General features: G+C 41.6%; 1 long non-coding RNA gene across 1 annotated transcript; it reads right to left on the reverse strand.

Annotated features, from left to right (window-relative positions):
• Nucleotides 1-100,567: 100,567 nt before the first annotated feature.
• Nucleotides 100,568-101,915, reverse strand: LOC118943629. The gene is made up of 2 exons (XR_005038962.1): nt 101,809-101,915; nt 100,568-101,503 (listed from the first exon to the last, which is right to left on the reverse strand). It is a non-coding gene; the product is annotated as an uncharacterized LOC118943629 (long non-coding RNA).
• Nucleotides 101,916-144,179: the final 42,264 nt, after the last annotated feature.

Below are 144,179 nucleotides of genomic sequence, written 5' to 3' on the forward strand. Positions count from 1 at the left end.
AGTAAGGAAAGACCCTTTTCTATGCTGCGGACTTCATTCCTCACAGCTTTGTATGATGGAAAAATGTTTGTAAAATAGCAGTGTGGAATAACCTGACTCTCACTTGTACTTCCCACTGCTCCCCTCCGGCATTCTGGGAACCCATCTTTACACACACCTGCATCTCGTCATCAGTCACACCTGGACATCATTACTACCCTTCATATAGTACTCTTTTGTTTCTCGTCAAATGCTGCTCTTGTGGTGTAGTCGGTCCATGTTTGTAGTCGTGGTGTAGTCGGTCAATGTTTGTAGTCGTGGTGTAGTCGGTCATTGAACACACACTTCCTTCCATTCACACTTGAAGAGGATTTTTTGAAGATAGGCTTTCCAGCTGTATGATTTGAGCAGAGTAACAGGATTTTCCCACTTAAATTTGCTTTCAAAGACACTTAACTTAGGACAGCTAATCAGCCATACAAGTGCAGGAGGTGAGTTTCTTCTCCACCTCGTGTTGAGATTTAAAGTTCAAACAGCTTTAAACGCGCAGCTTCACGTTTTTCTGGTCTGATGTGTTTTTTTTCTTAACCCATCATTTATACAGTTTGCTCAAGGGGTGATTCCGGCAGGCTGGCATGCTCCCTGACCTCACCCAGGGTGATAACTACTCGCTTTACAAAGTTAGGTAAAACAATTATCTTATAGCTTCTCAAATCACATCCTTCTCTGAACAAACATGCACTAAGCAGAGTATGGAAACTTCAAATGTAGTGGGTCAACTTTCCAAGTTATTGTTTCCTTTGATTTTGTGATTTCATAAAAAATATTAAACAAATTAAGTGTTCTATAAATCGCCTCTGACCATCCCCCACGTTCTATGTTTTCAAATATTGTTCCAGTATTTGGTTTTGAATGTGTTAGTTTCAGCTGGAAAAAGTCTGATACAAAGAACATTCCTTTAGTGAATTTGAGAGCGCTGGCCTGAATCTTCAACCTTGATATAGAACAGTGTGTGAGTTAACTCCCAGTGGTTATTTCCTTCCCCTTCTAAGGTGGGGGGGTCTGACTGAAGTTATTCATTGTAAACTTGATCTGACCTATTTGGATTCTCATGAACAGTCATGACAACTCTCAACTGTTGGACCTTATATAGACAGGTGTGTGCCTTTCCAAATCCTGTCCAATCAATTGAATTTACCACAGGTGGACTCCAAGTTGTAGAAACAGGATGCATCTGAGCTCAATAGCAAAGCTTCTGAATACTTGTGAAAATATGGATTTTTTTAAATACAATTGCTAAAATTTCTAAACACCTATATTTCCCTTTGTCATTACAGGGTACTGTTTTCGGATTGAGGAATTTATTTGATTTTATCCAATTTAGAATAAGTCTGTAACAAAATGTGTAAAAAGTCAAGGGGTCTGAACTCTCCGAATGCCCTGTTGTCACGTTCTGACCTTAGTTCCTTTTTTTACGTATTTTGGTTTGGTCAGTGAGTTGGGGTGGCCATTCTATGTTTTTGTTCTTGTTTTGTATTTCTGTGTTTGGCCTGGTATGGTTCCCAATCAGAGGTAGCTGTCTATCGTTGTCGCTGATTGAGAACCATACTTAGATAGCCCTTTTTCCCACCTGTCTTTGTGGGAAGTTGTCTTTGTTTGTTGGCACTATAGCCTTTAGCTTCACGGTTGTTTTAGATTGTTTATTGTTTTTGTCGGCGTCATAATAATAAAGGAATATGTACGCTCACAACGCTGCAGCTTGGTCCTCTTCATTCAACGGCTGTGACAGTTATGCTACATCTTTGTTCTAAAATGGATAAAATAGAACCATTTCCTCAACAATCTACACACATCTACACATGCTTGAGAGGATCTGCAGAGAAGAATGGGGGAAACTCCCCAAATACAGCTGTGCCAAGCTTGTAGTGTCATACCCAAGAAGACCCGAGGCTGTAATCGCTGCCACAGTTGCTTTAACAAAGTACTGAGTAAATGGTCTGAATATTCAGTGGCAATAATTACCTGGATTTCTGCATATATTGGTTATACATTTTGATCTGATCTTCATCTAAGTCACAGCAATAGACATAGACAGTATGCATCCTGTTATGACTGCAATCCCCCTACCGGGATAAGGAAAAGGAATCTGGTTCATATCACTTTAAATAGAGCAAAGGGAGGCTATGGAACATGGAGTTTTCAAAATAGAGGCCACTTCCTGCTTTGATTTTCCACAGGGTTTCGCCTGCAATATCAGTTCTGTTATATTCACAGACAATATTTTGACAGTTTTGGAATCTTTAGATGGTTTCTATCCAATACTAATAATATGCATATATTAGCAACTGAGACTGAGGAGCTGGCTGTTTACAATGGGCACCTTTTCATCCAAGCTACTCAATACTGCCCCTGCAGCCATATGAAGTTAAACTAATAACACACAAATAACTATTTTTCCTGTCTGTACTGAATGCATAATTTAAACATTCACAGTGTAGGTTGGAAAAAGTATGTGAACCCCTAGGCTAATGATTTCTCCAAAAGCTAATTGGAGTCAGGACTCAGCTAACCTGGAGTCCAATCACTGAGATGAGACTGGAGATGTTGGTTAGGGCTACTCTGCCCTATAAAAAAACTCACAAAATTTGAGTTTGCTATTCACAAGAATCATTGCCTGATGTGAACCATGCCTCGAACAAAAAAGTTCTCAGAAGACCTAAGATTAAGAATTGTTGACTTTCATGAAGCTGAAAAGGGTTACAAAAGTATCTCCAAAAAACCTTGATGTTCATCAGTCCACGGTAAGACAAATTGTATATCAATGGGGTTACTCTCTTGGCCGTCCTGCAAAGATGACTGCAAGAGCACAACGCAGAATGCACAATGAAGATAAGAAGAATTCTAGAGTGTCAGCTAAAAACTTACAGAAATCTCTGGAACATGCTAACATCTTTGTTGACGAGTCTATGATAAGTAAAACACTAAACAAAAATGGTGTTCATGGGAGGACACCAACTAAGAAGCCACTGCTCTCTGAAAAAAACATTCCTGCACATCTGAAGTTTGCAAAAAGCACCTGGATGTTCCAGTTGTGCAAATATTCTGTGAACAGATGAAACTACAGTTGAGTTGTTTGGAGGGAACACACAACACTATGTGTGGAGAGAAAAAGGCACATCACACCAACATCAATATCAAAGCCTCATTCCAACTATAAAATATGATGGAGTGAGCATCATGGTTTAGGAATGCTTTGCTGCCTCTGGGCCTGGACAGCTTGCTATCATCGATGGACAAATTAATTCCCAAGTTTATCAAGACATTTTGCAGAAGAATGTAAGGCTATCCGTCCGCCAATTGAAGCTCAACAGGACAACGACCCAAAACGCAGAAGTAAATCAACAACAGAAGAAAATACACCTTCTGGAGTGGCCCAGTCAGAGTCCTGACCTCAACCCAATTAGGATGCTGTGGCATGACCTCAAGAGAGAGGTTCACACCAGACATCCCAAGAAAATTATTGAACTGAAACAGTTTTGTAAAGAGAAATGGTCCAAAATTCCTCCTGACGGTTGTGCAGGTCTGATCCGCAACTACAGAAAAAGTTTGGTTGAAGTTATTGCTGCCAAAAGAGGGTCAAACAGTTATTAAATCCAATTGTTCACATACTTTTCCCACCCTGCGTTCTGAATGTTTACACGGTGTGTTCAATAAAGACAAAAACTAATACTTGTTTGTGTGCTATTAGTTTAAGCTGAATGCGTTTGTTTATCTTTGTGACTTAGATGAAGATCAGAGCAAATTTGATAACCAATTCATGCAGAAATCCAGGTAATTACAAAGGGTTCACATACCTTTTCTTGCCACTATATGTAAAAATGTGGGAAAACTCATTGGGTCTGAATACTTTCCTGAATGCACTGTATACGTGGTATGGTCATTTCATATTCTCCTTATCTGAAGAAAAAATATGGCAGAGGAAACTAGAATTACACAGTTTAAAGTCAAGAAATATCTCATCCCCTTCTGATGAATTGGTGATTGAAATGGGAACTGAAGACTTCTTCAGAAGCCATTCTGACAAAGAAAGCTGAGAAATCTATATTCTTTGCTTGGCAGAGAATGTACGAATTTGCTAACAAATTGCTATCTGGGCAATCTCCTCTGCTGCAGATACCATAGTAAGGATATAAACAAAAAGCCACCAATTGTTAAACAAAGTCAGCCACCAATTGTGCAAGTTCTTGTGCAAGTTCTCCCACTTAAAAAGACAAGAGAGGCCTGTAATTTTCATCATAGGTACACTTCAACTATGACAGACAAAATGAGAAAAAAAATCCAGAAAATCACATTGTAGGATTTTTAATGAATTTATTTGCAAATTATGGTGGAAAATAAGTATTTGGTCACCTACAAAAAAGCAAGATTTCTGGCTCTCACAGACCTGTAACTTCTTCTTTAAAACCTCTAGTGACTCCCCATCCCGCATGAGGGAGCGTAATCATCGACTGACACTAATTAGCATAACGCAACGGACATAAATATTCCTAGAAAATATTCCTATTCATGAAAATCCCAAGTGAAATATATTGAGACACAGCTTAGCCTTTTGTTAATCTCAGATTTTCAAAATATGCTTTACAGCCAAAGCAAGACAAGCATTTGTGTAAATGTATCGATAGCATAGCATTTTGTCCTGCTAGCAGCAGGTAACTTGGTCACGGAAATCAGAAAAGCAATCAAATTAAATAGTTTACCTTTGAGCTTCGGATGTTTTCACCCACGAGACTCCCAGTTAGATAGCCAATGTTCATTTTTCCCCAAAATATTATTTTTGTAGGTGAAATAGCTCCGTTGGTTCTTCACGTTTGGCTGAGAAATCGCCCGGAAATTGTAGTCACGAAAACACCGAAAAATATTCCAAATTAGCTCCATAATATCGACAGAAACATGGCAAACGTTGTTTATAATCAATCCTCAAGGTGTTTTTCAAATATCTATTCGATAATATATCAACCGGGACTGGTGGCTTAGTAGGATAGAGAGAAACAATGGCCGCATTTGTCCTTTACGCACTCTGAGAGACTTCAGCTGACCACTGACGCAATGTTGACGTTCAGGCTCATTTTTCAAAATAAAAGCCTGAAACTATGTATTGTGACACAAGACACATTAGGGAAGCCATAGAAAAAGTAATCTGGTTAATATCTCATTCCCTGCTCAATAGGGACGCATAGGAAAGCAGAGCTTTCTAAATAAGAGTCCCTTCCTGGTTGGATTTTTCTCAGGCTTTCGCATGCAACAGCAGTTCTGTTATACTCACAGACAATATTTTTACAGTTTTGGAAACTTTAGAGTGTCTTCTATTCTAAGCTGTCAATTGTATGCATATTCTACCATCTTGTCCTGACAAAATATCCCGTTTACTACGGGAACGTTATTTTTCCAAAAATGAAACTACTGCCCCCTAGTCATAAAGGTTTTAAGAGGCTCCTCTGTCCTCCACTCGTTACCTGTATTAATGGCACCTGTTTGAACTTGTTATCAGTATGAAAGACACTTGTCCACAACCTCAAACAGTCACACTCCAAACTCCACTATGGCCAAGACCAAAGAGCTGTCAAAGGACACCAGAAACAAAATTGTAGACCTGCACAAGGCTGGAAAGACTGAATCTGCAATAGGTAAGTAGCTTGGTTTGAAGAAATCAACTGTGGGAGCAATTATTAGGAAATGGAAGACATACAAGACAACTGATAATCTCCCTCGATCTGGGGCTCCACGCAAGATCTCACCCCGTGGGGTCAAAATGATCACAAGAACGGTGAGCAAAAATCCCAGAACCACACGGGGGGACCTAGTGAATGATCTGCAGAGAGCTGGGACCAAAGTGACAAAACTCTACCATCAGTAACACACTACGCCGCCAGGGACTCAAATCCTGCAGTGCCAGACGTGTCCCCCTGCTTAAGACAGTACATGTCCAGGCCCGTCTGAAGTTTGCTAGAGAGCATTTGGATGATCCAGAAGAAGATTGGGAGAATGTCACATGGTCAGATGAAACAAAATATAACTTTTTGGTAAAAACTCAACTCGTCGTGTTTGGAGGACAAAGAATGCTGAGTATTTTTTTGTTGACATTTGGACTTTTTCGGTTTCCATGAGGCCTGCCATTACATTTTTCTTATCCAACGTACTTTACTGTCATAAAAAGGTTGAATGGAAATGTGGTTACTTTTGTCGAAGCTATTGTGCAGGATGATCAAATAATTACATTTGAAAAGATTGTTAGTAAATTTGGCATCTCTACATTTGTAAATTCATATCTGCAAAGTTGAAATCATCTATGTGGCTTGTTAAACCTCTTAGAGCTACCCCCCTACTTTTTCAATTTCCCACATCTAACTGACTGTAGCTCAGGCACAGAACCAAGGATATGCATATTCTTGGTACCATTTGAAAGACACTCTGAGGTTTGTGTAATGTTTTTTTATTTGTATTGTTGTATCATCATCTTTAAAATGAACAAGATAAAACAAACATTCAGATAGGATGATGGTGACAATTTCAGTGAAGAACATAAGAGGGCAACAGTACTTGGGCAAAGTTTCAATATGGGAAAAAAATGAAGAAAAAAATATATACATTTACAACATAACTTGGGTAACAATTTACACACTTTCAATATTTGGAAGACCCTCAGTCCTCTATCAAATCACATTTATTTATATATCCCTTCATACATCAGCTAATGTCTCAAAGTGCTGTACAGAAACCCAGCCTAAAACCCCAAACAGCAAGCAATGCAGGTGTAGAAGCACGGTGGCTAGGAGAAACTCCATAGAAAGGCCAAAACCTAGGAAGAAACCTAGATAGGAACGAGGCTATGAGGGGTGGTCAGTCCTCTTCTGGCTGTGCCGGGTGGAGATTTTAACAGAACATGGCCGAGATTTTCAAACGTTCATAGATGACCAGCAGGGTCAAATAATAATAATCACAGTAGTTGTAGAGGTTGCAACAGGACAGCACCTCAAGAGTAAATATGAACTTATTAGGGTTCCATAGCCGCAGGCAGAACAGTTGAAACTGGAACAGCAGCAAGGCCAGGTGGACTGGGGACAGCAAGGAGTCATCATGCCAGGTAGTCCTGATGCATGGTCTTAGGGCTCAGGTCTTCGAGAGAGAGAAAGAGAGAATTAGAGAGAGCATACTTAAATTCACACAGGACACCGGATAAGACAGAAGAAGTACTCCAGATATAACAAACTGACCCTAGCCCTCCGACACAAACTACTGCAGCATAAATACTGGCGGCTGAGACAGGAGAGGTCAGGAGACACTGTGGCCCCATCCGATGAGACCCCCGGACAGGGCCAAACAGGGAGGATATAACCCCACCCACTTTGCCAAAGCTCTACACAATATTGTGCTGCTGATGCCAGGTGCCATAGCAGTCTCTTTCTGCTGTAAAGTGAGTATCAACAGGTATAATAAACAGATTATATATATATACTGTATATATATATATATAGAGTACAGGGAACATAAGGTTGAATATATTATTATAGGCCTGCTAGATCTACGGTCTCTATTATATTATGACAGACCAGCTAGATCTACTGTCTTTATTATATTACAACAGACCAGCTGTATCTACTGTCTCCATTTCACTTTGGCCATTGTTGTGGGTCTGCCCTCCCCTCAACATTCTCAAATAGGCTATTTCATGTGGGTTGGGGTGGGGCGGCAGACACACGCATCTCACATTTCATTACATTACATTTTTTATATATTGCTTATAACATTTAAAAAAATCACAAATGATATTTTATATTATTAATTTCAAACAAGGGCATTAGCATGAAAAGAACTTACCAGTCCAAAACATGTCCTCTCCGTTCAAAAAATATTCCTCCACTTGGGAATCGCTAAATTAATCGTCCGACAACAATCTCTGTCTCACTTTTCCGATCAATTTATTCTAAAATTGTGTGTACATCTGTATATCTAGACTTCGATATAGCTTTCCCTGACTTAGTCGCCATACTGATTGATATATAAACAGCTGAATCTGCGCGTTTACCGAACAATGCTGTGCGTAATATGCGTAGCTCCTTCCGGTATAAAACTTCAATAGCGAATTACTCTCTTTACACCGGAGTTTACTACATGGGTTGGTCTTCCAACACATAACCATTGCATATTGCCATTTACCTCAGCTCATTGGCTATCTACCCAGCTAGATTTCAAGACGATCAGTGGTCATTGGGTTAAAATACAGTCAATCAACGAAACAGTGGTCATATCATTGGTTCACAGTGATGTCATTACTTGTTGTCTTCAAATTGGTTTCTTTCAGTCAATACGCGCGAAATGACCCATCAGGTTTGTTTGTGTTACAAACAATAATGTTTGTGTTACAAACAAACCAGTTGATTGCAATGAAACCAAACATGACTGGAAAAGTCACGTTTTGTGTGGGTATTTACCCTCGATTGTGTCGTCGAAAATGGAATGAGTCGGAATTCACGACACAAGCGGTTCACAAAATGTTTCGTAGCCTATAAAAACGGATTTTATCAAACAAAAGATCATTCATTGTGTAACAATGAGCATTGGAATTGCAAACAGAGGAAGATCGTCAAAGGTAATCAATTTATTTTAATGCAGTTTGTGATTTTGTTAGCCTGTGCTGGTTGAAATAGTTTTTTTGATGGGGCTCTATCCTCAGATAATCACATCGTATTCTTTCGCAGTAAATCCTTTTTAAATCTGACAACGCAGTTGGATTAGCAATATTCTAGGCTTTCGATACATGTGAGACACTTGTATTTTAATGAATATTTAATATGACTATTTATGTAGCGATCACCGTATCTTGTCGAATTTCAGCCCGCTACCGGGTTACGTGCACAGAGAGGTTAAATCTATCACTTAACACTTTTATAACTTACTGTGTGATTTCAAGAAAGATAATGCAGACAAAAGTAAGGTGTTATGCGAGGCTGATATAGGCTCCCAAATAGAGCTTACAGACTGGAAATAGATTTGTGTAGAAACATCACATTTCCTAGCTTGCAACTCAGCCTGGGATATGCAATTTAAGATCCTACATTGACTGCATGTCACTTCTGTGTCTAGACATAGAATGAACCTTAATTCGTCTAGTCTTTGAAATAAGTGTCAGGGTGAGGAAAGTTCTCATATTCATTGTTTTCTGGGATTGCCGTTACATAAACAAATTCTGGTCAGAGGTTCTACAGGAGAGAACGTTTTTGAAAGCTCTCTCCAGCTGGGTGCAAAGTCTTGTATACTGGGAAATGGAGATGAAATGTGGTTATGCACATCCGTTACAAAATGTCCTACATTGTGCACGAAAATTGATTAATCTGCTGCGGATATCTGAAAAAGGCTTCCTCAAAAAGTCAATGGGAACAAATGGTTATTGATTTGATTCCTAATTAGACTTTCTCTACAGTAATAATATGCCTGATCAATTCTTTAAGTTGTGGGACCCTTTCTTGAAGTACCTTGGCCAAAACAAAGGCCAAATGTTAATTTCAAGACTTTCAGGTCTTTCTGGCCTGGTGTGATTTAGCTCCTTGAGAATTATCCTTCTCTATATACTCTATTTTATTTGTACTCCTTTTCACATACTGTACTTGACCTTTGTGATTGTGCAGTCTGATGCTTGTTGTGTGTCTGATCTGTATATTGATAAAATTGTATTTCTTTCAAACTAACCCCACACACATTCACATACACTGCATTCGCGCGCACACACACACATACCCTTTTAGACATCTTATGCCGCTGCTACTTTTTAAAATTATTGTACTCTTATCTATCCTGATGCCTAATCACTTTACTGTGCTTTCATGTTCATATTTACCTCAGATACCTAATACTTCTGCCTATTTATCGGGTACTAATACTTTATACAGCTCCATTCTTGTGTGTCTGTAGTAACTCCCTACTGCTTGGTTCAAGCAGCAATGCTGCAGTAGGAAACAAATTGCCTGAGAAAGATTGGCAGCGGACCTAGAGTTTTGCTATTTATAGCAGGCAATTACCACATGCCATGTGCTAGATAGAAGCCATTAGCCATTACAAAAAAATATACACTACCAGTCAAAAGTTTTTGAACACCTACTCATTCAAGGGTTTCTCTTTATTTTTGCTATTTTCTCCACTGTAGAATAATATTGAAGACAGCAAAACTATGAAATCATGTAGTAACCAAAAAAGTGTTAAACAAATCAAAATATATTTTAGATTCTTCAAATAACCATCCTTTGCCTTAATGACAGCGTTGCATACTCGTGGCATTCTCTCAACCAGCTTCACCTGGAATGCTTTTCCAACAGTCTTGAAGGAGGTCCCACATATGCTGAGCACTTGTTGGCTGCTTTTCCTTCATTATGCGGTCCAACTCATCCTAAACGATCTCAATTTGGTTGAGGTCGGGTGATCGTGGAGGCAAGGTCATCTGGATGCAGCACTCCCAACACTCTTCTTCTTGGTAAAATTAGCCCTTACACAAAACAAATGATAGTCGCACTAAGCCCAAACCAGATGGGATGGCGTATTGCTGCAGAATGCTGTGGTAGCCATGCTGTTTAAGTATTTATTGAATTCCAAATAAATCATAGACAGTGTCACAACACCCCCACACCATAACACCTCCTCCTCCATGCTTTATCGTGGGAAATACACATGTGGAGATCATCTGTTCACTCACACTGCGTCTCACAAAGATACACCGTTTGGAACCAAAAATCTCAAATTTCCACCGGTATAATGTCCATTGCTCATATTTCTTGGCCAAAGCAAGTCTCTAATTCTTATTCGTGTCCTTTTTAGTAAATGGTTTCTTTGCAGCAATTCGACATTGCAGGCCTTATTCATGCAGTCTCCTCTGAACAGTTGATGTTGAGATGTCTGTTACATGAATTCTGTGAAGCATTTACAGTTGAAGTCAGAAGTTTACATACACCTTAGCCAAATACATTTAATGTCACGACTCCCACCGACGGTGGCTCCTCTTCCTGTTCGGGTGGCGCTCGGCGGTCGTCGTCACCGGTCTATTAGCTGCCACCGATCCCTTTTCCCTTTTCTGTTGGTTTTGTCTTATTGGTCACACCTGTTTCTTGTTTAGGAATTAGTTAGGCTATTTATGCCGGTGATGCCTGCCCGCTTTTGTGCAGGCTTATTTCCTCTGTTCGTGTGTGCGGTTGTGCAACTTTCTTGTTTTTTTTCCGGACTGGTTGGGTCCTGGTTTTGGGATGGTCTTTGTTATGCGCCTGGTGTTTTGGCCTGACTCCGCACCCACTACTCATAGAAGTGCGTTACAGAAGCCCGTACCACCATGGAGTCAGCAGGAGCAGCGGCCACCCCCCTTCCATCGATGGAGGAGCGCATCCTCCATCATACGGCCATCCTCCATCGGATTGGGTCGGCGATGGACCAAATGATGGAGAGAATGGACCGATAGGAGAGGAGTGGTCTCCCTACCTCACCTCCAGCTACTCCGGCGACTCAACCCACACCCACTCTTCAACCCACTCCTCCGGCGGTACGATGGAGCGGCGGCTGAGTGCCAGGGATTTTTGCTCCAGCTCGAGCTGTACCTGTCTACCGTGAGGCCGACTCCCTCGGGTGAGAGAGTGTGAGCGTCCTCGTCTCCTGCCTCACGGAACGAGCTCTGGAGTGGGCCAACTCAGTTTGGAATGGCCCAGACTCGGCTAGGGACAACTACCCAGAGTAGTGAATGGCTGTTCCACCTTAGGCAGGAGACGAGGAGCGTGCAGGACTTCGCGCTGGAGTACCGGACCTTGGCCGCTGGGGCTGGGTGGAATGACAGGGCCCTGATGGACCACTACCGGTGCAGCCTCCGGGAGGACGTCCTCAGGGAGCTAGCTCGTCGGGACGTCACTCTCTCCCTCGATGAACTCATAAACATGTCGATCCGACTGGACAATATGCTAGCTGCCCGTGTGCATTCAGAAAGGGTCCTGTCAGTTCCACCTCCTGGCCCCCCCACTCCCATACGCATCGAGGGGTACCGGAGGAGGAGGCTCTTTCTGCACCAGCTGTGGTCAGAGAGGACACACTTCCGACCGGTGCTGGAGGAGCTCGTCTGGGAGTCGAGAGAGCAGGCAGAACACTTCTTGTCAATTCCCTGTCTTAGGTCAGTTAGGATCACCACTTTATTTTAAGAATGTGAAATGTCAGAATAATATTAGAGAGAATGATTAATTTCTGCTTTTATTTATTTCATCACATTCCAGTGGGTCAGAAGTTTACATACACTCAATTAGTATTTGGTAGCATTGCCTTTCTATTAACTTGGGTCAAACGTTTCGGGTAGCCTTCCACAATAAGTTGGATGAATTTTGGCCCATTCCTGCTGACAGAGCTGATGTAACTGAGTCAGGTTTATAGGCCTCCTTGCTCGCACATACCATTTCAGTTCTGCCCACAAATTCTCTATTGGATTGAGGTCAGGGCTTTGTGATGGCCACTCCAATACCTTGACTTTGTTGTCCTTAAGCCATTTTGCCGCAACTTTGGGTCATTGTCCATTTGGAAGACCCATTTGTGACCAAGCTTTAACTTCCTGACTTATGTCTTGAGGTGTTGCTTCAATATTTCCACATATTTTTCCTCACTCATGATGCCATCTATTTTGTGAAGTGCACCAGTCCCTCCTGAATCAAAGCACCCCAACAACATGATGCTGCCACCCCCGTGCTTCACGGTTGGGATGGTGTTCTTCACCTTGCAAGCATCCCCCTTTTTCCTCCAAACATAACAATGGTTATTATGGGCAAACAGTTCTATTTTTGTTTCATCAGACCAGAGGATATTGCTCCAAAAAGTACAATATTTGTCCCCATGTGCAGTTGCAAACCGTAGTCTGGCTTTTTTATGGCGGTTTTGGAGCAGTGGCTTCTTCCTTGCTGAGCAGCCTTTCAGGTTATGTCTATAGGACTTGTTTTACTGTGGATATAGATACTTTTGTACCTGCATCCTCTAGAATCCTCACATGGTCCTTTGCTGTTGCTCTGGGATTGATTTGTACTTTTCTCACCAAAGTTCGTTCATCTCTAGGAGACAGAATGCGTCTCCTTCCTGAGCGGTATGACGGCTGCGTGGTCCCATGGTGTTTATACTTGCATACTACTGTTAGTACAGATGAACGTGGTACCTTCAGGCGTTTGGAAATTTCTCCCAATGATGAACCAGAGTTGTGGAGGTCTTGTGTGCTGTGGTAAAGGCCATGAAGGTGTGTTTCTGAGGTCTTGGCTGATTCCCAATGATGTCAAGCAAAGAGGCACTAAGTTTGAAGGTAGGCCTTGAAATTCATCCACAGGTACACCTCTAATTGTGTATGTAGTGTATGTAAACTTCTGACCCACTGGAATTGTGATACAGTGAATTATAAGTGAAATCATCTGGCTGTAAACAATTTTGAAAAAATTACTTTTGTCATGCATAAAGTAGATAAGTAGATTCCTAACCGTCTTTCCAAAGCTAGTTTGATAACAAGAATCTTGTGGAGTTGTTGAAAAACGAGTTTTACTCTATCCTAAGTGTATATGGGGCGGCAGGGTAGCCTAGTGGTTAGAGCGTTGGATTAGTAACCGAAAGGTTGCAAGTTCAAATCCCTGAGCTGACAAGGTACAAATCTGTCGTTCTGGCCCTGAACAGGCAGTTAACCCACTGTTCCTAGGCCGTCATTGAAAATAATAATTTTTTCTTAGCTGACTTGCCTAGTTAAATAAAGGTAAAACAATTAAAAATATATATAAACTTCCGACTTCAACTGTATTTGGGCTGCAATTTCTGAGGCTAGTAACTCTAATAAACTTATCCTCTGCAGCAGAGGTAACTCTGGGTCTTCCATTCCTGTGGCGGTCCTCGTGAGAGCCCGTTTCAGCGCTTGATGGTTTTTGCGACTGCACTTCAAGAAACTTTCATGTAATGTAATGATGGACTGTCATTTCACGTTGCTTATTTGAGCTCTTCTTTCCATAATTTGGACTTGGTCTTTTACCAAATAAGACTGTCTTCTGTATACCACCCCTACCTCACAACTGATTGGCTCAAACGCATTAAGGAAAGAAATTCCACAAAGTAACTTTTAAGAAGGCACACCTGTTAATTGAAATGCATTCCAGGTGACTACATCATGAAGCTGGTTGAGAGAATGCCAAGAGTGCGCAATGCTGTCAAGACAACACTTTTGGTTACTACGTGATTCTATATGTGTTATTTCATGGACCCATGTGAAATAAAAGTGTGTGTGATTGTAAGTGAAAACAAGTAAAAGGTTTGCTGTGTACCTTCACTCTGTCTTCCTCCTCCCTGGGCCTGCTGTTTCAACATAGACAGGCAGGTTTTTGGTGCTGTCTCCTGCTTTTATAGCACTCTTTACCCTTTGTGTGGTTTTACAAACTACAATGTCTTGCGTGAAAATGCACAATTTTAGTACAATACATTATTTCGATACATTGTAAAAAAAACTATTTTCCCACACTCTACCCCAAATTGGGGGAGGGACACAACAAATAAATAGCTTTGCATGTGTGGCTCCTTACCACAATCAATCAGTATGGCAAAAATAATCTCTGCTCAGATTGCCTTAGAAATAATTTTTTTAGAGAGAGAAGCTAGTTTGGAAGAAACGTCTTCCACATTGGAAGATGAAGAATTTTCCGAATATGAAGATCTTGTCTTTGTCAATTCGGAGATTGACCCTCAGCCAGACCCATGATCAGCCTGTCAGCGACCAGCTTATCAGCATCCTGCAGAAAGAGAAATATGGATGTCAATTTTCTTTTAAATTGAATGGTCTTCTTGCCCAAGGAATGTGCTAACCGCATGGTTGCCAATGTGACAAGGATGCAACCAGGGCCTACGCGGTTGGCGGTTACTCATGTGCAGGACATAGTCTTCTTTTGAACTGTTCATCCCAGACAATAAGAAAATCATTCTGGACTGCACTAATTTGGAGTGACGGCGTGTTTTTGGAGAGAGATGGTAGGAGGAGGACCAAACTAATTTACATGCATACTTTAGGCTTCTTATACTTGCTGTTGTTTTCAGATCCAGTGGGGAATCTACAGAATCCCTGTGGGTTACAGAAACTTGCAGAGAACTTTTCCGTGCAACAATGTCTCTGCAAAACTTCCACCTCATTTCCAGGATTATCCGTTTCGATAACCGAAACACCAGACCAGCTTGGCGACAGAGAGGCAAGCTAGCTGCAATCAGGTCAGTGTGGGACAACTGGGTTGACTGCCTTCCCCTATTTTTCTAACCCTGGGCCCAACCTTACTGTTGATGAGCAGTTTATGCCATTTAAGGGTCTCTGCTCCTTAAGGTGGTACATACTGTCTAAACCCGCCGAAAATGGAATCAAGATCTAGGCTGCCTGTGATGCTGCTTCATCATATGCGTGGACCTTGCAAGTGTATACGGGGAAGCCAGATGGCACCCCTGAGAAGAATCAAGTAATGCGTGTTGTCTTAGACGTGACCCAGGGACTCTGTGGCCACAATATCGCATGCAATAACTTTTTTACTTCACACAAGCTGGGAGAGGAGTTTTTATTAACATATACCTTCAATAAAGTTCCAACCGGACTATTCCTTCTGTCTTCATGAGCCATGGAACGCAAGTGACTACCATGAGGAATAAGCATGATCAAAAAATGGCTGACTGCCAGACTCCTGACTGATTCTGCTATCATTCACTCCCACAACACCATAGAAGTCTCATTATAATTTCTATTGATGGTTGACATCTAGTAAAACCCCTAGGCAGTGCAACATCATTATTATCTTAAGGGGATTTCATTGGGGTCTCTGGTGAATACATACAAAGCTCAGATTTGGTGGAATGTTTCCATCAGACACTTAATTAAGTCTTTGTTGTGAGCTTATTGTAAGGAGATGGAGGAGGGCTTGCCTTGGTTACTGTTAGCCACCAGGGAGGTTTCACAGGAAAGCATGGGCTTCAGTCTTAATGACCTGGTTTTTGGACATAGGGTGTGTGGACTTCTAGCTGTGCTCTAGGATGACCGGAAGACTCCAGAGCCATCTCAGTCCCTGTTATCTTCTGTGTGATTTCTGGCGATGCCTGTACGCCGCTGGTGAAATGGCTAAAGAGAAGCTACAGTGGGGAAAACAAGTATTTGATACACTGCCGATTTTGAAGGTCTGTAATTTTTATCATAGGCACAGAAACGGAATCTAAAACAGAAATCCAGAAAATCAGTAATTAATTTGCATTTTATCACCTACCAACCAGTAAGAATTCCGGCTCTCACAGACCTGTTCGTTTTTCTTTAAGAAGCCCTCCTGTTCTCCACTCATTACCTGTATTAACTGCACCTGTTTGAACTCGTTACCTGTATAAAAGACACCTGTCCACACACTCAATCAAACAGACTCCAACCTCTCCACAATGGCCAAGACCAGAGAGCTGTGTAAGGACATCAGGGATATAATTATAGACCTGCACAAGGCTGGGATGGGCTACAGGACAATAGGCAAGCAGCTTGGTGAGAAGGCAACAACTGTTGGCGCAATTATAACCCTCGGTCTGGGGCTTCATGCAAGATCTCACCTCGTGGGGCATCAATGATCATGAGGAAGGTGAGGGATCAGCCCAGAACTACACGGTAGGACCTGTTCAATGACCTGAAGAGAGCTGGGACCACAGTCTCAAAGAAACCATTAGTAACACACTATGCCGTCATGGATTAAAATCCTGCAGCGCACACAAGGTCCCTCTGCTCAAGACAGCGCATGTCCAGGCCCGTCTGAAGTTTGCCAATGACCATCTGGATGATCCAGAGGAGAAATGGGAGAAGGTAATGTGGTCTGATGAGACAAAAATAGAGCTTTTTGATCTAAACTCCACTCGCCGTGTTTGGAGGAAGAAGGAGAATAAGTACAACCCCAAGAATACCACCCCAACAGTGAAGCAAGGAGGTGGAAACATCATTCTTTGGGGATGCTTTTCTGCAAAGGGGACAGGACGACTGCACCGTATTGAGGGGAGGAAGGATGGGGCCTTGTATCGCGAGATCTTGGCCAACAACCTCCTTCGCTCAGTAAGAAGATGAAGATGGGTCATGGCTGGGTCTTCCAGCATGACAACGACCCAAAACACACAGCAACCAAGGAGTGGCTCCGTAAGAAGCATCTCAAAGTCCTGGAGTGGCCTAGCCAGTCTCCAGACCTGAACCCAATAGAAAATCTTTGGAGGGAGCTGAAAGTCCATATTGCCCAGCGACAGTCCAGAAACCTGAAGGATCTAGAGGTCTGTATGGAGGAGTGGGCCAAAATCCCTGCTGCAGTGTGCAAACTTGGTCAAGAACTACAGGAAACGTATGATCTCTGTAATTGCAAACAAAGGTTTCTGTACCAAATATTAAGTTCTGCTTTTCTGATGAATCAAATACTTATGTCATGCAATCAAATGCAAATTAATTACTTAAAACTCATACAATGTGATTTTCTGGATTTTTTCCGTCTCTCACAGTTGAAGTGTACCTTTGATAAAAATTACAGACCTCTACATGCTTTGTAAGTAGGTAAACCTGTGAAATCGGCTGTGTTTCAAGTACTTGTTCTCCCTACTGTATCTTCACAGGGGAGGATGAAGGGCATATTTGATCGGCGAGCTAAGCCTTGTCACTTTAGTCCAGGTGACCAGGTTCTTGCTCTGCTGCCAATTGTTCGTTCTCCTTTTCAAGCCAAGTTTAAAGGTCCATATACCTTTGTGCGTGGGTGCACTGAGCAAAACTATCTAGTTGCCACTCCGGAACGAGGAAAGCGCACCAACTGTGCCATGTAAATGCGCTAAAAGTCCGTGGAGGACGGTTAACCTGTTATTTTGGCCGGTACCGTTACATCGCGTGGTTCTTCTTGTCATGCTAGGTCTGTGCATGGTGAGGAGAATGTTCCTGGTCCCAGCGATCACGTGCTGCAGGGTAGATTGGAAAATTCAGATACACTGGATGCTTTGGATAGCCTTCTCGCTCATCTACCTGCTGATAGGCGAGATGAGATGGTCAGTCTGATTCTGTCACGAATCACGTTTCCTGAGTCTGTTTTTGCCTGTGTTCTGGAGGTGGATGCGTCTGATGTGGGGGTGGGCGCCATCCTGTCCCAGCGTAGCTCCACTGACGGTAAACTCCATCCCTGCGCCTTCTACTCTTGTCGCCTTTCTCCAGCTGAAAGAAACTACGATGTGGGTAACCGGGAGCTTCTCGCTGTGAAGCTTGCCTTGGAGGAGTGGCGTCACTGGTTGGAGGGAGCGGAGCAACCGTTTGTGGTCTGGACTGACCACAAGAATCTGGCTTACGTGAAATCGGCTAAACGTCTCAACTCCCGTCAGGCCCGGTGGGCTTTGTTTTTTGGACGCTTCAATTTTTCCCTGACGTTCCGACCTGGGTCGAAGAACGGGAAGGCGGACGCCCTGTCCCGGATGTTCTCCAAGACGGAGGAGAGTGGGGCCAAGACTGAGACGATTCTTCCCCAGAACGTTGTCGTGGGAGCCGTTGCATGGAGGATTGAGGAGGAGGTGATGGCGGCTCTTCGGACACTCTTCGGTTGTTCGTGCCTGAGTCGGTTCGTTCTGCTGTCCTTCAGTGGTCCCACGCCAGCAAGATAGCTTGTCACCCTGGTGTTGCTCGGACTATGGCGTTACTGCGCAGACGATTTTGGTGGCCTGCCATGGGAGAAGATACCCGGAGGTTTGTTGCCGCTTGTCCTGTTTGTGCGCAGAATAAGAGTACCAATCGGGCCAGCTCTGGGCTTCTTCACCCCCTACCTATTCCCCGGCGACCTTGGTCGCATCTGGCCCTGGATTTGGTCACGGGGTTGCCCTCTTCTGTTGGTAACACGGTTATTCTGACCATTGTGGATAGATTCAGCAAGTTTGCCCACTTTGTTCCCCTCTCCAAGCTGCCTTCTGCCACTGAGACGTCCGAGATCCTGGTTAGGGAGGTGTTCAGGGTCCACGGGTTGCCCTGTGACATTGTTTCTGACCGTGGTCCTCAGTTTACCTCTGCTGTCTGGAAATCCTTCTGTTTGGCCATTGGAGCTACAGTCAGTCTCACATCTGGATTTCATCCCCAATCTAATGGTCAGGCGGAGAGAGCCAACCAGAAGATGGAGTCCACGCTGCGCTGTCTTGTTTCCTCCGATCCCACCTCTTGGTCCTCTCAATTACCCTGGGTCGAGTATGCTCATAATACTCTCCCTTCATCTGCCACTGGGATGTCTCCCTTCCAGTGCCTGTACGGTTACCAACCTCCCTTGTTTCCTTATCAGGAGCGGGATCTCTCGGTTCCTTCTGTCCAGACCCACATCCGTCGTTGCCACCGCACCTGGCATCGGGCCAGGAAGGCCCTCCTTAAGGTTTCTGACCGGTATCAGATCCAGGCGAATCGTCGCCGTATTCCTGCCCCCGCTTATACCGTTGGAGATAGGGTTTGGTTGGCTACACGGGATCTTCCTCTACGGACTGAGTCGAGGAAACTGTCACCGAAGTTCATTGGTCCGTTTGTAGTGGAGAGGATCATTAATCCTGTTGTGGTCCGACTCAAGTTGCCTGCTACACAAAGAGTACATCCCACCTTTCATGTCTCCTGCCTCAAGCCGGTTCTCCTCAGTCCTCTGTTGCCCCCTCCTCCTCGTCCTCCTCCTCCTCGGATGATCGGAGGTGGTCCTGTCTACACGGTGCGCCGCATCATCGACTCCAGACGGCAGGGTCGAGGGTTCCAGTATTTAGTGGATTGGGAAGGATATGGTCCTGAGGAGAGGAGTTTGATTCCTCGGCGTCAGATCCTTGACGATGATCTGCTTCGTGACTTTTACCGCCTCCACCCTGGCGCTCCGGGTAGTCCGCCCGGTGGCGTTCGTCGGAGGGGGGGGTACTGTCACGAATCCCGTTTCCTGAGTCTGTTTTTGCCTGTGTTCTGTCCTGGAGTGTTTTTTCCGGCGTCCTGGAACGCACCCTGTCTGGTTGCCGGGCAATGTAGCCAGTTGGGAGTTCTGATTACCCACACCTGTATCCCATCAGCTATCTGCACACCTGGTCCTGATCATCATCTCTCCTCTTCATAAGCCCGGACCTGACATCCATTCCCTGCCGGATCGTTAGCCATGAACAGTATGTTGTGCCATAGTATCAGCCTCAAGTTGGATAGAATTTGTTTTGTTGTTTTTTACGTATTGCTTGCCTTAAACTTACCTCCGTTTGTTCTGTCTTCAGTTACTCACCCGGATCATTTACCCCATTCCCGCCTGGTCGTCATCGGATTCCGCTTCCCCGTTGGATCCACCTATTTACTCCCATCAACTCACCACCGCTGCCCGCTACGCCACCTGGATATATCTACCCATTCACTTTCACTTGTAAATAAATACTCACCTTCTTCCTACTCTCCTTGTCCTGGTCTGATTCTGGGTTCGATTTTGAAGAAACGTGACAGATTCTGAGTTTTCCTGTATTTTTTCTGATACACATACACGTTCAAACTTAGTAGAACACAATATTGACGTTTGGGATGCTGACCCAATCCATCAGCGGTTCTATAGAGCTTCTTCGGAGATACTGCTTAATCTGGATGACATATTAGTTTATGCAGATACTGGTGGGCATGCATTATTTTTCACACGAGTTGTCCTTGAGGTATGCGTGTCGTCCACGTGACTGACTACTGTTTATTGTCTTTTGTATAGTCCTGTTCTGTCGCTCCTGTCTGTTCCCTTCTGTTCTTGTTTTCTTCTTTCCTCTTAAAGGTTGCTTCCTGTGTGTGAAGGTTCCTGAGGTCTGGGGAGGATGAGGTTGGCTGGGGCAGTGGGATAGTGTTAACCTGTCTAGGACTGGGGCTAGCGGAACCCCCCGCAACCGCCAGTGAAAGTGCAGGGCGCCAAATTCAAATCAACAAAAATCTCATAATTAAAATTCCTCAAGCATACAAGTATTTTACACCATTTTAAAGTTTAAATTCTTGTTAATCCAGCCACATTGTCTGATTTCAAAAAGGATTTACAGCAAAAGTACCACAAACGATTATGTTAGGTTACCACCAAGCCACAGAAGAAACACAGCCATTTTTCCAGCCAAAGAGAGGAATCCCAAAAAGCAGAAATAGAGGTAATGTCTCGACTTCTGCCGAAGTCGTTGCCTGTCCTTGTTCGGGCGGTGCTCGGCGGTCGACGTCACCGGTCTTCTAGCCATCATTGATCCATTTTTCATTTTCCATTGGTTTTGTCTTGTCTTCCCACACACCTGGTTTCAATCCCTTTCCTTACCTGTTGTGTATTTAACCCTCTGTTTCCCCTCATGGGTTTGTCAGAGATTGTTTGTTGTCAATGTTGTTTTATGGTTGTATAGGTGCGCGACAGGTCCTCGTACCCATGTTTATTTATGTATGTACTTATTAGTGTTTGTAGCATGTTAAGTGGTCATTTATTAAAAGACTCCATTTGACTCCTGCGCCTGACTTCCCTGCCATATATACACACGACTCTGACAGATAAAATGAATCACTAACCTTTGATGATCTTAATCAGATGACACTCATAGGACTTCATGCTACACAATACATGTATGTTTTGTTTGATAAAGTTCATATTTATATAAAAAAATATGAGTTTACATTTGCGCGTTACATGCAGTAGTTCTAAAAAATGTGGTGATTGTGCAGAGAGCCACATCAATTTACAGAAATACTCATAATAAACATTGATAAAGATACGACTATTATACATGGAATTTTAGATAAACTTCTCCTTAATGCAACCTGTGTCAGATTTCAAAAAAACTTTACGGAGAAAGCAAACCATGCAATAATCTGAGTACAGCCTTTAGACAACAAAGCAGCCAAAAAGATACCCGCCACATTGGGTAGTCAACATTACTCAGAAATAGCATTAAAAATATTCACTTACCTTTGATGATCTTCATCAGAATGCACTCCCAGGAATCCCAGTTCCACCATAAATGTTTGATTTGTTCGATAATGTCGATCAGTGATGTCCAAATATCTTCTTTTGTTAGGGCGTTTGGTAAACAAATCCAAAAGCGTGTTCAGGTTGCGTCGAATGTCGGACGAAAAGTTCAAAAAGTTCTGTTACAGCCTGTAGAAACATGCCAAACTAAGTATGGAATCAATCTTTAGGATGTTTTTAACATACAACTTCATTAATATTCCAACTGGACAATTCCTTTGTCTGTACAAATGAAGTGGAACGTAGCTACCTTTCACGTGAGCGCGCCAGCCAGAGGCTGTGGCACTCTGCCAGACCACTCACTCAAAGAGCCCTTCTGAGCCCCTCCTTTAGAGTAGAATCCTCAAAACAGGTTCTAAATACTGTTTACATCTAGTGGAAGCCTTGGGAAGTGAAATATAACTAATATCACCCTGTATCTTCGATGGGGCCTGAGTTGAAAAACTACAAACCTCAGATTTCCCACTTCCGGGTTGGATTTTTTCTCAGGTTTTTGCCTGCCATATGAGTTATGTTATACTCACAGACATAATTCAAACAGTTTTAGAAACTTCAGAGTGTTTTCTATCCAATACTAATAATAATATGCATATATTAGCATCTGGGACAGAGTAGGAGGCAGTTCACTCTGGGCATACTATTCATCCAAAAGTGAAAATGCTGCCCCCTATCCCAAAAAGGTTAACCAGAGCAGGTTTTTTTTGTGATTGGTGTGGTGTTCCGGGATCCTTCTTTGGTCCCCGGTTTTATTGGAGTGACGACCCTCCCATTCCGTCTGCCGAATTCTTTCTCTTTGCTCTCGTTTTCCTAAATTGGATGTCGGTAGGTGGAGTCGGGAGGGTCGTCAGCATCGTCAGTGAATTTACCCCATTCATTGAGGAGACTCTCTCCTTGCAGACATACTGTTGGATTTTGGGTGTGGCCGTTTTGTTTGTTTGCTTTGGCACCTTGCAACACCCCTCATTTTCACATCTATGCACGCAACGACTCGCTTACACTACTGACTACATACACCATTGTTACTTGAATATAGTTTACTTCAGTTAATAAATACATTGTTGTTATTCCTTGATCTCTACATTGTTTCCCTTTTTGTTACGGGCTTCGAGACGGTGCGTGACTATAGCATCTGCGTCACTTCCGTATTGAGTGAGTCACTGGTACTTCCTGCTTTAGGTTTCAAATGTAAACAGGAATCAGAGGGTTAGAATTCTGGCCAGATTTGCCAAATGGAGGCTGAGCGAGAGCTTTGTATACAGCTTGTTGCGTGCGGTCTTAGTGTCAGCATTGATTGGTGGTGGTAAATAGACGGCTATAAAAAAATAGATTAACACTCTCTTGGTAGGTGGTGTGGTCGACAGTTTATCGTGAGGTACTCTACATCAATACCTTAATGTACTTAATATTAGACATCACACCAAACACGTCTTACTAGATGTAGCTGTTCTGTGTACCGATGCACAGAAAACCCAGCCAAAGGTATATTATCCGTGTCGTCGTTCAGTCACGACTCGGTGAAACATAAAATATTAGTTTTTAATGTCCCGTTTGGTAGGATAGTCTCGAACGGAGATCATCCAGTTTATTTCCCAGTGATTGCATGTTGGCCAATTGAACGGATGGTAGAGGCGGTTTACCCACTCGCCGACGAATTCTAACAAGGCACCCCAATCTCCGGCCCTTGTATAGTTGGTTCGGAGCCCGTAAAACGGCACCCTCCACCGCAATTGTCTGGTCAGCATGAAATGAAACTTGCAGACTCCATATCAGCCTGTTAGATAAAAAACAAGGCCTCCTCTTCTTCCATTTCAAGCGTTCTTATCCCATTGACACTATACTATTATACTGCCTCCTGCTGTTTCTGAGAGAACTACCCCTTCCACTGCTCATGGTGAAGTCAACCAAGGCAAATGTGTTGGCCACTGAGTGATATCTGCTGATGTGCTTTTACAATCTTTAATCTACATTCGGAGGGTTGTAGGTCTCTTTGGGCTGAAATGTTCTTCTAGGGTTTGGCTACGGAGGTATCAACAAGGTTAAGACTAAAGGTGACCCTGCAGGCAGCCTGAAATCATTTTACACTATTGTACAGAATGGCCTACCCCATCATTGGTATTCAGTACACCTTCTGCACAGAGCCATTGCAGCGCTTTTGTAACGTTTACCGGTTGAGGAGCACATTGAAAATCAGGCACATGCGTGGATACAAAGTTGCTCAGATCAACATAAAGAGCTGTCATATGCTGTCAGAAAAATATCTGCATCCGTGCACCATACACATACAAATATACACTCAAGGCTGGGTAGCACTCTTTATTTTCCAGCGATTTTCCCACACTGTGCTAAAGTGATGTTCCAGTGAGACAGATTGTATCTTGGCCCTGCAAAGTGCCATGTTGGGGGGATTTATGCAAAGAGATCCAGCCATGGAAGAGAGAAGAAATGGAGAGGGATGAAAAGAGGTTCTCTGGACTTTCTTAGGAGTGTGAAGGTATGAATGGAATTTCCAAAGGCTAACACTGCTGAGTCAATCTGACTGGTTGTTTTACATACCCAATAGAGCAGGGTGGGGGAGTCGCTAGATACTAAAACCTCATTACCCAGACTGGCCGACCTTGGCACATGACCTTCGCATGTGTTGAATGGAAAAATAATGGCCCTAAAACACGGCCATGCTCCATGAAACACACCAGAAGTGGTTCAGAGGTTGTCAAAACCCCATGCCATGTCCTCACTGTACAATTGCATCTGAATGGAGAACAAACAGCTATATCATTGAAATATTTTTTAGAAAGTGTATCTTTTTGCGCTCACCTTTGCATTTCTAAAAATCATGCGATAGTGAAGTTGTGATGTGCTCTTTTTCTTCAATCATACTATAGTCACGTCAAAGATAGTAACCAGTAATAGGCTCTCAACTCCTACAATCCTGTAATAACAATTTATTGACTGATCGATACAATTTTGCAATGAAAACAGAGCAGGACCAAGGCAGACATGTAAACAGTATATGGCCTCAGTTGAATACTTTAATAGCTACCAAGTATTTTATTGAGGAAACGTTAAATGGTGCAGTAAAAACATGTGCAGTACCTCCCCTTTGAACCGTATATATAGTACCAGTCAAAAGTTTGGACACACCTACTCATTCAAGGGTTTTTCTTTATTTTTACTATTTTCTACATTGTAGAATAATAGTGAACATAACACAACTATGAAATAACACATGGAATCATATAGTAACCCAAAAAGTTTTAAACAAATCTAAATATATTTTAGATTCTTAAAAGTAGCCACCCTTTGCCTTGATGACAGCTTTGCACACTCTTGGCATTCTCACAACTAGCTTTATACAGTACCAGCCAAACTTTTGACTGGTACTGTATATCAGAAAGCACATTGATTAATCGAGCAAACTTGTAACAAGATGTGTAAATGCTTCATGCCATATTTTAATACAGTGCTCAATAAATCTTTATGCATTTACCGTTTACCCTTTATTTATCTGAGGATATCAATGCAAAGCATATGCCAATAATACATCGATGATGACTAGGCAAATAATTATATTTTCAAACAGATGTGTAAATTGGGATATTCCTATGTGTTTGTACAAATTATACGGAAGAAAAATATAAAATGCAAAATGGAACATTTTCAAAGAGTTACAGTTCATGTAAGGAAATCAGTCAATTTGAATACATTCATTAGGCCCTAATCTATGGATTTCACATGACTGGGCAGAGGTGCAGCCATAGATGTACCTGGGAGGACATAGGCCCACTCACTTGGCAGCTAGGCCCACCTACTGAGAAGAGAGGCCCAGAAAATATAATGCATTTATCCCCACAAAAGGGCTTTATTTAAAACGCAAATACTCCTCAGCTTCTTGATATGCCACACCTTTCAATTGGATGGATAATCTTGGCAAATAAATGCTCACAAACAGAGATGTAAACAAAGTTGTGCACAAATGTGAGAGAAATAACATGTTTGTGCGTATGGAACATTTCTAGGAATTATTTTTCTGCTCATGAAGTATGGGACCAACACTTTACATGTTGCATTTATATTTTTTCTCAGTGTATTCTGAGAAGATTTAGGCTGGGATTCAATCCATAGAGATGAAAGATTTGCACACGGCAATAGAATGGCAACATCTCGGAAGCTCACAGAGATCACGTTTAAAATTCTATCATGGAAAGATATTTAGGGCTTCTATTTCACATTTAGCTAGGCACATACTTTTCAATAGCAGTGTCAGGGATTAAGGTTTTAAGCAATGCTGCAACAACACAAGATTTCAATGCAATGAGACATCTATCTTGCAAGTACTTTAGAAAGCTAGGGTGGGAGTATTGGAGCCAAAGTGCAGGCTGTGGAGGCTTGTGCGAATGGCTTGGATGGTTGTTTTCCTTGATGATATTCTTGGGAGCTGTAGGTGTCCTGGAGGGCAGGAAGTTTGTCCCCTTTGATGTGTTGCGCAGACCGGACCACCCTCTGGAGAGCTTTGCAGTTGATGGTGTGGGAGAAATATGTACATATAGGGAGAAACTTAATACTCTACCACAAGAGAAAGATACACTTAGAGTGCATTTGACATTCTGGTAAAATGCATTGTCTATTGTATAGGACAGGAGGCCAGAGTAAGGCCATGAGAGCATAGGACAGCTGGACAAACCAAGGTCAGAGGGACATACAAAGGAGGGGGGCAGCCAAATGACCAACTGATGGACTATAGACATAGGGCATATATTTTTAGGACATGAACAGAAGAGACACATAGTCTACTAGTCCTAATAAGGACAAGCGGCCCATCAGAAAGTCCAGGACCCATTTGCAAAGGGCAGGGTTGAGACCCAGGGCCTAAAGCTTAATTGTGAGCTTAGAGGGTATTATGGTGTTAAATGCTGAGCTAAAGTCAATGAACGGCATTCTTACATTCTTATTCCTTTTGTCCAGATTGCGATAGGTCAGTGTGCAGTGTGATGGATTGCATCATTTGTGAACCAGTTAGGGTGGTATGCAAACTGAAGTGGGTCTAGGGTGGCAAGTAAGGTGGAGGTGATATGATCCTTGACGAGTCTCTCAAAGCACTTCATGATGACAGAAGTGAGTGCTATGGGGCGATAGTCATTTAGTTCAGTTAACTTTGTCTTCTTTGGAAAAGGAACAATAGTTGCCATCTAGAAGCATTTGGGGACAGCATACTGGTATAGGGAGCGATTGAATTTGTCCGTAAACACACCAGCTAGTTAGACTGCGCATGCTCTGAGGATGTGGCTAGGGATGTTATCTGGGCAAACAGCCTTCCGAGGGTTAACACGCTAAAATGTTTTACTCACGTCGGCCGCTGAAAAGGAGAGGGGGGCCTGCAGTCCTTGGTAGCGGGCTTCTTTGGTGGCACTGTATTATCCTCAAAGCGGGCAAATAAGATGTTTAGTTTGCCTCGAAGCAAGACATCGGTGTCCGTGACGTGGCTGGTTTTCATTTTGTAGTCCGTAATTGACTGTAAACCCTGTCACATACGTCTCGTGCCTGAGGCATTGAATTGCAACTCCACTTTGTTCCTATACCGACAGTTTGCTTGTTTGATTGCCATGCGGAGGGGAATAACTACACGGTTTATATTCGGCCATATTCCCTAACATCTTTCCATGGTTGAATATGGTTGTTTGCGCTTTCAGTTTTGAGCGAATGCCGCCATCTCTCCACGGTTTCTATTTAGTCACAGGTACATCTTGAAGCGTGGATTCCGATAGGTCAGACCAGCGTTGAATGGTTTTAGTCACTGGTACATCCTGTTTGAGTTTCTGCCTATAAGACAATAGGAGCAAGATGGCTTCGTGGTCAGATTTGTCAAAGGGAGGGCAGGGGAGGGCTTTGTATGCATTGCGGAAGATTAAGTAGCAGTGATCTTACCCCCATGCGCAGTGCAGTGCAATCAATATGCTGATAGAATTTAGGTAGCCTTTTTCTCAAATTTGCTTTGTTAAAATCTCCAGCTACAATAAATGCAGCCTCATAATATATGGTTTCCAGTTTACATGAAGTCTAGTGAAGTTTCTTGAGGGCCGTCTTGGTGTCTGCTTGAGGTGGAATATACACAGCTGTGACGGGCTAGACAATCTGGATCCTCTCTTTCTATAACTATCAGCCGGAATTGTTGCAACCCTTATTACTAGCCTTTTCAACCTCTCTTTCATATCGTCTGAGAACCCCAAAGATTGGAAAGCTGCCGCGGTCATCTCCCTCTTCATTCGGGGAGACACTCTAGACTCAAACTATTATAGACCTATATCCATCCTGCCCTGCCTTTCTAAGGTCTTCAAAAGCCAAGTTAACAAACAGATCACCAACCATTTTGAATCCCACCGTACCTTCTCCACTATGCAATCTGGTTTCTGAGCTGGTCATGGGTGCACCTCAGCCAGGCTCAAGGTCCTAAACGATATCATAACCGCCATTGATAAAAGACAGTACCTTCTTCATCGACCTGGCCAAGGCTTTCGACTCTGTCAATCGCCGTATTCTTATCGGCAGACTCAATAGCCTTGGTTTCTCAAATGACTGAAATGACGATTTGTGTCAAATCGGAGGGCCTGTTGTCCGGACCTTTGGCAGTCTCTATGGGGGTGCCACAGGGTTCAATTCTTGGGCTAACTTTTTTCTCTGTATACATCAATGATGTCGCTCTTGCAGCAGGTGTTCTCTGATCCACCTCTACGTAGACAACACCATTTTGTATACAGCTGGCCCTTCTTTGGACACTGTATTAACTCTTGGGACTACCCATCCTGGATCCAAGAGAATTGTCAGCAACTACACTAATTAGCATAGCGCAACGGTCAAATAATCTTACTAAAAAATATTCATATTCATGAAATCACAAGTGAAATATAGCGAAACACAGCTTAGCCTTTTATTAATCATCCTGTCGTCTCAGATTTTGAAATTATGCTTTACAGCGATAGCAAGACAAGAGTTTGTGTAAGTTTATCGATAGCCTAGCATAGCATTATGTCCAGCTAGCAGCAGGAAGCTTGGTCACGAAAATCAGAAAAGCAATCAAATTAACCGTTTACCTTTGATGATCTTCGGATGTTTTCACTGACGAGACTCCCGTTAGACAGCAAATGTTGCATTTGTTCCATAAAGATGATTTTTATACATAAAATACCTCAGTTTGTTTGTCACATTATGTTCAGAAATCCACCGGAAATAGCGGTCACCACGTTTTTTATAATCAATCCTCAAGATGTTTTTCAGATATCTATTCGATAATATATCAACCGGGACAGTTGGCTTTTCAGTAAGACCGGGAGGAAAAATGGCCACCTCTCTCTTTTACGCAAGAATCACTCTGAGAGACATCAGCTGGGCACTTACGCAATGTGCTCGTTTACGCTCATTTTTCAACATAAAGGTTTGAAACTACGTCTAAAGGCTGTAGACACCTTAGGGAAAACGTAGAAAATGTAGAATCTGGTTGATATCCCTTTAAATGGAGGATAGGCATGCAAAGGAGCAGAAGGGTTTCAAAATAAGAGGCACTTCCTTATTGGATTTTCCTCAGGGTTTCGCCTGCAATATCAGTTCTGTTATACTCACAGACAATATTTTTACAGTTTTGGAAATGTTAGAGAGTTTTCTATCCTAAGCTGTCAATTATATTCGAGCATCTGGTCTTGAGAAATACGGCGTTTTCTTTGGGAACGTCATTTTTCCAAAAATAAAAATAGTGCCCTAGCTTCAAGAGGTTAACTAACTTCCAACCGAGCTTCAATCCCATACAACACTTCTTCTGTGGCCTCCAACTGCTCTTAAATGCTAGTAAAACTAAATGCATGCTTTTCAACCGATTGCTGCCCGCACATGCCCCCCCGACAAGCATCACTACTCTGGACGGTTCTGACTTAGAAAACATGGACAACTACAAATACATAGGTGTCTGGTTAGACTGTAAACTCTCCTTCCAGACCCACATTAAGCATCTACTATCCAAAATTAAATCTAGAATCGGCTTCATATTTCACAACAAAGCCTCCTTCACTCTCGCTTCTAAACATATTCTCTTAAAACTGACTATCCTTCAAAATAGCATCCAACACTCTACTCAGCAAATTAGATGTCGTCTTTCACAGTGCCATCTGTTTTGTCACCAAAGCCCCATATACTACCCACCACTGCGAACTGTATGCTCTTGTTGACTGGACCCTCACTACATATTCGTCGCCAAACCCACTGGCTCCAGGTCATCTATAATCAAATCAAATCAAATTTATTTATATAGCCCTTCGTACATCAGCTGATATCTCAAAGTTCTGTACAGAAACCCAGCCTAAAACCCCAAACAGCAAGCAATGCAGGTGTAGAAGCACGGTGGCTAGGAAAAACTCCCTAGAAAGGCCAAAACCTAGGAAGAAACCTAGAGAGGAACCAGGCTATGTGGGGTGGCCAGTCCTCTTCTGGCTGTGCCGGGTGGAGTCTTTGCTAGGTAAAGCCCCGCCTTTTCTCAGCTCACTGGTCACCAAAGCAACACCCACACAGCACACGCTCCAGCAGGTATATTTCACTGGTCATCCCCAAAGCCAACACAGCCTTTCCTTCCAGTTCTCTGCTGCCAATGACTGGAACGAATTGCAAAAATCACTGAAGCTGGAGACATATCTCCCTCTCTAACTTTAAGCATCAGCTGTCAGAGCAGCTTACCGATCACTGCACCTGTACACAGACCATCTGTAAATATCCCACCCAACTACCTCTTCCCCATATTGTTATTTATTTTTTTACTCTTTTGCACCCCAGTATCTCAACTTGCACGTCATCATCTGCACATCTATCACTACAGTATTAATGCCAAATTGTAATTATTTCACCACTATGGCCTATTTATTGCCTTACCTCCCTAATCTTACTACATTTGCACACACTGTACATAGATTTTTATATTTTGTTATTGACTGTGAGTTTGTTTATCCCATGTGTAACTCTGTGTTGTTGTTTTTGTCGCACTGCTTTGCTTTATCTTGGCCAGGACGTAGTTGTAAAATATAACTTGTTCTCAAATGGCATACCTGGTTAAATAAAGGTTAAATAAAAATGAACACAAATACATTTGGGACGGAGCCCTTAACGGGTGATATGGTGTGGCCAGGTATTTTCATCATCTCAGTGGGACCTGGGAGCTATAAAATAGTTTATTAATGAAACTGCACTTGCCTGATGTGTTACGGCTCGTGGGTGACAAATGACTGCAAACAATTATCCCCCCCAAAGTTGTGCACATACATCAATCACATCCCACAGGCTCTTGGCACACCTGGATCATACACACATATGCTGCAAACACAGACCCAACTCTCTTTGAATTAAAGTCTCATGTACATACAGTGGGGAGAACAAGTATTTGATACACTGACAATTTTGCAGGTTTTCCTACTTACAAAGCATGTAAGGTCTGTAATTTCTATCATAGGTACACTTCAACTGATAAAGACAGAATCTAAAACAAAAATCCAGAAAATCACATTGTATGATTTTTAAGTAATTAATTAGCATTTTATTGCATGACATAAGTAATACATCAGAAAAGCAGACCTTAATATTTGGTACAGAAACCTTTGTTTGCAATTACTGAGATCATACATTTCCTGTAGTTCTTGACCAGGTTTGCACACACTGCAGCAGGGATTTTGGCCCACTCCTCCATACAGACCTTCTCCAGATCCTTCAGGTTTCGGGGCTGTCGCTGGGCAATACGGACTTTCAGCTCCCTCCAAAGATGTTCTATTTTGTTCAGGTCTGGAGACTGGCTAGGCCACTCCAGGACCTTGAGATGCTTCTTATGGAGCCCCAGACCGAGGGTGATTGACCGCCATCTTGAACTTCTTCCATTTTCTAATAACTGCACCAACAGTTGTTGCCTTTTCACAAAGCTGCTTGCCTATTGTCCTGTAGCCCATCCCAGCCTTGTGCAGGTCTACAATTATATCCCTGATGTCCTTGCACAGCTCTCTGGTCTTGGCCATTGTGGAGAGGTCGGAGTCTTTTTGATTGAGCGTGTGGACAGGTGTCTTTTATACAGGTAACAAGTTCAAACAGGTGCATTTAATACAGCTAATGAGTGGAGAACAGGAGGGCTACATAAAGAAAAACTAACAGGTCTGTGAGAGCCGGAATTCTTACTGGTTGTTAGGTAATCATTTACAAATTAATTACTTAAAAATCATACAATGTGATTTTCTGGATTTTTGTTTTAGACTCTGTCTCTCACATTTAAAGTGTACCTGTGATAAAAATTACAGACCTCTACATGCTTTATAAGTAGGAAAACCTGCAAAATCGGCAGTGTATCAAATACTTGTTCTCCCCACTGTATGTTAATAAAGAGGTGGGTGTTTTGTTAGGGTAGAATTCTCCATTGAGTAGTTACACATTTTTTAAAAGAAGTGATACATCTCAAAGATCTGCTATGCCTTTGTTCGTTCAACAGTGCTACCAATGTCTTTTGACATCGACAGATAACCCTTCAGTTCACGGTCAATTTACAGGCCACCCAGATGCTACTGAATCAGTACCATCTCTCTACCCCTAGAAGGTATTCTGATTGTTTCCCACTACAATGCTGTTGCATTCCCCTCCGTTCTCCCATTTAATCCAAACACACAACAGACATGTAGGTAAGCACTTCTGACAAGGACTGGGCACAAATAGAAAATTCTTCCCTTTTGACTTAATTCCTCATTTCGCCCCGGCAGAGCAAACTCAATTCCTGAACCAAGACAAGATCTGTGATAAAGCAATTAGTGTGCGGTTTCGAGTGGGTGGAAAGCTTGACAGGCCAGACGGGGACATGGCGCTAAGCACAAAAAAGCAGCTCAAACCAGTGTGTTGACGGTCACTGATGAACACGGCCCCTTCACAGAGTCTCTGCAACAGAAGCCAGACAATGACAAAGGAGCTGGCTCTCTCAACACAGAAACCAAAGAAAAGGGAGAACTGGCATGAAAGGAACCAGACAGCCCCTCGAACACATCACGTCTCGTTCGCTGTGATCGCTACAATTTCCTACTGGGCTCAAGTTCTTCAACTTGGTCTGACACGGCTTCCTTTCATTTCAGACTGACAATCATTTTGGGGCTAAAATTAGCACTTACAGATATGATACAATATACTTTGTCAATTTACATATAAATTAATTTTGTAATGTTAGCATACAAATACACAATCACAACACAATATATTACTGGAAAATTAGAACACAATTAGAACACAAGTCACACATTTACATTTTCACATATTCAAAGTCTCTGCGGCCCACTGTCTGACCATGTATTGGGCCTGCATCAACCCTATGTACCACTGTTCAGCAGCCTGATTGCTGATGGAATGAAACTTGCCGTGGCCTTATTCTCCTTCCAGAGGGCAGCAGCTCACAACGCAAGACTGTGTGTGTGGGGTCCTATATGGTGCGCTTGGCCTTGTCCCTTTCCGGTTTATCCTATAGGCCCCGAAGCCCCCTGCACTGCAGCCCACAGAGCTGGGACCCCAGGTTCACAGTCTGCCTGAGGACTGATGAGATCAGTATCTCTGGATAACAGGGAAAGAGAAAGTTGACAGCGTGACAAAAACATATTCACACATTCACTGACGCATATTCTGAGTGTCCATACCATAATCAGGACATGGCCATGGAAATCATCACTGTTAGCCCTCACTGTTCATTGGATTACGCTTATAATACAGATGTGCTGAGACACTCAATAAGATCCAATTAAAAATAATGACATCACTAGTAAAATTCCTCCTTCACCTCTGCTATTTCATCCAGTTCCTCATAGTCTCTCTGACATTGTGCATTGTTTTGCTTTGCTGGGCCTTAGTGCTTGTGTTGAGAAAGATGTCTTGGATTGGTTTGTTGACCTTAAATCCTCTCCATTTAGTTATTTGAATCTGATATTGCATGTTTGCTGTAGCTATACTTTTCCCAGTGTCTTACTCTAGCGGATCGCTACCCTTCCCAAATAACATTGACCTGGCAACTGGCTTTTCTTTAAGCCAAGGGAAAAATACAGGTAATGACTGTTTGCTCCAGTGATATTTTTGAAAGTCACCCTGATGATATCTCCAATGCTGAGAGAATTCAATTTGGGCATTTCAGGAGAAAATTGAAAACTGCAGAGTGGGATTTACTGTGAAAAACAGCACATCCAAGAATCCTGGCAAAAAATGATATTGCTGTCTGCGAGTAGTGATATGGATGCTGCAGTAGTAGTGATATGGACACTGCAGTATTGATTAACTGCTTAGCTCTATCTTTGCGATGGCATGGTATTTTTTATTCCATCATTTTTTTGTTATCATTGTGATTACCTTTAAGAAAAGGATAGTGTTTTCTGAAATAGTAATACATTTTCATTATGATGTTTACATTTCTGTTTTCCACTCCAGGTTACTTTTTGTGACAGACTATAATTTGGAGATATATCAGGAAGTGAAGGTAGTACCCACTTGATTCTGGTTTGCCCAGAATCTGTTCACAAATCTCCTGTAATTTGATATGTGAATAAATCACCACTTTGCCTGCTGTATAATGTTTTTTTTACATTTATTTAACAAGGCAAGTCAGTTAAGAACAAATTCTTGTTTTCAATGGGTTACTTTCATGGAATCCAAAGTTTGCCATTGGGTTAACTGCCTGTTCAGGGGCAGAATGACAGATTTGTACCTTGTCAGCTCGGGGATATGAACTTGCAACCTTTCGGTTACTAGTCCAACGCTCTAACCACTAGGCTACCCTGACGCCCCTGTAGGTTATTGTCTATCCCTATGTTACTTTCATGGAATCCAAAGTTTGCCATTAAACTAAAAGAAGGCCCAAACTCCTCACACAATACATTCACAGTATTACAAATACCATTAGTTAGTTATGTTTTGTACAAGTAGGTTAGTCTCAAATATGGTAAATTGTATTTTTCTGCATTATATTGATATTAAGAACAAGTTATGTCTTTCAATGTTATGAATTAAAGATAAGGCCAGATTATCATCCTAGGACCCGAGGAACTGATTCAGTATCACACTGTCAGAATTCCAACTGGATCTTTTTTAATTTTTTTAAATTTTTTAATTTATCTTCATATTTCTTAAAAGGTTCATTCACATTAGTGGCAGTCGGTGCTGTTTGAGATGAGGGAGGACGATTATTATTTTATAAGCATGACCTTATTTCTATTACAGCATATTGGATGACTGTCATTCATATTCCGTTCACCCAGTTCAATGTAACATTGATAGGTTTAGGCTACTACATGATACTCTAATTTTCCCCATACCCATCATGAGGTTTCTACAACCTAGCATATGAGTGAAAGTTTACAACGTACAGTTGAAGTCGGAAGTTTACATACACTTAGGTTGGAGTCATAAAAACTTGTTTTTCAACCCCTCCACAACTTTCTTGTTGTGGAGTGGTTGGTTAGGACATCTATTTTGTGCATGACACAAGTAATTTTTCCAACAATTGTTTACAGACAGATTATTTCACTTATAATTCACTGTATCACAATTCCAGTGAGTCACAAGTTTACATACACGAAGTTGACTGTGCCTGTAAACAGCTTGAAAATTCCAGAAAATGATGTTATGTCTTTTAAGGGAAAATCAAAAGAAATCAGCCAAGACCTCAGAAAAAAATTGTAGACCTCCACAAGTCTGGTTCATCCTTGGGAGCAATTTCCAAACGCCTGGAGGTACCACGTTCATCTGTGCAATAGTATGCAAGTATAAACACCACAGGACCATGCAGCTGTCCAACCGCTCAGGAAGGAGACGCGTTCTGTCTCCTAGAGATGAACGTACTTTGGTGCAAAAAGTGCAAATCAATCCCAGAACAACAGCAAAGGACCTTGCGAAGATACTGGAGGAAACAGGTACAAAAGTATCTATATCAACAGTAAAACGAGTCCTACATCAAGATAACCTGAAAGGCCGCTCAGCAAGGAAGAAGCCACTGCTCCAAAACCGCCATAAAAAAGTCAGATTTCAGTTTGCAACTGCACATGGGGACAAAGATCGTACTTTTTGGAGAAATGTCCTCTGGTCTGATGAAACCAAAATAGAACTGTATGGCCATTGTTATGTTTGGAGGAAAAAGTGGAAGGCTTTCAAGCCGAAGAACACCATCCCAACAGTGAAGCATGGGTGTGGCAGCATCATGTTGTGGGGTTGCTTTGCTGCAGGAGGGACTGGTGCACTTCACAAAATAGATGGCATCATTAAGAGGAAAGTATAGTAGTGATCCTAAATGACTTAAAACAGGGAATTTTTACTAGGATTAAATGTCAGGAATTGTGAAAAACAGATTAAATATATTTGGCTAAGGTGTTTGTAAACTTCCTACTTTAACTGTAGGTGCATACAGGTCGAAAGAAAAATTTGAGGTGACATACAGTGAAACCTGGACAGACATTGACACATTAAATACCGCCTCTTGCCTGCATCTAGCTGATCTAGGGTGTAATTATTAGTCCAACAGTTGCAAACAAGTTTCTAATGGACAAATTCAAGTATGTTAATTACCGTTTCATTCAGTTTGCTTCCATTTCACTTCTTCGATATAGGGGGCGCTCTTTTAATTTTTGGATGAAGAACGTTCCCATATTAAACAAGATATTTTGTCATGAAAAGATGCTCGACTATGCATATAATTGACAGCTTTGGAAAGAAAACACTCTGACGTTTCAAAAACTGCAAAGATATTGTCTGTGAGTGCCACAGAACTGATGTTACAGGCGAAACCCAGATAAAAATTCAATCAGGAAGTGCCGCATTTTTGAAACGCCTCATTCCAATGACTCCTTATATGGCTGTGGAGGAGCTAGGAGTCAGCTTACGTTTTCCACGTTTTCCCCAAGGTGTCTGCAGCATTGTGACGTATTTGTAGGCATATCATTGAAAGATTGACCATAAGAGACTACATCTACCAGGTGGTCGCTTGGTGTCCTCCGTCGCAATTATTGCGTCATCTCCAGCTGCAGTATTTTTCCGTTTGCCTTTGATGAGAAACCGACTGCCAGGAATGATTTTTCATCGAATAGAATTGTGAAAAACACCTTGAGGATTGATTCTAAAGAACGTTTGCCATGTTTCTGTCGATATTATGGAGCTAATTTGGAAAAAAGTTTGGCGTTGTGTTGACTGCATTTTCGTTTTTTTTTCTTAGCCAAACGTGATGAACAAAACGGAGCTATTTCTCTTACACAAATAATATTTTTGGAAAAAATTAACATTTGCTATCTAGCTGAGAGTCTCGTCATTGAAAACATCTGAAGTTCTTCAAAGGTAAATTATTTTATTTGAAAGCTTTTCTTGTTTTTGTGAAAATGTTGCCTGCTGAATGCTAGGCTTAATGCTATGCTAGGCTATCAATACTCTTACACAAATGCTTGTGTAGCTTTGGTTAAAGCATATTTTGAAAATCTGAGATGACAGTGTTTTTAACAAAAGGCTAAGCTTGTGTTTCAATATATTTATTTCATTTTTTTGCGATTTTCATGAATAGGAAACGTTGCGTTATGGTAATGAGCTTGAGGCTATTATTACGCTCCCGGATACGGGATTGCTCGATGCTAGAGGTTAAGAAATATTTAACAGAATCAGCTAAATTAATTCACCCCTGATCACACCACTTTCATCGTCACCTACAAACATGTCATTGTATTCCTTTTCGCATCTATGCACTCCCCTCCTCTCACCTTTTCCCTTTGCTTGTGGACTTCATTGCACAAGACATCAGCTGTCTGTGACCAGGCGAAAAAACCTTTCCAAGCCAAACCTTCATATCATAAACGCTACACAGCCTACAACGTTGTCACCATATTAGCTAAAGTAACATCACAGTCAACATAGCCAATAACGCGTTAGTATATCCGCTACAATTATGCAGTACAGTGTATTAAGCAGTTTAGCAGTTACACCGGCGGGACCCGGTGGCAATGAATGAGAAACACCTGACTTGGATGAGTTCCACAGTTGGATTGTCCTAGCCAGCTACAGTAGCTAAGATAGCATTACTCTGTTTGAGCTGGGTGTTTGCGTAGGCTAAACTAGTTAGCTGCATTTGCTAGCTAAGAAAGTAAGAGTAAAAAAAATGACAAAATAGCTAGCTTTCTCCCTCTTCTCCTCCATATTTTTTAGAAAGTAATTTGTTCAAAACTGTTAAACTATTGTCTTTCTCTCTCTTTGAGTCGACTACTCACCACATTTTATGCCCTGCAGATCTGGTTGTCCACTTCCTCATCTGAAGAGCCTCCAATGATTCACATCAATAGACAAGCAAAACGCCAATAGACAAAATAATAAAAATATTTTTTTGAGTTGTGGTGTTCTGAGAACAGAATATTGGATTTGGAAAAATTAAGCTCTTCTGACTTCAAACCTGCTGAGGCCTGGTGCAGTACCATGTGAAAAAATGTCCATGCAGCCTACGCAATACGTTGTGGTACTGTAGTACAATGGAGAGAAAATCTTGCTGGCTCTGCACTATCTACCCTGGCACAGATAAGTGTCCCAGTCCTTGGAAAGTGTTCCTTCTAAGGGCTACCGGCCATGAAATTTCCTTTGCCAGCAACCAGGACAAATGCAGTTATAGTCTGTGTGAATAGCAGAGACACGCAGAGACTCATTTGCCCAGATCTGAGGGAGCTAGTGCTCCATCTTTACATCGTAAGTGTCATGCATTTGTGGTTTGCAATGCCACACGTGACTGACACATGATGGCGTATTATGTTAATCACATTTTTGTTCCCTGGTGGTCTGCCATCACTCTGCTGTATCCTCTCTTGAATGTGTTCTCTAAGAGAGCTCTATGGCCCTGCAGCTCCAGGAAGTCTCCCGAGATTTGAGCTAATGCAGCATCACTATGCTTCCTCAGCGGGGGCCTAGAGAGTGCAATAGCTAAATCTCCCTTGCATGTCGGCAATACACTCCGGCTTGCATCTGCAATGGATGTCTTATTCAGCTAAATCATCGGCCACTTAGACAGAAGCACTTTGTTCGGACATCACAGGCAACATTAACAGTAACGCCACAAGGTTAGAGTTTGGATTTGCTCCACAAATACAGATACTCTCTGTTCTATTTTTTGCTAGATCCACATCACTCGAGCAATGAAAATTGTCTGAATGTACATGGGCAATATGTGCAGATAATAAAGGTACAGGAGTATACCATGATAAGGGAACTGTTATTAAAACACTATGTCTGATAGAAAAGCATTTTTCAAATGTATTAATGACATTCACCAGCCAGTAGTTGTACAAAGCATTCAAGGTAAAGCACAATAGGCATACAATATATCAAGCAAACATGTCATTTATGGTAGGATATTGTGTCACTACACTTTCAGAGGCACAAAGCGATTCAGATGCGATGTTCTATTTTGAAATGCTATAAATGAGAAAACAAAAGGACACCCTCAATGGGCATAAACTGGTTGAATAAACATTGTTTGAACGTAACTTGTCAAATCAAATTTTATTCGTCACATACACTCACATTAACATCTGCTAACCATGTGTAAAGAAATGCTTGTGCTTCTAGTTCCAACAGTGCAGTAATATCTAACAAGAAATGTAACAATTCCCAAACAGCTACCTAAATCAAAAGGGGTGAATGATAAATATATGGATAAGTGATGGCCGAGCGACATAGACAAGGTGCAATAGATGGTATAGTATACAGTATATGCAGTTGCAAGAAAAAGTATGTGAACCCTTTGGAATTACCTGGATTTCTACATAAATGTGTCAACAAATTTGATCTGATCTTGTACGTATGAGATGAGTAAGGTAAGATATGTAAACATTATTTAACGTGGCATTGTTTAAAGTGACTACTGATACATTTATTGAAGTGGCTAGTGATTAGGTCTCAATGTTGGCAGCAGCCTCTCTGAGTTAATGATTGCTATTTAGCAGTCTGATGGCCTTGAGATAGAAGCTGTTCTTCAGTCTCTCGGTCCCAACTTTGATGCACCTGTACTGACCTCGCCTTCTGGATGGTAGCGGTGTGACCAGGCAGTGGCTCGGGTGGTTGTTGTCCTTGATGATCTTTTTGGCCGTCCTGTGACATCCGGTGCTATAGGTGTCATAGAGGGCAGGTAGTTTGCCCCCGGTGATGTGTTGTGCAGACTGCACTAACCTCTGGAGAGCCTTGCGGTTGACGGTGGTGCAGTTGCCGTACCAGGCTTTGATACAGCCCAACAGGATGCTCCCGATTATACATTATATATATTATATATATCTGTAAAAGTTCATCAGGGGTTGAAGAGGTGCTGTTGCGGCCTTCTTCACCACACTGTTGTGTGGGTGGACCATTTCAGTTTGTCTGTGATGTGTATGCCGAGGAATTTAACTCTCCACCTTCTCTACTGCTGTCCTTTCAATGTGGATAGGGGCTGTTCCCTTTGCTGTTTCCTGAAGTCCACAATCATCTCCTTTGTTTTGTTGACTTTGAGAGAGAGGTTGTTTTCCTGACACCAAACTCCGAGTGCCCTCACCTCCTCCCTGTAGACTGTCTCGTTGTTGTTGGTAGTCAAGCCCACTACTGTCTGCAAACTGTCTACATCTGCAAACTTGAAGATTGAATTAGAGGCATGCATGGCCACGCAGTCATGGGTGAACAGGGAGTACAGGAGGGGGCTGAACACGCACCCTTGTGGGGCCCCAGTGTTGAGGGTCAAGTGGAGATGTTGTTTCCTACCTTCACTACCTGGGGGCAGCCCGTCAGAAAGTCCATGACCCAATTGCACAGCGTGGGGTTTAGACCCAGGGCCTCCAGCTTGATGATGAACTTGGAGGGTACTATGTCGTTGAATGCTGAGCTGTAGTCAATGAACAGAATTCTTACATAGGTATTCCACTTGTCCAGATGGGATAGGTCAGTGTGCAATGTGATGGTGATTGCATAGTCTGTGGACCTGCTTTTGGCAGAATGCAAACTGAAGTGTGTCTAGGGTGGCCGGTAAGGTGGAGGTGATCCTTGACTAGTCTCTCAAAGAACATCATGATGACAGAAGTGAATGCTATAGGGCGGAAGTCATTTAGTTCAGTAATCTTTGCCTTCTTGGGTACAGGAACAGTGGTGGTCATCTTGAAGCATGTGGGGACAGCAGACTGGGATAGGGAGCGATTGAATGTGACTGTAAACACATCAGCCAGCTGGGCTGTCGTCTGGGACAGCAGCTTTGCGAGGGTTAACACGTTTAAATGTTTTACTCATGTCGGCCATGGAAAAGGTCCTGGGCCAGGATGGTGGCACTGTAATGTCGTCAAAGCGGGAAAAGGAGCTGTTTAGTTTGTCTGGAAGCATGACGTGTCTGGATTTCTTTTTGTAGTCCGTGATTTACTTTAGACCCTGCCACATACGACTCGTGTCTAAGCCGTTGAATTGCGAATCCACTTTGTCCCTGTACCGGCATTTCACTTGTTTGACTGCCTTGCGGAATGAATAACTACACTGTTATATTCAGCCATATTCCCAGACCCTTTTACATGGTTAACTGTGTTGGTTCGCGCTTTCAGGTTTGCGCGAATGCTGCCATCCATCCACGGTTCCTTGTTAGATTAGGTTTTAATAGTAAAATTGGGTACAACATATCCAATCAAATCAAATTGATGTATATAGCCCTTCGTACATCAGCTGATATCTCAAAGTGCTGTACAGAAACCCAGCCTAAAACCCCAAACAGCAAGCAATGCAGGTGTAGAAGCACGGTGGCTAGGAAAAACTCCCTAGAAAGGCCAGAACCTAGGAAGAAACCTAGAGAGGAACCAGGCTATGTGGGGTGGCCAGTCCTCTTCTGGCTGTGCCAGGTGGAGATTATAACAGAACATGGCCAAGTTGTTCAAATGTTCATAAATGACCTGCATGGTCAAATAATAATCACAGGCAGAACAGTTGAAACTGGAGCAGCAGCACGGCCAGGTGGACTGGGGACAGCAAGGAGTCATCATGTCAGGTAGTCCTGAGGCATGGTCCTAGAACTCAGGTCCTTTGAGAGAGAGAGCAAGAAAGAGAGAAAGAGAGAATTAGAGAGAGCATACTTAAATTCACACAGGACACTGGATAAGACAGTGACCCTAGCCACCCGACACATAAACTACTGCAGCATAAATACAGGAAACTGAGACAGGAGAGGCAAAGAGACACTGTGGCCCCATCCGATGATACCCCCGGACAGGGCCAAACAGGAAGGATATAACCCCACCCACTTTGCCAAAGCACAGAGAGGGATATATTCAACCACCAACTTACCATCCTGAGATAAGGCCGAGTATAGCCCACAAAGATCTCCACCACGGCACAACCCCCACTCAAGTGACGCACCCCTCCCAGGGACGGCATGAAAGAGCACCAGTAAGCCTGTGACTCAGCCCCTGTAATAGGGTTAGAGGCAGAGAATCCCAGTGGAAAGAGGAGAACCGACAAGGCAGAGACAGCAAGGGCGGTTCGTTGCTCTAGAGCCTTTCCGTTCACCTTCACACTCCTGGGCCAGACTACACTCAATCATATGACCCACTGAAGAGATGAGTCTTCAGTAAAGACTTAAGGTTGAGACCGAGTTTGCGTCTCTCACAAGGGTAGGCAGACCATTCCATAAAAATGGAGCTCTCTAGGCAAAAGCCCTGCCTCCAGCTGTTTGCTTAGAAATTCTAGGGACAATTAGGAGGCCTGCGTCTTGTGACCGTAGCGTACGTGTAGGTATGTACGGCAGGACCAAATCAGAGAGATAGGTAGGAGCAAGCTCATGTAATGCTTTGTAGTTTAGCAGTAAAACCTTGAAATCAGCCCTTGCCTTGACAGGAAGCCAGTGTAGGGAGGCTAGCACTGGAGTAATATGATCAAATTCTTTGGTTCTAGTCAGGATTCTAGCAGCCGTATTTAGCACTAACTGAAGTTTATTTAGTGCTTTATCCGGGTAGCCGGAAAGTAGAGCATTGCAGTAGTCTAACCTAGAAAGTAACAAAAGCATGGATTCATTTTTCTGCATCATTTTTGGACAGAAAGTTTCTGCTTTTTGCAATGTTACGTAGATGGAAAAAAGCTGTCCTTGAAACAGTCTTGATATGTTCGTCAAAAGAGAGATCAGGGTCCAAAGTAACGCCGAGGTCCTGAAGACTGTTTCAAGGACAGCTTTTTTCCATCTATGTAACATTGCAAAAAGCCAACACTTTGAGACAACTGTACAACCGTTAAGATTCATTGTCAGATTCAACAGAAGATCTCTTTGTTTCTCGGGACCTAAAAGAAGCATCTCTGTTTTGTCCGAGTTTAAAAGTAGAACGTTTGCAGCCATCCAATTCCTTATGTCTGAAACACAGGCTTCTAGCGAGGGCTATTTGGGGGCTTCACCATATTTCATTGAAATGTACAGCTGTGTGTCATCCGCATAGCAGTGAAAGTTAACATTATGTTTTCGAATGACATCCCCAAGAGGTAAAATATATAGTGAAAACAAAGTGGTCCTAAAACGGAACCTTGAGGAACACCGAAATTTACATTGGATTTGTCAGAGGACACACCATTCACAGAGACAAAATTATATCTTTCTGACAGATAAGATCTAAACCGGGCCAAAACGTGTCTGTGTAGACCAATTTGTGTTTCCAATCTCTCCAAAATAATGTGGTGATCAATGGTATCAAAAGCAGCACTTAAGGTCTAGGAGCACGAGGACAGATGCAAAGTCAAGGCTTGATGCCATTAAAAGGTAATTTACCACGTTCACAAGTGCCGTCTCAGTGCTATGATGTGGTCTAAAACCAGACTGAAGAATTTCGTATACATTGTTTGTCTTCAGGAAGGCAGTGAGCCTTTTCTAAAATACAGCCTTTTCTAAAATATTACAGCCTTTAAAATATTACAGCCTCTAAAATATTACAGCCTCTAAAATATTACAGCCTCTAAAATACAGCCTTTTCTAAAATATTACAGCCTTTTCTAAAATATTGAGAGGAATGGAAGATTCGATATAGGCCGATAGTTCTTTATATTTTCTGGGTCAAGGTTTGGCTTTTTCAAGAGAGGCTTTATTACTGCCACTTTTAGTGGCGTTTGGTACACATCCGGTGGATAGAAAGCCATTTATTATGTTCAACATAGGAGGGCCAAGCACAAGTCCTGTTTTAGACCCCATCATAGCACGGAGAATGCACTTGTGAAGGTGGTAAATTACTTTTTAATGGTGTCAGACCGATTCTCTGCATCTGTCCTCGTGCTCCTGGACCTTAGTGCTGCTTTTGATACCATCGATCACGACATTCTTTTGGAGAGATTGGAAACCCAATTGGTCTCCACGGACAAGTTATCCGCTTCCTCTTATGTCTTCAGCCTTCGAGATCCTGCAGGGAGCCAGGTTTTTCACTAAGTTGGACCTTCGTAACGCTTACCATCTCGTGCGCATCAGGGAGGGGGACGAGTGGAAGACGGCGTTTAACACTCCGTTAGGGCACTTTGAATACCGGGTTCTTCCTTTCGGCCTCGCTAACGCTCCAGCTGTCTTTCAGGCATTAGTCAATGATGTCCTGAGAGACATGCTGAACATCTTTGTTTTCGTTTACCTTGACGATATCCTGATTTTTTCACCGTCACTCCAGATTCATGTTCAGCACGTTCGACGTGTCCTCCAGCGCCTTTTAGAGAATTGTCTTTTTGTGAAGGCTGAGAAGTGCACTTTTCATGCCTCCTCCGTCACATTTCTCGGTTCTGTTATTTCCGCTGAAGGCATTAAGATGGATCCCGCTAAGGTCCAGGCTGTCATTGATTGGCCCGTCCCTAAGTCACGCGTCGAGCTGCAGCGCTTTCTCGGCTTCGCGAACTTCTATCGTCGTTTCATCCGTAATTTCGGTCAGGTGGCAGCTCCTCTCACAGCCCTTACTTCTGTCAAGACGTGCTTTAAGTGGTCCGTTTCCGCCCAGGGAGCTTTTGATCTCCTCAAGAATCGTTTTACATCCGCTCCTATCCTTGTTACACCTGATGTCTCTAGACAGTTCGTGGTCGAGGTTGACGCGTCAGAGGTGGGCGTGGGAGCCATTCTTTCTCAGCGCTCCCTCTCTGACGACAAGGTCCACCCTTGCGCGTATTTTTCTCATCGCCTGTTGCCGTCGGAACGTAACTATGATGTGGGAAACCGCGAACTGCTCGCCATCCGCTTAGCCCTAGGCGAATGGCGACAGTGGTTGGAGGGGGCGACCGTTCCTTTTGTCGTTTGGACTGACCATAGGAACCTTGAGTACATCCGTTCTGCCAAACGACTTAATGCGCGTCAGGCGCGCTGGGCGCTGTTTTTCGCTCGTTTCGAGTTCGTGATTTCTTATCGTCCGGGCTCTAAGAACACCAAGCCTGATGCTTTATCTCGTCTCTTCAGTTCTTCAGTAGCCTCCACTGACCCCGAGGGGATTCTCCCTGAGGGGCGTGTTGTCGGGTTGACTGTCTGGGGAATTGAGAGGCAGGTAAAGCAAGCACTCACTCAAACTCCATCGCCGCGCGCTTGTCCCAGGAACCTTCTTTTCGTTCCCGTTCCTACTCGTCTGGCCGTTCTTCAGTGGGCTCACTCTGCCAAGTTAGCCGGCCACCCTGGCGTTCGGGGTACGCTTGCTTCCATTCGCCAGCGTTTTTGGTGACCCACCCGGGAGCATGACACGCGTCGCTTCGTGGCTGCTTCTTCGGTCTGCGCGCAGACTAAGTCCGGTAACTCCCCTCCTACCGGCCGTCTCAGGCCGCTTCCCATTCCCTCTCGACCGTGGTCTCACATCGCCTTAGATTTTGTCACCGGACTGCCTTCGTCAGCGGGGAAGACTGTTATTCTTACGGTTGTCGACAGGTTCTCTAAGGCGGCTCATTTTATTCCCCTTGCTAAGCTTCCTTCTGCTAAAGAGACGGCACAAATCATCATCGAGAATGTTTTCAGAATTCATGGCCTTCCGTCAGACGTCGTTTCGGACAGAGGTCCGCAATTCACGTCTCAATTTTGGAGGGAGTTTTGCCGTTTGATTGGGGCTTCCGTCAGTCTCTCTTCCGGCTTTCACCCCCAGTCTAACGGTCAAGCAGAACGGGCCAATCAGACTATTGGTCGCATCTTACGCAGTCTTTCTTTTCGCAACCCTGCATCTTGGTCAGAACAGCTCCCCTGGGCAGAATACGCCCACAACTCGCTTCCTTCGTCTGCGACCGGGCTATCTCCTTTTCAGAGTAGCCTCGGGTACCAGCCTCCGCTGTTCTCATCTCAGTTCGCCGAGTCCAGCGTCCCCTCCGCTCAGGCTTTTGTCCAACGTTGCGAGCGCACCTGGAAGAGGGTCAGGTCTGCACTTTGCCGTTATAGGGCGCAGACTGTGAGGGCTGCTAATAAGCGTAGAACTAAGAGTCCTAGATATTGTCGCGGTCAGAGAGTTTGGCTCTCCACTCAGAACCTTCCCCTTAAGACCGCTTCTCGCAAGTTGACCCCGCGGTTCATTGGTCCGTTCCGTATTTCCCAGATCATTAATCCTGTCGCAGTTCGACTTCTTCTTCCGCGATATCTTCGTCGCGTCCACCCGGTCTTCCATGTCTCCTGTGTCAAGCCCGTTCTTCGCGCCCCCGCTCGTCTTCCCCCCCCCCCCCCCCCCATCCTTGTCAAGGGCGCACCCATCTACAGGGTCCGTAGGATTTTGGACATGCGTCCTCGGGGCCGTGGTCATCAGTACCTAGTAGATTGGGAGGGGTACGGTCCTGAGGAGAGGAGTTGGGTTCCCTCTCGGGACGTGCTGGACCGTGCGCTGATCGATGATTTCCTCCGTTGCCGCCAGGTTTCCTCCTCGAGTGCGCCAGGAGGCGCTCGGTGAGTGGGGGGGTACTGTCATGTATTGTCATGTTGTGTCTTGTTTCTGTCCTTTCCCTTCACCCTGTCTCCCTCTGCTGGTCGTTATTAGGTTACCTTTTCTCCCCCTCTTTCCCCCAGCTGTTCCTTGTCTCCTCCTAACTACCTCGTCACCCCTTTTCCCACCTGTTCCCTTTTTCCCTCTGATTAGTCCTCTATATCTCTCTCTGTTTTTGTTTCTGTCTTTGTCGGATTCTTGTTTGTGTTATTCATGCCTGAACCAGACTATCGTCATGTTTGCTGCAACCTTGTCCTGTCCTGTCGGAATCTGCCGGTCCATCTGAGCCTACGTATGTTTTGTTATTAAAGAAGCTCTGTTTACGTTAATTCGCTTTTGGGTCCTCATTCACGCACCGTAACAATAAGTCTCCAACTTCAACGATTTTTGCAATTCGTTCCAGTCACAGGCAGCAGAGAACTGGAAGGAAAAGCGGCCAAAGAAGTGTTTGCTTTAGGGATGATCAGTGAGATCAGTGAGACACCTGCTGGAGAGCTTGCTACGGGTGGGTGTTGCCATCGTGACCGGTGAACTGAGATAAGATGGAGCTTTACCTAGCATGGACTTGTAGATGACCTGGAGCCAGCGGGTCTGGTGACGAATATGTATCGAGGGCCAGCCGACTAGAGCATACAGGTTGCAGTGATGGGTGGTATAAGGTGCTTTAGTAACAAAGCGGATGGCACTGTGATAAACTGCATCCAGTTTGCTGAGTAGAGTATTGGAAGCTATTTTATAGATGACATCGCCGAAGTCGAGGATCGGTAGGATAGTCAGTTTTACTAGGGTAAGTTTGGCGGCGTGAGTGAAGGAGGCTTTGTTGCGAAATAGAAAGCCGATTCTAGATTTGACTTTGGATTGGAGATGTTTGATACGAGTCTGGAAGGAGAGCTTACAGTCTAACCAGACACCTAGGTACTTATAGATCCACATATTCTAGGTCAGAACCATCCAGGGTGGTGATGCTAGTCGGGCGTGCGGGTGCAGGCAGCGAACGGTTGAAAAGCATACATTTGGTTTTACTAGCGTTTAAGAGCAGTTGGAGGCCACGGAAGGAGTGTTGTATGGCATTGAAGCTCGTTTGGAGGTTAGATAGCACAGTGTCCAAGGAAGGGCCAGAAGTATACAGAATGGTGTCGTCTGCGTAGAGGTGGATCAGGGAATAGCCCGCAGCAAGAGCAACATCATTGATATATACAGAGAAAAAAGTCGGCCCGAGAATTGAACCCTGTGGCACCCCCATAGAGACTTCCACAGATGAACTCTGGAGCTCTGTCAGAGTGACCATTGGGTTCTTGGTCACCTCCTTAACGAAGGCCCTTCTGCCCCGATTTCTCAGTTTGGCCGGGCGGCCAGCTCTAGAAAGGGTCTAGTTGGTTCCAAAATTCTTCCATTTAAGAATGATGGAGGCCAGTGTGTTCTTGGGGACCTTCAATACTGCAGACATTTTTTGGTACCCTTCCCCAGATCTGTGCCTCGACACAATCCTGTCTCGGAGATCCAAGGGCAATTCCTTTCTACCTCGTGGCTTTGTTTTTGCTCTAACATGCACTGTCAATTGAATTTACCACAGGTGGACTAACATCAAGTTGTAGAAACATCTCAAGGATGATCAATGGAAACAGGATGCACCTGAGCTCAATTTCAAGTCTCATAGCAAAGTGTCTGAATACTTATGTAAATAAGGTAGTTCCGTATTTTATTTGTAATACATTTGCAAGCATTTCTGAAAATCTGTTATCACTTTTGTGGAAGGACCACCTGAGGGCAGGCTGGGCTCATGGATAGTAGCCCAACAAGGCATGGGAGACAAGGTAACCAGAGGCAATTAAGCACAGCTGACGGTACTAATGACATACTCTCCTTCCCCTATAAGAGAGAGAATGGAACCAGCAGAGAAGGGGGAAACTATCTCTGGAAGATGGCCACCGAGAGAGAGGAGCTATCCAGGAAGAACCACTAAGACGTTGACAATCCCGTGACTTTTTGTTGTAGTTTAAAGATAATCCTATTATGTTCTTGTTTCATCTGGAGAAGAAGATGTATGTTTTTCCTTGGAAGATTTTCATTGATTATGTTGGAGTGTTTGTGTTGACCCAATGCCCTCAATAGAGAACTGTGTTCAATCAAGAAAACTTACTCCTGACTCGTTTATTACACCTTCCCGCTTTAGAGTGACACCCAATTAATTGGTCCGCTCACACTTTGTAATTATGAGGTGTTGTGTGTAGATTGCTGAGGGAAAAAAACATTAAGTCTAACATAGCAAAATGTGGAAAAAGTCAAGGGGTCTGAATAGTTTCCGAATGCACTGTAACTGTTGTCTGGCTCTAATGGTCTCTGGGCACACGGTCTCTTGTTATGTTATGTTTCGATTATTCAGCAACAATATTTACCCTCACTCGGATACAGTGCAGAACGTCCCAACTGCTGTCTCTCTTTTTTTTTGTCTGGGGGCTAATCCGTGGTCAGTGGTGGAAAAAGTACCCAACTGTCATACTTGAGTAAAAGTAAAGATACCTTAATAGAAAATGACTCAAGTAAAAGTCACCCAGTAAAATTCTACTTGAGTAAAAGTCTAAAAATATTTGGTTTAAAATATACTTCAGTATCAAAAGTAAAAGTATAAATAATTTCAAATTACTTATATTAAGCAAACTAGATGGCACCATTTTCTATTTTTTTGTATTTACGGAAACCAGGGGGCACACTAACACTCAGACATAATTTACAAACAAAACATGTTGGTTTAATGAGTAGGGATGATCAGGGATGTTCGGGTGAGAGGTGCGTGAATTGGACTGTTTTCTTGCCCTGCTAAGCATTCAAAATGTAACAAGTCATTTTGGGTGTCAAGGAAAATGTAAGGAGTAAAAATAATATTTTCTTGAGGAATGTAGTGAAGTAAAATTATTCAAAAATATAAATAGTAAAGTACACATACCTCAAACTACTTAAGTAGTATTTTAAAGTATTTTTACACCACTGTCCATGGTAGATTTAATGCCAAGACCCTGTGGTGGCTGTCCACGTGACAGAGGTCGAATGGCTGTCACCAAGATGAGGAAATGTTTCCCAGATTTTGGAGACAAACTCCTCTTCCTCGAGGTTGCACAGCACCACAACATAGACAATTCCAGAAGCATCTGAAATGACAAAAACAGATTAAACACAGGGAACTAGGGGGGAATAGGAGGTAAATTAGGAGAGCTAGGGATGTAGGAAAGAAGGAATGGCTAAGAAAGGTTGTAAGAAAAGCTAGGAAAAGAGGAAAGGAACCTCAATAAGGATTGGACAAAAAGAGCTTAGAAAGGAAAGTAGATAAGGAAAGGGAGCTAGGAAAGTATAGTATGAAAGAGTTAACAAAAAAAAATGGAAATGAGGAAAGGAAAGAGTTAAAGGAGCTACATGCAGAATTTTAGCATTTTAATTTCAGAACATTTGTATAATATATCTGCAGTAATAGTGGCATATCAAGAAGTTGATAAACAGCATGATCATTATACAGGTGTATCTTATGCTGGGGACAATAAAAGGCCAAACTAAAATTAGCAGTTTTCTCACACAACACAATGTGTCAAAATTTTGAGGGAGCGTGCAATTGTTATGCTGACTGCAGGAATGTCCACCAGAGCTGTTGCCAGAGAATGGAATGTTCATTTCTCTACCATTATCCACCTCGAATGTCATTTTAGAGAATTTGGCAGTATTTCCAACCAACCTCACATACGCAGACCACGTTTATGGCGTCATGTGGGCGAGCGGTTTGCTGATGTCAACGTTGTAATCAGAGTGCCCCATGGTGGTGGTGGGGTTATGGTATAAGCTACAGACAATGAACACAATTGTATTTTATCGATTGCATCTTGAATGCACAAAAATACCATGACGAGATCCTGAGGCCCATTTCTTTCAAGGTATCTGTGACCAACAGATGCATATCTCTTTACCCAGACATGTGAAATCCATAGATTTAGGGCCTAATGAATGTATTACAATTGACTTATTTCCTCATATGAACTGTAACTCAGTAAAATCTTTGAAATTGTTGCATGTTGTGTTTATATTTTTGTTCTGTATATATAATGTAAGTGACTAGATTATTAATCTACAACTTCCAGACTGTAAAATGATATGGATCTGGAAGAAGATTAGGGGAGATAGTGCACATGTTCTGGGGTGTTTAGTTAGGCAATTGCTTCTTCTGGAAGAGTGGCGCTGGAGAGTTAGGCTAGCTACACTAGGGATCAATGTTCCCTCTAAGTTGCGCATGTGGTCTCGCAGCTCCTGGACCAGTCCTACACAGAAGAATTGGCAGTCCACGCAGAGATGCTGAGATTGAACTTCACTAGAGTTTACACTATCTTTCCTGAAACAGTTCAAAATGTCCCTTTTAATGTGGACATTTTGATCAAATCAACATAATCAGTCCCTTTCAATGCAACAAACCAAAATAAATCTAACTTTGCAAGACTGAGAGTCAGTCATTTTTGTTGTAGGTTGGGGGCGCATCGGAGTAAAGCCTACTAGTTCTATTGACAGTTACAATCGGCCTTTCAATCACTCATAACTAGCGTAGATAGGCTTTTGAGAACGAAGAGCAGAGCCATGTGTATCTGCATTTGCTGATATTCTTTGCTAGCTAGCAAGTTACTAGCCCAGGTATAGCAAAGTTGTCAGCAATGGGGGAGTGATTGCTTCCTACAAGAGTACAGAACCTGCAGTCCTTGCTACAAATCTAACTATCTTTGAAAACAACCTTTGAGACAGGTTAGGGTTAGAGCTTTATCTTTTTTTTGCAGGCTTGAATAACCAAATAAGGCATAGCCAAAATTTCATATAACACTATACAACACCATTTTCAGTCACCTTTCTGGCCAATACAGAGTTTTGTAAAAACATCAGTCTGAAATGGTTAATGTCAAGCCATGCCTACCTTTTGTAAAAAGTCTAATGGAACGAAGGCCTACATTGAACATCATATACTGTAGGCTATTGTAGGATATATCATGGAAGTCAATAGCTATTTCTACATGAAAATGGCATTTGCTCCATTGGTTTTGTTGTTCATTATGTTCAAAAAGCCTAAAGCTAAAGCGGGTACAGCCCCAGTATTCCCTGTAAACATCAAAGTTTCTACTCACAAGAGCTGAAATTTGCTCAGTGCCAAAAATGTTTAGACGTAACATTGCTTACTGTAAGAACATACATTCATTGGATGATATTTCACTAGGAATCCAAGATGGGAGACTGTGTCGCCAACCAATAATATGGATTTATAATTGTAATTATCCGTTTGTATGACGATAAGATTCTCTTTACACTTAAAGCAAGCATCAAGGTACTTATCTGTCTCCGAATCTGTATTCTCCTTCAGTGACAAAAGATACCACCCTCATTCACTTGTGATTGTAGTATATTTAATCACTATCCATGTTGACTCCAAGTCATGATGGAATGTCTTTGTTTTGATGGGTTGAAAGTCATGATAAATTGCTGCAAAACTCAAATCAACTTTTCCTGCAAGATATCTCGTGTGTGCATTCATCTGGATTCCTCCAATATATTTCCTGCCGCTTAAATAAATGGATATGTAAAATGAAAGTTCCTTCAGATAATGCTTGTAGGCTCTTGGCATGAATAATACAATGTTTTCTTTTGACAACATTTCATACGACAAGATTTCATGGTATTACTTTTTGCAGGCCGCTAGAACAGCAGGAGACTTCTCCCTGGATGCACCAGTAATAAAAACAGCTGCACATTTTTGGCGGTGAGGTTAATGAAAGACGACACTGCTGTGCTCTCCCTGTAATTCCTGGATGAATAAATGAAGGCTCTGTCTGCCTTCACTACTAACAACCACAGTTTTCTATTGTCATGCTGTGCAGTGAAACTCAGGGTAAAAATAGCTATGGGTATTGTAGCCTCTTTTAGAATATGAGAGTAAAATACATACACCCTTGTCTCTAACATGTAGGCTCGGCATTCCCGAACAGTCCCATTAAAAGTCAGAATGTTGAAAAAACTTCACTTCAACTTACTTTACCTGTTGTCCGCCAATGTTGTCCCTATGTCAGAGGTAATCCACACAGAAGTATTATCAACCTGACATTCTGTATATTTATTTTTCACACTACAAACACTTGCACAGTATGGCCAAGCCTAACCGAACCGCAGACCGAACATTGTCCTAAGCAATCAGGTGGCAAATTTCACAAACACTTTTAACTGATAGTGAGGAAACGTTCTTCAGTCGATTACATTCGGCTATTGTTTTACATATTGTGCATCAAGTGCAATGCGTCAGCAGATTGAAAATACAAGCGACAGAACCTACCGGCATCGCAAAAAGTTTGATAAAGAACACTTTCCTGTGGATACTCCACCTCCTACCGTCAAAAGGAAAAAGAGCACAGGTAAAGTGTAAATATCATTTTATTCAACATTTTGGCTTGTAGAGACTTGTCTTTTTCAGACAGACTTCTTTCAGACTGAATATCCATGTGGTAACCATGGTAACAGTGGTGTTTAGGCAATGGAAAGTGATGTGGAAGCATTCCGAGGAGCTCCCTGCATTGTCAAATCAGGTTACCCCTCATCACTAGGTCGTTACATCTGAGAGGACTGGCTGTGTCATCAAGAGAAATTTTAAAAATATGCTTAGTTTTTATACTACAGTTCAGGGTACGATCACTTCTAACGAAAACAATATTTAGAGTTTGGATACACACTAATTGTCATCATGTTTGGCTACTTTCAGTCTTGTTTCCAGCCCCAAATCCTGTCTCGTTCATTCGACTATTGGACGTCTGAAAAGAGTTTACGTCCTTAAAGCAAAATGATTGGCAAAGAAACATGGGGTATTGTCCTTTCCAAAGCCACAGTCCAGTGGAATTAAGATAAAAGTTGAAGGAAACATCGGAAATGTAGTGTAGAAGTAATGAGGTCAGCCCAATAATTCCAGGCATGAAATACTTTATTTTTAATGGAGAGAAAATAGTTATTGTACAGAAACGCCTTGAACTCTGCAACCCTGTGTCTAGCTTAGAACAATTTTGACAAATTTGTGCGTGGGAAATGTCAGTGTTTATGAATATGCAGACTGTCATACTGTATGCAAGTGGAAGAGTGAACATCCAAAAACATAGCTTATTTAGTGACCTCAGACAAAAAGGCGAGCATAAGCAGTTAGCCCAAATATTAGACATAAGGGCAACTGGTGATGGTCTATCAACTAGCCAGCCCGTCATACCACTGGAGGAGGGCGTGGAGGGATAGAGGCAGGAATACCTTCCAAGATATCAACGCCATAGGAGAGATCCTACGAAACAGATTGTACACGGACGGATATGCTAGTGGAAATACAATTCAATAAATTAACATCCACTGAAAGGTCAACACAGATTGTCCACAGATTATTTAGATGCATTTCAGCAGAGTCCTCAGGCTCTAAAAAGACATGACTTCATTGCAAGTCAACAATCAGTATTTTTACCTCCAAGGTGTCCATTGGAACAACAAATACACACCCACAGAAATTAAACTTAGGTTTGACTAGCAAACATAGTAAGAGCATACAGAGGGTTCTGCTGCAAAGCTCCTGGTGCCTCATCAATATTGCGTAGAAACTATTCTAAAATACAAATTAAGAACATCATTTTGAATGTTCGTACGCATAGACATTTTTACAGTTGCAAGAAAAAGTATGTGAACCCTTTGGATCCTGGATTTCTGCATAAATTGGTCATACAATTTGATCGGATCTTCATCTAAATCACAACAATAGACAAACACAGCCTGCTTAAACTAATAACACAAACAATTATACATTTTCATGTCTTTATTGAACACACCGTGTAAACATTGACAATGCAGGGTGGAAAAAGTATGTGAACCCTTGAATTTAATAACTGTTTGATAACCTCAACCAAACGTTTTCTGTTATTGCGGATCAGACCTGCACAACGGTCTCCACAATTTTGGACCATTCCTCTTTACAAAACTGTTTCCAGTTCAGCAATATTCTTGGGATGTCTGGTGTGAACTGCTCTCTTGAGGTCATGCCACAGCATCTCAATTTGGTTCAGGTCAGGACTCTGACTGGGCCACTCCAGAAGGCGTATTTTCTTCTGTTGAAGCCATTCTGTTGTTGATTTACTGCTGTGTTTTGGGTCGTTGTCCTTTTGCGTCCCCCATCTTCTATGTAGCTCCAATTTGTGGACGGATAGCCTAACATTCTCTTGAAAAATGTCTTGATGAACTTCGGATTTCATTTTTCCGTCGATGATTGCAAGCTGTCCAGGCCCTGAGGCAGCAAAACAGCCTCACACCATGATGCTCCCTCCACCATACTTTACAGTTGGGATGAGGTTTTGATGTTGGTGTGCTGTGCCTTTTTTTCTCCACACATAGTGTTGTGTGTTCCTTTCAAACAACTCAACTGTAATTTCATCTGTCCACAGATTATTTTGCCAGTAGCATTGTGGAACATCCAGGTGCAATTTTTTCAGAAGTGCAGCAATGTTTTTTTTGACAGCAGTGGCTTCTTCTGTGGTTTCCTCCCATGAACACCATTCTTGTTTAGTGTTGTACGTATCGTAGACTTGTCAATAGAGATGTAAGCATGTTACACAAATCTCTGTAAGTCTTCAGCTGACACTCTAGGATTCTTCTTAACCTCACTGAGCATTCTGCCCTCTGCTCTTGAAGTCATCTTTGCAGGATGGCCACTCCTAGGGAGAGTAGCAACAGTACTGAACTTTATAGAGAATTTGTCTTACCATGGACTGATGAACATCAAGGCTTTTAGAGATACTTTTGTAACCCTTTCCAGTTTTATACAAGTCACCAATTCTTAATCTTAGGTCTTCTGAGATCTCTTTTGTTCGATGCATGGTTCACATCAGGCAATGCTTCTCGTGAATAGCAAACTCAAATTTTGTGCGTGTTTTTTATAGGGCAACCAACACCTCCAATCTCGTCTCATTAATTGGTCTCCAGGTTAGCTGACTCCTGAGTCCAATTAGCTTTTGGAGAAGTCATTAACCTAGGGGTTCACATTCTTTTTCCAACCTACTGTCATGTTCTGAACTTTATTTCCTTTGTTTCGTATTTATTTAGTATGGTCAGGGCGTGAGTTGGGTGGGCAGTCTATGTTTGTTTTTCTATGATTTGGGTATTTCTATGTTTCGGCCTAGTATGGTTCTCAATCCAAGGCAGGTGTCATTAGTTGTCTCTGATTGAGAATCATACTTAGGTAGCCTGGGTTTCACTGTGTGTTGGTGGGTGATTGTTCCTGTCTCTGTGTTTGCACCAGACTGTTTAGGTTTTCGCACATTTATTGTTTTGTTAGTTATTTCATGTATAGTTCCTTTATTAAAGAACATGAATAACCACCACACTGCATTTTGGTCCGCCTCTCCTTCACCACAGGAAAACCCTTACACCTACACTGTGAACGTTTAAATGATGTATTCATTATAGACAAGAAAAATACAATATGTGTGTTATTAGTTTAAGAACACTAAGTTTGTCTATTGTTGTGACTTAGATGAAGATCAGATCAAATTTGATTACCAATTTATGCAGAAATCCATGTAATTCCAAAGGGTTCACATACTTTTTCTTGCCACTGTATAGAATATTTATCAAACAATCCTACGAGCTTCAAACGCACACCTGGTGGGAAATAACCATTGAAAAATACCAATTGTTCTCAGCCTCAGTGCTCGTGCACAACCTTGGCTATTTGCATTTCAAAAACACCCCTAATTAACCATATATGGTAAGAAATCATCCCTTTAAAACCATTAGAGAAAATACAATGCTGTACCATGAAATACATTGCAAATACAATTGTTTTGACTGAAATAGGAGGTGCTAGCATCAAAGATTGAGTACAACCAAAATGTTTTACTCGCCCAGTTGTGGCTTGACCAGTAAAAATAAAAACATAGCTACAAAGAGAGGACCATTAAGACAATTAGTTGCTTTAGCAATACCAATATACTTCAAATGAGTTGGCAACACTCACCAATAAGCCATCCATTCTCAACAGCACCCTCCTGTAGGCGTATAGGCCAACATTGCTGTTCTACAGAATGAACGAGTGGTGCGTACCATCTGGCCACCACATTCAGAAGCGTCTTTTGCGTCTATCACATAACAATTTGCACATGAAGAATGGTGCTTTTATGGCGATGTGGGTGCCGTCTATTGCTCCCTTCGTATTTGGGAACCCATTAGACCTTTTCACAATGCATTGGTCTTGGCCCTGGACAAAGACTGGTCCTGGGCTAGATTATTAAGTGTTCACACAGACATTTGTTAACCCAGGACTAAGGATTCACACTTATATTCCAAATCCCTGGGCTAATGGATGAACACACATGCGACCAACATTCTATGTCTGCCAAGCAACCTACAGTGGTTCCTCCATTAAAAGTTGTGAGCTTGCACCGCGGGACCTAGAGGTACCCAGCATCACGGCTTCATTGCTCCAGACCACCACAAGGGGGAGTTAGAGCACTCATTATGCATTTTGGGTCCCAAGGTTTTCATATGACCAATCATATCGAGTGGTTCCAATTATGAATTTTGACACGAGCCTCCCTTGCCTTGTGGCGTTCTTCAAAGAAGATGGCTGACAAAACATTACGGTCGAACCAGATATAACTTGTTATAAAATCAAAACATGTACAATTGAGAGGAATATGTTAGTTAAATGTAGAGACAAATGTTTGTGTATCATTTTTTGTCATAAAGTTAACTCACAAAAATCGCTATTTAGCAAGTTCTGACTAGCTAACATTAGCCAGCTAGCTAGTGTTAGGAGAATGAATTTGTAGTTCGTGGTGTTTAATGTTTTAGGGACTCTTTAGCATCATCTTGTGAAACAGTGGATGTAAAGAATCTAGCTAGCTAAAGCATTTACTGCAAATTGAATGTACAATTGTGTAAGCTTGTCTTGCAATGCAGCTAACTAGCTAACTATTTACTTGCTTATTGTGTAGTGGAGGATCAAAATAACTGTATCCCTATGGATGTGTAGCTAGATACAATATGTAGCCGATCTGTGTATGGACCCTAAAACGTTAGGTTCTGAACTAATAGTCATACCAACCTATGAACCTTAGCTATCATAGTTGTTGAATCAACTTCAAGTCTGAATGTCATTTATGAAGCCTATGGATAGAGTAGAATATAATGTACTGTGTAACATGTCCTATTACTGTCATCTGATGAAGATTTTCAAAAGGTTAGTGAATGATTTATTTTTTAATCCTGCGTTTGTTGATTGCATGTTTTGGCTATTCAAATGAGCTGTGTCTGGTGGTGGTTTGACATATATATGTGCTATGTTTTCGCCGTAAAACATTTTAGAAATCTGACTTGCTGGCTAGATGAACAAGGTGTTTATCTTTCATTTGAGCTATTGGACTTGTTAATGTGTGGAGGTTAAATATTTCTAAGAATATTTTTGCGTTCCATGCGCCACCGTTTCAGCTGAACGTGGGAGGGTAGAGTCCCAAATGGGAACCAATATCTTTAGGTGAAATGCAAAACTGACCTTGGGACTACTACATCTTAATAATACTTCCTGTTGACTCGACCAAGCGACATCTCACCTATGATCATGCTGTGCCCTCCTGTCAGCCAGTTCAGATACGGGAGGGGTTCACCAAAACAGCTGATATAACCCAGAGGACTTAGGGAGAAGGGATGGAGTGAAGAAGAGACTGTTTTTGTGTGTGTGTGGTCTCACCTGGTGTCCACACTAAGTGGCTACAGAGTACTTTATGCTGAAAAACAGACTCATGAAGACAAACAATAGAAGATAATGTCAATAGAAGATACTGTATGTGACGCAGACACCTATCGGAGTGTACCTGAAACATTTAAATATAGAGGGCTATGTGTTTCACCACTTGGTTATTGCCAGGCTCCCCCGGGGAAATCATGACTTGGCAGCAACATATAGTCCAGAGAAAATGGCTGTGTTTATGTAGTGTAAATCTGACAATTAGCAGCTGACATCTTAAGGGTTTTTACGTTAATGCATGTGAGACAGGTTCCATGTACAACAAGACAGGCAGAGATGGATGAAAAGAAAACAGAACAGTTTAATTACCTCTGGTTATTGACACTTTTGCCAGCAATAAAGCTTCTGCGGCCTGTTCCTCGGACAGTGAACATCTGGAAATATCTACATTTTCGACCCCTTGGTCAGCTCGCTCTCTGAAAGTAAAGAAAACAGCTTTTTTTTATAGATATGAAAACATTAACTGAGATATGACCGTTCAATCTAAAGCAGCAGATGTCATTTTTAGGATACGTCAATACAGCCCAGTGCTGCTTACCTGAGATGCCATCTTCAATACAGCCCAGTGCTGCTTACCTGAGATGCCATCTTCGTAGGTGTCCGCTTTGACTTCCTTTGTGTCTGAAAAAAATGACTTTCAGAACAATTATTTTTGATTAAAAATAAAAAAGGTTTTGCTCTCGACAAAAAGGCACAAATGTACCTCCACAACATATAACAATTTGCCTGTGAATAACCACACCTTCATACAAACGTGCTACTGTATGCAGAATTCTTGACGCACAACCGAAGATGCTGCCATATCCAGCCAGCATGCCCACCAGCGTGCCACTCAGGAGCAGAATGATGATGTGTGGAAGAGGGAAAGGAATGAGATGGGAACAGCAATATGTGGCAAGTTGGCGAGGAGGGCTAATAGCTGAACAATAGACTATTCAACCTTTACTTAAAGAATAGTCTAATAGCCGAGCTAGGTGTGAAAACCACCCTCCTATCACAGACCAGATTTTCCCCCACGACCAAGAGGTAGCTTGCTACTCAATGTAATAAAGTAATGACTTTTCAAATAAGCTACCTTACACGTGGTTAGCTATGATGACCTTACGAACCACATAGCATATCATTACAGCAGCATGTACACGTATTTTAGCTAGCTACCTAACGTTAGTAGGTATACATCAAACTTGCCAGTGTGTTAACTATAGGCTACCTAACTAGCCAACGTTTATTGACTTGATTATTCTCATTATTCTCATATTCTTAGTTTAGCTAAATGGTTGTGCTTTCTCAATAGACATTCGGGTGCTCTCGTTAATTCGCTCTGGCTATCAATAGGCTGGACAATAGAACGTGTCAAAATTCACCAAAGGCTGAAAAACGGCTTAAAGAACTTCGGCTAAACTGGAACACTAGCGCGAGCCCATAGCAAATGAATGAAATCGAATGTTCGCAAAGCCTGTTTTGACTGGAGTGATGTTTAGAATTTCATAAAAAATGTATCCCTTTTTATTTTACCACTACAATCTGTTCGTCGGACAAAACTGGAAAAAAATGAATTTTGTAGAAAGTTAACATCCGCACCTCAATGGAGTCAGCATAATTAAAAAGTAGGGAAAAAATAAAAACTTTGACTATTTCTGATCTAGTGATTAATGACAAACGAGCTCGCTAACCAGAAACCAGACTTACATAATTACAAAGAGGAGATTCTCCTGATTAAAATGGTGCCCGTGAAACAGTTTCGCTTCCGTCTCTCTCCTCGTCCCAACCTGGGCTCGAAGCAGGGACCCTCTGCACACATAGACAGCAGCCACCCTCGAAGCATCATTACCCATCGCTCTACAATAGCCACAGCCCTTGCAGTGCAAGGGGAACAACTACTTCCAGGTCTCAGAGCGAGTGACGTCACCGATTGAAACGCTATTGTCGCGCACCCTGCTAACTAGCTAGCCATTTCACACCTGTTACACCCGACTTGAATTTTTTTTTTCATTTACAAATCGCGAGATATTTGGCGAAATAGAGACATGCCTATATTTCCCCCACAGGAAACAATGGGAAGACCGCAGAGTTCCAATATTATTTTTGTTTTAACCTCTCTGGGTTAGGCGGGACGCTTGTGTCCCACATGGCCAATAGCCAGGGAAAATGCAGAGCGTCAAATTCAAATACATTTCTATAAAAATCTAACTTTCATTAAATTACACATGCAAGATAGCAAATTAAAGCTACTCTCGTTGTGAATCCAGCCAACATGGCAGATTTCAAAAAGGCTTTTCGGCGAAGGCATAAGATGTTATTATCTGATGATAGCACAACAGAAAACAATGAGAGTGTGGCATATTTCAACTCTGCAGGCGCGACAAAAAACTGAGAAATAAAATATATATCATGCCTTACCTTTGACGAGCTTCTTTTGTTGGCACTCCTATATGTCACATAATCATCACAAATTGTCAGTTTTTTTGATTAATTCCATCGATATATATATCCAAAATGTCCATTTATTTGGCTCGTTTGATCCAGAAAAACACAGCTTCCAACTTACGCAACGTCGCTATAAAATATCTCAAAAGTTACCTTTAAACTTTGCCAAAACATTTCATTCTACTTTTGTAATACAACTTTAGGTATTTCTAAACGTATATAATCAATCAAATTAAAAACGGGATGATCTGTGTTCAATACAGGAGCAAAACAAACTGACGCTACTTTTCTGGTTATTCGCCTCTATCAAAATGTACACATGAAGTGACGTTCGTTCTGAGCTATGGTACTTCTTCATTACACAAAGGAAAAACCTCAACTAATTTATACAAACTGGTGACATCCAGTGGAAGTGGTAGGAACTGCAGGAAAGTCGATTTGAATTCTGGATTCCCCATGAAACGATATTGAAAAGACTGACTTCAAAAAATAAATAATCTGAATGGTTTGTCCTCGAGGTTTCGCCTGCTAAATACGTTCTGTTATACTCACAGACATGATTCAAACAGTTTTAGAAACTTCATAGTGTTTTCTATCCAATACTAACAATAATATTCATATAATAGGATCTGGGACAGAGTAGGAGGTAGTTCAGTTTGGGCATGCTATTTATCCAAAAGTGAAAAGGCTGCCCCCTACCCCAAACAGGTTAATGTTTTGGTACACCTACTGGACAGAACTTCTTTGTGTACACCAGCATCATTCACACCCTCTTAATGTTGGGCAATCACACAGGCAAAATGTTGATTTTGTTTCCATCTGTACATTTTCTGATTTTGGGATATTTTGCAACTATGACTTCCATATTTTCATTAAATGTAGAAATAAATTAGCAAGAATGTATATAAATACATGATTTGTATAATTTTATCCCAACTCCGTCAACTACACCTAGCATAAATGTTGTTCTTGATAGCATGTTTCATGTAAAACTTCAAACGCTATTTCTAAAACTCCTCATTTTGAATCATATACAGTGCCTTGCGAAATTATTCGGCCCCCTTGAACTTTGCGACCTTTTGCCACATTTCAGGCTTCAAACATAAAGATATAAAACTGTATTTGTTTGTGAAGAATCAACAACAAGTGGGACACAATCATGAAGTGGAATGACATTTATTGGATATTTCAAACTTTTTTAACAAATCAAAAACTGAAAAATTGGGCGTGCAAAATTATTCAGCCCCCTTAAGTTAATACTTTGTAGCGCCACCTTTTGCTGCGAGTACAGCTGTAAGTCGCTTGGGGTATGTCTCTATCAGTTTTGCACATCGAGAGACTGACATTTTTTCCCATTCCTCCTTGCAAAACAGCTCGAGCTCAGTGAGGTTGGATGGAGAGCATTTGTGAACAGCAGTTTTCAGTTCTTTCCACAGATTCTCGATTGGATTCAGGTCTGGACTTTGACTTGGCCATTCTAACACCGGGATATGTTTATTTTTGAACCATTCCATTGTAGATTTTGCTTTATGTTTTGGATCATTGTCTTGTTGGAAAACAAATCTCCGTCCCAGTCTCAGGTCTTTTGCAGACTCCATCAGATTTTCTTCCAGAATGGTCCTGTATTTGCCTCCATCCATCTTCCCATCAATTTGAACCATCTTCCCTGTCCCTGCTGAAGAAAAGCAGGCCCAAACCATGATGCTGCCACCACCATGTTTGACAGTGGGGATGGTGTGTTCAGCTGTGTTGCTTTTACGCCAAACATAACGTTTTGCATTGTTGCCAAAAAGTTCAATTTTGGTTTCATCTGACCAGAGCACCTTCTTCCACATGTTTGGTGTGTCTCCCAGGTGGCTTGTGGCAAACTTTAAACGACACTTTTTATGGATATCTTTAAGAAATGGCTTTCTTCTTGCCACCCCTCCATAAAGGCCAGATTTGTGCAATATACGACTGATTGTTGTCCTATGGACAGAGTCTCCCACCTCAGCTGTAGATCTCTGCAGTTCATCCAGAGTGATCATGGGCCTCTTGGCTGCATCTCTGATCAGTCTTCTCCTTGTATGAGCTGAAAGTTTAGAGGGACGGCCAGGTCTTGGTAGATTTGCAGTGGTCTGATACTCCTTCCATTTCAATATTATCGCTTGCACAGTGCTCCTTGGGATGTTTAAAGCTTGGGAAATCTTTTTGTATCCAAATCCGGCTTTAAACTTCTTCACAACAGTATCTCGGACCTGCCTGATGTGTTCCTTGTTCTTCATGATGCTCTCTGCGCTTTTAACGGACCTCTGAGACTATCACAGTGCAGGTGCATTTATACGGAGACTTGATTACACACAGGTGGATTGTATTTATCATCATTAGTCATTTAGGTCAACATTGGATCATTCAGAGATCCTCACTGAACTTCTGGAGAGAGTTTGCTGCACTGAAAGTAAAGGGGCTGAACAATTTTGCACGCCCAATTTTTCAGTTTTTGATTTGTTAAAAAAGTTTGAAATATCCAATAAATGTCGTTCCACTTCATGATTGTGTCCCACTTGTTGTTGATTCTTCACAAAAAAATACAGTTTTATATCTTTATGTTTGAAGCCTGAAATGTGTCAAAAGGTCGCAAAGTTCAAGGGGGCCGAATACTTTCGCAAGGCACTGTATCTTTCAAAAGCTTGTTTTCCAGAGCATATAGTTAACTAGTCCATACGTGTTTATACCCTTTGTAGACGTAGTGCTTTGTCCTGAAAGATGAGCCATTTCCTGACATCTGATTGGTTACTGGCATTTAAAGGCAACCTGATTGGTTAAAATGCCTCACGTTCAGCACAGCACTTCCTTGTTTGAAAATATCTCCAGTGAAGAATTCTCATGAAGAGAGATTCAAATGAGCAAATCTCCAACAATATACCTACTGTATGTGAAGAAAAATATTAGCCAATGTGATAAATGAAGTGAATGAAAGAAACATTTGATTGATGCAGTGGCAGTAGAGCCTAGGTAGAGGAGGAAAAGGAGGTACCCGGCAGCAATCCGTGGAGACGCAAATCAGTTGAGATGAAGATGACAGCTAGCCGCAATCAATCAGACAGCAGGAAGCTATCAATCAATCAATCAAATGTATTCTTAAAGCCCTTTTTTTCTACATCAGCTGGCATCTCAAAGTGCTATACAGAAACACAGTCTAAACCCCAAACGGCAAGCAATGCAGATGTAAAAGCACGGTGGCTCGGAAAAACTCCCTAGAAAGACAGGATCCCAGGAAGAAACCTAGAGAGGAACTAGGCTCTGAGTGGTGGAGATTATAATAGTACATGGCCAAGATGTTCAAATGTTCATAGATGACCAGCAGGATCAAATTATAATAACAATCACAGTGGTTGTAGAGGGTGCAACAGGTCAGCTCCTCAGGAGTAAATGTCAGTTGGCTTTTCATAGACGAGCATAGAGACAGCAGGTGCGGTAGAGAGAGCGAGTCGAAAACAGCAGGTCCAGGACAAGGTAGCACGTCCGGTGAACAGGTCAGGGTTCCATAGCCGCAGGCAGAATAGTTGGGACAGCAAGGAGTTGGAGGGGAGACAGGAGGGGTCGGGAGACACTGTGGCCCATCTCACTATACCCTCCGGACAAGGCCAACCAGGCAGGATTTAACCCCACCCAATTTGCCTTGGCACCACCCCCACACCACTAGAGGGATATCTTCAGACCACCAACTGACTACGCTGAGACAAGGCTGAGTATAATAGCCCACAATGATCTCCCCCACGGCACAAACCCGAGGGGGGTACCAACCCAGACAGGAAGACTCAACCCACTCAAGTGACGCGCCCCTCTTAGGGATGGCATGGAAGAGCACCTGTAAATCAGTGACACAGCCACCGTAATAGGGTTAGAGGTAGAGAATCCCAGTGGAGCGGGATAGGTGTGTGCATAGACATTGTAACAGGTCTAGTGATAGACTATGAGGTGTTGTCTTCATAATGCCTTGCATGTGTGATGAAAAGGAAGAGTGGAATTACTGAGGAGGAGTTCCGGGGTGGAAGGATTCACACGCAGATGACTGTGTTCAATACTTCAGGTTCGAGCAAAGCAATGGAGCAGAAAGCAACTAAACGCATGTGGGCCAGATCAGTCAGTCGCCAACATTTTCATTACACCGGGATGCTCTCAGATGGTGACAGTACTGCATACAAGGTAGTTGTCAAATTAGATCACTACCCAGGCATTAAGATAGGGAAACTAGAATGCATCAATCATCCCCACAAGAGGATGAACAGTGCTTCCAAATCTTAGTTCAGAGAAACACCTTGGGGGGAGAGGTGTAGGGAAACTCACTGCACAAAAATGTAAGAGTCTGCAAAACGATTACAGAGGCATGTTTTTTTCATATCCAGGGTGATGTAGAAGCCATGAAGAATACTATCTGGGCTGGTATTGTTTATTCCATGTCAACAGACAAATTCTCTAATCACGGTAGATACTCGTCATCTTGGTGCTGGTAACAGCGAGCCCTAGAAAATGGTGAAGATCACAAAAACCATGGAGGCCATACATTTTTTTAATAGAGAGGTTGCACTGAAAATGGTACCTCTATATCATAAGATGTCAAATGATAACCTCATCAAAAGAATGCAGCACAGTGGAACCCATGTCTGAACTCTGTAATATGGTTGCAATGCCCCAAAACTGTCTTTACACAGCAAGCTGCATTGACACAGCAGGCAGTATAGTAGTAGCCACGGTCAATGAGGGAGCCGATGCTATATCAAATGTGATGGACAAATTTTGGCTTGACAGCATTTTGGTGACACTATAAGCAATCAGAGAGGAGGATGCGAGGTGTGTTGTGAGAGCTGATGCTGCTTCAATGGAGTGTACAAAGCGTAGGCACAGGTCCCATGACCAAGAAAGTAAACCGGCTCCAGCAACAACTCAAAGAGGGCCTTACATACGGGGCAGGTATAGCTGATTAATGTACTGCACATTTCACCAGTCATACAAAAGCCTTGTATGTCACAATTTGAGAAAAGTGATATGAGAATTTGCCCAAAACTGCAGATTTGCCCAACAGACCAGTATTCAAAGCAAGCATATACTCTATTGCTTGAAAAAATGTATTAAATGTGATAATGTATTTATAAAATATATATTTGATATTTATTTGTCAGTTTAGAAGTGATATATGAATCAGATATTAATTGTGACAAATGCTCATATTTATGGAAAGTACATTTTAATTGCATTAGTCTATCTTTATCGGCCATTTCTCAAAATGACATGTTTCCAGTGCGCCAATTCATTTTTCTCAGTCTTCAAAGGATGCACATTCACATTATTCCACACACAGGTTCATAGGTCTTATAGTCAGACCTATACAGAGGCTTTTTTTAAATATCTTGTGTCATTTTGATTTTAAGTGTAATCTGTTTTCAAAATATACATCCGTCATACATGTGAATAGTGTTTTTAACCATTGTGTGGTGTTCATGTTTTTGTTATTCACCCAATGCTCGCAGGTCTGATGGACACACAACATTATTGGGTTTTTAAAACAAAATAACAAAGAGAATGAATGAAAATGAAACAGTCCTGTCAAGTGCAGAAACACAAAATAGAAAACAATTACCCACAAGTCAGTGGGAAAACAGGCTGCCTAAGTATGGTTCTCAATCAGAGACAACGATAAACAGCTGCCTCTGATTGGGAACCATACCAGGCCAAACACAGAAATACAAAAACATAGAACAGCACATAGAATACCCACCACAACTCACGCCCTGACCAAACTAAAACAGAGACACAAAAAAGGAACTAAGGTCAGGACGTGACAATGCATGGTTAATATTGGTCATTTACCGCTGATAGATTACATTTATCAATAAAACGCTGTTCGTTTATAATCAAGACATGGTGTAATAAATCATGTTCTCTTGAACAAATATAAATGAAACAATGCTTTCATTACTATTGATGTTTATTACTTTGAACTGAACAAATTGGAAGGACACATTTTACATAAAGTACTTTATGGAAATGATAAATGAGCCCCATTGAACACAAATTAAGGCCGGTCTACACAACACATGAGGGACAGAGTTTTGCTGTGTGTGTGTTGCAAATGTATTTCTTGTACTTGATGAATGTATACTGTTTCTTCCTGTCCTTCTTAGGCCAACTCACATCGCAGCGCTTCCTCTTGTTGCTCATCTCTTTAAGGATTCACATGTGAGGCCGTGTAGTAAACAAGCCTACAATAAGGACAAACTCTAGGTAAAACTACACTTTATCTAGTCCTAGGCCTGCATCCTAATTTGACTTAGAAAGTATTCAGATTAACATTTTGTATAAATATTTTATAATTATTAGATGATGCTTACCCACACACTTGTCTAAATTAATGGGTCATGTGAAAGAAATGCTCTAACCACCCACGAGTCACATCTAGCTAAGTGGATGGGTCAATATTATCTAGACATGTACACATGCTCCTGAAATTCAATATATGGCCTTAATTATCCCCAGACAGACTTGGCTAACTTGATAGGTCATGTAATCATTCACTTGTGAAGTGGAGTCTTTTGTTTAGACATGTAGCTAGCTACCTAAACCATAAACCCAACCCATAGCTACAGTACAAACAGATTGTCATAGCTAGCTGCAATTCGTGAAATGCTGTAGTATGAATCTGCAGGTAGCTAAAGCTAACCAACTAGGTTCAATGTTAGCTAGCTAGCTAACATTAGGCTATAACTAGCAATGCAAATGGCTTTCTGAGATACAAATAATATTACTACACAGATCATATGCGTAATATTAGCTAGCTAGCAAACAGAACGCTTTAACTTGCAATGAAAAAAATAGAAATGTATAATATCTGAAAATGTAGCTAGACTCTGACCCATTGTTGAATGTAAAGTGTCTTTTCCGTTTGGTTTGTAGCTAAGCTACAGCTTATTTGCCCTGTTGTTGTGTCAAGTCACTCCGAGTCACACTGACCTTGTGCAGAAATGTAGTCCATTACAACTTTTTCACACTGATCTTTGTCAATTGCGCCTGCTAAATTCTGGGCAGCACTGTTGTCGAGCAGTAGAAACACTTCTGCAGATCTCTATGGCTAATGTTGTATCTGTCAAAAAAGCTATGGTAGCAAGGAATATCTACACATACTGAGCAGCTCATGTTATAGTCAGAAGCGCGCTACATGGCAGACCAATCTGAACTCATCTCTCTGCATGTCCAGCCCATGTATTATCTCAGCCAATCACGGCTAGTGGGGCTAAATCAACTAGGCTCCTAAGTAAACAAATGTATTTGTATTTACAGATGGCATACACGTTGGTTATTAAGGCACATGGAAATGCACATGTTCCAGAAGACATTTCTCCCCAAAAAATGAATTTTGATAATAAAAACATTATAAAACGTCCAACTGCCTCTCCTGTGAAGTAGTGACGTGCGACATACACCTAGCTTATTGAAATGGATCACATATTATATAAAGTGGGTTTCATTTTAAGATAATTATTTGAAGTTAAACAATAGAAAAATAACATATCAAGCACTACAGGAAAACAATGACTGTTGGGAAACAGCTCAGATACAGGTAATGCAGCAAACTTCACAATATGAAGATTCTGGGGAATGAGACCACAGGTGATAGATTGTTAAAGACACCAGAAAAACTTTAGACTAAAGGGCAACAATCCATTCTGGTAACCCAATGACACTGTAGACTGAGCCAGAGAGTTGAAAAGCCCCAAGCCATGCGCTAACAAAAGAAGTGGAGGTGGATGGAGAGGGGTAGGGGGCGGAGAGTTTCTGGTCACGGAGGAACGAGCGTACCCACAATGTTTTTGCCACGGGTAAAGGACCTGCAAGGGCTGAGAGGAGAGCGGTGTAGCCTGTCTGGCAGGTGATGGCCATTAAAAACACAGACGCCTCTGCTGTCAAGCTTCCTCCCCCTCACTTTTTCTGAATGTGCTAGTGTGGGCAGGCAGACGGATGGACAGCTAAGGCAGATCTTTCCGGCTACCGGTTGATTCCACCTCATTAACCGCTGGGGCCTTTCCCTAATTGGAGTCCCCGACACTGCCTGTCTAGATGACTCGTCTTTAGTCCTTTCGTCATTAGTCCATTCTGAAACCTCTGATATGCTCCTTTTCTTATTTCTTGACCGAGCACATACCTGGTGGTTAGCCTCTCGTAGCCCTGCTCTTTTTTACGTAAACGGTTTTGGAAAATGTTGTATTTTAGGCTCACGTGCCTTATTTAAGCATCCTAAACTGAACCAGTTCACTAAAGGCATTTCTTTACAAACCTACAGTATGAGATTTTCACTCTGGCTTTGCCACTATCCCACTCTGTCTGTAAGTATATCATTCAAAAGAAGTGGGTGAGAGAGGACTTTATGTGGTATAACACATGCTGCACTGAGAGCACTGTATTTTTGTTAAGCAGACACACTTCAGTAGCACATCTTAGTAATGATTCACCCACCTTTAAACTCTCACGGTTCCCTTGAATGAACATATAAACACCAGCTACATGCGTGAGGTCAGTTAAACAGGTAAATTAAACTTCCATTTAGGCCTCTGATAAAAAGGCAGTGTCATTAACTTTCAAGTATAATGGGTCTGTCATTCCTGCAATGGAATCTCACCACCGTTGCACTCTGTGAAACCAGGGGTAAAATCAAACAGTGACGTTACACACAATGTAACCGTGCTTCTACACCTGCATTGCTTGCTGTTTGGGGTTCTGTACAGCACTTTGAGATATCAGCTGATGTACGAAGGGCTATATAAATAAATTTGATTTGATTTGATTTGATGTAACAAGGGAGAGCATGATCGCTCACATGGAAAATACTGACCGCATTGTGATGTGTGACAGAGGCATAGCCTCACTTTTCCATCTCATGGCCATACAGGGAGTTGATTTACTTTATTGCGCTCTAATCTCCCCATTGGCCACAGCATATTTGTCCAGAAAAGCATTACTCAAGGTTGTGAAAACATTTTGCCTATGAGGGATCCTATGAGTTGTCTCCAGTTATATATATTGTGTATCTCTCATGGCACAGTTGCTAGATTTATTGGCATGTTGAATGTATATGTTTCTAATGAAGAGCTTGTTAATTTAAGATGTCTTTGGTAAATTATCGGTGTATTGGTCTAGCCTAAACTCCAAAATTAAACAAATTCTATGGCCTTTAAGTGTGGACTGTATTATTATGCATACTGGATGGACTGGTACCTTATGCTACACTTCAAATGTTCTGTTTTTGAGTCTGGGAGAGAACGTATAGGCCTTGGCGATGCTGTTGGTTCATTGATTGAACTTACAATTATAGTGAATTTGAAATTATTTTTAATTAAAAATATATTTTCATAATTAATAGACTGACACATTACCTTTAGCTACAGAATATCCCACCATGCTTTTCCATCTCCTCTCCCGCTCTCCAGTTAACAGTTTATTGAAATATGTTTAGTTGTGAAAACATGTTACTATCAATATTCCAAATCAGATTTCACTTGATTTCCCTAATAAAGCATTGGGTAGCTGCAGGAACAGAGTTGGAGAGCTCATGACATACAACGTTTGGGCACACTATCCCTTGTCATGCAGGGAGAGGCTGCATGCTCGTCAAACAGTGGTTGATGTGTGGAGTGAAATATCCAGAGTAGCCTACCTGGCATGAGTGAAAAAAACTAACCAGCGAAAGTGGCCTCCACTCGCTATTCAAGTGCTTTTTGGGGGAGGCACACGGGATGGTTGGCTGAGCCAGGGGTTGAACCAGAGTCAACTCCCCGTGCCCACCGCGGGGAGAGTGTGACCGGGCAGGCACCATGTTTTGCGGTGATATGCCGTGCAAAAGTGGGCATCTGTCCAGGACGGGTGGTGCCGGCTCAGCATCCAGTGCGCCTCCTCAGTCCAGGATATCCTGCGCCGGCTCTACGCGCTTTATCTCCGGTGCGCCTTTACAGCCCTGTGCGTCCTGTGCCAGCTCTGCGCACTTGCCGTGCGAAGGTGGTCCTTTGTCCAGGACGCGTTGTGCCAGCTCTACGCTCCAGACCTCCAGTGTTGATCCATGGCCTGGAGCCTCCGGCGGCAGTCGGTGGTCCGGAGCCTCCGGCGACGGTTCTCGGCCCGGAGCCCCCGGCGACGGTCGGCGGTCCAGAGCCCCCGGCGACGATCCCCGCACCAGAGGCGCCACTGAAGTTGGCGGAGCCACGAGTGGAGCGATGTCTGCATCCCGCACCGAAGCCGCCACCGAGGGTAGATGCCCACCCGGACCCTCTCCTATATTTTCAGGTTTGGGGGGTACTGTCACGCCCTGGCCTTAGAGATCTTTTAATTCTATATTTGGTTAGGTCAGGGTGTGACTAGGGGTGGGCAATCTATGTTGTCTATTTCTTTGTTAGCCGGGTATGGTTCCAAATCAGAGGCAGCTGTCTATCGTTGTCTGATTGGGGATCATACATTAAGCAGCCTTTTTTCCACCTTATTTTGTGGGATCTTGTTTTGGTACTGTTGCTTTCCAGCCCTACAGAACTGTGCGTTTTGTATTTGTTGTTTTTTCGGTGTCATCAATGAAAGAAAGATATATGCCTACCACACTGCACCTTGGTCTACTCCTGCTCCAAAGTCCAATAGCAATGAGCTTTACACCACTCCAGCCGACGCTTGGCATTGCGCATGGTAATCTTAGGCTTGTGTGTGGCTGCTCGGCCATGGAAACTCATTTCATGAAGCTCCAAAATAACAGTAATTGTGCTGACATTGCTTACAGATGCAGTTTGGAACTCGGTAGTGAGTGTTGCAAACTAGGAGAGATGATTTTTACGCGCTATGCACTTCAGCACTCGGCGGTCCCATTCTGTGAACTTGTGTAGCCTTGTAGCTCCTAGAAGTTTCCACTTCATAACAGCACTTAGAGTTGACCGGGAAGCTGTAGTATTTCAGAAAATTGTACTGACTTGTTGGAAAGGTGGCATCCTATGACGGTGCCACGTTGAAAGCCACTGAGCTCTTCTGTACTGGCCATTAGTTTGTCCATGGACATTGCATGGCTGTGTGCTCGATTTTATACACATGTCAGCAATGGGTGTGGTTGAAATTGCTGAATCCACTGAATTTTGTCCACATCTATGTTGGATGATATGCACCTCTCGTAGGAATAGAAGACAAAAACAATCCGAGAATATCTCACAGACAACTGAGGACTGGTCATCCTTTTGTATGATTAAGAGTTGGAAGAGAAAAGGTAACTTGTCCAAACACATTACCAATGCCATTTTTCATAACTTGGGGGCCTATAATTGGTGTGCACACCGAAATTATGACAGGAAATTGAGTTTGTAATGAAGAGACAAGCTCTACTTATCGAAGTCATTTGTTGACCAAATTGCAGTAATTGACTTAAAACAGTGCACGCACTCAGGGCCAGATTATTGCAGGGGCATCAAGACTCTTGAAATGATGTTCTATGGACAGATGATTCAAAAGTATAGCACTATATTCCACAGTAAGAACCTCATAACAACGGTCAAGCATGGTGGTGGTTGTGTAATAGTTTGGGGATGCTTTGCTGCCTCAGGACCTGGACAGCTTGCCTTAATAGAAGGAACCATGAATGATGCTCTGTATCAGAAAATTCTACAGGAGAACATCAGGCCATCCGTCTGTGAGCTGAAGCACAGCTGGGTCATGCAGGAAGACAATGATCCAAAACACAAAATCAAGTCTACATGAAAATGGCTAAACATTATCATATTTGAAGATTTGGAAGTCCAGACCTAATCCCAATTGAGAGGTTGTGGCAGGACTTGAAACAAGTAGTTCATGCTTGAAAACCCACAAATGTCGCTGAGTTACAGCACTTCTACATGGAAGAGTGGGACAAAAACTGGGGGGCCCTGTCTTGATTGGGTAACTGATTAATAAAATTAAATAAATAAACTGCATAATAAATACATATGACTGGTCTAGGGCTGAACCCAATTAGTCGACTGGTCCGTTGTTTGCTCGTTAGGCTGTTGGCCGACAGATTGTTTTAGTCTAGCAGTAACAAATATACAGCGGCTTCCGAAAGATTTCACCCCCTTGGCATTTTTCCGATTTTGTTGCCCTACAACCTGGAATTAAAATAGATTTAGACACAACCTGACTACCACTTTCAACATATTTTTTATTTTGAAACAAACACAAAGGACAAAAAATAAAATAAAATGAGCTTGCATAACTTTTCACCCCCCAAAAGTCAATACTTTGTAGAGCCATCTTTTGCAGGAATTACAGCTGCAAGTATCTTGGGGTAGTTCTCTATAGGCTTGGCACATCTAGCCCTGGGATTTTTGCCAATTCTCCAAGAAAAAACTGCTCCAGCTCCTTCAAGTCGGATGGGTTCCGCTGGTGTACAGCAATTTTTAAGTCATACCACAGATTCCCTAACCACAGATTAGATTGAGGTCTGGGCTTTGACTAGGCCATTCCAAGACATTTAAATGTTTCCCCTTAAACCACTCTAGTGGTTTAAGCACACTCTAGCAGTGTGCTTAGGTTCATTGTCCTGCTGGATGGTGAACCTCGTCACAGTCTCAAATCTCTGGGTTGACTGAAACAGGTTTCCCTCAAGAATTTCCCTGTACTTAGAGCCATCCATCATTCCTTCAATTCTCACCAGTTTCCCAGTCCCTGCCGATGGAAAAACATCCTCACAGCATGATGCTGCCACCACCATGCTTCACTGTGGGGATGGTTTTCTTGGGGTAATGAGAGGTGTTGGGTTTGCGCCAGACCTTTCCTTGATGGCCAAAATGCTCAATTTTAGTCTCATCTAACCAGAGTACCTTCTTCCATATGTTTGGGGAGTCTCCCACATGCCTTTTGGTGAACACGAAACGTGTTTGCTTATTTTTTCTTTAACTTCTTATGGCTGCAGGGGCAGTATTGAGTAGCTTGGGTGAAAGGTGCCCAGAGTAAGCGGCCTGCTCCTCAGTCTCAGTTGCTAATATATGCATATTATTATTAGTATTGGATAGAAAACACTATGAAGTTTCTAAAACTGTTTGAATGATGTATGTGAGTATAACAGAACTCATATGGCAGTCAAAAACCTGAGAATATATCCAAACAGGAAGTGAGAAATCTGAGGTTGGACAATTTTCAAACAGGCCCTATTGAATTCACAGTGGGATATGAATGAAGTTGCACTTCCTAGGGCTTCCACTAGATGTCAACCGTCTTTAGAAACTTGAATGAGGCTTCTACTGTGTTGTGGGACTGAATAAGAGCTGAATGAGTCAGGTTACTGGCAGAGAGCCATTTCCTGGTCATACGCATTCCACATGATATCGACTTGTGTTCCGTTGCTCCTCTAGAAACAAAGGAATTCTCCGGTTGGAACTTTATTGAAGATTTATGATAAAACATCCTAATGATTGATTCTATACTTAGTTTGAAATGTCTCTTCGACCTGTAATATAAGTTTTTGTCCGAAGTAATGCACGAGCGTTTGGATATGTGTAACTAACGCTAACTAACGCTACTTGGACACAAATAATGGACATTATCGAACAAATCAAGCATTTATTGTGGAACTGCGATTCCTCGGAGTGCATTCCGATGAAGATCATCAAAAGCTAAGGGAATATTTATAATATGATTTCTGGTTTCTGTTGACTCCAACATGGTGGCTAATTTGATTATTTTTCTGATCGCCGTCTCAGATTATTGCATGGTTTGCTTTTTCTGTAAAAAAAAAAATAAATTTGACACAGCGGTCGCATTAAGGAGAGGTATATCTATAATTCCACGTGTATAACTTGTATTATCATCTACATTTATGATGAGTATTTCTGTTGAATCGATGTGGCTATGCAAAATCACTGGATGTTTTTGGAACTAGTGAATGTAACGCGCCAATGTAAACTCAGATTTCTTTATATAAATATCAACTTTATCAAACAAAACATACATGTATTGTGTAACATGAAGTCCTATGAGTGTCTTCTGATGAAGATCAAAGGTTAGTGATTCATTTTATCTCCATTTGTGCTTTTTGCGACTCCTCTCACAAGTTTTTCTTTGGCTTGGTGGTGACCCAACAGTCGTTTGTGGTGCTTTTGCTGTAAAGCCTATTTGAAATCGGACACTGTGGTGGGATTAACAACAAGATTACCTTAAAAACCGTATAAAATACATGTATGTTTGAAGATTTCTGTTTTGAATTTGGCACCCTGCACTTTCACTGGCTGTTGTCATATCATCCCGTTAACGGGATTGCTGCCCTAAGAAGTTTTTAAGCAATGGATTTTTTTCTGGACACTCTTCCGTAAAGCCCAGCTCTGTGGAGTGTACGGCTTAAAGTGGTCCTATGGATAGATACTCCAATCTCCGCTGTGGAGCTTTGCAGCTCCTTCAGGGTTATCTTTGGTCTCTTTGTTGCCTCTGGTTAATTCCCTCCTTGCCTGGTCCGTAAGTTTTGGTGGTGCCCTCTCTTGGCAGGTTTGTTGAGGTGCCATACTCTTTCCATTTTTTAATAATGAATTTAATGGTCCTCCGTGAGATGTTCAAAGTTTCTGATATTTTTTTATAAACCAACACTGATCTGTACTTCTCCACAACTTTGTCCCTGACCTGTTTGGAGAGCTCCTTGGTCTTCATAGTGCTGCTTGATTGGTGGTGCCCTTTGGTTAGTGGTGTTGCAGACTCTGGGGCTTTTCAGAACAGGTATATATATACTGAGATCATGTGACAGATCATGTGACACTTAAATAAAGTCCACCTGTGTGCAATCTAACTAATTATGTGACTTCTGAAGGTAATTGGTTGCACCAGATCTTATGTAGGGGCTTCATAGCAAAGGGGGTGAATATATATGCACACACCACTTTTCCATTTTTTTTTTGTAAATAATTTTTTTAAACAAGTAATTTTTTTTTTCATTTCACTTCACTAATTTAGACTATTTTGTGTGTCCATTACATGAAATCCAAATAAAAATCCATTTAAATTACAGGTTGTAATGAAAGAAAACAGGAAAAAGGCCAAGGGAGGTGAATAGTTTTGCAAGGCACTGATATGTATATTTGTTACTATTTTATTGAACTAATCTATAGTGGAGGCCTAGACTAAAAGTCAATTTATGCTTGATCCCAAAATATGGTGGGAGGCTCCATATGGAGGGTGTGATGTAGTTTCTTAGCCTCCAGAGGCATATAAAGGCCAAATCAATCTCCCTACTGCATCTCCAATTTGTAACAATGTGGAGGGTAGATGGGGGTGGTATATCCTGTAGAAAGCACAAACTCCCTGCCTTAAAAGCAAAGCAAGCTAACAAAGTCTGTTTTTGAAAATGTCAATAGTTCCTCAATATATTTGAAAAATCTTTCCAGCTCTCTCCCTTCCGATAACCACTCAGTGTAAAAGGGATACATGTCATGCTCTGATCCAGTGGAAACATCATAAAATAGGCCTACCTGATTACTTATTTTCAGTGCTTGACTTTGAAATTGGTTCTGGTACTCATTTTGGGTGCTGGTACTGTTAATATTTAGGTGCAGGAGCTCCACAATACTTTTGAGCTGATATTCTATAAGAGGAACAGGAGCTCAAGCAGTAGAACATTTGAGGTGCCGGTGCTCAGCTCCAGTGAGCTCCTGTCCAAGTCAAGTACTGCTTCTTATCCCTTGAGGAAATACCCTACAGCTGTGTCTGTCCCGACTCACTGGCACTGGAAACTCTGAGGGCCCAGAATATTTTATACAATGTTGCAAGTTCACTAGTGCAAGGACCCAAGTAAGTAGTTGATACAATGTTTCAAGTTCATTGCAGACAGGCCATGTGTAGCCAATGTGATTTCTATGATATATCTTTCTATCAGGATTGCATTGTTATACTCAACAATCTCACATCTAAAACTCTGAAGCAGCAATGGCGAACATCCACCTTGCATGCCCTGCCGAATTAGTGGTGTATATCAAAAGGCACGTAAAATAGTAATATGCTGAAAAAAAGACATGCACAACTTGAATCGTTATAACTACTAATGACATGATTTTGCAACAGGTTCCTCTACAAAAGAGCATTCAAAATCTACCATGATTCGTTTTGTCACTTCGTGGCCTACAGGCTTAATCAGTCATTAATATGCAAGATGTGCAATTGTTTGGTAGAGCTTAATCTTCATAACTGTCACCTCTACTCCTGCTCCCCCTTTCCGGCGCTCGATGTGGCCAGTCTACTAACCACTAGTCCTGGCAACCCCTAATTACGCATACCTGGCAACCCTCATTGCGCAATATAAAATTGTCTACTTTCCAGTGGTTGATGTGGGGAAATCCCTGTGGTTTTCGATTCTCCAGCCACATCCTTCATGATCCCTCCCAGAGGGGATTAAATGTCAAACAAAGTACTGACAAAATGTCTTAATTTGCATTCCTGTCATAGTCCTGTCTGCATGGGCCTTAAGCTCTTCTTTTCAAAGGTCAACATCTGGTCTTGGCGCACTGTTTTCGTGTTGGAGTGCACAGTCTTAGCCTGGTAATAGGAAAGGGCTTGGTCCTGCCAAAATTGTTTCAAATTTGGATGTACCTGTCAGGACACATAGTGTGTTGAGAGAAGGATCTCCTGCCGAACATCTGCTTTGAGTGCAACGACCTTCCCTAACCTCTGTCTCATGCTCGTAAAAGTACATATCTGTTACCAGTTATAGGCTAAAATAATTAATGGTTATAGTTTGGGATATCAGATCTTGTAATGTATTAAAGGCCAGGTTGACAGGGAAATTGACGGTATCAAGTGGTGGGGTTGCAGTTTTGTTTTTCGCGGCATTTAAGACAGGGATATTTTCCTATGTCTTTACGTTAACAATAGGTCAGGGGAAAACAGGAGACCCAGGTCAGGCAATCTGATCAAAGTGGTTGATTGGTGGTGGTGCTCATGCATCCTATTACTCAAAAGTTATGTAACAAGCTAAGGTGACAACAATGCCTGCATAGATGTTTCCCAGTTTCTTTGAATGTTCAAAATCATAGTGCAAGAAAACTTTTAAAGCATCAAAACATGTTATTTTTGGCTGGCCATAGCAGTCAGCTAGCTAGGTAGCAGCTTAGCTTTCTAGCACATTCACAAATGTGTTTGTAAACAATTAACAAGCTAGTTAGCTAGCTACCACATGTTGTTGTCAAACTGTCAATAAATTAGCAACCAAATAACAAAAAACACTTGAGGGCAAATAAATCAATTTGACCATTCAGACAAATCACATCACCAGGAATCAGTTTTTATACCACCTACAAAAGGTGGTTTGAAATGTCTGATTCCATGGGCTTTTTTAACCTTTATTTAACTAGGCAAGTCAGTTAAGAATAAATACTTATTTTCAATGACGGCCTAGGAACAGTGGGTTAACTCCCTGTTCAGGGGCAGAACGACAGATTTGTACCTTGTCAACTCAGGGATTTGAACATGCAACCTTCCAGTTGCTAGTCCACTGCTCTAACCACTAGGCTACCCTGCCGCTATTCAGATTGCAGGGACAACAGATTCTAATCGAATATCCAATTATTATGTTTTTGTCATGTAATGATAAATACGCTGAGAGTAGGGAAGCAAGTTTAGGGAGTGAATACATTCAATAAATAAACGAACATGACCAAATCAAGAAACACGAACAGCGCACCAGCATGAAACAGAAACTATAACTCCTGGGGAAGGAACCAAAGGGAGTGACATAAATAGGGCAGGTATTCAAGGAGGTGATGGAGTCCAGGTGAGTGTCAATAGTGACAGGTGTGCATACTAATCAGCAGTCTGGTGACCTAGAGGCCAGAGAGGGAGTATATGTGACATATAACTTCAAACTGCCAGTGTGAATCTTGATCATAATCTTGATGTGATTGGCCTGACTGAAACATGGCTTAAGCCTGATGAATTTTTCTGTGTTAAATGAGGCCTCACCTCCTGGTTACACTAGTGACCATATCCCTTGCGCATCCCGCAAAGGTGGAGGTGTTGCTAACATTTACGATAGCAAATTTCAATTGACAAAAAAAATAAAATTTTAGTCTTCTAGTCATGAAATCTATGCAGCCTACTCAATCACTTTTTATAGTTTCTGTTTACAGGCCTCCTGGGCCTCACTGAGTTCCCTGAATTCTTATCGGACATTGCAGTCATGGCAGATAATATTCAAATTTTTGGTGACTTTAATATTCACGTGGAAAAGTCCACAGACCTACTCCAAACTCTGGGTTTTGTTCAACATGTCTCCGGACCTACTCACTGCCACAGTCATACTCTGGACCTAGTTTTGTCCCATGGAATAAATGTTGTGGATCTTAATGTTTTTCCTCATAATCCTGGACTACCGGACCACCATTTTATTACATTTGCAATCGCAACAAATAATCTGCTCAGACCCCAACCAAGGATCATCAAAAGTCGTGTTATAAATTCTCAGACAACCTAAAAATTCCTAGATGCCCTTCCAGACTCCCTCCACCTACCCAAGGACATCAGAGTACAAAAATCAGTTAACCACCTAACTCAATTTAAGGAACTCAATTTAACCTTGCGCAATACCCTAGATGCAATCTCATCCCTAAAAACCAAAAATATTTGTAATAAGAAGCTCCCTGGTATACAGAAAATACATGAGCTCTGAAGCAAGCTTCCAGAAAATAGGAACGGAAATGGCGCCACACCAAACTGGATGTCTTCTGACTAGCTTGGAAAGACTGTACGGTGCAGTATCAATGAGCCCTCACTGCTGCTCGAACATCCCATTTTTCCAACTTAATTGAGGAAAATACGAAGAAACCAAAATTTATTTTTTGATAAATGTCGCAAAGCTAACTAAAAAGCAGCATTCCCCAAGAGAGGATGGCTTTCACTTCAGCAGTGATAAATTCATGAAATTCTTTGTGGAAAAGATCATGATCATTAGAAAGCAAATTACGGACTCCTTTTTAAATCTGCGTATTCCTCCAGAGCTCAGTTGTCCTGAGTCTGCACAACTCTGCCAGCACCTAGAATCAAGGGAGACACTCAAGTGTTTTAGTACTATATCTCTTGACACAATCATGAAAATAATCATGGCCTCTAAACCTTCAAGCTGCATACTGAACTATTCCAACGAAACTCCTGAAAGAGCTGCTTCCTGTGCTTGGCCCTCCTATTTTGAACATAATAAACGGCTCTCTATCCACCGGATGTGTACCAAACTCACAAAAAAGTGGCAGTAACAAAGCCTCTCTTGAAAAAGCATAACCTTGACCCAGAAAAAATAAAGAACTATCGGCCAATATCAAATCTACCATTCCTCTCAACATTTTGGGAAAAATCTGTTGCACAACAACTCACTGCCCTCCTGAAGACAAACAATGTATACGAACTGCTTCAGTCTGGTTATAGACCCATCATAGCACTGAGACTGCACTTGTGAAGGTGGTAAATGACCTTTTAAACTCCTGAAGCTAGGGGGCACTATTTTTATGTTTGGAAAAATAACTTTCCCAAAGTAAACGTCCTATTTCTCAGGACCAGATGCTAGAATATGCATATAATTGACAGATTAGGATAGAAAACACTCTACAGTTTCCAAAACTGTCAAAATATTGTCTGTGAGTATAACAGAACGGATGTTTCTGTGGACATTATGAAGACTATTCGGAATTTCCATCTGCGTTGTCGTGACCGCTCTTTCCTGTGGATTTCTGAACATAACGCGACAAACAAAATGAGGTATTTTGGGTATAAAAATACATCTTTATGGAACAAAAGGAACATTTGTTGTGTAACTGGGAGTCTCGTGAGTGAAAACATCCAAAGATCATCAAAGGTAAAAGGTTAATTTGATTGCTTTTCTGATTTTCGGGACCAAGCTTCCTGATGCTAAGTGTACATAATGCTATGCTAGGCTATCGATAAACTTACACAGATGCTTGGATTGCTTTCGCTGTAAAGCATAATTTCAAAATCTGAGACGACAGGGTGATTATCAAAAGGCTAAGATGTGTTTTGCAATATTGCACTTGTGATTTCATGAATATTAATATTTTTTAGTAATATTATTTGATTGTTACGCTATGCTATTCAGCGGTTGCTGACAAAAATGACCCCGCGACAGGGATGGGTAGCGTAAAGAAGTTAATGGCGTCAGACCGAGGCTCTGCATCTGTCCTCATGCTCCTAGACCTTAGTGCTTCTTTTGATACCATCAATCACCACATTCTTTGGAGAGATTGGAAACCCAAATTGGTCTACACGGACAAGTTCTGGCCTGGTTTAGATCTTATCTGTCAGAAAGCTATCAGTTTATCTCCGTGGATGGTTTGTCCTCTGACAAATCACCTGTAAATGTCGGTGTTCCTCAAGGTTCCGTTTTAGGACCACTATTGTTTTCACCATATCTTTTACCTCTTGGTGATATCATTCGGAATCAATGTTAACTTTCACTGCTATGCTGATGACACACAGCTGTACATTTTGATGAAACATGGTGAAGCCCCAAATTTGCCCTCGCTGGAAGCCTGTGTTTCAGACATAAGGAAGTGGATGGCTGCAAATGTTCTACTTTTAAACTCGGACAAAAGAGAGATGCTTGTTCTAGGTCCCAAGAAACAAGGAGATCTTCTGTTGAATATGACAATTAATGTTGATGGTTGTACAGCTGTCTCAAATAAAACTGTTAAGGACCTTGGCGTTAATCTGGACCCTGATTTCTCTTTTAATGAACATATCAAGACTGTTTCAAGTACAACATTTTTCAATCTACATAACATTGCAAAAATCAGAAACTTTCTTCCCAAAAATGATGCAGAAAAGTTCATCCGTACTTTTGTCACTTCTAGGTTAGACTACTGCAAAATGCTGCACTTTCCGGCTACCCGGATAAAGCACTAAATAAACTTCAGTCAGTGCTTAACATGGCTGCTAGAAACTGGACTAGAACCAAAATATGTGATCATATTACTCCAGTGCTAGTCTCTCTACACTTGCTTCCTGTTAAGGCAAGGGTTGATTTCAAGGTTTTACTGCTAACCTACAAAGCATTACATGGACTTGCTCCTACCTATCTTTCTGATTTGGTCCTGCCGTACATACCTACACGTACGCTACGGTCACAAGACGCAGGCCTCCTGACTGTCCCTACAATTTCTAAGCAAACAGCTGGAGGCAGGGCTTTTTCCTATATAGCTCGATTTTTATGGAATTGTCTACCTACCCATTTGAGAGACGCAGACTCGGTCTCAACCTTTAAGTCTTTATTGAACTCATTTCTTCAGTAGGTCCTATGATTGAGTGTTGTCTGGCCCAGGAGTGTGAAGGTGAACAGAAAGGCACTGGAGCAACGGACCACCCTTGCTGTCTCTGCCTGGCCGGTTCCTCTCTCTCCACTGGGATTCTCTGCCTCTAACCCTATTAGAGGGGCTGAGTCACTGGTGCTCTTCCATGCCGTCCCATCACTTGAGTGGGGTTGAGTCACTGACATGATCTTCCTGTCTGTGTTGACACCACCCCTTGGGTTGTGCCGTGCCGGAGATCTTTGTGGGCTATACTCGGCCTTGTCTCAGGATGGTAAGTTAGTGGTTGAAGATATCCCTCGCTTTTTCTCTCTTTCTTTCTCTCTTTCGGAGGACCTGAGCACTTGGACCATGCCTCAGGACTACCTGGCCTGATGACACCTTGCTGTCCCCAGTCCACCTGGCCGTGCTGCTGCTCCAGTTTCAATTGTCCTGCCTGCGACTATGGAACCCTGACCTGTTCACCAGATGTGCTACCTGTCCCAGACCTGCTGTTCTCAACTCTCTAGAGACAGCAGGAGTGGTAGAGGTATTCTGAGTAATTTTCTCTTGAGGTGATGACCTGTTGCACCCTCGACAACCACTGTGATTAATATTATTTGACCCTGCTGGTCATCTATGAACATTTGAACATCTTGGCCATGTTCTGATATAATCTCCACCCGGCACAGCCAGAAGAGGACTCGCCACGTCTCATGGCCTGATTCCTCTCTAGGTTTCTTCCTAAATTCTGGCCTTTCTGGGTTTCTGTATAGCACTTTCAGATATCAGCTGATGTAGAAGGGCTTTATAAATACATTTGATTTGATTTGACAAGGCTGTGAAGCGATGGCATCCTTAGTGCTCAGGTTATGAGTGCGTTGGAAGAAAACAGATTAACCAAGATAAGTGGCATACTTCTTTACCCTTCAATCGTCTAGCGTGGTTTGGCCATCTATGCAAGGAACATAACAGCATTGCTAAGCAAAGATAAATACTGCAAACCAAAACAAAGGAGTGAGAGAGAAAAAAAAGATGGGTAAGCATTCCTAATCTAAAATGATTTTCCATTCTATGATCAATGAAATACATACTTGGAGTCATTTAGAGGGATGAAATGTTTCAAGGCATACAACAGCAAGCAATAAATACAGGATGATTGATCTGAAGGATAAAGCTGCTACAAACAAAAAGGATTTGATGACTTATGGCAACACTGACTCCAGAAACATGCATTTCATTTTTGCATAATGCTACCCCTGAAAAAAATGTAACCCATGTTAGGTTGGTTGATAAAAGAATAGGCCTATTCTGTTTTGACCGAGGAAGATTAAAATCAAGAGTGCAACTGATGATGTATGTATAGAATGGAAAGATCATTCAAGACATTTGCAAGGAACATGGCATTAAGTCACAGGGTTGCATGAAATGATTAGTTGGGATTATGATGACACTTGACGTTAAAAGTAGTGCTAGCTTACAATGTGTAGCCTTATAAAGGAAATTAAAATGATCAATCAATACCTTGGCATTACCTTTATTGCATGTTGTAGTGGACATAGGTGAGACAGTGGGAAATATATGTAGAGTTTGTCACAATGGCAGTGGGTCAGATTCTAACCTAAGCCGACACCCATCATTTGAATGACTTACAGTGCATTCAGAAAGTATTCACACCCCTTGACTTTTTCCACATTTTGTTGTGTTGCAGCCTGAATTTAAAATGGATTAAATTGAGATTTTTTTGTCATTGGCCTACACACAATAACCCATCATGTCAAAGTTGAATTATGCTATTAATTTTACAAATTAATTACAAATGAAAAGCTTAAATGTCTTGAGTCATTATCTATTCAACCCCTTTGTTATGGCAAGCCTAAATAAGTTCAGGAGTAAACATTTGCTTAACAAGTCACATAATATGTTTCATAGACTCACTCTGTGTGCAATAATAGTGTTTAACATGACTACTTCATCTCTGTACCCCACACATACAATGTTCTGTAAGGTCCCTCAGTAGAGCTGTGAATTTTAAACACAGATTCCTCAGTAGAGCTGTGAATATAAAACACAGATGCAATCACAAAGACCAGGGAGGTTTTCCAATGTTTTCCTAAGAAAGACAGCAATTGGTAGAAAAGCAGACATTGATGTTCCCTTTGAGCATGGTGGAGTCATTAATTACATTTTGGATGGTGCCACCACAATGATACATGCATCATTCCTAACTCAGTTGCCGGAGAGGAAGGAAACCACTCAGGGATTTCATCATGAGGCCAATGGGGACTTTAAAATGGTTACAGAGTTTAACGTGTTTTTCAACAAGGCACTAAAGTAATACTGCAAAAACTGTGTCAAAGCAATTCACTTTTTGTCATGATTACAAAGTGTTATAATGATGGTGCCGGAGGGGATGGCTGCCGTCTTATCGGCTCTTAACCAACCATGCTATTTTGTTTGTTTTTTGCATTGTTCATAACTTGTTTCTTATGACCATAAAGAGCTTCTGGACGCCAGAACTGCTATTACTCACCTCAGATTAGACAAAAAAAATATTCAACAAGTCGGACGGGAGAGATATACTTCAGACATCCGACCAGCACAGATCCTCGTCATTCGCTGGAGAAGGAAACTGAGATTTCGCAGAAAAAGAACAGGGTGCCTTGTGAGGATCAGGCGACGAGTGGCTAATCTGCCTTTGCCTTCCGTCCTGCTAGCTAACATTCAATCGCTGGAAAATAAATGGAACAGACTAAAAGCACGTATGTCCTACCAATGGGACATTAAAAACTGTAATATCTTACGTTTCACAGAGTCGTGGCTGAACAACGATATTAAGAACATACAACTGGCGGGTTATACACTCCATCGGCAGGATAGAACAGCAGCCTCTGGTAAGACACAGGGCGGGGGCCTATGCATATACTGTATGTAAACAACAGCTTGTGCACGATATCTAAGGATGTCTCGAGGTTTTGCTCGCCTGAGGTAGAGTATCTCGTGATACTCTACCTCAGGCGAGTGGAGAACACACTATCTACCTAGAGAGATTATCTTTATTTTTCCACCACAAACCACACTCAATGAGCTGTATACCGCCATAAGCAAATGAGGAAATGCTCATCCAGATGTGGTGCTCCTAGTGCATGGGGACATTAATACAGGGAAACTTAAATCAGTTTAACCTAATTTCTATGGACTTGTAAAAATTCTAGACCGCCTTTACTCCACACACAGAGATGCGTACAAAGCTCTCCCTCGCCCTCCATTTCTTAAATCTAACCATAATTCTATCCTCCTGATTCCTACTTACAAGCAAAAATTAAACCAGGAAACACCAGTGACTCGGTCTACATAAAAGTGGTCAAATAAAGCAGATGCTAAACTGCAGGACAGTTTTTCTAGCACAGACTGGAACATGCTCCGGGATTCTTCTGATGGCATTGAGGAGTACACCACATCAGTCACTGGCTTCATCAATAAGTGCTTCGAGGACATCAACCCCACAGTGACTGTACGTACAGGCAACATTTGCACTGTGCTAAAGGGTAGAGCTGCAAACAGGCAAAGCGTCAAAGCAGGACTAAGATCGAATAGTACCACACCGGCTCTGAAGCTTGTCGATGTGGCAGGGCTTGCAAACTATTACAGACTGCAAAGGGAAGCAAAACCGAAAGCTTCCTAGTTACACAAGCCTACCAGACGAGCTAAATTAAACCTATCTGAGTCTGTAATACCAACATATATCAAGCATACCACCATAGTCCCTGTGCCCAAGAACACTAAGGTAACCTGCGTACTGACCCGTAGCACTCACGACTGTACCCATGAAATGCTTTGAAAGGCTGGTCATGGCTCACATCAACACCATTATCCCAGAAATCCTAGACCCACACCAATTTTCAAACCGCACCAATAGATCCACAGATGATGCAATCTCTATTGAACTCCACACTGCCCTTTCACACCTGGACAAAAGGAACACCTACATGAGAATGCTATTCATTGACTACAGCTCAGCTTTCAACACCATAGTGCTCTCAAAGCTCATTACATACCTAAGGACCCTGAAACTAAACACCTCCCTCTGCAACTGGATCCTGGATAACCTGACGGGCCACCCCCAGGTGGTAAGGTTAGGTAACAACACATCCGCCATGCTGATCCTCAACACGGGGGCCCCTCAGGGGTGTGTGGTTAGTCCCCTCCTGTACTCCCTGTTCACTCATGACTGCACGGCCAAGCATGTCTCCAACACCATCATTAAGTTTGCTGATGACACAACAGTGGTAGGCCTGATCACGACAACAATGAGACAGCCTATAGGAAGGAGGTCAGAGACCTGACCGTGTCGTGCAAGGACAATAACCTCGCCCTCAACGTGATCACGACAAAGGAGATGATCATGGACTACAGGAAAAGGAGGACCGAGCACAACCCCATTCTCATCGACGGGGCTGTATTGGAGCAGGTTGAGAGCTTCAAGTTCCTTGGAGTCCACATCACCAACAAACTAACATGGTCCAAGCACACCAAGACAGTCGTGAAGAGGGCACAACAAAACCTATTCCCCCTCAGGATACTGAAAAAAATTGGCATGGGTCACAGGCTATGTGGGGTGGCCAGTCCTCTTCTGGCTGTGCCGGGTGGAGATTATACAGAACATGGCCAAGATGTTCAAATGTTCATAAATGACCAGCATTGTCCAATAATAATAAGGCAGAACAGTTGAAACTGGAGCAGCAGCACGGCCAGGTAGACTGGGGACAGCAAGGAGTCATCATGTCAGGTAGTCCTGAGGCATGGTCCTAGGGCTCAGGTCCTCTGAGAGAGAGAAAGAGAGAATTTTAGAGAGCACACTGAAATTCACACAGGACACCGAATAGGACAGGAGAAGTACTCCAGATATAACAAACTATGTTATGTTTTTTTTTCACTAGATAGCAAAACATTCAAAGGTGATTTTCTCAAAAATGAGTTTACAGGTTGATCAACTTTCCAAGCACAATTACTTTCCCAATTGTTCCTCAAATGCAGTGTATGATATACCATTTTGTACCTCTGAGTCTTTACTTTTATCTAATGTAAAAATGTTGCTACATAAGACCGAATCCAGGTTGTGAGTCACAAATAACTACCCAGACTATTTGCATTGCCCCACCACCCTCTTCTACGCTGCTGCTACTCTGTTATTATCTATGCATAGTCACTTTAATAACTCTACCTACATGTCCATATTACCTCATTTACCTCGACATCAGTGCCCCCACACGTTGACTGTACCAGTACACCCTATATATAGCCCCGCTATTGTTATTTACTGCTGCTCTTTAGTTATTCATACTTTTTGGGGGATATTTTCTTAAACTGAGCTGTTGGTTAAGGGCTCGTAAGTAAAGATTTCACTACACCTGTTGTATTCGGCGCATGTGACAAAAAAAAAATCCAATGCAACTCATTACTGAGTACCGATCTCCAGATTTTCAAGCAAAGTGGTGGCTGCATCATGTTATGGGTATGCTTGTAATTGTTAAGGACTGGGGAGTTTTTCAGGATAAAAATAAACAGAATGGAGCTGTCACGCCCTGACCGTAGAGATATTTTTATTCTCTATTTTTGTTTGGTCAGGGTTTGACTCGGGTGGGAAACTCTATGTTCTTTGTTTCTATGTTTTGGCCGGGTATGGTTCTCAATCAGGGACAGCTGGTCACTTTCTGACCTTAGTTCCTTTGTTTTATCTTTTGTTTTAGTATGGTCATGGCGTGAATTGTCTATGTTAGTTTGTCTTTGATTTTCTATTTCTGTGTTTGGTCTGGAATGGTTCTCAATCAGAGGCAGCTGTCAATCGTTGTCCCTGATTGAGAACCATATTTAGGTAGCCTGTTTTCCATTGTGTTTTGTGGGTGGTTATTTTCTGTTCTGTGTCTTGTTGCACCTTACATGACTGTTCATTGGTTGTTTATTGTTTTATTTTCAGTGTTCATTAAATATTTGAAATATGAACACTTACCACTCTGCACCTTGGTCCTCCTCTCCTTCCCCAGACGACAAGCGTTACAGAACCACCCACCAAGAAAGGACCAAGCAGCGTGGTAACGGGCAGCAGCAGCGGCCGGAATTGCATGACTCCTGGACATGGGAGGAGATTCTGGACGGCAAGGTACCATGGGCACAGGCTGGAGAATATCGCCGCCCCAAAGCTGAGCTGGAGGCAGTGAAAGCTGAGAGTTGGTTGGAAGCCCGAGAGGCAGCCCCAAAAATGTATTGGGGGCGGGGACACACGATGAGGTGGCGAAGTCAGGTAGGAAACCTGCGCCAACTTCCCGTGCTTACCGGAGAGCGAGAGGGACCGGGCAGGCACCGTGTTATGCCGTGAGGCGCACAGTGTCCCCGGTGTGTGTGCATAGCCCGGTGCGGTACATTGCAGCGCCTCGTATCGGCCGGGCTAGAGTGGGCATGGCACCAGCCTTACGCATGGTGTTCCCGGTTTGCCAGCACAGCCCAGTGCGGGCTATTCCACCTCGTCGCACTGGCCTGGCTACGGGGAGCATTCAACCAGGTAAAGGTGGGCAGGCTTGGTGCTCAAGAGCTCCAGTGCGCCTTCATGGTCCGGTCTATCCGGTGACACCTCCACGCACCAGCCCTCCGGTGGCAGCCCCACGCACCAGGCTGTCTCTCCATCTTCTCCCTACAGGTGCTCCCGCCTGTCCAGCGCTGCCTGAGCCTTCCTCCTGTCCAGCGCTGCCGGAGCCTCCCGTCTGTCCGCCGCTGCCGGAGTTAAGGAGGCGGAGAAAGCCTATGGTGGAGTGCGGTCCACGTCCCGTGCCAGAGCCGCCACTGCAGACAGACACCCACCCAGACCCTCCCCTATAGGTTCAGGTATTGCGGCCAGAGTCCGCACCTTTGGGGGGGGGTTACTGTCACGTTCTGACCTTTGTTCCTTTGTTTTATCTTTTGTTTTAGTATGGTCAGGGCGTGAGTTGGGTGGGTTGTCTATGTTAGTTTGCCTATGATTTTCTATTTCTGTGTTTGGCCTGGTATGGTTCTCAATCAGAGGCAGCTGTCAATCGTTGTCACTGATTGAGAACCATATTTAGGTAGCCTGTTTTCCATTGTGTTTTGTGGGTGGTTATTTTCTGTTCTGTGTTTTATTGCACCGTTCAGGACTGTTCGTTTGTCGTGTATTGTTTTTGTTTAAGTGTTCATTCTTTATTAAATTACAATGAATACTTACCACGCTGCACCTTGGTCCTCTCTCCCGACGACAGCCGTTACACAGCTGTCTATCGTTGTCTCTGATTGGGAATCATACTTAGGCAGCCTTTTTTATTTTGGATTTGTGGGTAGTTGTCTTTGTTAGTGGCCCTAGTAAGCTTCACGTTAGAGCCTGAGTGGCTGATTTACAGTTTTCACTTAACTCTACTTCTATGGCAATATCTGAAAGTGGTTGTCTGATCAACAACCAATTTGACAGAGCTTGAAGAATTGTGAAAAGAATGATGGGAAAATGTTGCACAATCCAGGTGTGGAAAGCTGTTAGAGACTTAACCAGAAAGACTCACAGATGTAATCTCCGGCAAAGGTGAATACATGTAAAAATGTGATAATTCTGTATAAAACTTAATACATTTGCAAAAATGTCTAAAAACATGTTTTCACTTTGTCTTTATGGGGTATTGTGTCAAGATGGGTGAGAAAAAGTATATATTTAATCAATTTTCAATTAAAGCTGTAACACCATAAAATGTGGATTAAGTCAAGGGGTATTAATACTTTCTGAAGGTACTATACATATTATTTTATCACTGCATCCCTGATTATCAGAGTCAGCATACAGATCCCATTCAACAGGTAAATCAACATCTTTCTCACAGAACATAATGAGTTAAATAAATATGAGTCAAAGAAAAAGCTAACAAATGTTCTCTTTTTTTTATATGTGCTTGTATTTGTCCTATTTCAAACATGAATAAGTGTGTATTATACGTACAGTACATTAACTGACATGCTGGAACTGACATTGACACAGATATGTGATCACGTGAAATCCAAGATGACTAACTTTGATGGCTAAAATGAATTGGGAACAAATGTCTGAAGTCCAATCTCCATTTCTGTTTGAATTACAGTGCATTGCAAAAGTTTTCATCCCGCTTGGAGTTTTTCCTATTTTGTTGGATTACAACCTGAAATTTAAATTTATTTTTATTTGGATTTCATGTAAGGGACATACACAAAATAATCCAAATTGGTGAAGTGAAATGAAAAAAATGTATTGTTTCAGAAAAATAAAAAAATTGAAAAGTGGTGCATTGCATATGCATTCACCCCATTTGCTATGAATCCCCAAAGTAAGATCTGGTGCAACCAATTACCTTCAGAAGTCACATTTGTTAAAAAAAAAGTCCACAGCAATTTAAGTATCACGTGATCTCAGTATATATACACCCGTTCTGAAAGGCCCCTGACATGAGAGAGCCTTTTTATGTCTCTTTTGGTTGGGCATTCTATGTTTCTTTATTTCTATATTTTGGCTGGGTATGGTTCTCAATCAATTACAGCTGTCTATCATTGTCTCTGATTCAGAATCATACTTAGGTAGCCCTTTTCCCCTCCTTCAGTGTGGGCAGTTGACTTGTGTTAGTGGCATTTAGCCCTCGTAAGCTTCGCAGTTGTATATTTCGTTTTTTGTTGGCGTCATTCCATAATTCAAGGAAAATGTACGCTCACAACGCTGCGCTTTGGTCCACTTCTTTCGATGGCCGTGACACCCAGAGACTGCAACAACACTAAGCAAGGGGCACCACTAAGCAAATGGAAGCATGAAGACCAAGGCGCTCTCCAAACAGGTCAGAGACAAAGTTGTGGAGAAGTACAGATCAGTTTGGGATATAAAACATATCAGAACCTTTGAACATCCCACGGAGCACCATTAAATTAATTATTAAACGACAGACCTGCCAAGAGAGGGCCACCCCCCAAACTCACGGCCCAGGCAAGGAGGGCATTAATCAGAGAGGCAACAAAGAGACCAAAGATAACCCTGAAGGAGCTGCAAAGCTCCACAGCGGAGGTTGGAGTATCTGTCCATAGGACCACTTTAAGCCGTACACTCCACAGAGCTGGGCTTTACGGAAGAGTGGCCAGAAAAAAAAACATTTCTTAAAGAACAAAAATTAGCAAACACGTTTGGTGTTCGCCAAAAAGCATGTGGGAGACTCCCCAAACATATGGAAGAAGGTACTCTGGTTAGATGAGACAAAAATATAGATTTTGGACCATCAAGTAAAACGCTGTCTGGCACAAACTAACACCTCTCATCACCCCGAGAACACCATCGGTAGGGACTGGGAAACTGGTCAGAATTGAAGGAATGTTGGATGGCGCTAAATACAGGGAAATTCTTGAGGGAATCCTGTTTCAGTCTTCCAGAGATTTGAGACTGGAATGGAGGTTCACCTTCCAGCAGGACAATGACCCTAAGCATAATGCTAAAGCAACACTCGAGTGGTTTAAGGGGAAACATTTAAATGTCTTGGAATGGCCTAGTCAAAGCCCAGACCTCAATCCAATTGAGCATTTGTTGTTTCACTTAAAGCATGCAGTGGAACCCATCCAACTTGAAGGAGCTGAAGCAGTCTTGCTTTGAAGAATGGGCAAAAATCTCAGTGGCTAGATTTGCCAAGCTTAGAGAAACATACACCAAGAGAGTTGCAGCTGTAATTTCTGCAAAAGGTGGCTCTACAAAGTATTGACTTTGAAGAGGTGAATAGTTATGCACGCTCAAGTTCTTATTTGTTTCACAAGAAAAAAATATTTTGCATCTTCAAAGTGGCAGTCATGTTGTGTAAATCAAATGATACAAACCCCTAAAAAAATCTATTTTAATTCCAGGTTGTAAGGCAACAAAATAGGGAAAATGCCAAGGGAGGTGAATACTTTCACAAGCCACTGTAAAACACTAATGCTTGCTCCAGGTTTTTTTTCTGGTGTGCAATGGAGTTTATAGATTTTATTTATTTTTTATTTAACCAGGCAAGTCAGTTAAGAACAAATTCTTATTTTCAATGACGGCCTGGGAACAGTGGGTTAACTGCCTGTTCAGGGACAGAACGACAGATTTGTACCTTGTCAGCTCGGGGGTTTGAACTCACAACCTTCCGGTTACTAGTCCAACGCTCTAACCACTAGGCTACCCTGCCGCCCCAATACACTGTTTCAGAAGAATAAATCCATCAGATCTAGCTTGGATATAAAGCGATAATTGAAATGTTTGCACAAAGAAAAGTAATCATGTTCTCATGGTAACTTAATGCCACTAGGTTAAAAGGCACTGGATATACGCTTAATATTGCTATGTATGTGGGCTTAAACGTGAGCTTATAATCATACACTCAACTTCCTGCTACAAAGTTAGTTGGTCCAATTATATTGGTATACTCTCATAGGCTAGTGGAGTAGGTGTGAGGGTATAAAATATGAAGCTTGGGGATGCAACCAAAATCACTCCCAGTGTGGCACAATACTATGTACTCCTGATTGATGGAATTAAATTTAACGAAGCGGCTGTGTTCAAAAGCCTTATCTTGTGATACGCTTCCACTGACCTTTTGTGATTCAGAGCCTCATTTGTGAGTATGTGGGCTATTAGTATTAAAACAGAAATCTATATGTTGACTGGTTGCTAAGGAACAGTTGGTGTTTTTGTTTAATACAGTAGTCAGAGCTTTTTCTGAGAGGTAGATTATGCAACAATGCTATGAAGTGGCTTGCAACTTGTGTCGTGACTGCTTTGGGCTTTCACTTCTCTATGCAGATGGTGCATTGACAGTGCACTTTAACCTTGTGAGTCAGCGCAACAATTTTATTCAGCTTTATGTGTCTGATTTCTATTACCATTTCACACAATTTTGACCACCTGCTTCAACTGGGAGAATGTGAGAAGTATAAGTCATAGTAAAATCAGGAACAGTGGCATGGATGTAATGTGGTTGTTTATGATCAATGTTTAGCATCTCTCCAAATCAAGTCAAATGTTATTTGTCACATGTGCCGAATACAAACGGTATAGACCTTACAGTGAAATGCTTACTTACAAGCCCTTAAAACTTCTTGTGACTCCCAAACCCACACGCGGAATCATCACCTGAAACTAATTAGCATAACACAACGGACATAAATATCCCTAGAAAATATTCCTATTCATGAAAATCACAAATGAAATATAGTGAGACACAGCTTAGCCTTTTGTTAATCACCCTGTCATCTCAGATTTTCAAAATATGCTTTACAGCCAAAGCTAGTTTATTGATAGCATAGCATTATGCCTTGCTAGCAGCAGGCAACCTTGTCACGAAAAATCAGAAAAGCAATCAATTTAAATCGTTTACCTTTGATAACCTTCGGATGTTTTCACTCACGAGACTCCCAGGTAGATAGCCAAAGTTCATTTTTTCCCCAAATATTATTTTTGAAGGTGAAATAGCTCCTTTTGTTCTTCACGTTTGGCTGAGAAATCGCCCGGAAATTGCAGTCACAAAAACGGCGAAAAATATTCCAAATTAGCTCCATAATATCGACAGAAACATGGCAAACGTTGTTTATAATCAATCCTCAAGGTGTTTTTCTAATATCTATTCGATAATATATCCGTCGGGACAATTAGTTTTTCAGTGGGACCGATTGGAGCAATGGCTACCTCTGTATTTTACGCGAGAATCTCTCTCGGATCCACCATGTGACCACTTACGCAATGTAGCGGCTATTCTTCAAAATAAATGCGTAAAACTACGTCACAATGCTCTAGACACCTTGGGGAATACGTAGAAAGCGTAAGCTCGTTGATGGCACATTCACAGCTCAATAGGGACTCATTGGAATGCAGCGCTTTCAAAACCTGGGGCACTTCCAGATTGGATTTTTTTCAGGCTTTCGCCTGCAACATCAGTTCTGTTATACTCACAGACAATATCTTTACAGTTTTGGAAACGTTAGTGTTTTCTATCCAAAGCCAATTATATGCAATTCTAGCATCTTGTCCTGACAAAATATCCCGTTTAAAACAGGAACGTTTTTTTTCCAAAATAAAAATACTGCCCCTAGAGTCGCAACAGGTGTTCAGTATTTAAAAAAATAAAAAAAAGTAACAAATAATTAAACAGAAAGAGTAAGATAACAATAGTGATGCTATGTGAAGGGGGTACCGGTACAGAGTCAACGTGCGGGGGCACCGGTTAGTCGAGGTAATATGTACATGTAGGTAGAGTTAAAGTGACTATGCAAAGATAATAAACAGAGCGTAGCAGTAGCATGAAAGAGGGGTCTGGGTAGCCCTTTGATTAGCTGTTCAGGAGTCATATGGCTTGAGGGTAAAAACTGTTAGGAAGCCTTTTGGACAGTACCGCTTGCCGCAGAGAGAACAGTCTATGACATGTTGGCTGAACTCATTGACAATTTTTAGGGCCTTTCTCTGACAGCGTCTGGTATAGGAGGTCCTGGATGGCAGGAAGCTTAGTCCCAGTGAGGTACTGGGCCATACGCACTACCCTTTGTAATGTCTTGCGGACAGAGGCCGAGCAGTTGCCATACCATGCAACCCGTCAGGACGCTCTTGATGGTGCAGCTGTAGAACCTTTTGAGGATCTGAGGACCCATGCCAAATATTTTCAGTCTCCTGTGGGGGAATAGGCTTTGTCATGCCCTCTTCACGACTGTCTTAGTGTGGTTGGAGATGTCGAACTTGAAGCCCTCAACCTGCTCCACTGCAGTTCCATCGATTTAGAATGGGGTTGTGCTCGGTCCTCCTTTTCCTGTAGTCCACAATCATCTCATTTGTCTTGATCACATTGAGGTTGTTGTCCTGGCACCACCCGGCCAGGTCTCATCATTGTCGGTGATCAGGCCTAACACTGTTGTGTCATCGGCAAACTTGATTATGGCTTTGGAGTTGTGCCTGGCCATGCAGTCATGAGTGGACAGGGAGTACAGGAGGGGACTGAGCATGCACCCTTGATGGGCTCCGGTGTTGAGGATCAGCGTGGCGATGTGTTGTTACCTACCCTTACCACCTGGTGGTGGCCCGTCAGGAAGTCCAGGATCCAGTTGCAGAGGGAGGTGTTTAGTCCCAGGGTCCTTAGCTTGGTAATGAGCTTTGAGGGCACTATAGTATTAAATGCTGAGCTGTAGTCAATGAATAGCATTCTCACATAGGTGTTCCTTTAGTCCAGGTGGGAAATGGCAGTGCTGAGTGCAATAGAGATTCCATCATCTATGGATCTGTTGGGGTGGAATGACAATTGGAGTGGGTCTAGGGTTTCTGGGATAATGGTGCTGATGTGAGCCATGAACAGCCTTTCAAAACACTTCATGGCTACAGACGTGCGTGCTACCACGTGACTACCACGTGCGTGCGTGGTAGTCATTTAGTCAGGTTACCTTAGTGTTTTCTTGGGCACAGGAGCTACAGTGCCTTGCGAAAGTATTCGGCCCCCTTGAACTTTGCGACCTTTTGCCACATTTCAGGCTTCAAACATAAAGATATAAAACTGTATTTTTTTGTGAAGAATCAACAACAAGTGGGACACAATCATGAAGTGGAACAACATTTATTGGATATTTCAAACTTTTTTAACAAATCAAAAACTTAAAAATTGGGCGTGCAAAATTATTCAGCCCCTTTACTTTCAGTGCAGCAAACTCTCTCCAGAAGTTCAGTGAGGATCTCTGAATGATCCAATGTTGACCTAAATGACTAATGATGATAAATACAATCCACCTGTGTGTAATCAAGTCTCCGTATAAATGCACCTGCACTGTGATAGTCTCAGAGGTCAGTCAAAAGCGCAGAGAGCATCATGAAGAACAAGGAACACACCAGGCAGGTCCGAGATACTGTTGTGAAGAAGTTTAAAGCCGGATTTGGATACAAAAATATTTCCCAAGCTTTAAACATCCCAAGGAGCACTGTGCAAGCGATAATATTGAAATGGAAGGAGTATCAGACCACTGCAAATCTACCAAGACCTGGCCGTCCCTCTAAACGTTCAGCTCATACAAGGAGAAGACTGATCAGAGATGCAGCCAAGAGGCCCATGATCACTCTGGATGAACTGCAGAGATCTACAGCTGAGGTGGGAGACTCTGTCCATAGGACAACAATCAGTCATATATTGCACAAATCTGGCCTTTATGGAAGAGTGGCAAGAAGAAAGCCATTTCTTAAAGATATCCATAAAAAGTGTTGTTTAAAGTTTGCCATAAGCCACCTGGGAGACACACCAAACATGTGGAAGAAGGTGCTCTGGTCAGATGAAACCAAAATTGAACTTTTTGGCAACAATGCAAAACGTTATGTTTGGCGTAAAAGCAACACAGATGAACACACCATCCCCACTGTCAAACATGGTGGTGGCAGCATCATGGTTTATGCCTGCTTTTCTTCAGCAGGGACAGGGAAGATGGTTAAAATTGATGGGAAGATGTATGGAGCCAAATACAGGACCATTCTGGGAGAAAACCTGATGGAGTCTGCAAAAGACCTGAGACTGGGACGGAGATTTGTCTTCCAACAAGACAATGATCCAAAACATAAAGCAAAATCTACAATGGAATGGTTCAAAAATAAACATATCCAGGTGTTAGAATGTCCAAGTCAAAGTCCAGACCTGAATCCAATCGAGAATCTGTGGAAAGAACTGAAAACTGCTGTTCACAAATGCTCTCCATCCAACCTCACTGAGCTCGAGCTGTTTTGCAAGGAGGAATGGGAAAAAAATGCAGTCTCTCGATGTGCAAAACTGATAGAGACATACCCCAAGCGACTTACAGCTGTAATCGCAGCAAAAGGTGGCGCTACAAAGTATTAACTTAAGGGGGCTGAATAATTTTGCACGCCCAATTTTTCAGTTTTTGATTTGTTAAAAAAGTTTGAACTATCCAATAAATGTCGTTCCACTTCATGATTGTGTCCCACTTGTTTTTGGTTCTTTGCAAAAAAATACAGTTTTATATCTTTATGTTTGAAGCCTGAAATGTGGCAAAAGGTCGCAAAGTTCAAGGGGGCCGAATACTTTCGCAAGGCACTGTATAGTGGTCTGCTTGAAACATGTTGGTATACAGACTCAGGTCAGGGACAGGCTGAAAATATCAGTGAAGACACTTTCCAGTTGGTCAGCGCATGCTCGGAGTACACGTTCTCGTAATCCGTCTGTCCCTTTAGCCTTGAATGTTGACCTGTCTAAAGGTCCTACTCACATTAGCTACAGAGTGTTATCACACAGTCATATGGAACAGCTGATGCTCTCATTCATGCTTCAGTTTTACTTGCTTCAAAGCAGCATAGAAGTAATTTAGCTCATCTGGCAGGCTCATGTCACTGGGCAGCTCGCGGGTGTGCTTCCCTTTGTGGTCTGTAATAGTTTGCAAGCCCTGCCACATACGACAAGCGTCGGAGTCAGTGTAGTACATTTCAATCCTAATCCTGTTTTGACACTTTGCCTGTTTGATGGTTCGTCAGAGGGCATATCGGGATTTCTTATAAGCTTCCGGGTTAGAGTCCCGCTCCTTGAAAGCGGCAGATCTACCCTTTAGCTCAGTGCGGATGTTGCCTGTAATCCATGGCTTCTGATATGTACGTACGGTCACTGTGTGGACGACATCATCGATGACTTAATTATTAATGAAGCACATGACTAATGTGGTGTACTCTTCAAAGCCATCAGAAGAATCCCGGAACATATTCCCGTCTGTGCTAGCAAAACAGTCCTGTAGCTTAGCGTCTGCTTCATCTGACCACTTTCTTATAGACCGAGTCACTTCAAGCTTTAGCATTTGCCTGTAATCAGGAATCAAGAGGATATAATTATGGTCAGATTTACCAAATGGAGGGCAAGGGAGAGCTTTGTACGCGGCTCTGTGTGTGGAGTAAAGGTAGGAGGTTTTTTTCCCCCTCTGGTTGCACATTTAACATCCTGGTAGAAATGAAGTCAAACAGATTTAAGTTTCCCTGTATTAAAGTCCCCGGACCCTAGGAGTGCCTTCTCTGGATGAACATTTTCCTGTATACAGCTCATTGAGTGTGGTCTTGGTGCCAGCATCGTTTTGCGGTGGTACAGGGGTTCAATTCCTTGATGCGGAAGGAGTAGGCTGTCCTTGTAAATAATACGTTTTTTTCTGAACCTGTTGAATGTAGGGGGCACTATTTTCATTTTTGGAAAAAAAACATTCCCAAAGTAAACGGGCTATTTTGTCAGGACAAGATGCTAGAATATGCATATAATTGACAGCTTAGGATAGAAAAAACTCTAAAGTTTCCAAAACTTTAAAAATATTGTCTGTGAGTATAACAGAACTGATATTGCAGGCGAAAGCCTGAGAAAAATCCAATCGGGAAGGGACTCTTATTTAGAAAGCTCTGCGTTCCTATGCGTCCATATTGAACAGTGAATGAGAAACAATATTCCTTTTTCTCTGGCTTCCCTAATGTGTCTAGTGAACGTCAACATCGCGTCAGTGGTCAGCTGGAGGCTCTCAGAGTGTTTTGTACATAAAAGACAAATGCGGCCATCGTTTCTCTCTTTCCTACTAAGAAGCCACCTGTCCCGGTTGATATATTATCGAATAGATATTTGAAAAACACCTTGAGGAATGATTATAAACAACGTTTGCCATGTTTCTGTCCATATTATGGAGCTAATTTGGAATATTTTTCGGCATTGTCGTGACCGCAATTTCGGGTCGTTTTCTCAGCCAAACGTGAAGAACTAACGGCTACAAAAATAATTTATGGAAAAAAGGAACATTTGCTATCTAACTGGGAGTCTCGTGAGTGAAAACATCTGAAGCTCATCAAAGGTAAACGATTTAATTTGATTGCTTTTCTGATTTTTGTGACCAGATTGCCTGCTGCTAGCTAGGCATAATGCTATGCTAGGCTATCGATAAACTTACACAAATGCTTGTCTCGCTTTGGCTGTAAAGCATATTTTCAAAATCTGAGATGACAGGGTGCTTAACAAAAGGCTAAACTGTGTTTGAATATATTTCACTTGTGATTTCATGAATATTTCTACTAAGATTTTTTTGTCCGTTGCGTTATGCTACTTAGTGTCAGTTGATGACAATTCTCCCAGATCCGGGGTGGGTAGATCCAAGAGTAATTAACTGATACAATGTAGAAAATATAAAAAATAAAGAAACTCTGGAATGAGTAGGTGTGTCCAAACGTTTGACTCCTACTTGCTTAATTAATTTGATTAATATTATGGTGTTTATATTTTTAGAAAAACTAAAAACCTTCTGTGTTTCTGTTAGGATGGAACACAATATATGGTGCTGTACAACGTGATGGTCGTGGAGTACAGTACTGGGCTATTTAGCTAAATAATCCCTGTTTCGTGCGGGCACGCGGGAGACCTGTTCAATTTCCCGACGGGGAGGAAGGAGTAGGCTGTCCTTGTAAATAAGAATTTGTTCTTTACTGACTTGCCTAGTTAAATAAAGGCTATACTAACTTCAATATAATGCATAGTTTCTATTTAAGTTCATGTCGCCCATTCATTGTCAGTTAGAGACACAGTAGGACCCAAAAGTATAATCAGTGCTCTAACCCCCCTTGCGCTGGTCTGGAGCAATGAAGTGGTGACGCAGGGTAACGTACTAAACCACAAATTACCGCAGCATAATCGCAAAACTTTTAGTGGAGCAACCACTATATAGACAGCTACGAAGTTTTCATCTGTATTCTATCTCAGTAAATAGTGTGGTATACAGCTTATCATGAGATACTCTACCTCTGCTGAGCAAAACATGGAAGTTTGCGCATGTATGTCAGATATTGTCTCAAGACGGCAAAACTTACCGCCACAGACCATTGCAGATAAAGTTTAGAATTACAAAATGTTCATTTCTACAGCTCTGCACCATAATAACGAGAACTTTGCAGCTTGTAAAAGTATGTACGTGTGTTTTTGGAGCCTTTGTAACTATTTCCATCTCAGGAAGACTGCTGCCAAGTTACTCAAAACCTTGTGCTGTTTCAAAAAAAAGTGTCTTCACCCTTCTATAACATGGCATTTATATGATTAGGGTCTTAAATACTGAAATTGTATTTTATTATAGTACAGTTAGCACAATAAAGTACATTAAATTAGAATACAATAATGTATACTGTACTCTATTGTACCCTACTGTATTGTACTAAAATCTAATTTGTGTATGCTAACTTAATCATACATCATAACATACAAGTGCATTGATACATAACATTAAAGTTCTGCAGTAGCAACATTGGTAACATTGTTACACATATTGTTTTAAAACAAGCTCACATCTCAAATTATTTTTGCCCAAATGAGCCTTGTAAAGACAATATAGAAACATGACTTTCAAATTAAAACAAGCCATATCAACAGGGCCACATTCGAACACTGAAAACATTGTGGCATAAACTAGACTCTAAGAAAGCAACATTGATGATGTCTGGCTTAATGGCAACATAGTTGTAATGAAAATTGACCACTTATCATCATCATCTGATCACTTGGTATAAATAAAATCTAAATATGAGCTCGATCCCCCCCATTCCAAATGCAAGGTTTATGCTGTAATATTGACACAAACATTTTTTATCCTCTGGTGTATTTCATCAGAACCCCACCAAGAGGATCTAAATATTTTCGAACCACTTCCTTCTTTGTGTTCTTTCCTTGCGACCACCAATTACGATACCCTGAAAGGTTTAGCCATCTTTTTCCACTTTGTCAGTTGCATCAGACCTGAGCCGGTTTCTCCTCACCGCAGCTTAAAATGAAAATTGGGGAATAAAGAATCATTGGTTTATTTAGATGTTTCTTTCTATGCTTTCTAGTGTTCATGAAGGACTTTGCCAACAGTAGAACATTAACTCTATCGTTGAGCTGCAGTTGGCAGAAGGGCGCCTTTCCATTGATTCCCCTCCAGTTCATGGTCTTTGAAATATCATGGGAGATTGTGTGCCATGATCCTCCACACACTCTTTCACATCACAGCCACCTGTCAATCCCAAATAGTCCATCTGTAACCACACTGACAACAGAAAAGTGACCATAACATATGGATATTGTATGTCATATTAAGTAATTCACCTAATATGAATAGCCTATTGGCTGCTGAAAAACTAGTAACTAGTATGTTTTTTTTCCAATATCAAAACACAAACACTATCTTAGTTTTGGATAACTAAGGCATAATACAGAACTGGATATTGGTTATGTCTCAGCTAATAATACCAAAAAAATGTAATCATAATTATTATGGCTGATCAGGTCAGGAGATGGAAATTAAAAAGGAGATCTCACCATCTTCTGCCTAAACTCTTTGCTGACCTTCAGCTTCTCATCAAGATGTTGTACATGGTTCTAATATAATATCCTGCTTTGTCAGAAGATTCAGGAGCAGAGATGAAAAACATGAAGGGTCTTAGTATTTTAAACAGTAAATAAACATTTAAAAAACACAAAGAGAACAGCAATCTTCTCCATGCAATAGTGATATTTTTTACTGTCATTGCGCTGAGAACAATTCCTGGTCTGCCCTCTAGTTATGAAACATGTATACGTGTTTCAGAGTAAACTTCATTATTTTCAAAGTATTTGACGACCAGGAGGAATCATGAAATCTAAAAAACAGATCTATCTCTAGTATAACTTTTTGAAAAGATGTTGCTGTTGTAGGTTTTTGGTTGGGTAGGCAGTGTGCAGCTTGACTAGACGATGCATGAAAGAAGGAGAAGAGACTATGTGTCAGCCGTTACATAAGATGGGAGGTATTTTTTCGGAAAGTAAAGATAATGTAATATCGATAAAGCCTTTTTTCTGAACTGGCGATTCGCAATGTTTAATTTTTTTATTTTTACAATGCATAATACATTTGGGGTTTGCGGAGCAATGCACTCCTATCTTCAACATTTAAATCAGGGAGCATAAGAACCGATGAATTGTTATATCTTTACTCAGCACAATTTCTTAATGCAAACAAATACTCAGTTGTTCACTTCAGTGGTTTGTGGTCCATTTGCGTTCAGTTACGGTTCTTCGAGACATTGGGGTGGGGACGTAATCAACGGACTCTGCAGAAGCATTACTAGTTGTTAACCGTCTGGACTCCATTAGTTCAGCCCTACTGGAAATTGATCAAGTAAAAATAAAGTGATGATCCTAACTGACCTAAGACAGGGAATTTTTTCTACAATGAAATGTCAGGAATTGTGAAACTGAGTTTAAATGTATTTGGCTTCCACTGTATATACACTAACCAATTTGCCAGGTTTAATTCCCATATCTAGTTTACTCTTTTTTTGTATAAAAATTATAATTTAGTCTATCTCCCTCTACATACTGAATAGTTATTTTTGGTTCCATACATAACCCTTTCTATACACCCACGGAAGACCAAAATAAAACTTATACATAGCTGCTGAGAAAATTAGCCTGACATTATATGGAATCCATGCCTCTCCAGGTTGCTGCTGAGTTTTTGCAGCCTTAACAACATCATCATCATCATCATGTTATAGGGAGGCCATTGGCAAACACCATCTTTAACCACAATGTGTGTACAATGTTTAATTTACTGAAACAAATTATTTGGCAATGTGATACATTTCCTAAAGGGAGACAAAAATAGGAACACTCGCAATACATTATAACATGTAATCCTTCAATTGACAGCCTCAAAATAATTTGGTTAAAATTATACTGTACATTAGATATTACTGCTTTTATTGAAATAGTTCACCATTTTACAACTTTATATTACATAGTTCTCCGACAACCGTTACACACTTCAGCTAACTGTAGTCACCACTACTGTAGATAAAAAAAAATATGTGATGGGAGCATGTAATCATGTTTACAAAATTAAATATGCTCATATGCACCCATCAACAAAGTCAGTAGCAACATAATTTTTTTAGGCTAAAGAAAGTATACTTACATAAATATATTACAGGGAATCGTCAGGGAGTTGAATCGGGTTCCAGTTCTAGGACTGTAGTGGCAACCTCACATATTTCTGCCGATTATTTTACCTGAAAGCACTGAATTCTTGAGGTCAGGTTAGAAACCACATAGATTCCTAACTCTCAAGAGTCAAAAGGACACTCAAAAAAATTGCTTTCAGTCTGTATCCTTTAACCACAATGTACTCTTTGCTTTCTGTAGAAATTACATTCAGGAAAGAAACAACTTTGTTATCAATTCTGATACAACCATCTCTCTCTGAGGTTCTCACGATTCATTAATCAACAGCTCCTTGAACTGATGCACTACAACAAAACACTGCGGCACAGGCCCATCATGATGTGGCTTCCTCAAGTATATTCCTTGCTGCTCTTCTTCATCATCATAACTAGTTTCCCCAATACATTTTCAAAGGGAAAGCCTGATATCAGATCTGAATGTCCATGTAGTTTGATATCTTCGCTCAGATGTACCAAGCCATGTATGTTATAAATGATAAATTCCTGACCTCAGTGTCCAAATTGCTGAACAAATGAGACAAGTAATGTGTTGGCTAAGTAATTTATTGTTAAACAATATTCTTTACTCCTTCCAACAGAAAGGAATATGAGGTTGTCATACATGGCTGCAACTCATCCGCAAGAACAAGTGGCCCTGTGTAGAGTAAAAACTGATGCAGCTCTGTTGCTTTCCATCTTATTCTGTCATCAATTGGACATGGTTTTCTGGCAAACACTATTGGGATGTACCCCCTTAAAGCTATAAGCCTTTCCGAGATGAAGGAATCTTGACAGGAAGAAATATGACAATGCAGTGGACCACTCCTGTCCATCCACGGTCTCATGACCGCCAAACAAACTAAATGCATTTAGTCATGAGCGAAGCCTGTTACCAAATCAATATTAGTATCCGAAAGAGGAGACTGGTTATGGTGGTGTTCTTCATCCAGTAACTGTTTAAAGCACTTGTTGGTTCTAGGCCTGGCATTAACCCTAGGAAATGTATAGATTCCCCTTTGGTAGCACTTGTCACAGCCACTATATCCAGTGTGGGACTTCACACATTTTATAAAGGCTCTCGCTGGGGCATCACATATTACAGAGGTTACAATTAAGAAAACAAAAATTCCCGTGAAAAAAAAACCCTACTTATGCTTTTTAACTCAGTGACCAGCTTGCTTATGTACACATTCAAAGAAGTTCGTTTTGAGCAATAATCACAGGCTTTTTGGCATGTCTTTGGGTAATTCCGAGTGTTGGCTAAAACTGAATGGCAGAGATCTTAAAAAGAGGTAGACCATCAAAGTGAAGCGACAACTTAAAAGCATGCCCGTCCGGAACAAGAGACCATAGTCTTTGCAATAGTTTAATTTTTATTTTACCTTTATTTAATTAGGCAAGTCAGTTAAGAACATTAACTATTCCAAAGTAGTGAAATTATTTTGTACAAAGTTTTTGTGCCCAGTAAAGATGGTAAATTCAAAGAATTAACAACAGGGCAGATAAGGCAAACAACGGAATCCTAAACGCTACAGCCCAGTCTTCCAGGCGGCCCATCAAGCCTTCACTCTCATCACCAGTAGAACTGTCTCCCTCACTTCTCTCACTGTCTGACAAATTGTCAACACCAGACCCTTCCCCTTCTGGAAAACATTCCAGGACCTCTCTCTGAGCTGACAAAATTAACTGATTCATCATTTTTGCTGCTTTTTTCCTCAAATTACTTAGGGCATTATAATCTAATTTACTCCCCTCCATCTTCTTTCTTCAAATTACCTTCAGTTTGCACTTCTGAAAAATAAACCAATATATATTACATTTGTTTGTGTTTTTATTTAACCTTTATTTAACTAGGCAAGTCAGTTAAGAGCACATATGTTGAGAGTTATGTTCAAATAGTTAAATGCTAAGGCCAGTAAGTGTAGCTTTGTTTGGCAGGTATTGTAAGACCAAACCAACAATTTCTACCTCCAACCAAGGCCAAAACAACAAGCAACACTGGGTATGCTTCAATCCCGTGAGGAGGCATGAAAATATTCAAAAGCTAGCGCATGAACAGTGCAGAACACAACTGTTATATTTTCAAGAAAGAATATTAATGTTGAATAATAAAATATTTAGCTTTCATTTATTGTCATGGTTAAGTGATTTATATGATCTCTATTCCAGCATTAAACAGTTAACATAAGACGTGTTGTGCCTCAATTCAAGCTAAAAGCAATATCACAAAATCAATGCGATCTGACAAGATGTTTAGTCAGTGAATCAGGTCATCATATATTTGTTCTGCCATACATGCCTTCAAACTACCATAACATCACTTAAGTATGCCGTTACCTGAGGGAATATTTGAGGGGCTTTATGCAACTCCAAAACATTTGACCAGGGAGCACAGGGTTCTAGGCCCGGTTGCATAAAACGTCTTCAGTGTTTCCCTTACCTAAGGGAATTGTTTAAGGGAGTCGCACCCAATAGGGAATAGGGTGCCATTTGGGAGGCAAACTTAGGTTGTATATTTCATCACCCAAGCATGTTGGGCACGGGATGAATTTTCATGTATTTACAGAGATTCATCCTCAAAAATAACTATTTTCACCTCGCAAAATCAAGACAATAGGCGGGAGCCCTAAGGTTTAGGTAAAACATAAATAGCTTTAGGGCCATGGAATGAGAAACTGCTCAGGTGAGCAAGAACAAACCTCATTACCTTGAGCTGTTCAACGCATATCAACGTTCGTTGGCCTGACACCGTTGGCAGTGACGCATTATGAAACAGTGCAATGCTTGCAGCTTGTGGGGATCAGCGTGATTATAAATGCATTTCTCTTTATCTCGCTGGTGTCTTTTCCTACGGCTGCAAACACACCACTTCTTTAGGGGATTTAGTTCACAGTATGCGCCACAGGAGGCTGCTGGGGTGAGGACAGCTCATAATAATGTCTAAAATGGAGTGAATGGAATGGTATCAAACACATGGGAACAATGTGTTTGATGTGTTCCATACCATTCCATTTATTCCGTTCCAGCCATTACTATGAGCCCGTCCTCTCCAATTAAGGTGCCAACAGCCACCTGCGGTATGCGCAGTAAACACCTGCTTTTTGTTTCAGGCTTTTTCCTTTTGAAGATACTCTGTAGAAAGCTGGCATTAGAAGGCGGAGAGATTGGAGCCTCTGCAGTGCGAAGCGCATTGAGGGATTACCTTGCCAGATGCTTGTTCAGAGGACGAGACTGAATCATCTGACCTTAGCCTGTTTGGAAACAAAGATCATATGACTTGTAATATCACTGAAAATTGGGAATGAAAGCCTCTTACACTTGAAACAGAGATGTAGGGGGCTTGTATTGTTTCAGGCTGGAGGTTGGTTTGGCTTCTGTGTGCTGTGTGTTTGCTCTTGGGGGCTGTATTTGTAATCACTCATGTTGGGAGAGAGGGGAAGGCTTTCTTTGAACTCAAAATTAACTAGGGAGCGCTGCAGAGTTGCCAAAGGGAGATGTAACATTGATGTGTATGCTCTACTTAATTTTTTATTTATCCTTTATTTAAACAGGGGATTCCCATTGAGATCCAGGTCTCTATTTTGAGGGAGCCCTGCATTACAAGACCCAGCAATTACACAACAAAGGCAGGAGCCTACGAAACACACACATATATATTTAAAAAACAACCACATTCCTCAGTGAAGAGGTTCTCTAACAACAAACTTAATTCCCAAAAGGCACCCAATTCATCCAAATGTAGGGTTTCCGCGCTAACTATACAACAGGTCAATATAGTCTATCAGTTTAAATGGCTATCCTGCACTTTATCCACCATTCATAGTGACAATAGTGGTAGTTGCATCATTTGTCCAGATCTCCAGTAGGCTAGCTCTCATTCCACACATACAATAATTCAAAGTTACACCACTTTTCATTATAAATTCAAAAGAGCAATAGTTGATAGGCAGCGGAGAGAATGATGAAGACATGAGTCATACAGCTCAAAAAGCTACCCTTTTTTTTTAATCTTGTTTAGGTTCAATACAATTACCTAAACTGAGCAAAAATATAAACGCAACATGTTGGTTCCATTTTCTATGAGCTGAAATAAAAAAATCCTAGACATTTTTCATACCCATAAAAAACATATTTCTCTCAAAAGTTTTGCACAAATGTGTTTACATCCCTGTTAGTGAGCATTTCTCTTTTGCCAAGATAATTCATCTACCTGACAGGTGTGGCATATCAAGAAGCTGATTAAACACCATGATCACTACACAGGTGCACCTTGTGTTGGGAACAATAAAAGGCCTGTCTAAAATGTGCAGGTTTGTCACAACACAATGACACAGATGTTTCATGTTTTGAGGGAGCATGCAATTCGCAGGAATGTCCATCAGAGCTGTTGCCAGATAATTTTATGTTAATTTCTTGACCATATGCCGCCTCCAACATCTTAGAAAATTTGGCAGTATGTCCAACCTCACAACCGCAGACCATGTGTATGGCATTGTGTAGGAGGGCAGTTTGCTGATGTCAATGTTGTGAACAGAGTGCCCATACGGTGGCGGTCGGGTTATGGTATGGGCAGGCATAAGCTATGGAAAACTAACACAGATATATCATGACGATATGCTGAGACACACTGTCGTGCCATTCATCCGCCACCATCACCTCTCTGGATGATACATAGCCCGATGTTGCAAGGATCTGTAGAAGCGTCCACAGCCTGCATACTCACCAGACATGTCACCCACCAATATCCAGCAACTTCGCACAGCCATTGAAAAAGTGTTGGACAACATACCATGGGCCACAATCAACAGCCTGATCAAGTCTATGCGAAGTAGATGTGTCGCGCTGCACGAGGCAAATGGTGGTCAAACCAGATACTGACTGGTTTTGTGATCGACGCCCTTACATTTTTTTTTATATGAACTGTAACTCAGTAAAATCTTTGAAATTGTTGTATGTTCGTTTATATTTTTGTTCAGTGTATATTATAACAAAACTGTGTTGCTTGAACTTTTATGTGCTAGGGTACTCCTATGTCTATACTCTGTATGGCTTATGATGTGTGGTACTGCGCCCGCGGTCAATGTGTGCAGCCTCCTTCTGCTACTAACTTTTTTTAACGTAAAATATGTCTTTGTGATGGAATTATGTACTTTAAACGTAAGCATAAAAACTAATACAATAAATGAAAAAAGTTACAAAAATAGCATGAAGTATGTTTGCAAATTTGTTGCATGTTGCGTTTATAATCATGTTCAGTATAGATTAGCCTATAACACCACAATGCAATGAATAATTCAAGTGAGTACAATATTCTACTCTAGGCTGTAAACTGCATTGAAAATGACATTTAAATAACGGCGCAAATGCCCTGTGATTTGAATGTTTCATTCTGTTTGGATCAGTTGTTGGTCTACTTTCAACGGTTTATAAGGTGACAGGCACAGTGGCAGGCTAGTCTATCCGGATTTCCCCCTAGTTGATCATTGTCTGCGCCGTTAGATGATGATGATGTCGCCATTATCTAGAACCGGTAGGAATCTGTTTTCTACTATTATACATGATGCATGACCTATTTCTACAGAAGAAGCGCATTTTTATTATCAGCTTCTTAGTGAACTCATATGCACGTTTTTTTTTATGACTACCACAGTAGTATAGGACTGCAGTTTAATTCCTTATACAGTACCAGTCGAAAGTTTTTACTATCTTCTACATTATAGAATAATAATGAAGACATCAAAACTATGAAATAACACATATGGAATCATCTAGATGATGATGATGTCGCCATTATCTAGAACCGGTAGGAATCTGTTTTCTACTATTATACATGATGCATGACCTATTTCTACAGAAGAAGCGCATTTTTATTATCAGCTTCTTAGTGAACTCATATGCACGTTTTTTTTTATGACTACCACAGTAGTATAGGACTGCAGTTTAATTCCTTATACAGTACCAGTCGAAAGTTTTTACTATCTTCTACATTATAGAATAATAATGAAGACATCAAAACTATGAAATAACACATATGGAATCATCTAGTAACCCAAAAAGTGAATCAAGATATATTTTCTACTTTAGATTCTTCAAAGTAGCCTTGATGACAGCTTTGCACACTCTTGGCATTCTCTCAACTAGGTTCAGCTGGAAGACTTTTCCAACAATCTTGAAAGCGTTCCCACATATGCTGAGCACTTGTTGGCTGCTTTCACTTCACTCTATGGTCCAACTCATCTGGGTTGATGTCAGGTGATTGTGGAGGCCAGGTCATCTGATGCAGCACTCCATCACTCTCCTTCTTGGTCAAATAGCCCTTACACAGCCTGGAGGTGTGTTGGATCATTGTCCTGGTGAAAAACAAATTATTGTCCCATTAATCGCAAATTCGATGGGATGGCATATCGCTGCAGAATGCTGTGGTAGCCATGCTGGTTAAGTGTGCCTTGAATTCTAAATAAATCACTGACAGTGTCACCAACAAAGCGCCCCCATACTACCTCTTCCATGCTTTACGGTGGGAATCACACATATGGAGTTCATCTGTTCATCTACCACAAAGACATGGCGGTTGGAGCCAAAAATCTCACATTTGGACTCATCAGACCAAAAGACAGATTTCCACCGGTCTAATGTCCACCGGTCGTGTTTCTTGGCCCAAACAAGCCTCTTCTTCTTATTAGCGTCCTTTAGTAGTGGTTTCTTTGCAGCAATTCGACCATGAAGGCCTGATTCACGCAGTCTCCTCTGAACAGTTGATATTGAGATATGTCTGTTACTTGAACTGAAGCATTTAGTTGGGCTGCAATTTCTGAGACTGGTAAATCTAATGAACGTATCCTCTGCAGCAGAGGTAACTCTGGGTCTTCCTGTGGCGGTCCTCATGAGAGCCAGTTTCATCATAGCGCTTGATGCTTTTTTGCGACTGCACTTGAAGAAACTGTTGACATTGACTGACCATGTCTCAATGGACTGTTGTTTCTCTTTGCTTATTTTAGCTGTTCTTGCCATAATATGGACCTGTTTTCTTTATGAAATAGGGCTATCTTCTATATACCACCCCTACCTTGACACAACACAACCTATTGGCTTAAATGCATTAAGAAGGAAAGAAATTCCACAAATTAACTTTTAACAAGGCACCCCTGTTAATTGAAATGCATTCCAGGTGACTACCTCATGAAGCTGGTTGAGAGAATGCCAAGAGGGTACAAAGCTGTCATCAAGGCAAAGGATGGCTACTTTGAAAAATATCAAATTTAATATATTTATATTTGTTTAATATTTTTTTTTATCAGGTTTTTGGTTGCTACATGATTCCATGTGTTATTTCATAGTTGATGTATTCGCTATTATTTGACAATGTAGAAAATAGTAGAAAAATTAAGAAAATCCCTTGAATGAGTGAGTGTGCCTAAACTTCTGACTGGTACTGTCTATTTGTCTCAAATTGTGGAATTCTCCTCACGTACTGGTTTGATCTGATATCTGTACACACTGGTAGTGGAGATGATGTTTCGGTTTTGTCAGGAGAGTGATTCCCAAGGGCATTCATTTCCTGGGACCACTCCCAAGAGAGTCAATATGTCAGATTGTGAGGAGTCCTGATTGATTTGGTGGATTGCCATCCAGGCAGAATGTGCAGTGAGCCGTGAAGACACTTTGACAGGGATAAGTATTTTAGCATCCACCCTAAAAACACCAGTCATCATCCAAGGTCCAATTTCTTGTATGACTGTTGTTTGATACTTGAGATGACCACGTGGACTGATGGCCCTGTGGATTAATTTAACTTTCAAAATCTTTACATTGTCTCAAATGCTCAGACTTTATTCAAAAGTCATGAAGAATGAGGATCCTGGAGCACACTGAAAGTAGAATATTTTATAATAAAACCATGTATGTGAAGATGGCATGTGCCATGAGAAAGAAATAAGGAGACAGCGAGATGGTGAGGGGAGAGGCATGAAAGGAAAGTGGTTGAAGGAGAAGAAGGGTTGAGTGGGGAGAGAGATATGAAGAGGACAAAGTAAGGAGGAAGAGAAGGAGAGTGAAAGTCTGGTGGAAGCTTAGTCTGAGTGCTGTAACGAGATGACTGGCTGCCCACACACAATGAGAGAGAGAAATAGAGCGAGAAAGGGAAAGATGGTAAAGATTTAGAGGGTGCCGCCACCCCAGCTCGTTACCGCTGTGCTGATGCCTGAGTCATGCTCGTCTTGTCATCTCCGAGAGCTAATTGGCACCTCCAGAGGGAAAACACAAAGTCTGCCAACACACACACACACACAGCTACTCCCCCCTCCAGAAATTTAGATATTTGAGATTCCTCTAAAGAGTCTTGTTGGGTGACTCAAAATCGTGGTACTATTACCATGACAAGGTTTGGGTACCCCCAGTGAATTAGCTAAATTGGTGTGAAGTATTGTTATGCACTAAATGTGGTGAAAATAAAATACATTGTTTAAAAGCCTCATATTGGGCACCAATGTGCATGTGTACAGAGAGTTGAAAATACAGTATCTGAGGACAATTGACGTATACGGAGTCCCCCCCCCCCCCCCCCACAACTATCAAAAAAAGTAGATAGTACCTTGACTTGAAATTCGCTACAAAACAACACCTGCCACATTATATAGGTATACTTAACCTAGAACAAAACACAGTATCCAAATGATAGCCAGTGTGCTCCACTCAACCAAAGCAATTACGCAATGAAATTGGCTAAAATGGTCTGCTTTCAACAACTATCAAATGGTACAGTATTTTTGTTTACAAATGTATTAAGACTGCCAACCATTTTTATCACACCCAAACTTGCCCATATACACAACTCAACCTTTTCAAGCTGACGGCTATCAGACTTAGGCCTCGGCTCTATCTCTGGAAAATTAGACTTCCATTACTGGCTGAGGCACCACCTGCTGCCGAGACAAGGCTACTATAGTACAGAGATGCCACTGCTGACACCTCAATTACATTCGCTGTCTCCAAGGGAGACGTGCCACCGACCAAAGGGAGTCTGTCTAATCGTTTTGTGATATGGGTTTTGCAATCTCTCTTCCTAAAGGAGAGGTGATATTGGGCATTTTTAAGAGGGGGGTCTCACTGTCTGGGACTTTATCAGGATTTGGGGGTTATTCAGCAGAATTATTCAGATGCAATTCTCAAGGGTTAATAAGCGTCCAGACAGATTCATAGTCCATTACGATTTTACAGATTTGAGACATTTGTTATTATACTTTATTCTAAAGTGGTGGCCTGATGGGCCACGTTGACTTTTTGGTAGTATGTTCCGTTTGGGTTTTCTGCAAGGGACCTTTCAGTTCTGGCTCTGCCAGAAGAATCATGTTTAAATCATAGCAATGAAAAATTCATCCATGAAATGAGAATCTCATTCTTAGCTAAAACATACATTTTCCAAAGCATGCATATTAATGCTTTCAATGTGTATTCAGTTTCTCCCAACATTCTCTATTTTGTATTTAATAAAATTATTGCAAGAAAATAATGAAAACGAGTCACCTACAACCAGTATAACATGTTCCTGTTTGTAAGTTATTCATGAGATGTCAATTATTAATCAACGGTAATGTAAACGGTTGATAAATTATCTATGATTAATTCATTATTATTGTAATATTTGATCTCACACGTAAAAGAGACTTGTATAAAACCGCAGAAGAACTTATTATAAATGCAACATATAGTCAAAAGTTATGCGTTAGGGGGGACATAAAATAACAAGCATACCGAATGTTGATAGAATAAGTTAGAGGTAGTACAGAAGTTAATTTGCTAATTGATTTTCTCAGATTTGAGCTGGAGTGTTTGCTGTATGGTTTGTATTTGGGTTGCAAATTTCTGGGAACTTTCGGTAAATAAGCTAGTTTTCCATATTTTTTTCCAAATTTCCTGCTTATTCCCTCCTGATTCAGGGAATCCTGCATTTATTGAAACTTCCCAGAATTTCGTGACCCAAGCTCGTATACAGATTTTAAATCAAATTTACTTAAACTACACATTGTACTGTATTAAGCTAACAATATATGTTTTTGCTCATGGGTGTGGGGAGATAATTTCTGGACATTTATATCTGTCCATTTAGGGGAAAAGTTCTGTATAGCCTCTAAGTTCTCTCACTCTCATCTATATTTATTTCTTGCCCATCACAGTTACATTAGGGTTCACAAAGTGAGTGGGTAAGATTTCAGTATCATACCACATAATACTGTACACAACTGGCCAAAGTAGCCACAACATGGTACCAGTAAGAAAATGTATAAATTAAACTAAATTCCGGTGACTGCTCATAAGATAAAATGAAATCCTTAGACAATGTTTTATGTTTTGTATATTCTCTGCAAGTTAATCATTTGGTTGAGTTTCTCACCATTTTGCATATTAATTATCTGCTGCAGTGATTCGGTCAACAAGGAGGCACCACTTTGCCAAATGAGTGATGCCAAAGAAATTCTAAATACTACAAAAAGGAGCAAGCCACATGCTTGTCTATTCATGATGGTGTTTAGAAGAGAAACTGGTAATTCCCTCGTCTATACTCCATGATGGCATGTAAGTGACGGGCTGTCAAAAGCAGCTCTTGCCAGGAGACGTATTTGCCAGATTCACAACCTTCAACAGTTACAGTGGGGCCAAAAAGTATTTAGTCAGTCACCAATTGTGCAAGTTCTCCCACTTAAAAAGATGAGAGGCCTGTAATTTTCATCATAGGTACACTTCCACTATGACAGATGAGGTGAGATCTTGCGTGGAGCCCCAGATCGAGGGAGATTATCAGTGGTCTTGTATGTCTTCCATTTCCTAATAATTGCTCCCACAGTTGAGTTCTTCAAACCAAGCTGCTTACCTATTGCAGATTCAGTCTTCCCAGCTTGGTGCAGGTCTACAATTTTGTTTCTGGTGTCCTTTGACAGCTCTTAGGTCTTGGCCATAGTGGAGTTTGGAGTGTGACTGTTTGAGGTTGTGGACAGGTGTCTTTTATACTGATAACAAGTTCAAACAGGTGCCATTAATACAGGTAACGAGTGGAGGACAGAGGAGCCTCTTAAAGAAGAAGTTACAGGTCTGTGAGAGCCAGAAATCTTGATTGTTTGTAGGTGACCAAATACTTATTTTCCATCATAATTTGCAAATAAATTCAATAAAAATCCTACAATGTGATTTTCTGGATTTTTTTCTTCTCATTTTGTCTGTCATAGTTGAAGTGTACCTATGATGAATATTACAGGCCTCTCTCATCTTTTTAAGTGGGAGAACTTGCACAATTGGTGGCTGACTAACTACTTTTTTGCCCCACTGTATAACAGAACGGTTTGAATCTTTTCTTGGAGTTTAACGAACGACCACCTTCAAAAATAAGAAATGTGTTCATAGTTGTGAGAAAAGTACTGAAATAAAAAACACAAGACTGAATAAGAAAGAACATGCATGTACACACACACACAGGAATTGTGTTGCCATTGTCAGACATTGATTAGTTTCTGATGCAAGACACCTCACTTTGTAAAGAAGACTCTATTCCGCCACTCCCGGAAACCTACTTTTACCCTGGGGTGACTAATTTGTCACCACTGACAGGCAAAGGCCACCAGGTAGACAGCTATAATCAGAATCGATAGTCTTGAGTTGACGCAACTTCACTATAACCATACAATCACTCACCCGGATGCAGAATAATATCCCCTATTCCCTTGTCTATCCAGTCCTCAAATTACGTCCCTCTGAGAATATCATAAGATTTTCCTTGAAACTGTCGAGAAACCCTTTTCCTCTGCCTCATGAAAACTCCCTCCACCCTTACAAACACAGCTTTTAATGGGTTATTGATTAAATATGAATTGAGAGTACCTTCGGAAGCCAAGCAATGCATGAATATTACAAACTACCTCACCCTAAATGAATGGCTGATCGATATGGGATTAATTGCTTTCCGGGAGCAGTGCGGCATAAAAGCTTTGGATGTTGCCCTGGTGCTGAGACAGCGAAAAAAACAAAAGGCAACACGCCGTGGCCAATCCATTGGATATCGTTCTGAAAATACATTTTAATAACGGACACACATAAATCATTAGGATTATACTTTCAGATGTTCCACCCATGGTTGGTTACGAGCTTGCAAAGGCAATTGATTTAGTACACAGGGTTGGCTACTCTGTGTGTATCAAGTGTTACCGATTGTAAACTTTTCAGAAAAAAATAGCAATGCTTGGAATTAATGACATCTTGTCTTGTATACAGCATCTCTTACGCACACTTCAAACGATAATCAGTATTTTAATTGTGGGAGTTGGTATAACGTTGTCAGAGGCAGACAGAACTGCCAACAAAGCTAGCCTTGAGAATCTCCCCATCCCCACCTCTGTTCAACATGGGAGGCTGATAGCTGCTCCCTCAGTAATGGTACATTCCCAAGGACGTTCTTAAGGTCAGTCCTCATCTGTCACAGACTGGACAATCTAAAGGACCAGGCTGACCGCAGGTTAAGACCTGCCAACAGTGCTCTGGAATATTGAGTGGTCTCTGGAGAGTAATGACATTTTCCACATCACAGAATCGCCTGAATTAGAGGACACAGATTTAAATTAGGCTTGCAGGCTTGGCCTTGGAGGGCAAGAGGGGGCCTACAGGGACAAGTGAGGATTCTGGAACATAAAGAAGAGGAGAATAGAATGGTATCCAGCATGTGTCCATCCCAGAGCTTTCCTTCCGATAGTAATCCTTCATCAAGTCTTTTGAATGTAGTGTCTTCCTTTACTATTGACAAAAACATTCAAATGAGAACCAGGGATATGGTGCAACAAAAAGGTTTATTTTTCTTATAATCTAACAAAAATTGATTCCCCAATAATTTAAAGCATAGATTACTTGATGTGAAAAAAACATAATATAGCCTGTTTGTTTGTATGTCTGTATGGTCCAAAGACTATACCGCTCCCGCATCTAGCAATAACTTCCCTGTCCCGAAGGCCCAACTTCCTGCCTTTATACTGTCACTAACAAACTTACCACAGTACAATGAATGGAAAATTCATTTGATCACCTCACCTTGATGATTTCTCAATTGTTGGTAATTGTAAGCAGCCAGCCTAAACCACTATTATGCACCTGCTGACAAGAGTTCTTAGCTTTAAAATCACTTCCAACTGAGACAACAGATTTTACTGAACAGTTGTTCCCACACATGATGGTCAAAGACACCCACGCCATGATGCAGCTTGCTTTATCTTGTAAATTATTTAAACAAGATTTTAAAACAACTTATGAGCTACCCCTCAGGCCTTGCACAAAATATTGCGCAAACAGTAACAACTCTTATTTCATCTTCTTGTAACCATAGTTATATTATACAGATGATGATACAGTACAGATTCCAGAATATTAATGCCTCATGTCCAATATGGTTCAACAATGGTACATTCATGAGGGCCTTAATGAGTTATTGCACTCAGCCCAGGAAGAGATCAGAGGAATAAAGATAGAAAGCAACAGCCTGACAGAGAAAGGCAAAAGCATAGAGGAAACTAGCTCTTCTGGAGGATGTCCTAAGTTGAACAGTACAAAAGGAGATAGAGCCTGCGCCCTTACTGAGTGGCCAAACAATATGGCGAGAATGTGAAACAAAAAGGTGAGTGAGTGACTGGGCCGGTGAAACAACAACTGCAATGGTTCATTCAAGAGGGGGTCTAGTGGGGAGAAGAGGCAGCTTTAAGATGCAACTTTACCCTAAAAAATATTGTTGTTGGTGGCTGTTGCATAGCTTTTTTAACCTCATCTTAGTTTCAGTTTATGAAGGTTTCTTTTCCAGTACTGTGACATTTTAGAGGGCCCCCTCTTCTTGGTTGTTTCATCATACGCACCTTCGATAATGGCACATGGTACGTGTAGCCTATGTGTATCTAATCACAAACACTTGAAAATAAATGCTTGAATAGAACGGCTTTATTCATCAGCATGTTCTTGAGATGGATCCTATCCATGTTCTTTTATCTCTGGAAGCCACTGATGCATTCATAAATGCTGAAGTGTCAATCATCCCCAATGACGAAGAGGCAAAATTGAAAGTAAAAGAAAACAGGAAAGGGCAATGCGTCTTTAAGAATTCTCCACATTTAATGAGAATTCCGGATGAGGAGAGAGTTGTATGATTTTCTTTTTTAATTTTAGGGTAACATGATATTGATCAGTTAAATTAAATATGAATGTGTGATGGGGCTCAGATATGAGCTGCCTCATGGCTGCCCGAGCAAAACATTCACTTCAGACTTCACAGATAAGAAATTAGTTTGTCACTAAAGGAATAATCTGATAAATTGTCAACATACCACCAATGTTATTGAAATGTCCTTTCAGTTGAAGAGAAGTTTGTGTTTTATGTTCCCAAACAGGGTTTCAATAATTATTTGGTCTTCATCACTTTACTACTTTTTTTGCTATTCTTTTGCCTTTTTTTAGCTGGGTATTCTAGGAATCACTGAAAAGTTTAAAGCAAAAAACGCATATCATTACAAAATATGTTTATTCCATACTTTTTGTCATCCATTTCACTGTCTGATTGAATGGATACATTTTCTACTAAATCACTTTCAGTAATCCGTAATACCTGAGGGACAGTGAAGAGGGCGGACAAAAGTCACTGACTGCCACCTTCCTATTCTCACATTGAAGGACTTTCTTTTACACTATGAAAACATTGTCAGCAATCCAAGGGTCTGTTGATGTGTGGGCCGGCACAGATGGCTGTGAGATATAACAGCAGGTGAGATTCCAGTGTGTCATATAACATGAGGTAATGGCAAATTTAAGCCTAAATGTTTTAAACATATTTCCTGAGGTTAGCAATCTGGTTGAATTGCAAACAGTATTGGCCCACCATAGTACTGCGTTATTACAGCCAGGTGATCTCTCATTAACTTCTTAAGGCAGTATTCAGAAGTTCAGATGACTGATGTGCCCAAAGTAAACTGCCTTTTACTCAGGCCCAGAAGCTAGAATATGCTTATAATTGGTAGTATTGGATAGAAAACACTGAGGTTTCTAAAACTGTTAAAATAATGTCCGTAAGTATAACAAAACTAATATGGAAGGCGAAAACCAGAGGAGAATTCATCCGGAATTTTTTTTGAGGTCACAGTCCATTCAAAGGCTTGTCTATTGGATATTCAAAGGAATTCCTCACATATTGCAGTTCATATGGCTTCCACTAGATGTCAACAGTCTTTAGAAAGGGTTTCGGGCTTGTTTTTTGAAAAATGGGTTAGTAGTTGTAGTTTTTCAAGGTGGCTCTCATTAGGACTGTAGTCTTTTGCCGCACAAAATGAGGCGTGCACTTCGTTATTTATCTCCGGTATTGAACATACTACATTCCATCGAAAATGTGATTGTTTATTTACATATTAGGGTGCCTGAGGATTGATTAGAAACGTTGTTTAGCTTGTTTGGATGAAGTTTATTGGTAACTTTTCAGATTCCTTCGTCTGCATGTTGAACGAGTGGAACGGGTGGATTACTGAATCAAACGCGCCAACTAAACTTACTTTTTTGGGATATAAAGAAGGACTTTATCGAACAAGACAACCATTTGTTGTGTAGCTGGGACCCTTGGGATTGCAAACAGAGGAAGATCTTCAAAGGTAAGTGATGTATTTTATTGCTATTTCCAATTTTGTGATGCCTCTGCTGGTTTGGAAAATGTTTTTAATGCTGGTGTATGCGGGGCACTGCCCTCAGATAATCGCATGGTATGCTTTCGCAGTAAAGCATTTTTGAAATCTGACAAAGCGGTTGGATTATCATCTCTGCGCACGAAACCCGCTAGCGGGCTGAAATTCCACAACATACGGTGATCACTACATAAATAGTCATATTAAACATTCATGAAAATACAAGTTTCTCACATGTATCGAAAGCCTAGAATCTTGCTAATCCAACTGCGTTTTCAGATTTTAAAAAAGGATTTACTGCGAAAGAATACGATGCGTTTATCTGAGCATAGAGCCCTATAAAAACAAACAATTTTAACCAGCACAGGCGTAACATAATCACAAACTGCATTAAAATAAATTGTTTACCTTTGACGATCTTCATCTGTTTGCAATTCCAATGCTCATTGTTACACAATGAAGAATATTTTGTTTGATAAAATCCGTTTTTATAGCCTAACACAAAACGTTTTGTGAACCACTTGTGTCGTGAATTCCGTCTGATTCCATTTTCGACGACACATTCCAGGTAAATAACCCACACAGAACGAGACTTTTCCCGTCATGTTTAGTTTCACTGCAATCAACTGGTTTGTTTGTAACACAATCAAACCTGATGGGCCATTTCGCGGGACGTATTGACTGAAAGAAACAGATTTGAAGACAACAGGTGCACCAATGATTTTCCCGCTGTTTCGTTGATTGACTGTCTTTTAACCTATTGAAACTAGGTGGCACTGTTTTCAAAGTGAACGGGCTATTTTGTCAGGACAAGATGCTAGAATATGCATAGAATTGACACCTTAGGATAGAAAACACTCTAAAGTTTCCAAAACTGTAAAAATATTGTCTGTGAGTATAACATAACTGATATTTTAGGCGAAAGCCTGAGAAAAATCAAATTAGGAAGGGACTCTTATTTAGAAAGCTCTGCGTTCCTATGCGTCCCTATTGAGCAGTGAAAGGGATATCAACCAGATTCCTTTTTCTATGGCTTCCCTAATGTGTCTAGTTTCACAATACATAGTTTCAGGCTTTTATTTTGAAAAATGAGCCTGAACGAAAACATTGCGTCAGTGGTCAGCTGGTGGCTCTCAGAGTGATTTGTGCGTAATAGACAAATGCGGCCATTGTTTCTCTCTTTCCTACTAAGAAGCCAACCCCTACCCCCCGTTGGAATATTATCGAATAGATATTTTAAAAACACATTGAGGATTGATTATAAAAAACGTTTGCCATGTTTCTGTCGATATTATGAATCTAATTTTGAATATTTTTCGGCGTTGTCGTGACCGCAGTTTCCGGTGGATTTCTCAACCAAACGTGAAGTACAAACGGAGGTATTTCGGATATAAAAATAATCTTTATGGGACAAAATGAACATTTACTGTCTAACTGGGAGTCTCGTGAGTGAAAACATCCGAAGCTCATCAAAGGTAAACGATTTCATTTGATTGCTTTTCTGATTTTTCGTGACCAAGTTGCCTACTGCTAGCTGGACATAATGCTATGCTATCGATAAACTTACACAAATGCTTGTCTTGCTTTGGCTGTAAAGCATAATTTCAAAATCTGAGATGACAGGGTGATTAACAAAAGGCTGTGTTTCACTATATTTCACTTGTGATTTCATGAATATGAATATTTTCTAGTAATATTTTTTGTCCGTTGCGTTATGCTAATTAGTGTCAGTTGAAGACAATTCTCCCGGATCCGGGAGGGGTAGTTCTAAGGTTAAACCTGTTAGGGATAGGGGGCAGCATTTTCACTTTGGATGAATTGCGTGCCCATAGTAAACTGCCTCCTACTCTGTCCTAGATGCTAAGGTATGCATGTTATTATTACTATTGGATAGAAAACACTCTGATGTTTCTAAAACTGTTAGAATTATGTCTGTGAGTATAACAGAACTCATAGGGCAGGCAAACTTCCAAACAGGAAGTGGAAATTCTAGGGCTGGTTGGTTTTCAACTCATCACATATTCACATCCCAAAAATATATGGATCTGATATCGCCTGCGTTCCATTACTCTGTAGACAAAATGTAATGCTCCGGTTGGAACGTTATTGGATATATATGATAATAACATCCTGAAGATTGATTCTCTACTTAGTTTGACAAGTTTATTCGACCTGGAATATAACTTTTAGAATTTTTCGTCTGAGTACGCCTGGACCAGCGCCAGCTTTTGGACATGCGAGCTAAACGTGCTAGCAAAAGCAGCTAATTGGACACTTGTAATGGACATTAAGAAATAAAACAACGATTTATTGCGGAACTAGTATTCCTTGCACTGCATTCTGATGAAAGATAATCAAAAGTATGGGAATATTTATGATGAAATTTCGTACTTCTGTTGACTCCAACATGTCGGAGAAATACTGTGTACCTCTGAGCGCCGTCTCAGATTATTGCATGCTGTGCTTTTTTTCGTAATATTTAAAAAAAATCTGACACAGCGGTTGCATTAATAAACGGGAAAATTGTCATCAGCAACCGCTGAATAGCATAGCGCCTCAGTCAAATAATATTACTAAAAATATTAATATTCATGAAATCACAAGTGCAATATTGCAAAACACCTTTTGTTAATCCACCTGTCGTCTCAGATTTTGAAATTATGCTTTACAGCGAAAGCAATCCAATTGTTTGTGTAAGTTTATCGATTGCATGACAAAACATGAAGTACACTTAGCATCAGGTAGCTTGGTCACGAAAATCGGAAAAGCAATCAAATTAATCGTTTACCTTTGATGATCTTCGGATATTTTCACTCACGAGACTCCCAGTTACACAATAAATGTTCCTTTTGTTCCATAAAGATGATTTTTATATTCAAAATACCTCCGTTTGTTTGGCGCATTATGTTCAGAAATCCACAGGAAAGAGTGGTCACGACAACGTAGACAAAGTCCAAATAATATCCCGTAGTGTCCACAGAAACATGTCAAACGTTTTTTATAATCAATCCTCAGGTTGTTTTTAAAATATATAATCGATAATATATCAACCAAAAATGTCTTTCACAGTAGGAGAGGGAAAAGCAATACCTATCCAAACTGTTGTGCGAGCAAAACTCATGTGACCACTTGACGCGATGTTATTGTTCTGGCTCATTTTTCAAAATAAAAACCTGAAACTATGTCTGAAGACTGTTGACACCTTGAGGAAGCGATAGGAAAAGGAATCTGGTTGATATCCCTTTAAATGGAGCAATGGGAGGCTATGGAACATGGAGTTTTAAAAAATAAGCCACTTCCTGGTTTGATTTTTCTCAGGGTTTTGCCTGCAATATCAGTTATGTTATACTCACAGACAATATTTTGACAGTTTTGAAAACTTTAGAGTGTTTTCTATCCAATACTAATAATAATATGCATATATTAGCAAATGAGACTGAGAAATAGGCCGTTTACTTTGGGAGTGTTGTTATAGATCGGTTAGGCAATGTGCTGGTTGGTTGGCCCAATTGAGGTAGTATGTACATGAATATATAGTTAAAGTGACTATGCATATATGATAAACCAAAAAAAATTGGCAGATTGATCGGTATCGTCTTTTTTGTCCTCCAATAATCGGTATCAGTGTTGAAAAATCATAATCGGTCGACCTCTAATGTAGACCTATTTAAAGATCTTATTCACATCGGCTGCAGAGAGTGTGATCACACAGTCGTCCGGAACAGCTGATTCTCTCATGCATGCCTCAGTGTTGCTTGCCTCGAAGAAAGCATAGAAGTGATTTAGCTCGTTTGGTACACTCGTGTCACTGGGCAGCTCGTGGCTGTGCTTCCCTTTCTAGTCTGTAATAGTTTGCAAGCCCTGCCACATAAGACGAGCATTGGAGCCGGTGTAGTATGATTCAATCTTAGCCCTGTATTGACGCTTTGCTTGTTTGCTGGTTCGTTGAAGGACATAGCAGGATTTCTTGTATGCTTCCGGGTTAGAGTTACTGTGGGGACGACGTGGGGACGACGTCCTCGATGCACTTATTGATAAAGCCAGTGAGTGATGTGGTGTACTCAATGCCATTGGAAGAAACCCCAAACATGTTCCAGTCTGTGATAGCAACACAGTCCTGTAGTTTAGCATCTGCTTCATCTGACCACTTTTTTATAGCCCGAGTCACTCGTGCTTCCTGCTTTAATTTTTGCTTGTAAGCAGGAATGAGGAGGATAGAGTTGTGGTCGAATTTACCAAATGGAGGGCGAGGGAAAGCTTTATGCACGTCTCTGTGTGTGGAATACAGGTGATCTAGAATTGTTTTCCCTCTGGTTGCACATTTAAAATTTGGTAGAACAGATTTAAGTTTCCCTGCATTAAAGTCTCCGGCCACAAGGAGCGCCACCTCTGGGTGAGTGGTGTCCTGTTAGCTTATTTCCTTATACAGCTGACTGAGTGTGGTCTTAGTTCCAGCATCTGTCGGTGGTGGTAAATAAACAGCCACACATCTGTTTCAAGATACCTGACTGAATACTACGGCCTTCAATGTTACCTTCCCTTTGATTACAGCAAGAGTCTCCTTATCTCTGTTTCGTAGCCATTTAACGTGTACTTTATGTAACCTCTCAAATTCATACAAACTGCTACGAACACAAGAACTGTCCCTGGCTAAGTTTAAACATTAACCTCTAGTGACACCCCATCCCGTGAACGGGACCGTTGTCATCATCTGACACTAATTAGCATAACGCAACGGACATAAATATTACTAGAAAATATTCCTATTCATGAAAATCACAAGTGAAATATATTGAGACACAGCTTAGCCTTTTGTTAATCACCTGTCATCTCAGATTTTCAAAATATGCTCTACAGCCAAAGCTAGACAAGCATTTGTGTAAGTTTATCGATAGCCTACCATAGCATTTTGTCCAGCTAGCAGCAGGTAACTTGGTCACGGAAATCAGAAAAGCAATCAAATTAAATCGTTTACCTTTGATGAGCTTCGGATGTTTTCACTCACGAGACTCCCAGTTAGATAGCAAATGTTCCTTTTTTCTAAATATATTATTTTTGTAGGCTAATAGCTCCGTTTGTTCTTCACGTTTGGCTGAGAAATAGCTTTGTTTGTTCTTCACGTTTGGCTGAGAAATCACACCCGGAAATTGCAGTCACGAAAACGGCGAAAAATATTCCAAATTAGCTCCATAATATCGACAGAAAAATGGCAAACGTTGTTTGTATTCAATCCTCAAGGTGTTTTTCAAATATCTATTCGATAATATATCCATCGGGACAATTAGTTTTTCAGTAGGACCGATTGGAGTAATGGCTACCTCTGTATTTTACGCAAGAATCTCTCTGGGAGCATCAGGTGACCACTTGCGCAATGTAGCCGCCTACGGGTATTCTTCAACATAAATGCGTAAAACTACATCACAATGCTGTCGACACCTTCGGGAATACGGAGAAAAAGTAATCTGGTTGATAGCCCATTCACTGCTCAATAGGGACACATTGGAATGCAGCGCTTTCAAAACATGAGGCACTTCCGGATTGGATTTTTCTCAGGCTTTCGCCTGCAACATTAGTTCTGTTATACTCACAGACAATATTTTTACAGTTTTGGAAACGTTAGAGTGTTTTCTATCCTAAGCTGTCAATTATATGCATATTCTAGCATCTTGTCCTGACAAAATATCCTGTTTACTACGGGAACGTTTTTTTTCCAAAAATGAAAATACTGCCCCCTAGTCACAAAAGGTAAAACTGGCAGCCCAATTCTGATATTTTTTTTAACTTATTGGCCTTTTGAACTATCACATCAAGTCATTTCAAATCAGATATTTTTCATAGCGGTCAAAAGACCAATTAGTGAAAAAAGATCAGACTAACTCTCTAAACACAGCCTATTTGTCCTATTCTTCAGTCTTGTCTGTGATATATGTTTTAGTTGGCACACGTGTGATATGTATGAATAAATAGTTATTCACCCTGGATATGAGACATTGATTTTAGGTCGTTTTTATTCATAAGCTCTACATGTTGTCTTGATGGAGGAAGTCTACATATTGTCAGATGTTTAACAAGAGGTTAAGCTTTAATTTGGTGTATTGGACTTGTGAATGTATGAAAGTTAAATATTTCCAAAAATACTTTTGAATTTCGCGGTCTGCCATTTCAGCGGATGTTGTCGAGGGGTTCCGCTTTCTTTTATTGATTTGTAGAATCTAAATTAGTAACATTGTAACAAGTATTATTAAAAAAAAAACGTTCTTCTTATAACCGATGTCCCGCGTCATTATTTTGTAGATAGAATGCCGACCATTATAGAATAACTCACGGAACTGTCTGCTGATAGCTGACAACAGGGTGGCAGGTGTTTTGATGTGCTGCTCTAGAGATCCATGGTCCAGCAGACTCCCCCGGTAATATGGGGATGGACATGTTCAATTTTATAAAAGTCTGGGAGACTTTTAGAGGGAGGAGAGAGTATGCGTTTGAGTGGATACAGTAAATCCAATCCAACCAGTGGCCCTGGAAAATACTATATGTGTGGTGTGCTGTCTGAAAAATTGTAAAGACTGTCCCAATTTTCTTTTTTAAAGTAAAACAGTGTTTTTTCCCCCACCAAACAGCGGAGCCTTTCATGCATTTCAGGAACAATGGGAAAGTAATTCTGCGTAGAAAGTTGATCAATTTGTAACCTCACTTTTTTAGAAATTGGCCCTTGAATGTTTTGGTAAACCTATTGGAGAGCTCAGTCTTTACATGCATTAGAGCATCACTTGTTCCGGACGACTGTGTGATCACGCTCTCCGCAGCCGATGTGAGTAAGACCTTTAAACAGGTCAACATTCACCAGGTCGCAGGGCCAGATGGATTACTAGGACGTGTACTCTGAGCATGCGCTGACATTTTCAAACTCTCCCTGTCTGAGTCTGTAACACCAACATGTTTCAAGCAGACCACCATAGTGCCTTTGCCCAAGAACACTAAGGTAACGTACCGAAATGACTACCGACCCGACCCGTAACACTCACATCTGTAGCCATGAAATGCATTGAAATGCTGGTCATGAATCACATCAACACCATCCTCCCATAAAACCTAGACCCACTCCAATTTGCATAGCACCCAAACAGATCCACAGATGTTGCAATCTCTATTGCACTCCAAACTCCCCTTTCACACCTGGACAAAAGGAACACCTATGTGAGAATGCTATTCACTGACTACAGCTCAACGTTTTACACCATAGTGCCCTCAAAGCTCATCACTAAGCTAAGGACTCTGGGACTAAACACCTCCCTCTGCAACTGGATCCTGTACTTCCTGATGGCCGCCTCCAGGTGGTAAGGGTAGGCAACAAAATTAAATTCATTATTAAACAACAAACCTGTCAAGTGAGGGCCGCCCACCAAAACTCCTGGACCAGGCAAAGAGGGCATTAATCAGAGAGGCAACAAAGAGACCAAAGATAACCCTGAAGAAGCTACAAAGCTCGACAACGGAAATTGGAGTATCTGTCCATTACACCACTTTAAGCCGTACACTCCACAGAGCTGGGCTTTACGGAAGAGTGGCCAGAAAAAGTCATTGCTTAAAGACAAAAATAAGCAAACATGTTTGGTGTTTGCCAAAAGGCATGTGGGAGACTCCCCAAACATTTGGAACAAGGTACTCTGGTCAGATGAGACTAAAATTGAGATTTTTGGCCATCAAGGAAAACGCTATATCTGGCGCAAACCCAACACCTCTCATCACCCTGAGAACACCACCCCCACAGTGAAGCATGGTGGTGGCAGCATCATGCTGTGGGTGTGTTTTTCATCAGCAGGGGCAGGGAAACTGGTCAGAATTGAGGGAATGATGGATGGTGCTAAATACAAGGAAATTATTGAGGGAAACCTGTTTCAGTCTTCCAGAGATTTGAGACTGGAACGGAGGTTCACCTTCCAGCAGGACAATGACCCTAAGCATATTGCTAAAGCAACACTCAAGTGATTTAAGGGGAAACATTGAAATGTCTTGGAATCTCCAAGTCAAAGCCAGACCTCAATCCACTTGAGAATCTCTGTTATGACTTAAAGATTGCGGAACCCATCCAACTTGAAGGAGCTGAAGCAGTTTGGCTTGAAGAATGGGCAAAAATCCCAGTGGCTAGATGTGCCAAGCTTTTAGAGACATACCCCAAGATACTTGCAGCTGTAATTGTTGCAAAAGGTGGCTCTACAAAGTATTGACTTTTGGTGGGTGAATAGTTATGCACGCTCAAGTTTTGTTTTTTGTCTAATTTCTTGTTTGTATATATTGTACATATAATGTTTTGCATCATCAAAATGGTAGCCATGTTGTGAAAATCAAATAATACAAACTCCCCAAAAATCCATTTTAACCCTTTCACAAATACCATCACACGGGTTTTATCATTCTAAAGTGGTCCCTGAAGCGTACGATCACACCCGTGTGACTAGAACGCTTATTTATAATGCTTATTTAGAACAGCCAGTTTCGAATGACGCAACAATCAGCATTTGATCTGGCCACACTTTTTTCAGAAACTATTTACACAAACACAGTCCTTGAAAAGTTATGTCCAGAATGTGGTCAGTTTATTTTTGGATGCAATGTTCAGATATTCACAGAAGTATCTATAGCATTTCACAATCATCCAAACTGGAAAAATGTATGCTACATTTTTCCTAGAGCTAACTGAGGAAAGATTGACGCAACCCAAGCAGTCATATTGGTTTAACACTCGGCTGACAAACTACAATATGAATTAGCTAATAGCAATTGCTATTTATAATTAATCACATCACGGGTGAGCTCACCATTGATAAAAATATTAGTTTGAGCACGCAGCAGCCATGCTTTTTTTCCCCTCACAGAAACCAAAGATAATAAGAGAAGATGAGTTTGGTCTGTTTATAGTTTGCATTTTGAAAGGGTGTCATTTACCACCGTTCACATCCCACCATTCACTTCCAGAATTCTCAAAAAAGGAGTGAACCCTTACAGACGATTACGTGAAACCCATAATGCATTGTATGTCAACAAACATGGCTCCACACATAGCTGGAATTAGCTTAGCTCATCATAATCAGTACAACATTCAAAAAAGTATTTTACACACATACTATGTGCCGATTACAATCTATTCAAGAATCGGAATGCATGATTTATCACCGTTACTTAAACATGTGAATAAAACAGTAAATATATCAATAATTACCACACAAAACATTTTCTGATAGTGATTTATTGATAGAAATGGCGTGTGCCAGCAGTCAATCACGCAACCTCTCACTCCCACTCTGAGCCATTCAGTGTTGTTTATGTATGTAGCTAGTGAGCTGTAGCATTCGCAATGACTTTCAAAAAGGAGACAACTCACAAATGCGGAAATTCAGGATTTAAAAAAAAATTCGGACAATGAGTCTGAATATGACAGTCAGGAAGCAGATTCTGAGAGTGACAGTGAGGAGCTGCCCCCCAGCCATTGAGAACCCTGAATCTGAGGACCCCTTATCGACTGACAAAGTCCCTGCTCCCTTTGAAGATGCTGGTGGTGATGTAGGCAGACCGACAGTGGATGAAGTACAGGAGTTCTGTGGTAGCTGGAACGCTGACAGCCATTTCACCTCTCCTGGCCCTGATGTTTGCTTTGATGAGTCCCAGTCTGGGGCAGAGTCCCATCTGAGGCAGAGTGTTTCTGACAGAGGAGCTGGTGAGAGACATAGTAGAGACCATTCGCTATGCCTTGGAGCTACAGGAGAAGAGAGAGCCAGGAGGGACAGGGACAACCACAATTGGTGAAATGTATACCTTCCTGGTGACAGTCCTCATGGGGATAGTAAACAACCCCGTAAGAGAATACCGGAGCACAGATCCTATGTTTGCAACTCCCTCCTTTGCCACCCTCTTTTCCCAAGAACGCTTCCTAGTTCTGCTGCGATGACTGCATTTCATCAACAATGCTACTGCCATCCTAAATGACCCGTTATACAAAATAAGAAATGTCAACAGCTGGCAGTAAAGAGGCACGACAAACGAGACATCCATGACCTCTCCACAGTCAATACAGCAACCACTACGGCCACAGGGAAGGTGGACCACCTGAGGAGAGAGAGAGAAATCATACCAGACTGCGTGTTTGACTATAACCTCAAAATGGGGGCAGTGGATAAGGCGGACATGATAAACAGCTTTGTGGAATCCACTCAGAAAACAACCAAGTGGTACAAGAAGATATTTTTCCAGAGTAGCTTCAAATTACAACAAGCCAATACTTTTGACGCAATAAGTATTGTTTTACAGAGCTAATAGAAGAATGTAGCTAGCTACATAAGCACGATTGAATATAGCACCATAAAGGTTATGAAATTAGTAACGGTACCTTGTGTGTCCGCGGTTATAAGGAATATACACAAAAATATTATGCTCCATACACAGTGAGCTACAGTAGAAATGGTATAACACTCAGCAAACTGGATGCAGTCTATCAGAGTGCCATCCGTTTTGTCACCAAAGCCCCATATACCACCCACCACTGCGACCTGTATGCTCTAATCGGCTGGCCCTCGCTACATATTCATCACCAGACCCACTGGCTCCAGGTCATCTAGAAGTCTTTGCTAGGTAAAGCTCCACCTTATTTCAGCTCACTGGTCACGATAACAGACCCACCCGTAGCACGTGCTCCAGCAGTTATATCTCACTGGTCATCCCCAAAGCCAACACCTACTTTGGTCGCATTTCCTTCCAGTTCTCTGCTGTCAATTACTGGAACGAATTGCAAAAATCGGTGAAACTGGAGACTTATATTTCCCTCACTAACTTTAAACATTAGCTATCTTAGCAGCTAACCGATCGCTGCAGCTGTACATAGTAGAGGTCGACCGATTATGATTTTTCAACGCCGATAGCGATTATTGGAGGACCAAAAAAAGCCAATACCGATTAATCGGCCAATATTTTTCTTTTTATTTGTAATAATGACAATTACAACAATACTGAATGAACACTTATTTTAACTTAATATAATACATCAATAAAAATCAATTTAGCCTCAAATAAATAATGAAACATGTTCAATTTGGTTTAAATAATGCAAAAACAAAGTGTTGGAGAAGTAAGTAAAAGTGCAATATGTGCCATGTAAGAACGCTAACGTTTAAGTTCCTGACTCAGAACATAAGAACATATGAAAGCTGGTGGTTCCTTTAACATGAGTCTTCAATATTCCAAGGTAAGAAGTTTTAGGTTGTAGTTAGTCTTTATAGGACTATTTCTCTCTATTCCATTTGTATTTCATATACCTTTGACTATTGGATGTTCTTATAGGCACTTTAGTATTGCCAGTGTAAACAGTGGAACACACCGACAACAGCCACACTCGAAGCAGCGTTACCCATCGCTCCACAAAAGCCGTGGCCCTTGCAGAGCAAGGGGAATAACTACTCCAAGTCTCAGAGCGAGTGACGTTTGAAACGCTGTTAGCGCGCACCCCGCTAACTAGCTAGCCATTTCACATCGGTTACACAAGCCATTTGGCTGATAGGCTTGAAGTCATAAACAGCGCTGTGCTTGCGAAGAGCTGCTGGCAAAACCTATGCAAGTGCTGTTTGAATGAATGCTTACGAGCCTGCTGCTGCCTACCATCGCTCAGTCAGACACCTCTATCAAATCATAGACTTAATTATAAAGAAATACGAGCCTTTGTTCATTAATATGGTAGAATCTGGAAACGATCATTTCGAAAACAAAACCGTTCGGTACTTTATCTAACTGGTGGCATCTCTAAGTCTAAATATTCTTGTTACATTGCACAACCTTGAATGTTATGTCATAATTACGTAAAATTCTGGCATATTAGTTCGCAATGCCCCTGACTCTGTGTGCAATGAACGTGAGAGAAGTGACACAATTTCACCTGGTTAATATTGCCTGCTAACCTGGATTTATTTTAACTAAATATGCAGGTTTAAAAATATATAGTTCTGTGTATTGATTTTAAGAAAGGCATTGGTGTTTATGGTTAGGTACAGTCGTCCAACGATTGTGCTTTTTTCGCAAACGCGCTTTCGTTAAATCATCCCCCTGTGTTGCATCGATTATATGACACGTAGTAGTAATAGTAGTAATATCATCAACCATGTGTAGTTATAACTAGTGATTATGATTGATTGATTGTTTTTTATAAGATAAGTTTAATGCTAGCTAGCAACTTACCTTGGCTTCTACTGCATTTGCGTAACAGGCAGGCTCCTCGAGGAGTGCAATGAGAGGCAGGTGGTTAGAGCGTTGGACAAGTTAACTGAAAGGTTGCAAGATTGGATCCCCCGAGCTGACAATCTGTCGTTCTGCCCCTGAACAAGGTAGTTACCCCACCGTTCCTAGGCCATCATTGAAAATAACAATGTGTTCTTAACTGACTTGTCTAGTTAAAAAAAAAGGTTAAAAAAAACAAAAATACCGATTTCCGATTTATGAAAACTTTAAATCGGCCCTAATTAATCAGCCATTCCGATTAATCGGTCGACCTCTAGTACATAGCCCATCTGTAAATAGCCCATCAAAGCATCATCCCCATATTGTTTTTATTAACTTTTTTGCTCTTTTGCATACCAGTATTTCTGCTTGCACATCATCTGCACATCTATCATACCAGTGTTAATTTGCTAAATTGTAATTACTTGCTACTATGGCCTATTTGTTGCCTTACCACGTCACGCCATTTGCACACACTGTATATAAACTTTCTTTTTTTTCTATTGTGTAATTGACTGTACTCTTGTTTTATTCCATGTGTAACTCTGTGTTGTTGTTTGTGTCGCACTGCTTTGCTTTATCTTGGCCAGGTCGCAGTTGTGAATGAGAACTTGTTCTCAACTAGCCAACCTGGTTAAATGAAGGTGAAATAAAAAAATATACAGAAACTATTATAACGTAATAAGGCACTTACTGTGATAGAAACGCACACATTTCCAAAGTTATTATTGGTAACGAAAACAACTATGACTGCGATGCAGGCAACAGACGGAAAATGTGAACACGTGTGTGTGTGTGTGTGCAGGACGGGAGATGAACCAATGTCTGCAGACTTGAACTGCACAAACAATGGCAAGTGTTTGGGGAATTTTGTCAAATGTCAACAACAAAAAAAATTGGTCCGTAAAAAGACTACTTTGATGTGAATGAATGAGGCGGCACACCTCAATTCAAACTGTGCTTAAAAAAGAATTAGAAATTGACAAGTTGAAAACAGCCTATAAATAAAAACAGGCTGCATGCCTTGGTTTGAGAGCAGCGTGGATTAAAATGTTCTGTTGCGTAACAATCACATTCTGGAATGGAGAGAACGTTCTAACATCACGTGCATAAAAAAACCCATGCTGGGGAAGCTGTTAGAGATATTTGTTACTCACGAATGAAAGGGTTAATAATGGTGTGGTCTTTACTCCCAAATTTCACTTAATATTACTTCCAAATGAAGAGACAATGAGACTTTCACGTTTGTTGGAAGCATTCTCGTACCAACGTGCAGCGTGATCTGGGTTCCACATCTTCTATTAGGAAAAGTGAAAAACACAAAACAATAAAGACTAACTGAAACGTGACGGCAATGGAGTGCTAACATGAAACTACACATAAACAATATCCCACAAACACATGTGGGTAAAATGCTACTTAAATATGATCCCCAATTAGAGACAACGATACCAGCTGCCTCTAATTGGGAATCATACCAATCACTAACATACAGTGGGGCAAAAAAGTATTTAGTCAGCCACCAATTGTGCAAGTTCTCCCACTTAAAAAGATTAGAGGCCTGTAATTTTCATCATAGGTACACTTCAACTATGACAGACAAAATGAGGGAAAAGAAATCCAGAAAATCACATTGTAGGATTTTTTATGAATTTATTTGCACATTTTGGTGGAAAATAAGTATTTGGTCACCTACAAACAAGCAAGATTTCTGGCTCTCACAGACCTGTAACTTCTTCTTTAAGAGGCTCCTCTGTCCTCCACTCGTTACCTGTGGTAATGGCACCTGTTTGAACTTGTTATCAGTATAAAAGACACTTGTCCACAACCTCAAAAAGTCACACTCCAAACTCCACTATGGCCAAGACCAAAGAGCTGTCAAAGGACACCAGAAACAAAATTGTAGACTTGCACCAGGCTGGGAAGACTGAATCTGCAATAGGTAAGCAGCTTGGTTTGAAGAAATCAACTGTGGGAGCAATAATTAGGAAATGGAAGACATACAAGACCAAATGATAATCTCCCTCGATCTGGGGCTCCACGCAAGATCTCACACCGTGGGGTCAAAATGATCACAAGAACGGTGAGCAAAAATCCCAGAACCACACGGGGGGACCTAATGAATGACCTGCAGAGAGCTGGGACCAAAGTAACAAAGCCTACCATCAGTAACACACTACGCCGCCAGGGACTCAAATCCTGCAGTGCCAGACGTGTCCCCCTGCTTAAGCCAGTACATGTCCAGGACCGTCTGAAGTTTGCTAGAGAGCATTTGGATGATCCGGAAGAAGATTGGGAGAATGTCATATGGTCAGAAGAAATCAAAATATAACTTTTTGGTAAAAACTCAACTCGTCATGTTTGGAGGACAAAGAATGCTGAGTTGCATCCCAGGAACACCAGCTACTGTGAAGCATGGGGGTAGAAACATCATGCTTTGGGGCTGTTTTTCTGCAAAGGGACCAGGACGACTGATCCGTGTAAAGGAAAGAATGAATGGGGCCATGTATCGTGGGATTTCGAGTGAAAACCTCCTTCCATCAGCAAGGGCATTGAAGATGAAATCGTGGCTGGGTCTTTCAGCATGACAATGATCCCAAACACAGCGCCCGGGCAACGAAGGAGTGGCTTCGTAAGAAGCATTTCAAGGTCCTGGAGTGGCCTAACCAGTCTCCAGATCTCAACCCCATAGAAAATCTTTGGCGGGAGTTGAAAGTCTGTGTTGCCCAGCAACAGCCCCAAAACATCACTGCTCTAGAGGAGATCTGCATGGAGGAATGGGCCAAAATACCAGCAACAGTGTGTGAAAACCTTGTGAAGACTTACAGAAAACGTTTGACCTCTGTCATTGCCAACAAAGGGTATATAACAAAGTATTGAGATAGACTTTTGTTATTGACCAAATACTTATTTTCCACAATAATTTGCAAATAAATTCATTAAAAATCCTACAGTGTGATTTTCTGGATTTTTTTTCCTCATTTTGTCTTTCATAGTTGAAGTGTACCTATGATGAAAATTACAGGCCTGTCTCATATTTTTAAGTGGGAGAACTTGCACAATTGGTGGCTGACTAAATACTTTTTTGCCCCACTGTATATGCATATTATTATTACTATTGGATTGAAAACACTCTGAAGTTTCTAAAACTGTTTGAATTATGTCTGTGAGTATAACAGAACTCATAGGGCAGGCAATCTTCCAACCAGGAAGTGAACTTCTGAATGCGTGTCTAATTTTAAGTCATCTCCTCTTCCCTTCCAAATAAGATATGGATCTGTTAGCACTTCCTACGCCTTCCACTAGATGTCCTCATTCAGTAGAATGTGGAATGGAGCCTCTGGTGTGAACTTTGACCGAATGGTAGGGGAAATAGTCACTGTCCTGGCAGAATGCAATTTCCCTGTGGTGCAGTTGTCTGTGGATGTCACCATCGTTCCATTTGGCTGCAGATGAAATCGTATGCTCCGGTTGGAACTTTATTGGATATATATGAAAATAACATCCTGAAGATTCATTCTCTACTTAGTTTTACCAGTTTATTCGACCTGGAATATATATTTTTGAAGTTTTCGTCCGACTTCTCCTGGACCAGCGTCAGCTTTTGGGCACGTGAGCTGAAAGTGCTAGCAAATGAAGCTAATTGGACACTATTATTGGACATTATGGGACAAAACAACAATTTGTTGTGGAACTAGGACTCCTTGCACTGCATTCTGATGAAAGATCATCAAAGGTAAGGGAATATTTATGATGTAATTTCTGTTGACTCCAACATGGTGGAGAAATATATTTACGTCTGAGCGCTGTCTCAGATTATTGCATGGTAGGCTTTTTTCGTAACGTTTAAAAAAAATCTGACACAGTGGTTGCATTAAGAACCAGTGTATCTTTAATTGCAGAGTCTATGTACATGTTGTTTACTACCAAACTTATTTGTGACTCACCACGGTCTTATGTATCAAAATGTATAATTGTGTTATTTTAACATTGTATGAAAGTAGAGACTCAGAGCTACAAAAATGGTCTATCATACATTACATTTGAGGAGCAATGGGCAAGTAATTCTTGTAAACTCACTTTTGCTTAAATGGCCTTTGAATGTTTTGATATCTAGTGAAGAGCTATTTGTCTACACCAATTCAGCATCATTCACACCTTCTTAAGCTTTTTTTTTACTTAGGGAAACAAGTGGGACGAGGTCAAGTGCGGCCAGTAACTGGCAAAGTGGAAGCAATTGTTGATTTTCCTGCTCCCACGACTCGCCGCCAGTTGTGCAGATTCCTGGGGATGGTAGGGTACTATCGTACATTCTTTAAGAATTTCTCAACGGTAGTAGCTCCCCTTTCATCTCTGCTTAGTCCCAAGGTACCATTCAAGTGGTCCAAGGACTGTAACTATGCTTTTGAGTCCGCTAACGCGCTACTTTGTAGTGCCCCAGTGCTTGCCGCCCCCAACTTTGACAAACATTTTAAGTTGGAGGTAGATGCTAGTATAGTGGGGGTGGGTGCGGTTCTCTTACAGGAAGATGAAGATGGAGTGGATCGGCACGTCAGTTTCTTCTCCCGTAAGTTCAACTCGTGTCAGTCAAGGTACTCTACAATTGAACAAGAGACGCTGGCTTTATTGCTTGCCTTACAGTTCTTTGAGGTATATGTGGGCTCCAGTGCCTTGCCTGTAATGGTCTTCACGGACCATAATCCGTTGGTGTTCTTGAAACAAATGTACAACCAGAACCGCCGCCTTATGCGTTGGGCTCTGATTGTACAAGGGTATAATGTACAGATAGCTTATGTGAAGGGCTCGGCGAATGTGGTTGCTGACTCTCTCTCGGGTTTACGAACTGGGGATGCGTTGGCTTTTGTTATTGCAAAACTAGGTCTGCAATTTTTGTGGTGGGCGTGTTACGTTCCCCAGATTATGTGTTGTAGTTTGTGTATTTGCATGTGTTTATTTCAGGAAATGGCTTCCTGAAATCCCTCAAGCAGCTGATTGGTCGACTCCATGGCTAATTGGAGAGCTGACCCCGCCCCCTCGTCAAGACGCAGCTGTCTCCAGTTACACATTCATTCTGAAGCTATATAAAAGCCAGTGTTCTGGTCAGGTGATTGCTGAGAGTTATTGCTGGGAGGTCATTGCAGAGAGATTGAATGTGAGGGAGGTCATTTCTGAGAGAGGAGGCTGATGGCTGTGGATAATTTACTATGTTAGTTGTTGGTAGCAGTGGTATGTTCTGTGAGTTTGTTGCTCAGATAGAGCTTATTTGATGCCTTTGTTTCTTAGTTTGTTTGAGAAATTATTTGTTCTCCTGTATCATTTGTTCCCAGGGGGAAGGGGAAGGCACCTAGGGAGTGATTAGGCAAGAGGCCCGCGGGCATACATATACCCGTAGTACAGTGCCTTGCGAAAGTATTCGGCCCCCTTGAACTTTGCGACCTTTTGCCACATTTCAGGCTTCAAACATAAAGATATAAAAATATATTTTTTTGTGAAGAATCAACAACAAGTCATTGATCATTTTGATAGATTATAAACGTTTACTAATACCTAAAGTTGGATTACAAAAGTATTTAGAAGTGTTTTGTGAAAGTTTATCGTCAAATTTTTTTATTTTAAAAAATGACGCAGCGTTTTGAAATGATGTTTTTTTCTGAATTACACAGTTTCCATAGATGGCTATTTTGGGTATGTATGGACCGATTTAATCGAAAAAAAGACCCAATAGTGATGTTTATGGGGCATATAGGAGTGCCAAGAAAGAAGCTCGTCAAAGGTAATGAATGTTTTATATTTTATTTCTGCTATTTGTGTAGCGCCGGCTACGCTAATTATTTTGTTTACGTCGCCTTCAGGCATTTTGGGGTGTTGCATGCTATCAGATAATAGCTTCTCATGCTTTCGCCGAAAAGCATTTTAAAAATATGACTTGTTGGCTAGATTCACAACGAGTGTAGCTTTAATTCAATACCCTGTATGTGTGTTTTAATGAACGTTTGAGTTTTAACGAGTACATTTAGCATTTAGCGTAGCGCATTTGCATTTCCAGGTGCCTACTTGAGACGTCTGCGTCTCAAGTAGGATCAACAGGTTAAATGTTAGCTACCTAAACTTAGGCTAACTAGACAAGAAAACGTCTCTGGGGTACGAATAATAACGTCAGCTAGGGAGCCAGCCAGCTAACGTTAGCTAGCTAACAGTACACTTTAGCTTGAGATTAAATCACTTTGCCAAAATTAGAAACGTGTAATATCTGAAAATGTAGCTTGCTAATGCTACACTATCTTACCTGTATAAATTATCATGCATGATGAATGCGTCTCACGGTCAGGAATGCCATACCACAGTTGCCCTTAGTTTGCAGATGTAATCCGGAGACAGGTGATTTCTCCATCTCTTTAGGTATCACACTCTAATTTCAAAACTTAATTCTCCAGAAAGTGGAGTGCAACAGCTCCACTACACAGCTCACCTACACAATACATTTTAGAAAAGCTGCATTCGACAGGATCACCAAGACAGACGAGCTCAAAAAGACAGAAGTCTCTATATGGCAGACCAATCTGAACTCATCTCTTGGCATGTCCAACCTACTCATTATCTCAGCCGATAATGGCTAGATGGAAGATTTCTAACTTTTTCTATGGCTTAACCCATCCCGTGAACGGGACCGTTGTCATCATCTGACACTAATTAGCATAACGCAACGGACATAAATATTCCTATTCATGAAAATCACAAGTGAAATATATTGAGACACAGCTTAGACTTTTGTTAATCACCCTGTCATCTCAGATTTTCAAAATATGATTTACAGCCACAGCTAGACAAGCATTTGTGTAAGTTTATCGATAGCCTGGCATAGCATTTTGTCTAGCTAGTAGCAGGTAACTTGGCCAAGGAAATCAGAAAAGCAATCAAATTAAATCGTTTACCTTTGATGAGCTTCGGATGTTTTCACTCACCAAACTCCCAGTTAGATAGCAAATGTTCCTTTTTTCCAAAAATATTATTTTTGTAGGCGAAATAGCTCTGTTCTTCACGTTTGGCTGAGAAATCGCCCGGAAATTGCAGTCACAAAAAAACTGTGAAAAATATTCCAAATTAGCTACATAATATCGACAGAAACATGGCAAACGTTGTTTATAATCAATCCTCAAGGTGTTTTTCAAATATCTATTCTATAATATATCCTTCGGGACAATTAGTTTTTCAGTAGGACCGATTGGAGTAAAGGCTACCCCTGTATTTTACGCGAGAATCTCTCCGGGAGCATCAGGTGACCCCTTGTGCAATGAAGCCGCCTACGGGTATTCTTCAACATAAATGCGTAAAACTACGTCACAATGCTGTAGACACCTTCGGGAATACGGAGAAAGAGTAATCTGGTTGATAGCCCATTCACTGCTCAATAGGGACACATTGGAACGCAGCGCTTTCAAAACATGAGGCACTTCCGGATTGGATTTTTCTCAGGCTTTCGCCTGCAACATAAGTTCTGTTATACTCACAGACAATATTTTTACAGTTTTGGAAACTTTAGAGTGTTTTCTATCCTAAACTGTCAATTATATGTATTTTCTAGCATCTTGTCCTGACAAAATATCCCCTAGTCACAAAAGGTTAACCAACAATCCAAATTTAACCAACAATCCAAATTTACAATTGAATTCGTATTTACAGATGGCATACAGGTTTTTTATTAAGGCACATGAGAGTTCACATGTTCGAGAAGGCATTTCTGCCCCTCAAAAAATTTTACATTCAAATGGCTCTCCTGTGAAGTTGTGATTTGCGACATTCGCCTAGTTTCCTGAGTTGGGTCACATTTATGCTTGCCACAAGAAAGGGGTTGAATACTTACTGACTCAAGACATTTCAGCATTTTAATTTTTTATTAATTTGTAAAAAAAAAAAATTGACAATTCCACTTTGACATTATTAGATATTTTGTGTAGACCAGTGCAAAAAAATATCTAAATGTAATACATTTTTAAATCAGGCTGTAACAACGAAATGTGTAAAAAGTCAAAGGGTGTGAACTTTCTGAAGGCACGGCATTAGAGGTGTGCCGAGTAGTCCGACAAAACAAGTATCGTAACGGATATGGGCAATTTTCTGGATACGATTGAGTATTTTTTGTAATTTTTCATGATTCAATCCCTTTACTCAGAATTTGGTTTAAGCATTTTTGGCAGTGATTACAGCCTTGAGTCTTCTTGGGTATGGTGATACGAGCTTGGCACAGCTGTATTTGGGGAGTTTATCCCATTCTTCTCTGCAGATCCTCTCAAGCTCAGGCAGGTTGGATGGGGAGCGTCGCTGCACAGCTATTTTCACGTCTCTCCAGAGATGTTTGATCAGGTTCAAGTTCGGGCTCTGGCTGGGCCACTCAAGAGCATTCAGAGACTTGTCCCGAAGCCAGTCCTGCAGTGTCTTGGCTGTGTGTTTTGGGTTGTTGTCCTGTTGGAAAGTGAATCTTCACCCAGTCTGAGATCCTGAGCATCCAAGAGCAGGTACTTTGCTCAGTTCATCTTCGATCCTTCGACTAGTCTCCCATCCCTGTCACTGAAAAACATCTACACAGCACCACGCTTCACCGTAGGGATGGTTCCAGGTTTCCTCCAAATGTGATGCTTGGAATTTATGGGGTATTGTGTGTAGATTGATGAGGGGAGAAAAATTTTTATTTAATACATTTTAGAAAAAGGCTGTAACGTAACAAAATGTGGAAAAAGTAAAGGGGTCTGAATACTTACCAAATGTACTGCATGTGTGTGGCTGTATGTAGTGTGTGTTGGGTGTCAGTAAGTATGTGTCAATTTGTGGGCAGAGTCCACAGTGTGTGAAAAGAGTTAGTGAAATAAATGGTCACATCAGGTATTCCAGATAGCTATTTAGTATTTTCTGGCTTGGGGGTAGAAGCTTGTTCAGGGTCCTGTTGGTTCCAGACTTGGTGCACTGGTACTTCTTGCTGCGCGGTAACCTATAGGGTTACAGCCTATGGCTTGGGTGGCAGGAAGATAAGGATTTTTTGGGGGCCTTCCTCTGACACCACCTGGTACAAAGGTCCTGGATGGCAGGGAGCTCAGCCACAGCGATGTACTGGGCCGTACTCTGTAGGGCCTGGGGCCCCATGCCAAATTAGCCTCCTGAGGGGGAAGAGGCACTGTCATACCCTCTTCACAACTGTGTGGGTGTGTGGACCATGTTAATTCCTTAGTGATGTGGACACCAAGGAACTTGAAGCTCTTGACCCGCTCCACTACAGCCACATCGATGTGGATGCGACATGCTCGCCCTTCAGTTTTCTGTAGTACGTGATCAGTTCCTTTGTCTTGCTGACTTTGAGGGAGAGGTTGTTATCCTGGCACCACACTGCTGCCTCATTGTCGTCTGCGATCAGTCCTACCACCGCGGTGTCGTCAGCAACCTGATGGTGATGTAGGACCCTGTCTGGAAGGTGAACATGGCAGATGTGTTGTTACCTACGATCATGACGTGACTTTTATTGTGATTACTTATTTATCTTATCAACTAACTATGTTTAATTGTAACTCAACTCAATTAATCATGTGACAATTAACTCATTAGGATTTTTTTGTGTCCCTTTTTCTCCCCAATGTCTTGGTATCCGATTGGTAGTTACAGTCTTGTCCCATCGCTGCAACTCCGGTACGGACTTGGGAGAGGCAAAGGTTGAAGGCCGTGCGTCCTCCGAAATACAACCCAGCCAAGCCGCAATGCTTCTTGACACAATGCCGCTGAACCCGGAAGCCAGCCGCACCAATGTGTCGGAGGAAACACTTTACACCTGTCGACCGTGTCAGCGTGCATGTGCCTGGCCCATCACAGGAGTCGCTAGAGCTGATGAGACAAGGATATCCCGGCCAGCCAAACCCTCCCCTAAACTGGACGATGCTGGGCCAATTGAGCGATGGCCCATGGGTCTCCCGGTTGCGGCCGGCTGTGACAGAGCCTGGACTCGAACCCAGAATCTCTAGTGGCACAGCTAGCACTGCCTTCGACCACTGCTCCACTCGGGAAGCAAGAGTGAGTAATCTGAACAGTGGGTGGCAACCCCTTCCCTTCTCCCCCAGCAAAGGGGAAGCGTCAGGAGGAAGATGAGTGAGAGCAGAGCCTATACTATGTACCTGGATAAAGGCTGCTTGTGTATTGCACACTAAATACAGCATTATCAGTATGTACTAAAATAAAGATGGCACTTCTAAAAGCCAATTTCACACGTAGCCTGCAGAATTTGCAAGATAACTTTTCTTTCATTTTGATTTTGGCACAAATTTAAATGTGGCACTGACGCGCCCGTGGATTGATGTTCCAGCATTGTCTCAATGAAGAGTTCGACGTTTGACTAGCCAAGTGACACATGCAGTTACAAGCCTGCAAGTTAACGGCATACGGACTAACAATATCCACCGTCGTAATACAGATGAAGCCTGAGCCGGAATGTAATGGTAACCAAAGCAGTCCATCTTTAGAGACCTCGGAGTAGATCTACCTTCAGTGGTAGTATATCCCTCTGGACGTTCCCCAAAGCCCCTCTGGACCTTCCCCAAGGCATAAGCAAAAGCCAATTGCGGAAAAAAAGCATTTGTTAATCTGAGTCTAAGGCAGCCAAAACGTGAAGAAATTCAGACAAACTTCTCACATCCCTTCAGCTAAAACTGAAAAAGGAGAGGAAAGTTGAACAAAAGACGGTTGAAGAAGAAAAACAAAAGAATGATGCATCACATTTCTTAATATATTAACATGTGCTTGGATAAATTAGCTTTGATAGAACCTGTGTCCTTATGAGAATCAGAAATGACTCATTCCTTTCCTCTCAAATAGCAGAATGATTTTTATTGCAGGGGGTTTCCAATACTGAGAAAGATAAATTAAAAACTTGCATAGTTAATAAAAAATAAAAAAGTTCTAACACATGGTTAGATTTCCAAACATCTGGAGGCATGAATATAATGCAGTAGAACATCCATTTAAACTCCACAACGCCCTGGGCACCAAAGGGGATAACAATTAATTGATATGCAGAGGGCCATGGAGAGAATATGAAGACATCCCTCAATGGTGATGCCTTCATTATGACTTCCACCCAGACTGGGAGATGAGACCTTGGGAGGAGAGTAAGGGAGGGAGAGGGAGGAGAAAGAGGATGAGCAAGCCTGAAATCGAGTCATCTCTGACTAGAATAACAAACAGCCTAAGTGAAGAAGGGATGTCAAACGTGAAGGACGCTGCAAATTAGTGTTAGGATAAAGACATCAGGGACCTGGCCCACAATCCCGCAGCTGTTTTCAATCTTAGTGGGGAAGGCAGAGGGAGGAAGGAGGGGTGCATCTTCTCCGTCAGGGCGTGGGTGACATTTCTGAAAGTGACAGGAGTGAGGTAACGCAGGCAGATGGGCAGTGTCGGGCAAGAAACAGAGCGCATGCAACATGGTGGCCCTTGTAACCCTACAGACGGCTAACCCAGATGCTTAACTAGATCCCAACACAGGTGCCAGCTCAAGAAGATGTCAAAAAATGACTTGGTTCTGCAACCTCAGATCTCTCTATCTGGGGTTAGTTTACGATCCTTCAAAGTGAGTTTGTAGCCAGTAGGCTATGCACTGGTCATGTCTGAATACCCATACTTCAGTCCTAAATAGTAGGCTCTTTAAGTATGAGGGGGGAAACATTGTATTAAGTGACATTTTGAAAATCTAGTAAACTTAAATGCCCGGATGTCATACTATTTGGTGGTGATGTGGTTCAGCGGCAGGTACTGGGAGACGTGTCATGATCGAGGCGAAGAAAGATCTTAGACGAAAATCTGCTCCAGAGCTCAGGACCTCAAGCTGGATGAAGGTTCACCTTCCAACAGGACAATGACCCTAAGCACACAGCCAAGACAACGCAGGAGTGGCATTGGGACAAGTGTCTGACTGTCCTTGAGTGGCCCAGCTAGAGCCCGAACTTGAAACTGATCGAACATCTCTGGAGAGACGTGAAAATAGCTGTGCAGCATTGCTCCCCATCCAGCCTGACAGAGCTTAAGAGGATCTGCAGAGAAGAATGGGAGAATCTTGCCAAATACAGGTGTGTCAAGCTTGTAGCGTCATACCCAAGAAGACTTGAGGGTGTTATTCGCTGCCAAAGGTGCTTCAACAAAGTACTAAGTAAAGGGTCTGAATACTTATGTAAATGTGATATTTCAGTTTGTTTTTATAAATTTGCAAATATTTATGAAAAACCTGTTTTTGATTTGACATTATGGGGTATTACGTGGAGATTGATGGTTTCATCCATTTTAGAATAAGGCTGTAAAAAGTCAAGGGGTCTGAATACTTTGAAGGCACTGTATTTTTGGGTTAAATTCAATACAATGCATTACCGAGTACCACTCCCCATATTTTTAAGCATAGTAGTGGGTGCATCATGTTATGGGTATGCTTGTAATCGTTAAGGACTGGGGAGTTTTTCAAGATTAAAAATAAATGGAAAACCTGGCTCAGTCTGCTTTCCACCAGATACTGTGAAATTAATTCACCTTTCAACAGGACAATAAGTTAAAACACACAGCAAAATCTACACAGGAGTTGCTTACCAAAAATACAGTGAATGTCCCTGAGTTACAGAGTTTAGTTACATCTGAAAATGGTTCTCTAGCAACGATCAACAACCAATTTGACAGCCCTTGAAGAATTTCAAAAGATTAATGGGCAAAATGTTGCACAATCCAGGATTTGCAAGCTCTTAGAGCCTTACCCAGAAAG

Source organism: Oncorhynchus mykiss, chromosome 22 (assembly GCF_013265735.2).
Source record: "Oncorhynchus mykiss isolate Arlee chromosome 22, USDA_OmykA_1.1, whole genome shotgun sequence".
Classification (NCBI taxonomy): Eukaryota; Metazoa; Chordata; class Actinopteri; order Salmoniformes; family Salmonidae; genus Oncorhynchus; species Oncorhynchus mykiss.